Consider the following 121896-nt stretch of genomic DNA (forward strand, 5'->3'; position numbering starts at 1 on the left):
ATTTTAAACATGCAGATGGGAAGAATGGGAGGATGTTCAGCCATCCTGGTGCAATCTCTCGAAAACGGACTCAGCCCTGCCATGACGTGTGCCAGCCTGACACCTCTGAAGGTGCCTTTGGCAAGGTCAGCACCTGCTTTCTGAAGTGAGAGTCCATGTGTACTCAGTGTGTCCATCTGTAAAATGGGAGCAGCAGACTGGAGACCAGGGCTCCTCCTGGGGACGCAGGCATTGGCACCCTTCACCCCATGGCCACAGCTCCTGCCTCTCTGGCCTTCGCCCTCTCTTTCCCTTTCCAGTTCCTCTCCTCCCTGCCTCTCACCCTTGCCAGAGCCTTTGAGCACCGTCTTGGTGCTCACACCTGTCCTGCCTCCTGGAATGGCCAGCCCCAGAACCATCTCCCCTCAGTGCCTTCCCTGATCCTCCAACCGTTTGCATCTATCTCCTCTGATGCAAAACAGCCACTTGACATCCAGTCACCTCTCACCTTGCTTTATACCGTGTGTGTGTGTGTGTGTGTGTGTGTGGCTATTTATTGATGATGCCTGAAAATCAAGGGTTACATTTGTTTTTTCCCCCAAAATTTGTTGGCACAAACACATGCTGGTTGTTCAACTGACAGAGTGAAGTTATAAATTATAACCCCCTCTGTTGCCATCACCACCACCACATCGCCACCATCAATGACACCTGCAGCAGGAACGACTGACATCTTCATCGCCTGTCACAAAAGTCACCACTATCATTTTCGGCAATAGCACCAGACCTGAGGCTGTCACCACAAAGCCATTGGCGTCACGATTTCCTTCCACACATTTTTACTCAGACACCCACGTGGGCCAATCACTGTGCTGAGAGCCCCCATGCACCCTCTTGTTTAATTCGCACAACAACCTCAGTCCCTGCACTGCCCCTAGGCCGCTGGTACTCTCATTGTACCCATTTCACAGATGAGGAAACTGAGACACTGGCAAGTCTCTTGAATCTCTAAAGTGATAGAGACAGGAGAGGAACACAGACTTGTCTGACTCCAAAGTCCATTTTCTTCAACATACTTTCCACGTGTCATCACCGCAAAATGGCCATCATTTTCACCACCCAATAAATACCCACCATCAGCTCCATGAGTTTCATTCCCGCCATCACCAGCACCACAGCGATCACTGCCAAGACCTACTGTCATGAATCTCACCGTCATCACCTCCACGTCACCACCAGACCCATCATCATTTTTACAATCAGCTCAGCCGACATCAGCCAAAGACAGAAGAGAAAGCCTAAGCCCCGGCCTCGCCCACGCCCGTCATCAGGACCACTCTTTGCTCCCTCAATCTTGCCACCTGGTTAAACAAAGGATGCCCTGGAGAGGACCACAGCCCATGATTATGGGGAGGGAAATTTTCCTGTCCAAAAGATCGGGACTTTATCTGAATGGCTGCATTCAATCATTCATTCAATTCCATCAGTATTTACCGGGTACTCCTGTGTGAGCCAAAAGGATGCAGAAGTAAACGAAAAAGAAACAAGGCCTATTCACACGGACAGATGTCAAATAAATCATCAGAGGAGGGACAGAGCCTCAAAGAAACGGGCAGGTTGTGAAAAGGAGTGGAATGGAATAAACTAACTTAGTCTGGGAAGTCTAAGAGGACTTTCTAGAAGAAGCAACAGTTAAGCTGAGACCTGGAGGCCAAGCAGGAGTGAGTTAGGCAACAAGAAGTATATGCTGGGGCTCCTGGAAAAAGAGTTCTGGAGTACAGAGCATGTGCAAAGGTTCTGAGGTAGGAAAGGCCCCTCTTCGTAGAGGAACTGTAGGAATCGTAATGTGACTGGTGTAAGATGACACAGGGGAAGATGGAGGTGAACAGAAATTGATGCAGAATTGATGCAGCCTTACCAGCCTCGTGGGGAGTGGAAGGAGGATGGTGATTGGGGGCGGGGGGGAAGGGGAGGGGTTCTTCCTCGGACTTTGAAGCCAGAGTGCCTAGTCCCAGAAGTGCGGGCCTGGGCAGCCCAGCGTGGGGCCCGGAGGAAGCGGCCCCAGGCCGATGGGGGCTGATGAAATGTTATGGACGGTGCTTACCGATTATGCAGGGAGAATCGATTGCTTGGGCTGGTGCCTGCCTGGCACAGAAACACAAACACTGAAATGTCAGGCCTGTGATCTAAAAGCATCACCCAGCAGCCTACGAGTGAGCACAGCCCCATGGGTGCAGGCAAAGAGGGGGAAATCAAAAGAAACCCTGACACCCCCAGACAGGAACAGGGCACCCCGGAAGGTGCTGGCATGGAGGGGCCCAGTGGTTGTACTTCTCTGGGCTCTTGTGCAGGTTCACAGCTCAGCCCCCAAAGATGTGGGGAGGCTGGGCCAGAGCTGCAAGATGTCAGCAGATATATTTTAAACATGCAAATCCGGAGAAGGGAAAGGGCTCCAGTAGACTGCCCAAGGCTCACTCCTGGGGCACAGCGGTTGGTGAAGGCTGGGGCTGGGGGGAGGGCAGACACTGGGAGAGCCCAGGGGAGGCAGGAGGGGGCCTGCAGGGCCTTGTGCTAACCCTGACACCCTCCTGGCCATGCCCTGCGCCTCGTAGCCACCTCTCTGCAGAGCTGGCCTGGTGCTGCCACCTGGGGCAGCACCCTGAAACCACATTTTCTGAGCACCTACTCTGTGCCATGCACTTTCTCACATCTCATTTGAATTTTCGGCTATACCTTCAAAACGGGTGTGATTCTACAGGAGGAGAAGCTGAGGTTCAGGGAGGTCAGTGGCCCACCCAGGCCCTTCTGGGAACTCAGTAATCAACACCCTGGAGCTCTGACGACACGTGCCGACACTGTGGAGACCTTTGATGCTCCATCACATTTCCTCCTCGCCACAGCTCATCCTCATTTTGCAGACAGGCAAACGGAGGCTCTCAGAGAAGTAACTTGGCCGAAGTATCCTGCCGATAAGAGATGAGCTGAGATTTGAACTCTGTGTCAGGATAGAGGGTCTATATACGCCTGGAGCCCTAACTCCCAAGATGCACGGCACATTCCAAGCACAAAAAAATATCCTACCCAGGCAAGGAGCTGGAAGTCTCAGGACGCCCAGGACCGAGGGGATGAAGAGACCAGGAGGAGGGCTTGCTTCAGGATCCTGTGTTCTAAACCCCGCTTCCCGGGCCTCGTGTTCTAAACCCGCTGGGCCATGGCGGGTTCTTCCAGAGTCCCTGTCACATGCCGGAGTCCCGATCAGCAGAATCATCAGCCCCATGGAACATTCTCCACCCTGCATCCGGGCCATCTTTAAGGCGCAAATCAGATCAGATCTTCGCATGTTGAAACTTCCCTGCAGCTTCCCTGCTGCCCTGAGAATGAAATCCTCCATCCTCGGGTGGCCCCACGAGGCCCTGCTCCATTCAGCCCCTGCCACCAGCTCCTCAGCACCCCACTCAAGCAGGTGCTCCCTCTGTATGGAGGACCTCCTGCCAGCCCCGGCATGTCCCCCCAGAGACACCCTCCCTGCCCCACTGCACAGAACAGCCACAGTCACAGTCCGTCACGTCTCCCTGGTCCAGTCTTCCTTCCTAACTCTTACCTCAGTCTGAATGGGTCTCGTTTGTGCTTCTCTCCGCCGCGTTCTTTCTTGTCCCTCCTCTGGACTGGATTTTAGGTTGCGTGAGTGCAGGGAGTTTGTCTTGTCGCCTGCTATGTCTCCAGCATACACAACTGTGCTCGGCACATAGTAGGTGCTCAGTTAACATTCATTTACAAGGTTTCTTGTACCAGGTCAGGGCTCAGCACCCAGGGAAACTGAGGCTCCCAGAGGCTGATCCCACGCTGAGGGCAGAGGCCGATGCGTCCACTGCCCCGAGCTGCCTCCTTTCGACACCAGGAGTGCTGACTCCTTTTCCCCATCCCACCCTTGCCCTCACACCTGCCTCCCGCTGTTACTCCAGCCCGGGGCCTGACAGACACTCACTGGTACTGGGTGCGGCCCACCGGCCAGGCCCACTTGAGGGGGAGGCGATTTCATGATCAGGCTCCGGAGTGGACTTTTGTTCAAGACTCAGCTCCACCACTTGTCACCGTCCCTTCTCACTGCCATGGCCACCGTCCTGAGAACGGGCACGTTCCCGTGGTCCCTGAGCCTCCGTTTCCTCATCTGTGAGGAGGACGTTAAGTGAGACGGCCCATGTACAGGGCCTGGCACACGCCTGGCACAGAGTGTACCTTCACACATTCACAAGTTCAGTGAGAGCACTGCCCCTCCCAGCTCTGCAGCACCCCACGTCCCTCCCCGTCTGGGCTGAGGGCTCCAGGCACGGGGTCGGCTGGCCTCACTCTCACCTCCTAACAAAGAGCTTAATTCATTTTTTCAGCCGGCCCCTCCACACCCTCCCTACCCCTCAAGCCATTTATTATTCTTCCTGCTTCTTGTCCAGCAGCCCAGCCTGGAGGTTGCCAGGAGTTTGTGATTCCCACACAAGCACACGTACACACACGCACACAGATACATGTATGGGCACCACTGACACATGTTGACACACCCACGCACACAGCAATAGTCGTACCCAGAGGGACATGGCGCTGGAGTGCTTCCACACACAACGCCCACTCACACACGTGTACACACACAGGCACACTTGTGCATCCACACCCCCATGCTGCCCCCTCACATGGGCACACGCACACACAGTTCATGCACCCAGCTTACCCCAGAAACCCATGCAAACATGCCCTCCTTTTAGCCCTCCCTTCCCTCACGCCCCCCCAGCCTGGCAGACCCCCATGCTGTGTGGGTGACATGCAAGCGCACATGTGATCAGTGACAATGAGCTGAACTGAACCACCTGTGCACGCCTCTGTGTCCCGTGTGCACATGTCTGCAACCATGCTCCCCGCTCGGCTCGGTCTCCCATCCGGGGGCCTCTCCCCAGGGCAAGGGATGGGCCATGGAGGAAGTGCCCAAGAGTCCAGCCTCGGCTCCATGGAGAAGGGAGCCCAAGCCCCGCAGTGCTGCCAGGACCTGGAGCTGGGAGCCTGGGAGCCTCCAGTGGCGGCTGCTCCTGGCCCTGCTCCTGCTCCTGCTCCTGCTCCTGCCCAGGAATGGGGTCAACAGCACCATCTGCTGTCGGCTTCTGGAACTGCCCTTCAGAGAGCGTACACCTGGAACCTCTACTGGCTTTCCGGAAGGACCCGGGCCATAGTCATGGGGCCGCAGAGACACCCCAGTACCATAGCCTAGAATGAGGCTCGTGGTCAGACCACCCGGGGAAAGTTCACACCCCAGTTGGGGACCACTCTTCTTATGTGGATGGGGAAACTGAGGCCCAGAGTCAATGAGTGTGTAGATCCGCTGCTTGCCCCAAGAAGAGGCGTATGGCGATTTCACAAATGGAGTGTTTTTCTCAAAGTCTTCATTTTGTTCCACATCTGTGGGAGACTCCTTTGGCCGTGTGTTGGAGCCAGGAGGCTGGCCGCCTGGGGCAAAGCAGTGGGGGACACCCCGGGCCCTGCCCTGGACGGGAAGGCCCACTGCTCGTACAGATCATGTTCTCACCCACGCAGATGCACACATATCTGACACCCCGTGAACAGAGCTGCAGAGGTGGGGGTGGCAGGACAGAAGCCACAAAGGGCTGGGGGATGTGGGGAAGGCAGGCCACAGGCGTGGGAGGGCGCCCTGGCTGCCCCTGGGACGTGCTCCAGTCCCATCGTGCTAGATTCCTGCTGAATGCAGGAGGGGAGCAGCCTTAGGGGAGAGGTAACCGGGCCCACCATTTTACAGATAGTAAGACTGAGGCCCAGAGGGGAAGAGGGACCTCCAAAGTCACAGGAGCCAATGACTAGCTCAGAATGGGTCCTAGGAATTGGTTTGCTGAATCCCAGCCCAGATCTCTTGCTCTCCACATGTTGGCTTCTTCATTCCCTTGGGCTCAGAATTACACTTTCCAGGGGCGGGGTGGGGGTGGGGGTGGGGGTTCTCTTCACTTTCTAGTGAAAGGGTCTGGCAGGCCTCCCTCCGAGACCGGAGGGCTCCAAGGAGATGCAGGAGGCTGGCGGCTCCTGGCAGGCTCCTAGGCCCAGCCCTAGGCCAACCCCTATTCCTGCCTCCGTTTTATTGTCATCGATAACATAGACTCGTAGGGGTTGAGGGATTCGTAATAGTAGTGGTCAGATCAGAGTAGCTGCTGTTTATTAACTGTTTATTAAGGAGCTTGGACATAACTCACTACGAGATGGAGAGCTCTTATCCCATTTACAGAGGAGCAAAGCAAGGCTCAGGGAAGTGTGGTAACTTGTCCAACTTCACACCACCCCAAGCGGCTGCACCAGGACTCACCCTTGGGACACTGGCCCCAAGCCCAGCCCCTCTCCACTTCCCCACTGCCGGATACAGTCTGTGCAAAGGCCCTGAGGTGGGACTATGCATGGTTAATGTGTTTGAAAACCAGCAAGGAGGCCGGTGTGGTTGGAAGAGAGTGAGCAGAGGGCAGAGCAGGAGGAGGGGAGGTCAGGGACGTAACAGGGAGCTCAGAGACTCCCAGTGGGCCACTGTCAGGACACTGGCTTTTACTCTGATGGGACGGGGAAGCATTTTGAGCAGGGAAGTGGCAAGATCTGATTTCAGTTTTAATTCACTGTGGAGGGGGCACGGGCAGAAGCTGGGAGATGGGTGAGGGGCTGCCCAGACGTCCAGGGGTGAGATGGGGGTGGGTCAGGCTAAGGTGGTCAGGCTCATATTGGAGGGTGGGTCAGGAGGTGCTAAGTGCTCTAAGCGGTACTAGGTGCTTGTATTTGTGATCTGTTCTGGGGATAGATACTCACACACACGCATACATGCACACACACGCACACATACGTGAAGCTGTGAGTGAACCCACTGTCAGCATAAAGGGACCAGCTACAGCAAACCATTCGCTCTCACGTGATCCCCACAGGCGAGACCATGGCAAGCCCAGGCCAGGGTGATAAGGGAGTCCAGTGTGGACTTCCTGCATCACTGTTACCCCAGAAACAGTCCTTGCGCCACGATTTAAACCCTTAGGTCTTATCCAACCCTCTCATTATGCAAGTGGGGAAACTGAGGCACAGGGAGGCAAAGGGGCTCATCACAGTCACGCAAGAATTCAGAAGCAGAGCAGTTGCCTGGCTCCCTGTCCAGTGCTCTCTCTTGCTCTTTTGAGTCACAAGCCCAAGGCCTGCCCCTCAGGACTGTGGTGACAGAAGGTCAGGGGCTTGATCAGGCCCACCCACCCTTTTCTAGAGAAGGGGTCAATGGGGTGGGGCTGGGAAGGAACACAGATTTGTCCGCCAGACTTCATCCCGTGGTCTGCTCCACCTCAGCCAGAAAATGGATGGATCCCCTACTGACCAAGATCTGACCAAAAGCGAGGTCTGCATCTTGCTGGTGTAAGAAAGGAGAAAGGTGACCTCGGCCTTTGGCCCCCAAACCAGGGACTGAAGGAAAGCATCCAGCCAGAAAGGAAAGCATCAGTATTAACATCTTCGTCGCCATCATCCCCACAACCGTCGCCAACACCGTCACCATCGTCACCACCATCGCCAACACCCCCATCACCACCAACAACACCACCGTCAACATAAGCCCTGCCACCACGGTCGTTCCCGCGGTCCCCATCTCCACGGCAGCATAAAAACCATCATCCCCACCATCCTCATCCTCATCACCATCGCTACCATCCACACCTCCCCGCCCGCCCACCATCATTGCCGAGCCAGACCGCGGATGGCTTGCACCAGAAAGCAAGGGGGACTCCCTGCAGCTGACAATAAACCCAGAAACCTAGCTGGACAGAGGGAGAGTGGGATGGGACTCAGACCCCAGGAAGGGCCAAACGGCTTGGGTAGTCGGCAGGGACGTAAAGCTGGGAGGACGAGATGGGCCTAGAGTTGGGACTGGAGATGAGAAGCCGTAGATGGGACCCCATCAGGGCAGGCACCAGGCTGGCTAGAAGAAAGGGGGACTGAGGAGTCTGAGGGCCCAGGAAGCAGGCTGACAGTCATCCAGAGGGAACATCAGAAACAGGAAGAGAGCAGCCCTGACAGGGACCCACTCATGGGCCAGGAGTGAGTGTGGCGTCTCCGAATTGGGGTCCAGCGGGCAGGCAAGCCTACCCCAGGGGAGTGAATATCAACATCGTGCCATCATGGCTTCCCTGCGTCTTATGGCCATGACCATCATCACCATGGCAACCAGCCTCCTGACACTTTCACATCCCCACAAGTACCCACCACGATCCCATCGCTCCTGAAGCCGACTGCCACTGTCCTCAGTAGGCCTTCTCTCCTTCTTCCTTTAAGGACAGGGATCCCAAGTGTATTTGACGGATGCCATTGCAGGTTGGGTTCCTGGGAAGCAGAATCTGAAATGGAGATCAGCAGGCAGGTTATTGGGGAGTGCTCTGGGGGCCCACACCTATGGAAGTGGAGGGAAAGAAGCGGAAAAGGGCAGAGGGAAGGGCTGGGCTGCAAAGGCCTAAGCTAAGCTGTCAAGGACCTCTGAAGATTGGATAGCCCTGTGCCTGAAATGGGCCTTGATATTCCCACAGCATCTGGCCATTGCTTGCAAGTTGTCCACTGGAAGGGTCCATAACCTTGGGCAAGGCAGCTCTCTCCAGTCAAGCGCCATTTCTAGGGAGAGCTGAGGACTATGAGCCAACAGTCCTCCCAGCAGCTGGGGGAAGAAGTCCTTCAGTCCTAAAGGAGGATCCACAATAGACACCCACTAAATACTACATTCCCACCTTCCCTTGTAGCTAGGTGTGGCCAGATAGCTAAATTCTAGCTAATGACCTGTGAGAGGACATTGTCTGCCGCTTCCAGGTTGTGCCTGGAAAGGAATGGGCATGTACTTCCCTTCCCACCCTCCTTCTCACTAGCTGGGATGCAGATGTGATGGTGGGAGCTGGAGCAGCCATCTTGGGTCAGAGTTGGATGCGATCTTCAGAGGATGACAGAGTTGCCCCCCAGTTCTCAACTGCACACCTCCAGATGGTTACATAGCAGAGAAATAACTTCTGCCGTGCTCAAGCATTTTGGGGTCTCTTTGCTGTAGCCTACTCTCCTTCACCCTAATTGAATAGCCACCATCTATCCACGGTATGACCACGTGCCCACCATCACCCAACATCGAGTTCAAATCCAGGTTCAATCCTGGCTCTGCCAGCCACTTGCTCTAAGACCTTGGACAGGTCACTTTCTGGACCTCAACTTCCTCTTCAGAAAATATGCAGTTTATAATATATGATTTTGTACACCTTGCAAGGTTGTCCTAAGGATTCAGTAGAATGATGTATGTACGACAGGAACGAAACGTATTCACACAAGCTTTGCCCTCCCTGATACCTTCCCACCCTGTTGTCTGAATCTAGAGCTGTGTCCTCAAAGCTGGCTATTGTTATTGGGACTGCTATTACGTTATGTGTTATCACGGCATTATTACAAAGGTCACTCTGGTGTTATCCCCATCTTCACAACGAGAAGTGTCACTTCCATTTTTATTTTAGAGTCAGGCAGACCTGGATCCCAACTCCATCCTTAACCAAATGAATGGCCTGGGAGTCCCCAGAGCGTCAGTTCTCTCATCTGTAAAATGGGGATAACAGCAACCCCGAGTGGATGGCCATGAGGATTAAATGGGATGGTGTGTGCAAGACGCTAAACGCAGCACCTGGCTCATAGGAAACACTCACAAATGGCACCGTTGTCACTACAGGGGTTGCTATGTATCTTGTAAACTCTCTTCAGTTTACCAACACAAGAAAACCAGGAACAAGATTCTCCCTGGGCCTGGAAATATGCTGGGTGCGGTGGCAGACACACACACTCTTGGGGGCTTATGACTTGTGCTCAAGCCACGTCAGGGAGAAGGGATTGAGACCAGTCCAGTCCAGACTGCACAGGTGGGCAAACCTGCCCCCTGCCCTGGAGGATGTCCTTCTAGGTCACTGGGAAAGGGTCCCAGGATGCACAGGTGCATTTCAGATGTCCCCTGAAATGTCTTGAATGTCTCTGGCTTGAATGTCTCTGGCTGGGACAGGGTGGCTCGTGGTTCAAGGGGGGACCTTCCGTAAGGTCACTGATGCCGATGGTCAGCTCTAAGGCCAGGTGTTGGGTGGCACCGCCTCCCTGGTGCTGGCAAGGCCTCTGGGTAACAGCGTCTTCCCCTCGGCTGGCGCCCGAAATCTCGCCATGAGGAGTGTGCCAAGCCTCATCCTCAGGGTTCCTCTCAAGGGCTACTGACCTTTAATGTTTGTGGATTATTCCGTGAGGTCTTTTTTCTATAGCACGAGGACTCAGACAGACTGGTAAGAGCCCCCCCCAAAGGAGGGAGGGCCATTAATGACAAAGTAGGGACACTCACCATTTTGCCACAATCCAAACCAAAATGATGACAAAACGCCATGACCCCCATACCCCCATGGTCCCCGTATTAATCATAGTCATGACCATGGCCTATCACCTTGTCGTCCCCACATTCACTGTCCCTCCCTGTGAGAGGATTGATTTCCCTGTCCCGGCAATATCAGGCTGCGTCATGTGACTTGCTTTGGCCAATGAAATGGGAGTGCAGGGAACACATGCCACCCCAAGTAGAAGCTTTAAGAGTCACTATGTGCTTTTGCCATCGCTCTTTTCCCTCTGCTGTGAGAGTACCAAGTTTCAGCCTAGATCCCAGAAAGACACGTGGAAAAGAGTTGCAGCCAGCCCACAGCTGCCTTCCAACACAAGAAAGAAAGAAATGTCAGTTTCTGTAACACATCGCGATTCAGGGGAAGTTTGTCACGAAAGCATAACCTAACAAGTGCTGACTAACACAACAGCTAGCATTTATACAGCATTTACTATGGGCCAGGCTCAGTTCTGAGTACTTTGCATGGAGGAGCTCATTTAACCCTCACAGCAACCTGATAAGATGCTTCCTGTCATTAACCGTGTTCTACAGATGAGATTTGTGAAGCTCTGACAGGTCAAGCGTTGTGTCCAAGGTAATAACCAGCAAAGCTGGGATCCATCTAAATCTGTCCACCTTGAGTGAGGCAGGATTGCTTTTCCCCATTCTACAGATGAGAAAGCTGAGGCTCGGAGAGGTAGAGCCACTTGCCCAAAGTCACACAGCTACAGCCAGTCCCTTCATGTCCTGTGACCCACAGCAGATCATACAGGAAGCAAGAACTGAGATCTCCCCATTTGGAGCCGAACAGCTTTCTGCTCCGTCTCTTTGCCAGGGCAGGAACCCCTGGCTCTCAGGTGTCCCCAGCCATAGCCAGCATCGGGGAAACCACCCTCTGAGAGCTCTTTCCTCCTCCTTAATGGTCAAGCTTAAGTTTCAGGCGCCCCGTGCCCCCCTTCAGTGCAGGGGGGCAGAGGCAGAGCTGCATCTGCCCAGGCGCTTCAATGCTTTTTGACACTTGTTAATATCCTCCCGCTTCCGCGTGCTGGGGTCTGGTTCACATTAGCACCCCAGGCCCTGGGGTGGTCAGATGCAGGGCTTGGGCTCTATCCAAAGTGTCAGACTCCACTGGGGCTCTTCTAACTACTTATCTAACGTGGAACATCGAATGGTTTGATCTGCCAATTAGGCTCCCCTGGAGCTGCTAACTAGAAACAGATGGGCCTCTACATTACTGTATGGACCCCCCGCACCACGTCCCTCTTCCCTGCAGAAGGGCAGGCAGTAAGGCAGTACCCCGCCCTGCTCCATGGCCTGCCCTGGGCACTCCCCCACCCCCATGGCAGCAGGTCCGAGGGACAGTTTTGAGGTCCAGGGAGAAGGGGCCTCATCTCCTCTTCCCAGAGAGTCCAGCAAACTGTTGCTTCTGGTTGTGGAGTGAGCCCAGATGGGACTCCACCCAAGGGGCCCAGGCATGTCTGCAAGCTCCTGCCAGCTCCCTCTACCTGGCACTCCTGGGCCAACCTTGGGAGACCTTGACAGAGTGGACCGGCACTGCCTGCCAGGCCCCAGCCTGCACGGACATAAGGGATGGTGTGAATGACCGTGGCGTTCCCTTCTAACCCTTAGATGGCCCAAACCCTCCCAGCTGACAGCTTTCCCAGCAGTCACCATCCAAACCGGGATTCCTCTTCCTCCTTCCAGGGCCAATCTGCCACCAAGGAACCTGGATGCTACTCAACTCCAAGGCCACCGTCCTCACTCACCTGGACCTGGTGGCCAACATGCAAGGGGTCTCCCTGCCTCCTCTCTCAGACCCACACTGCCTGTCCTCTCTTCGAAAACCCTGCAGGTTTCTTTCTTAGGACGAAGTCCAGATTCCTTACCATAAATGTAGCTGACACTTGTTGAGCACTTGCTCTGTGCCAGTCATCCTGCAAAGTGCTTTACATGCGGTGTCTCATGCAATACCCCCCAACAGCCCCGTGGGACAGCACTATGACCGTCACCCCATTTTACAGAAGAGGACATTGCAGCACGAGGAGTAAGGCAACGCACCCAGAGTCACACAGTGGGACAGTCTCCCTCTCTCCCCGTTTTCTCTCACCTCTCTCTTACTTCCTCTCTCCTTAGCTCTTTCTCTCTAATCCCCCATCCCTGTGTCCCCTCTCTCTCCTTTCTTCTCTGCCTCTCTCTCTTCCCTCTCTCCCTTTCCCTCTCCCTGTCTCCCTCTCTGTCTCTCTGTCTCTCTCTTCCCCTCTAAATCCCTCCCCCCTCTCTCCTTCCCTCCCTTCTCCTTCCCCAGCTTATCCACTCTCACTCTCAAATTCCACTAAACCTTTCCATTTTCTGACCTGCCCGGTCTCCCTGTCCCCAGGCCTTCGCTCACACCACCGACCAACCGCCCGACCGTTCCTCTTCAGAGTATGTCCCTCGCCTGGCTAACCGCTACGTATTCTTTAGGTCTTGGTCTGATGTCACCTCCTCAAGAAGCCTTCCTCACCTTCTAAGGCATGGCATCCTTTCTGGGGCCTCCATAGCACCTTGAATTCCTTGCTTCACAGCACTGTCACATGTTGCGCTGGTCTGATCCGTGTCCTGACTACCTCACTAACACATGAGCTACTTGGGAGCAGGGACTGTTTTCTTGGGTGACGTTGTATCCTCGGTGCTGCAGGGGGCCTGACCTGAGTGAATGAATGAATGAATGAGTGAGAGAATGATGCCGGAGTACAGGCTAGCTCCCAACACCCGGTCCTTGCTTGCAAACCTGAACCACTCACCCTGACCATTACTTTCCACACTTCCCAACCTGCTCCTGCTTCTCCTGGCTTCTGACTGCAGGATCTGTTAGAGTTGTTTCATTCATTCACTCATTCATTCAATCTACTCTGTACCAGACACTCCTCCAAGAGCTTGGGATGTGTCAGTGAGCAAAAGAGACAAAAGTCCCTACCCTCGTGGAGCTTGCAGTGTATTTTGGGGGGAGAAAAACAATAAACAAGACAAAGAAGTAAAACATGGCGTGTTAGACGGTGGAGATTGTTAAAGGAAAAGGTTAAGCAGGAAGCCAAACTAAGTGAGGAAACAAGCCATGTGCTTATGTGGGGAAGAGTATTTCAAGAAGAGGAAACAGCCAGTGCAAAGGCCCTGAGGCAGAAACATGGCAGATTCAGGGGATGTCGAGGAGGCCAGTGCGGCTGCAGAGGAGGGTAGCAGGGCAGGAAGACACCACAATGAAGTGGGAGAGGTGGCGGGAGCCCTGTGGGTCTGACACACATGTAAGGACTTTGGCTTTTTCTCTGAGGGGTGGGGACCCCTGGGGTACTGAGCAAAGGAAGGAGATGAACTGACTTCTGTTTTTAAAGGACCACTCTGGACACTGTGGGGACAAGGGCAGAAGGAGGGAGAGCAATTAGGAGGCTGATCCTGGAACCGAGGCTGAAACCAGGTTTGGGATATATTTTTAAGGTAAAACCAACAGATTTGCTGGCAGATAGGATGTAGGAGAGAGAGAAGGAGGAGTCAGTTGTCCGGTCTGAGCAATGGACATGCTGTCAAATGAGAAGACTTGTCCTGGCCTGTGAGGCCCAGCTCCAGCTTCCTGGCTTCCCTCTGCCACCTTCTCCATTCCCCCTGCAGCCCCAGGCATCAGGGAAAACAGCACATTTAGCCCGGCCTGGCCCCAGGGCTCCCGATGGCAACCGGCTCCCCACCAGCGCCCACCAGGTCCACACCCGCCGTGCAAAGGCTCCAGGCATTTCACTGCCCAGCCAACAAGTACTCAATGCCTCAAGCAGCGAATGCATTAGAAGTGACACCGAAGGTGAGAAAAACGCTGCAGAGAAGAATCGTGATGATGAAGGAGAACACACTTGCTGTACCCCCCCACCCCATTCCCCACTGAGTCCAAATCCTAGCTCCCCACTTAAGAGCTGGATGACCCTGGGCAAGACAGTCAGCATCTCTGAGCCTCAGTTTCCTCTTCAGTAGGACAAGAATGTGTTGGGTTGCGAATGGCAGAAAACCCAACTCAGACTACCTGAAACAATAGTGGACATCAATGGATTCACGAAATGAAAGGTTTCAAAGGTATGGCTGCCTTCAGGCAAGATCGATCAGCTCAACAGTTGCCAAGGACCCAGTTTTTCCATCTTTCCATTTTACCTTCTGCAAGGTCCAGCTTCCCTCCAAGGCTGGTTCGCCTTGTGGTCCCACAAGAGCTGCCCCAGCTCCTGGGTCTATAGCCTTGCTAGTTCCTAGAGAAAGAACCTTTGTCCCAGCAGAAGTCCTGGGAGTCCCTCTCATTGGGCAAACCTAGGTCATGTGCCCACCCCTGAGCCAATCACTGCAGCCAGGGGAAGAGCGTGTACAGATTGGCTTGGCCTAGGTCTCCTGCTCCACCCCCTAGAGCCAGGCCACAGAGTCAGCTTCCCTAGAACCACATAGACACCCCTCACTCCCGCTCTCCTTGGGAGGACAGGGGCTGTGGGTAGGGGGAGAGGGCAGGGGATGCTGGGATGTGTCTGCATAAGGCCACTGACCCACTGCGCAGGGTCATTGTGGGGATTAGAGATAACGTGGGAAGCACCTGGCATACAGTCAGTGCTCCTTGAAAGGCAGTTATCCTTTTTGTTATTATATATAAAAGGTCATCATGAGAAAGAGGAATGAAATTTAATGTGCGGTCCCAAAGGATAAAACTAGTGTCCATAATGGAAACCCCAGGTTTTGATTCAATCTAAGGAGAATTTTCTAATAACTGGCATTGTCCTCGATGAGGCTCCCGTCACTGGGGGGGAACAAGAAAGGATTAAGATCTCAGCTCCGGGCCGCTCTAGAAGGAGGTGTGGAGCAGCTGCCTCTGAGGGATTCCAGGATTCTCTCTCTAGTGGCGGTCCGTGAGGCACAACCAGGAAAATGAGGTTATTATTGCTTAAAAAAAAATTTAAACCAAGGCGTCAGAAGCATGCAAGAAAAGAGAATTAAGAGCTTAAAACTCACTGATCCTCTGACAATCTGGTCCCGAGGGCGTGGGGGTGGAGGGGACGGGACACTGGCATATCCAGGAGCAGACCATGCAGAGCTGTTCCCCGGAGGCTCAAGGCCAGGCGGGGTCTCAGCCGAGGCTCTGGGCTCCCCTGGGAAGCAAGAGGAGGGGACAGAGAAGACAGGGTCACACCAACAGTCTGTCCTTGGGGTCTTCTGGCAGAGTCCTGCCCACTGGGCCAGGCCAACACCCAGGACTGTGGGAAGAGGACCCAGCCAAAGGGGAGGCTGGTCACAGAGGAGAAGGATGGCCAGGATCTCAGGTGACCCAGGAGTGGGGCAAGGCTAGCCTGTGCACGGACCGTAGCAGTTGCCACCAGGGAAGACAGGGTCCGGATGCCCGGGTCAGGGTCTCCCATGTCTACTCCAGCTATCCTTCCAAGCTGAGTTCTCACAACCTGGCCACTCTCAGCCACAGGCTCCCTCCAGAGCTACCCTGGCCTCCTTGCACCCCACCTTTGCTCCTGCTGGCCCCCTTCCCCTCCCCCACACTCCAACTTCCTGCCTTCCAAACACTTCTCTGTCCTTCAAGGCTCTTCCCAAATGCCAGTGTTCCCTGCAGTCTTCCCTGGTCACTATCTCTACCAGCCACCTCCCTGAAGTCTGAAGCCCCCAGCACACCACAGTGTCTTGGCTGGCCCATAACTGTGGGTCCCCCACTTGCACCAGCTTTCCAGGTAGGGCCATCTGGTCCTACTCCACCGAGGGTTGTGGTTCCAGGAGTGGGCGGTCTGGGGCTGGAGGGGTTTTATAACCACTTTGAGTCCCATTCCCCCACCCCCACCCCCATCTGTAAAATGAAGATCTTAACAGTATGTGACTAATAGAGCATGGTGAGGAATACACGGATACAGTAGCAAAGTGCTTAGGAAGGGTGAGAAATGTCCCCTATCGTTCCTATCCATTGTGCGCACAAACATTTGTTTTGTGTTTCTGAAGACTTCTCGTCGTCCTGCACACCAAGCTGTGGGGGATGAACTGAATGAATCATGTCGCTGTCTGAGGGAATGGGGGTGAGGAGAAGGTGAAGGAATCGGGGTGACTGAGCTGCCACATCCATCTTCATGGAGCACCTATGTGCCAGCTCCGGAAAGAGACTCGCAGAAGAGAAACAGGGACTGTCCCCAAAATGGGAAGGTCATTCCCCCAAATCCCAGATGATTCAAGCCAAGATTCCATCCCCCACCATCTCGAAGCATGAAAGAGGTAAATTCAGTACAAGGAGGGGACAGTCCTGCCCTCCCAGCTGCAAATAAGCTTACGGCAGTGGCTCCTGCCAGAGTTGGTGCTGGCCAAACTATAAATCATCCCCAGGGGAGTTCTGAGAAGGCCACAAGGTCACCGCAGGGACAGATTCTTCAGGGCGCCTGTGTTTCTCTGCCTGAGTGAGGGGAGGTTCAGACACTTGTTCTCCCACCTGTAAGCTGAGAGTACCTGAACACTTAACCTCTATGGGCAGCAGTTTGGAGGCCTTGGCACTGAAGTTCTGGCTCCCTGGTGAGCTGCGAGAAGCCAGGTCTGACCGCTGGACGGGAAAGTCAGGGCCCCGCCTGCCACAGGAGCCCACCGTTGGCGGGGGGAGGTCAGCATGGGCACTGCCACACCCAGAAGCACAGCCTCTCCAAGGTTTGGCAATGCCAGGGTGACAGTGCCATGGCATGTGCTGGCTCTGGAGCATGCATGAGGCCCAGGTACCTCCAAGACAACACCCAGAATTTGCTGGGGTGGGGCTGATTCCCAGCAAAGACTAGCACCATGGATTAGAGCATATATTGTGGTCATTTGGGTATAATAAAAAGGAAACACACGCTTATTTTGTTCCTGATGGTTCCAGGGTCATGTGGATTTGCATTGGTTGGCACTTCCTGAGTACCTACTATGTGCACTTTACACGCATTATCTCTGACCCTTAAATGTCCTTGTGAAGCAGCTGTTCCCATTTTAGAGATGGGGAAGTGTGGGCTCAGGCACAGTCAATAAGTGGCCCAAGACACACAGCTCGGAAGTGGCAATGCTGCGATCCAAACTGAGGTCTCTGATTCCACACGTTCTTTCTCAGAGGACCTCTGGAGACAAGAAGGAAACTCATTTATTTCACCCAAGTAACGTTTATTCTGAGCATGTAAGAAGTGCCCACTGCGCCACCCCTTACTCAGAGATAACACAAGCGTAGGTCCGAGCTCTGGGGGAATCTTGGAGATGAGATGCAAACACGTGGACAGCTTGTGAATGATGCCAGATGGCAGTAGGTGAGCTCACAGCCCCAGCCCAGCCATGAGCACTAGTGAAGGGAATGAGCCAGAACCTGCAGATACTTCTGTGACCACCAGATGGCGATGTAGCCTGCTAAATCGTACTCCTGCTTTGGAGACCAATAGATCACCTTGGGTGGTGTTTTGTTTTTTTTTCTAGAATGGGGTGGCAGTGCCCGGCAAGCTAAACAGCTCCAGGGAGAGGAACAAAGTGCGAATATTTTTAGGCATCCACCACTAGGTGGATCAAAAGGGCCAGGATGCAGAGAACCCTGGAGGGATGCCAAAGCAGAGATGGAGGCCAGGTGGTAGTAGTCAGGGATGGCTTCCCTCACCCTTCTGGAGCTGAACAAGCAAGCGCCTGGCCTGTGTCCCAACGCCGAGGCCCTCCGTCCCAGTGGGCAGCACTAGTCCCTCCCCATGGTGTAGCCCTGGATCATGCTGTTAAAGTAGGCTGGCGTGTTACGCTCCGGGTGGAAGAGAATCATGTAGCACTTGGGCCCAAAGTAGCCCAGGCTGATGCCCAGGAGATTGAGCACAATAACCAAGAGGTCCACGATGGTGACCAGCACCCCCTCGTAGACGGACATGAAGGTGCAGAGGGAGATGGAGGAGGTGAAGTAGAAGGTCATGCAGAAGGTGATGAACTTGGCCTCGTTGTAGTTGGTAGGCAGCCCCTTGCCCGTGTAGGCGAAGCTGAAGCCCACCACGGACAGGAGCAGGTCCAGGCTGGTGTTGAACAGGATGCCCCTGTGGTAGTTGGGGTTGCAGGAGAGGATCATGGTCTTGGGGTCATTGGGGTCAGCGTGGGCGGTGGGGCTGGCGCTGGTGACCAGCAGGCTGCCTGCCACAATGCCCACCTTGAGTGCCGTCATGAATGCCACAAACACGTAGGGCCCGTGGTAGCGGACCCAGAAGGCGTAGGCGCGGGGGAGGCGGCGGGCCAGCTTGAAGACGCAGACGATCTGGAAAGAGCGCACGGTGATGCAGGCGATGCAGACGGTGAAGCAGAAGGTGAAGAAGGTCTGGCGGCAGAGGCACTTGGAGACCGTGGGTGGCCCTACGTACACGGGGAGCATCATGTACGCCACCAGTATTGGCGTCAGCATCAGGAAGCACATGGGACCCCCAGCCGAACGAACCATGGGCGTCTGGAAGTGTCTCCAGAAGATGATCAGGATGGCCAGGGTGCTGAGGAAGCCCAGGGCGGCCAGGATGGCCACAATGATGGTGGGTACCTTGTGCCATTCGAGGAAGGCCAGTCGCCGCTTAAAGCAGGAGGTATCTTTCCTGTGGGACCACTCGTTATTTGGGCAGGGCTGGCAGTCAAATTCATCTGCAAGAGCGCATAGCACCTCTCATCAGTCAAAACCACCCTCCCAGCAACTACCTCCTCTGGGCCTGCACTGGGCCAGGCCCCAGGGGTGGAGAGAGAGAGCTACGGGCAGCCCTGCAGTCATAGCCCATACTCACTGAGTCCCTTATACCCACGGGTTCATCGAATTCTCACAGCAACCCATTTCCCAGAAAAGGAAACTGAGGCTCAGCCAGGTAAGGTCACAAAGCCAGTAAGTTACAGAGGCAGGATCTGAACCAAGGTCTCCTTGACTCAGAGCCCAATAATTATAATTCCTTCCTTCCAAGACCTCACTCTCTGGTGGGAGAGACATTCAACCACGTATTCAAAGAATTCATTCCACAAATGTTTTTTTTGAGCACCATCCCCTGCGATAGGCACCTGAGTTGGGAGGCCACAGAGAAGGATGAAACCCAGTTCTTTGTCTTCAGGCCACTGACCAGTTGGAAGAGGACGGCCAGCGAAATCATTTGACAAACTTTTATTGAGCATCTACTCTGTGCCCTGTGCTCTGCTGGACACATAGTACGGACTTGGATTGGTAGACGTATGCATCTACTTAATTTACTAATCAGTGAAGTCATGAAAAAATAATTTGAGCCCCGACTCTGAATTGTGTAAACGCTAATGGGGACAGAGAGATGAAATTGTTCCCCGTTTCCTGGAGTTTATGTTCTATAGGGATGGATGTTTATTCTTCTAATCAGGAAAGTCATTCAAGATATATTCACTGAGCAACCATTATATACTCTGAACTACACTAGGCACTTGGGAGACCAGAGAGATACTGTCAGATACTATCCTTGTTTGCCAAGGATAGTGTCTTGTCAGAGCCATTCATTCATTCATTCATTCATTAATCATCCAGTGGACTTTCCCTGGCCTGACACCCCTGGGCTATGGGTTATGTGTGTGTGGATGGGGATTAGTTACAGCCCTGCCTGGTTGAGTGCTGTTTCTTCTCCCACCCTCCCTAAACCAACCCACGTTGAAGATTTTTCTCTACATCAGATACTGGGGAGACACAAGTGGAATCAAACATGGTCCCTGGCCTTTGGACACTCAGGGAAATCGTGCCAAAGGGGAAGGGTCCTGGAGATCCCTGGGGCAGGGCAAGGGCAGGGCAGGGGTGCGTGCCTGCGAGTCGTACCTGCAGTTGCGTTGAGGAAGGTGCCAGGGAGGCAGTCAAGACACTCAAAGCAGCAGGGGTGAATGCCCACGGCCTTCTTCTTTTGCCCAGGCTGACAGTCTTTGGAACATGTGGACACGGGGATCTGGAGGAAGGAGGACATGAGTCCCTGAGTCCTCTTTCCCCACACTTTGGGGACCCCCTTCCTCTCCCCAACTAGCAAGATGCTTGGGGAGGGAAAGCCTGCCCCTGACTGAGAGGGGGAGGCATGCTAGGTTTGCCATTAGAACTGGACCTTTATAGGGACCCTTTTACTTCCGCCTGCTCAAGACCTAACCCACTTTCTTCTGGTAACAGCACCCATCTATTGAGACAGACGCTTTCTGAGGTTGCTATCAATGACCAGCTGCTGGGGACTGAGATCGAACCAGCATTAGAGATAGGCTCCTGGGGGCACCGCCTTGACCTTCAGGAGCCCCACCCCCCAGGTTTTTAGGGGAAAGGCTGGGAAAAAATCCCCTCATGCTTCCAGTAGGGGGAGCATAAAAGGCAACCATTTTTAAATACACCCAGAGTCTTCTATTGCCCTAAACAAAGACCTGCCCTGAAGGGAAGGCTCTAATTGAAAAGATGGGCAATGTGCAAGAACAGATGGGGAATGTAAGCAGGGAAATGTAAACTCTTAGAAAGGATCAAAAGGAAATGCTAGGGATTTAAAAAACAAACAAATTAGGTAACAGAAGTGAAGAATGCCTCTGATGAGCTCATCAGTATACTGGACATAGACAAGTAAAGAATCAGTGAGCTTGAAGATATCTCATTAGAAACACCCAAAACTGAAAATCAAAGAGGAAAAAAAAAAGAGTGCAAAAAAGAACAGAATATCCAAGAACTATAAACAATTACAAAAGGTACAACACACGCATAATGGGAATATCCAGAAGAGAAGAAAAATAGTAAGGAACAGAAGAAATCGCTGAAGGAATATTGGCTGAGAGTTTTCTACAAGTAATGGCAGACGCCAACCCACAGATCCAGGAAGCTGGGAGGACACCAAGCAGGTTAAGTACCCCCAAAAATCTACACCTAGGTACATCATATTCAAAATGAAAAGAAAAAAAAAAAAGCCAAAGATAAAATCTCAAAGGAAGCCAGAGGGGTAAAATACCAACCAAAATATTTACTAGAGAAAAAGAACATTTTATGATAAAAGGGTCAATCCAGCAAGAAGATATAATCATTACAAACATATATACACCTAACAACAGAGCCCCAAAATATAATACTTGATGCAAAACCCATTAGAAACTGAAAGGAGAAATAAACGATTCAAATATAATATTCCACAATTATACTGAGGGACTTTAATACCCCTTCTCAATAATGAATAGAACAATCAGACAGAAAATAAATAAGGAAACAGAGGACTTGAACAACACAACTAGACCTAACAGACATATACAGAACACTATCCAACAACAGAATACACATCCTTCTCAAGTTCACATGGGACACTGAATAACTTCGAGGAAATGGAAAAATTCCTAAAAACACAAAACCGACCAAGACTAAATCACAAAGAAATGCAAAATCTGAACGGACCTCTAACTACTAAGGAGATTGAATCAGTAAATCTCCCATCAAAGAAAAGCCCTGGACCTGATGCCTTCACCAGTGGATTCTACCAGACATTTAAAGAACAGCTTGGGCTTCCTCTTGCAGGGTAGACCTGGCTGCTGTCACTGCTGAACCTTCCAGCTGAGCCCTTAATTTGGTTCCATCCGCCAGAACGTCAGCCAGTCCACAGCCGGCAGATCCATCACATCACATCCTTTCTTCCCTGGAGGGAGCACTGATTTGTCTTCATAAGAATTTGCCTTCCCTGACTGCAGTGCAATGAGTGTCACTATCCAAGGACTCACAGACTGGATGACATAGTGACGTGGGGTCCCTTCTAATATCAACTCAGACAAGGGGCCCAATTTATGTTGAAGAAGGTCTGACACGGGCCCCTCCGCTGATCCCAATGTATACCACACCACCCAGAAGTATCCAGCCTAATAAAATGACGGGATGACATATAAAGGTTCAGCTAAGGTACCGATGTGGGTACAACTCCCCGTGCATGGGGGCACTGCCCTTGATGAGGTATAAGCATTGACTGAAAGGCTGGTATGTAGTACTGTGGCCCCAGCAACTAGAGTGCCTGGGTCCAGCTCCCACGGGGTGGAAGGAGGATTGGACAGAATTTGCTGTCCATTTTTGTCAGGAGCCCGTCCATTGTAGAACTGCTGCTTCTCATCCCACAGCCTTAGACTGTTACAAAGAGACTCTGGTCTCCAAAGGGGGAATACTGCCACCAGCAGATACAACTGGGCTCTGTGTGTCGACCACCTGGTCACTTAGGGGGCCACATGCCAGGGAAAGGAGGGGACTGACTTGGATGAGCATGAGGAGCTGGGATCACTGCCAACAAGGGGGGAGGAAGGAGTAGATCTGGAATCCAGCGGACTCACCAAGGTGGCTGTTGGTGCTTACGGAGCAAACGCACAACCACAGGCCAGCAAGGACAAGGTGACTACAGGCTCAGACGCTTGGGGATGAATGTCTGCACCACCCCACCAGCCGAGTGACCTCAAGCAGCCACATGGCTGAGGATGAAGGACTCCAGAATGGATGGTGGGAGGGAGGGGTGGTGAATATCAGCTCCTGGGCCCAGCTGCAGCAACAGAGCCTGGGGCTGCGTCCACTCAGCTCTCTTTGTGCTGAGACTGTGTTGGCTGCTGCCCCCAAAACCCCAGCTCACCAGGCTCAGTGAGGGCACAGACACAGTGTATGGAGCGAGGAGTGGACATCTCGGCCGCTTCCTTCCTATTTTCTCGGCCCACCTTTCATGTCTGCCATCGCAGCAGCAACCCATTTCACGCAGGTGTCACCTATCGGCACCTGCCCTCGGGGGCTTTGCAGCTCTCTTTGGCTCCCTGCCCTGGGGCTGCCGTGTGAGGTGCCTACGGGAAGCTGCTGGGCACTCACAAACGTGTGACGTGGAAGTTCAAGGGAGTTACCCCACAGAGCGACCCAGGACCACTGGGGGTGGGGGAGGGTACAGAGCCAGTGGATCAATGTCAACCTCTACCCTCCCTTGGAGGACGATTCTAAAGTGGCTCCTTAGGAGGTCCTGGCAGGACTGAGCTCCCGCTGCTCACAGCGGTGTCCAGCTCGAGACCATTCCCTTGGGCTGACTGTCCCTCTGTCCCTGCTGAAGTGTCCCCAGTCTCCCTCTCCTGTTCCCCTGGATCGTATCCTGGGATAAACCAACGGCCCAGGAACCCTTGTCTCAGGCTCTGCTTCCTGAGGGAAACCTACGGCTGCAACTCTGTTACTTGCTGAATTGTGTCCTCTCAAAATTCCTGTGGTGAAGTCCTAACCCAGTACCTAGAAAAGTGACCTTATTTGGAAAGAGGATCCTTGCAGATGTAACAGTTTAGAAGTCGTACTGGAGCAGGGTGGGCCCCACTCCAAGACGACTGCTGTCTTTACAAAAGGGGGAGATACGGAGACAGACACACCGACAGGGAGGGCACCCCGTGGCGAAGGCAGAGACCAGGGACAGTTGGCAGACGCCACACAAAGCCAGCAGTGGCCAGCAAACCACAGGCGCTGGGAGAGGCCTGCAGGAGATTCTCCCTCACAGCCCTCCCAGGGGACCAACCCTGCCGCCATCCTGGTCTTGGACTTGTAGCCTCCAGAACTGTGAGACAATACGTTTCTGTCGTCTAAGCCCCCCAGTTTGTGGTACTTTGTTACAGCAGCGGCAGTGAACGAATAGACATCAACCTAATTGACTCCATAAAAATCCCCAAGAAGCTCAGGAACCAGGAGCGCCAGGTGCCTCTGGAACTGGGGACAAAGTGTCGGGCAGGAGGGGGGTGGTGAGGGGTCTCTGAGAAGCTTTTAGATCCCCTTCCCACCCCACCAGGCGGGGTCTCTACCCCTTCCCACCCCACCAGGCGGGGTCTCTACCCCTTCCCACACCAGCAGAATTCTGACAGTTTAATATCTAAAGAGGGTAACACAAAGGAGCTTTCGATGGACAGGTATCAGAGACAGTGGAAGGCCTACCTACCGTACCAAATACATGAGTATTTGTTGATAGGATGTAGCCTGAGAGAACCTCTACTGGGGGCATGCTGTGTGGCCTTAGGCAAGTCATGCAACCTCTCTGTGCCTTCAGTTTCCTAATCCACAAAACAGGGAGAATAGTAGCATCTACTTCCTAGGGCTGACATGGCAACCGAAGTCCTTAGCGCACACGTGCCCAGTAAATGTTGACTTGGCAGAGGCCAGTGAAAGGCCCCTGGTCCCCAGGGTCCTGAGCAGCCAGGAAGCCTTGAACTTCCAGTTCTCAGCTGGTGGTGGAAGGACACAACCCCAGACAAGACATCGACAAAAGAGACCCCACGAGCTATCGGTAATGAATTTCAGGTGTTCTCCTCGATGAAAACGTCCCTGGCTACCCCAGCCTGAGCCCCTCCCCCCAACCCTTCCGAGAGCTGACCGTGTCGTTGGGGGTGTGCCAGGAAACTCTGCGAATGTTCTTCAGCTGCCGCTGTGTGGGGCAGTAGAAGGCGATGCTCTGGAACGGGTTCTGGTTCAGGATCCACCGCCACTGGACAACCTCCAGGGGCATGGGCAGGTCCCCTTGCTGGTCGAAGTAGATGTGATGGCCCAGGAGGGTGAAGTTGACCTTCTTGATCTCCTGAAGTAGCTAGAGGGGCCAGAGAACAGGGAAGTGGAGCTGGCATTAGAGGTTGGGCCAGACCGGGGAGAAATCTACCATCCCACTTGCCTTGATTTCCACATCTGTGAAATGGGGGCAATAGGTCTTTGTAAATGTGGTGGTTTGGCAGTGGCTGAGAGCTCAGGCTCTGGAGTCAGACCCCTCTGGGTTTAGGCATCAGCTGTGCCACCTACAATGACCTGTCGCTTGACCTCTCTGAACCTCAGTTTCTTCTTCTGCAAAACGCGACCAAAAAAAACCCCCTATCTTCTGGACTCTAAAGCACTAAATGAGTTAATCTGGATCAGGGGCTTAAAACAGTACCTGAAAAACAAACTAAGTGCTCACCTCCTACCGAGGTATTGATATTATTCCTTTTCCCTGGAAGTCCCCAGAGCCATCCCTCTGGGACCCAGTACCTGGGTCCAAAGTCCATTCCGTCTCTCACCTGCAAGGGTCATCTGGCATCTCCCCTGCCTCCCAGGTCCTCCTACTTCCCCACACTTTAGAGTCAACTCTCTTTCCAGTCTCCCCCCACTCCATCCCCGTCACTCTCAGGATGCAGACACTGCAACAAACTAGAACATGCTCGGGACCTCAAATCCTTTGGCTTGAATTCCATCCTAGCTCTATCCTCAATTTGCTGTGTGACTTTGAGCAAGTCACTGAATCTCTCTGGGCTGATCCCCAAAGGGCTTCCAGCTTAGATATTCCATTAGTCTGGCTCCTAGATTTTCCCTCCATAAATGGGAGAGTCTATCTGGATACATCTTGGAGGCTCAGAGCTCCCCTCGCCTCAGGGACGGACATACAGACAGATAGCCTATGGAGTTGGTCCCTGGCTCTCTCCCTGCCCTGCCTGGGAGGGAGGTCCTGGCTCTGGAAGCCGCTGGAACTTGCACAGGTTGCTGGGCCTGAGGACAATGGTCCTGGGAGCTAAGAGGAGGGCAGCTCCAACTTGGTGCCGACCTGAGGATGGAGATCAGGATGACAGAGGCTCCTAGGGAGCCTGGTGCTGGTGTCCATGTCACACCCCTGCAGTGACCTGGCCAAGCTAGGCTGAGTCACCTGGGATTCCAGAGGTCCAAGGTATGGGGTCAGAAAGCATTTTGTCCCACAAATCTCCTCAGTGGGCGGGGCCTGGGCTATTATTGACAGGAGCCTGGGCATATGAGGCTCCTCCCCTAGCCCCATCCCCACCCCCAGCAGTGGCTCTGCCCCCACCCCACCCTCTCTCCTAAGGTGTCAGACATTGGTGTCAGAAATGAATGAGGAGGAGGACACTAGATTCTACTTTGTGCCAGGTAATGTGCACACATTATTGTTAAGCCTCGCAATAACCCAGCAGTGTACCTGTTATTCCTTCTATTCAACAGATGAGGAAACAGAGGCTCCTTGGCAACACACCCTCCCAGCTCCATCTCTACGGCTCCTCATCATCCTCCAGGCCGCTTCCTCCTCTTTGCCTCTTTTAGGGGTGCCCTCCTCTCCATCCCAGTGCCCCTGCCCTATGTCCTCATCACCCCCTGGCCAATCCCTAGCTGGTGACTGTCACTTCTGTGAACCTCCCTTTCATCTGTATATGGGAGCGCCACTATAGAGTAACAGTGACTACTCATGGGGTGTTTGGGGAGAAATTGTAATTCACATCAAGGGGGTTAGCACAGTACTGGGCACCTAGGAAGAGCTCCTTCATTCATTCATTCATTCGATAAATATCCAATGAGAGCAACTCTGAGCTAGACCCTTGGGGTACAATCCTGAATAGGACTGAAAGGTGCTGTCTCGTGCTTGTATTTGGGGGGCTGGGTAGATACTAGCCAATCAACAAGAAAGTAAAGAAACACAATAACAACAACTTGGGATAAATGTTATGACAAAAATAAACAAGGGTGCTGTGGCATGACCCAGCATTGGTGGGGTGGGGACATGCAAGGATACCACATTTGCTTTTGCACGACGTGCCCTGCACAAGTGGGTCGTTAGGACAATGGGGAGGGACGGCTGGAGCCCAGCTCACCCAGCTCATCGGTCATGTGTCTGCTACAGGGCTGTGTCCACCCAAAGCAAAGCACGTGCTAGTGTAACTTGTCTGCACAAAAGGGCATGGTTGCCTCGTTCATACGACACTGTTCATGCCAGTGGACCCTGGGTGAGCCCATACAGGATGCGCTGGGGCCCCTGCCTTCTGTCTCTATCACCCCTCCACCTCAACCCCAAATTGGCTGGTTGGATTGTCTCGAAAATATCAGCTTGGTGCTCAGCTTGGAACTCTCGGTGGGCTCCTACTGCGTCCAGGACAAGCCTCAGTGCCTTCATCTGGCACGGGATGCCCTCCAACATCACCTGCAGCTCCCCTTGCCCCCCACTTTTCAGCTACACTGGCCTGTCCACATGACCAAGCCACCACTCTTCCACTCTCCTCCTGGAATATCCAGCGCTGCCCTCCCCCTCTACTTAAATCCTGCCTTCCCTGCCCCTCCCCGCCCCACACAGCTGCAACTCTGACTTCCTGCTGCACTCTGCAGAGACAAATGCTCACCTCCTTCTAGGGTGTGGGTCTGGTTCCCCCACGGTGCCCAGCCAGGGCCTGGCACATAGTAGGTGCTCAGTAAATGGGATTGGCTAGCCTGGTTGCTACGGTCAGCCTCTTTAGTCTCCACTATTAGGAGAGGAAAGAAAGTCAACTGGTCCTTCATCACAGCTGCTGCAAATCATGGCTGGCAGAACAACTGGAGGGAGAAGTGGGACGACCCCCGTGGAATGGGGCAGACCTGGGTTCAGAGCCTCAGTCTGCTGCTAACCCCTAAGCAGTCATGGGTGAATCACTTTAACTCCCATCCCTCGGTTTTCCTGTCTGTAGATTATCAACCTCGTAGGATGGCCCTGAACGAGGCACTCGGTGCCTACGCAGTAGGTGCTCAAAAAACAATAAAGCACCATAATAATTATGTATGTAAATAATGTAACAGGACATACAGTAAAACAGAGAATTTTACCAACTGGCACCAGAATTCCTTCTAAAGAATAACTGCATTAAACAATAAATACTTAGTGTTGCAAGTGTAGGCTCTGAGATGCTGGGGTAGAGAGGTACAAATAAACAGAATAAGAGACAAGGGGGTATTTTAAAGAGCTAACTAAATTGTTCTGCGAAGGAAGTGACCAGGTATTTGGGGGTGGGGGCCTAGAGAAAAGGAGGACGAGGACAATAAAGAGGAGACAGCCTGAGCGTTGAGGGATTAGCTGAGCCCCAAGTTATGAAAAGCCGAGGAACAGCCTCAGCACAGAGATGCCTGATGCCTGACTTTCTAACATCCTAAAAGACTAAAGTGCACATCTCTGCTGTGAATCCCTTCTACTCTTCGGGTCCTCGGTGAGACATTCTCCACCCCGAGGGCTTCCTGGCAGAGGTGTGTGTATACATCAGAAAACGCAGATTTGAATTCCAGGTCTGAATCGAAGTGACGCAGAACTGGGACAATGATCTCGAAACCTGAAACAGGGCCTGGAGAGCTGATGGGAGTCCACAAGCCCATTTCCCAGGCCCAGGACCCTGGAGAGACTGCAGGGGACACTGGGGCTTCCTTTGAGGGACTTTCTTCTGAACCTCCAAGGATAGACTATCTTGGGTGGTAGAGATTAAATTAATGAAAAAGGGCATTTGTTTTGGCGCCATGAAAGACTTCTGGCTCTATGTGTCTGGAGGCAAGGCATATCCCATGGCCTCTCCCATCTATTGGCCCAGAATCCACCAAGAATGGGGAGACTAGAGCAAAGCGATGGGGTGGGTGGGCCTGTGGACTCCATGGCAACCGCAGACGCTGCACCTGCTCCATGGAGCCCTGGCTTTCCTCACCCGCCAGGGATAGACCACTTCCTTGGGGCAGTTGGTCTGGCTGCAGCCCAGGAGGCTGTGCAGCGCATGCGCAACGGCGTAGACAGCCGAGTACACGTTGTAGACCCCGCGCTCGCCGGAGAGCGTGAGGATGGTGTTGAAGGACATGGTGGTGTCCAAGCAGGTGTCACATTCCTGGTTGCAGGTGGCCCCCAGGCTGGTTCTGTTGGACGCAGGTGGCCTGGCCTGGGCGCGGCGCACACGGAACTCGCTGAAGCCCGGGATGTGCACGCTATGGGGGGTGATACCCAGGAAGGTGCCCGTGTGGCGCAGCTCGGTGAAGTTGTGCAGGACCGGGTTGATGGCCCAGGACTCAGAGGCGAGCCACACGACCCCGCTGAAGTTCCGGCGCAGCACCTCGCGGAAGAAGTTGTGCAGGGTCAGGTCAGGCGAGAACACGACCACGACCCTTGCCGAGCTCTGCTGCAGCTTGTCCACGATGACCGTCAGGCGCCTGCGCTCCTGAGGCGTCACCTCTTGGCTGGGCTGCGGCGTGGGCAGCACCTCCTGGAAAGCGATGCAGATGTCGCTGCTGGCCAGGCGCTTGCTGAGCAGCTGGCTGTTGTCACGGCCATAGTCGTCACTGCTCACCAGCACGACGATCCAGTCCCAGTGGAAGTGCCTCAGTAACTGCACCATGGCCTCTATCTGGTGATCGGCGCCTGGCGCTGTGCGCAGCACGGCTGGGAAGCGCAGCTTGTCGCGCAGCTCGTCGCTGGTGGTTCTGTAGGTGATCTACCGGAAGGGAGGGGCCGCCGGCATGAGACCCACCTGCCCGCCCTGTTTAAAACCATAATCCCCGGCTACCCATTCTGCCTGTTCGCCACATGCCCCCTGCTGGACTTTTTCTTTTATCCATTGCTCTTCCGACTTTCTAACATCCTGAATCACCTATTATTTACGTTTATTGTCTGTCTCACCCCACTAGGAGATAAGCTCTCTGAGGGGAGTGATTTCTGGGTTTTTTTTGTTCCCAGCAGAACCCTCAACGTCTACAACAGTACCTGGTACAGTGGGTGCTCAATAAATATTTGTTAAATGAATGAGAGAATGAGATCGTAACATTTACTGAGCACCTACTGTCAGATCCTGTGCGAGAGGCTTTACCTAATAAAAACAACAGCAAAAATTACAGAATTTGTAAATACCTACTGTGCGCCAAGTCCAGTGCTAGCTATTCTTTAGTGAATAGATATGTTATGCCAGTTCTGGACGGGGCACTTTAAATCATGATGAGGATAAGAGTGATAATGACAGTAGGAGAACTAATAGCACTTTTCTGAGGACCTACTATGTGGCAGGCCCTGTGCTAGGCAACTATACAGGATAATACTGAGCACTTTCTGAGTTATCCTTATTATGCAAGATGCTTTACATAACAACAGTAACATTATTGACTACCTACTTTGTGCTAGAAACTATATAGGTTAAACACTTTAATCTTCAGACAGCCCTGGGATAGAACTCTTATCATCTTACTTTACACTTGGGGAAACTGAGCCTCAGAAGAGTTAAGAGATTTGCTCAAGGCCTCACAATGGCCAAGACTCACAGCCAAGATGCACACCCAAGTCTGTCTGCCCCCAAAGCCTGAGCTCTCAACCAATAGGCCAGGTTGCCTTCCCAGGATTGGGGTGACATCCTGCTCCTGCTTCGGCTCCCACCTCCATCCCCCCCACCATGACTAGACAATCACACCTCTGCCCCCCTCCCCAGCCACTTCTCCAGGGCCCAGGGGCCTCACCTGTGGAAGGAGAAAGAGGGAGAGGAAGTGGGCCACAGTGATGGTGGACTCAGAGTTGTCAGGGCCAATGATGGCCACCACGCGTGGCACATAGTGGCTATAGTCCTCCTGGATGGGCAGGAGATAGTCCTCCTGTGACAGGAAGTAGAGCACAGGCTGGACGTTGTTGGAGACGTAGCAGCTGTCTACCATCTCATAGCCCAGCAGCACGCCAGGCAGCAGGCTGCTGTGGTTGTTGATCTCCTCCACCGCAAAGCGCATGGCCTGCATGAGGTTGTAGCCCAGCACCTTCATTTCATACCTGGAAGGTCCAGAATGAGGAGGGGTGGGGAGGTGAGAGTCAGCCTGTCCCCCCTACCTGGCAGAGGAAAGCCAAGGCATTGCCCAAGAAGGAGCTACTCTAGAAGATTCTGGCATTTTTACCACATCATTGTCACTGTAATACATCTCTAAGATCACCGTTGTCCCTATGGCCACCTCTGACACTATGATCTCTGTGACCACCATTAATCACTACTATTGCCATCACTGCCACCATCCCTGTGGATTCTGTCACCACTCTGCAATGTACGCCAATGTGACTACCATTACCCCCAATAACCTCCATCATTACTATCATCACTGCCACCATCATGATCTACTATTCCCATTACCATTATCATTGCCGCTGCCATCACCATCAGCCTATGTCTGTGACCACCACCACCACCATTATCACCATCACCATCACCACCACCGTCACCATCACCACCATCACCATCACCACCATTACTACCGCCATCAGCACCACCACCACCATCCCCGTACTCCACCATTTTTATTATCACCAGCATTACTGCCATCACCTTTATTACCATCATCACCATCATTTCCATCGTCACCATCACTTCACTGGACTCCCTGCCATTGTCACAGGTGTCAAAACATCTACTACCGTGCTTAGTACCATCACCTGCACCATTCTCAAGCCAGCATATCATCTTCCCCAGCATCACATAAATGGTACATTTCTTAGAGTCAGCCCTTATTCATCCTTTGCACTCTCCTTCTTCTCTCCCTCTCTCCCAGAATGCCTTTACCGTCTCTGCAGGAGGTCACTATTTTATAATCCCAGGCTGATTCCAGTATCTGGCCTTCATCCTTTCACCCAATCTCTGAGTGATGTTGCCACCCACGGGGCTCACAGAGTGAGGGAGGCAGAGAAAATCACCTCCAGTCTTGGAAGCACCCCTGCCCTCCCCACCACAGCACTGGGAAAATGCAAACCTACCCCTCCAGCCTGAGAACCTGCTACAGAAGAACCACCTTCTGCCTTCTAAATGCCTGCCACCTGGTTTCTAGACGGGGCGTGGACATGGACTCACTGGGAGTCTCCCAGTTGCCAGAGGGAGTGGGGGTAGTTCTGATGGTCTCTAAGACATGGTCTTAGGTCGCAAACTCTTCATAGTAAGTGACAGGACACTGGAACAACCCAGTTCTCAGTGTTTCACAACACAACGATCAAAGATGTCAGTAATACAGACTATGTGGGGTTTCCCTGGGGTCCTGTGCGCGGGATCCAGGGGGGCATTTGTAATGAATGAGGAGGAGCGTTCTGAGCTACCGGTCATGGCCTGGCCTCCCAAGAACCACAGGAAGAACCCTGGCTCCCACCCCCCCGGCCCCCTGCCACTTCCAGACCCCACGGGAGACTCACTCCTTGCACTTGGGCACCTGCAGGAAGTTGAGGTGAACAATGCCCTTCATGTTGGCATGGAGGGTGAAGAGGCCACCCAGGAGGTAATCCCCAGCCAGGTGAAAGTCTGGGTTCTCAGCCGGCTCAGCCAGGACCTGCAGCAGGAAGAACAGGGAGCAGACCGCCCTGGCCTGGAGTCCCATGGCTGGGAAGTGGAGGGTCCCAGGAGGTGGCTCTGCCTCCCCAGAGTGCTGGCTGCTTGACATCAGGGGATTTGCACAGACATTTACATAGTGATGGTCCTGCCACTCTCCGTGGGGCGTGGGGCGGGCAAAGGACCTGGGACAGGTGGAGAGATTAGAGGACTCTGGGCGGGGGGGGGGGACGGGGGGGAAGGCGGGAATGAGGATGATCCCTTCTTAGGACACGGTGGGGCCTAGGTGGTCCAGAAGAGCCCATTGGGCTGTAGAGAGAGCACGTCCTGCTAACTTGGCCCTAGCTTTCTGCCTCATGGTTGAGGGCAGGTTGCACCCTCCCCGACTTTGTAAACACCTGGGAGTAAAGGACATAGGTGCTCATATCAGTAGACAGGGTAGGGTGGCACATGGAGTCCAAGCTTTAGAGCCTGGCAGGCGGTAATTATGATGGCATCTGGCCCACAGCGGTAGTAGCCATTGTCAACAAGAAACAGCCACCACGCTGGGTGCTTGTCATTCTCCACCTTGCTTATTGCTCATGATAACTGGGTCTATTACTAACCCCCTAGTAACAGAGGAGGAAACAAGCACAGAGAAGAAACTCACCCTGGGTTGCACGACCCACAGAGCTGGGATTCAAATCACACAGCCAGACTTAGGGCACGGCTCTTCATCTCCATGCCATATTAACCGCAAGCCTATTGCGTTCGATAAAAGCAGTGAAGCAGCAGCAAAGAGAACGGGAGGTGGGAGTGGGGGAGGGGGCCTCACGGCCTCTGACAGCAGCCATCGTCAGCCCAAAAAACCCATTGGGCAATTCTGCAGTGAGCCCCCTTTGCGAGGGCCTCCTTGGACCAGCACTGCGGGGTAGGGGTCCTGGCAAAAAGGAAAGTTCAAGAAGTCAACTGTAATTGGAAAATAAAAGTTTAAGAAAAGGAAAGTTGAAGATCTCTAAAATCAAAGCTGACTACCCCTAAGGAGTTGGATGGAGGGTGGCCATGTATTGCTGTATTGCTGTTTAGGTCCCTTCCAGCCCTAACAATGTATGGCCTAGCAGGAGCCTAAGGGCACCCGCTATATTAACGCACATCTCAGCCAGGTCTGTCACAGGCCTGTCAGCTGCTCTTGCGTCGTGGGTGGAGGAGGCTCCCAGGTACAGAAAGGTCACTGGAAACCCAATGCTCTCTTTCAAGGGCCAGTTGGAGCCTGGCCTCCTCCAAGAAACCATCCCTGCCCCCGGTTCACAAGGACAGCAGCCGCTCTGAGCTGCAATGATCCTCCCATCTGTATCGTCCCTGGGCACCTGTTAACAGCCTTAGATTGTCGACAGGTTCCTGCTGAGGTGTGTGGCTACACTCGAGGAATCTTGAGGGAGCACGACTCCAGCTGACCTGGACTAGACATCACCTCTGTTTGCTGTGTGAGCACGAGCAGGTTACTTAACCTCTCTGAGCCCACTTCCTTCCCTACTGATATAGGAATCATTCCAGCCTCATGGGATCCATGGGGGGATTAAATAAAGTGAGAGAACTTCAGGGAACAGAGCAGACCCTGGAGAAAGGTGAATTTGCCAGTTTGAAATTGTCCTTTCTTGTAATGTGAACTGCCACAGGGGTGGCGGGGGAGGGGGATGGCGGGAGGGACACCACAGGCTCTGTCCCCGGCTGAAAGAGCCAAAGCACACTGGGTGTCATAAGCAGCTCCAGAGGGAACATCCCTTCCCTCACCCATGACCTATCCTGGGGCAGTCATTCCACATTTAGAATGACAGGGAGAGGCTGCCTGGAAAAACACAGAATTTGCTGTGTGATCTTGAGCCTCTCTCGGCCCCTCTCTGGGCCAAGGTAAACCAGCGGGGTAAGGGGAAGAACCAATCCATAAAACAAAAGGAAGAGCCCTGCATGAGGTGTTTGGAGGTGTGGGTTCTGGGCCTGGCTCTCCCCTCTCCTGTCCTCAGTTTCCTCATCTATACAATGGGAGGCCCTCTTTGGACTGCCCTTATCCACCCTCTGTGTCAGCCAGTCAAAAGCCCCAACTAATCCACCCTCTACCCTACGAGTTCTCTCCAGATCCTGCCTTTTGCCACACCCCAAGCTCAGACCCTCCTCACCTCTTATCTGGACCTCTCTGTCCACCTCACGCTGACAGTTTAAATTCCTGAAGCTCAGCTCTGAGCCTCTCACTCCTCCGCTCTGACACCTCCTGGGACTCCCCATTGCCTGCAGGATCATGGCTGAGCTCCTGGCCTTGGAATGTGAGTCCTCCCCAGCCTGGCCCCAGCTCACCCATCATCCCTGCCCCTGACTGTCGAGCAGGGAAGGCTCTCTCCTCTGTCATGTGCCCCAAACTACAACCACACAGGCTTCCTTGGAACGGAGTCTCTGGATGGCATTCTAGGAGCCTCTGAGACCATAGTCACCTTCCCTGCTAGAAACTTAGGGAGTCGAGAGGATAATTACAAAATAGTACGTTTTCCAGGGCGTGTTATATGCCAGGCACCGGGCCCAGCACTTTATATGCATCATATCACTTAATTCTCACAACGACTCTGCAAAGCAGCCATTTTGACTCCCATTTTCAAGAAGAGGAAACTGAAGTTGAGAGGTTAAGCAATTTGCCAAAAGTCACACATCTAATAGGTGGTGATGGTGGAATTTAGACCCAGGCTGCCCAAGCTCTTTCCCGCCACGCTACCTGACTTTGCTGTGTTCCGCCTACAGGAATTGTCATTGCTATGCCATCCTGGTGGGGGAGGGTGCCGCCCTCCCCAGTGCCGGTTCCATCTCAAGGCCAAGGTGCCAGGGAAAGATCAGTTTCGCAAAACGACTGCACATATCAGTTCTGAAGAGGGAGAATAAAGATGCTGGTTGTCGAGAGGAACCGGGGTGTTTAGGGGACTCCCAGCTGTCAGGGTTTAAGCAAAGCTTAGGGGTAAGGGGGTGGTAGAGACAGAGAGCGTCTAATTAACCTGAGCCCCCTGGGTGTGGCAACAACCCCAGGGGGAAAGGGAGCTGGAGAACAGAGTGGCTGAGAAGGCCACTAATCCAGTGGGCACTGGCTGAGCCAATTATGGGGCAAGACTGGGTGTGGTACGAGGGACATAGCCAGGGCCGCAGTCTATGGGATATGGCTTACAGTCAAGACAGAAATCAGGGCCCTTGTGTGGGCAGCATGTGCTAGAAGATACCATGGGCCCCAGAGCCTCCCACAATGTGGATATCATGGCAGAGCGGAGGGGGCCTGTAGAGACTCACAAAACTACCCATTATACAGACAGGCAAACTGAGGCCTGGAGAAGGGCACTCGCTCAACGGCATGAAAAGCAGGTTGATTTACCCTTGATTCCACTCAAGTCTAAAGTATGTCAGGACATGTCCCACGCCACGCTGGCCCCGAGACAGAGTAAGGAGGCGGGAGGGCAGTAGCCAGCCAAGAACTCCGTGGGGGAGGCAGGGTCTGTGCCACAAGACACAGGAGGAGGAGGGTGACAACGAGCAAAGATTATTTGTACTATTGATGTGTGTTGAGGGTTCACTGCATGAAAATCACTACGCTGAACACTTGCCCTGCTCCGTCTCCCCATTTGATTCTCACCACATTTGAGGTACTACTATTTCCCTGTTTTGCAGATGAGGAGACTGAGACTCAGAGAGGGACAGTAACTTATTCAAAGCCACACAGCAGGTATATGGATTGAAGGGATCAAGATTCTAATGGGGGCTGATGGCAGTGGTGGTGGTCGAAGGGCTCTGATGAGGAATAACGGGGTCCCCTTTGACAGAGAAAACTTGTTAGGGTGGGCTGTCAGCACGGGCAGACAATCTCTCTGAAGAAGGAGCACTGGACGGAGAGTCGTAAGTCTTGGCTTCTGGTCCAGCTTTGCCCCAACCTGAAGACTGCCCTTGCACAGATTGCTTCCATTCTCTGGGCCTCAATCTCCCCACCTGTAAAACGGACCAGTGCTTCTGAACATTTCAGGGGCAAGGATCCTTTTGAGATTCTGATGAAAGCCCTGGACACTAATGCAACACCCACAAATGCAGCTGAGCATCCAAGTCCGGGGTGCCACCAGGCTTGTTCTACAAGGCTCATCCGCAGACCCTGGGCTGAGATGCCCCAGGCTAGGTGATCTCCATGGTCCCCTCTGGCCTTGACATCATCTAAGAGGGACAACTGGATGCCCCTGGGTTGCCGACCGCCCTCAGGACAAATTTCCAAGAATACTGTGTCACTGTGATTCACCTTCAGGCCTGCACAGATAGCACGTGGTCCAGGCCAGACACAGCTCATGGTCCAGTCCAAGGCCTGAAGTCCTCATGCTCATACCTGGATGACTGCTGGTTGCCAAGGTGACGGAGAGCTATGACAAGCTTATGCAAAGTACAAGGGGTGGGGGCAGCCGTGAAACTGGGGGCCCAAGAAAAGCTGCCCATTTGCCTTTCATCTGCTCCTGTGGATGCTCACGGAAAGGGACTGGCTGGAGGGGGCTGCCCTGAACTTCCTTCCTCCCCGTCCCCTGGAACCCAGGGGGAGCCCCCAAAGGGGCGTGACCCCAAGGACTGGCGGCTGCATCAGCTCCCCACTCCCATCTCCTCTTTTTCCTACCAGTACTCCCTCCTCCAGGACAAAATTGGGCAGCTGGAAACCTAGCTCCAATCTGGCTTAGGATGGGGCTAGAGTGGGCAAACAGGGCCTCCCAAAGGGAGGCCTGGGAGATGGGCCCGAGACAGCCGGCTTGGTTCAGAGACACTGTAGAGGAGGGTCACTGGGGAGGTCTGAGAGCCAGCTCTCAGAGGGTGCGGCCTCAACAGTCACAACTGTGAGAGGTTAGAAGTCAAAAGTGGAGGGGCCCCTGGACGCTGGGGATCTAGGGGTCAGCTTAGGCCTAGGGGATAAACTCTCCTGTGGCTCAGACATCCACCTGAGCCGAGATCCACTTACACGTCCTCACCAAATTGGCTCGGTGGCCTCAAACAGGCTGTGTCTCAACCAGAAAAAGATCTGGAGGTTCCAAATGACCACAAGCTCAATAAGAGCCCAAAGGATGGTAGTCACTAAAGACTGAGGGAAGGGAAGCAACCTTTATGGAGCCTCTGCAATGCTTTCAAACATCATTGCATCGGCTCAGCACAGTTCCGTGAAGGATTCATAGCCTCATTGTACAGATGAGGAAACCTAAGGCTCAGGAGCCGAAGTGATTTCTATGGGAGGACTAATGGAGGTCAGAGGTGGAATGACTAGCCAAAGGTCACCCAGCTGGTTACTAAGAGGGACGGGTTTGAACTCAGGTCTACGGGTTTCACAGCTCATGCTCCTCACTACCTGCTCCACCAGGTCCCTGATTTCCAACTGCTCCTCTACCCGAGTCATTTTCCCGTCCTCCCCTAACTTGGCACTTTTGCCTCCATTTAACTAGGGCAGGTGGCTCAAAACCATTGCTCACTCTCTTGCGGGCCCAGTGCCTGTCCAGGTGCCCAATGCCTCTTTGCATGGTCACCGTAGTAGGTCACCGTGTCCGTGGTGGGCCAAGGAGCCTCTTCATTTCCCTGCTGTGGCCAGGGGCCCAGCCACAGGTCTGGGCTTGGAGCATGAACCATTTGACTGAGGCCGGATGTCCCTGCCACCACCAACCCACAGGCTGCCAGTGGGGTGTGCACTCTAAGGAAATGAGGGGCCACCTGTGCTAGCTCCTGGCCACAAGATTAACTCAGAGCTCCTGGGGGTCCAGAGGAAACATCAGGATGTAGACTCACCCTCTTCATGAAGTCACGTCATTTTCATGAAGGCACCCACCACGCATTCATCCACACAATCCTGTCTGCTCTCCATCTGGAGGCCAGTGTAGTAAATAGTAAGAGCCGCCAGGACAAGAATGCAGGCTGTGTGCCAGGCATTGTGCTCAATGCGTTAGACGTCACACCCTTGGAGACTCACTGTAGTCCAAAGGTACATTCTGTCACTCCCATTTTACAGATGAGGAGACGAAGGCACAGATGCTTGAAATAACTAGTCTACCTGGTTAAGGTCAATGACAAGGCAATGACAAGGTAGGTGAAGCACTTAGCCAGTAATCGGCCAACTCTATTACTGTCTCAGTGTGACCCTGAGCAAGTTGCTCCATTTGCTCAAAAACATGAACAGGGCTTATGTATCCCCAGACTATAAAATGCAGTTGCCACCCTCCCCTTCCGTAAGCTCCAGCCTCAGCATTGCGCGCTACACTTTATCCCTAAGTCAAGCCCCCTCTTACACAAATCAGTGGTAGCCCCTGGGTGAGCAGGGTGAGGCGCTTTGCCAAGGGTAGTCTCCATTTCCCTCCCACAGCTCTGAGATCCTCTACACCAGAAGCCCCGATCGATGGACCCTGGGGGGTGTCCTTGGGGCTCAGGAGCAGTTCCTTTATGTTACCTGTGGGTGGGGACAGGCGAGGACACATGTCTTTCCCCTCCAAGTCAGCTGGCCCAGGTGAGTTGGACCCACAGACTCTGGGCTCAAGCTAACTGGCCACAGTTGCTCTCCTCCACGTCACTGGCAGGCTGAGTGGGTCTTTCCACAACAGTCAGTGCCACGTGTGAACATCTGGGTGGAGGAAAGAGACCTGGGTTTTGGACTTAGACAAACCTGGGTTTATGTCCCAGAGATAACATCCCTGTGGCAAGTCCCTTCACCTGTCTGTATCCCAGCTTCATCTGCAAAATGGGGGCATGGCAGCACTTACTTAGTAAGGCTCTTGTGGGTGGGGAAACATGCAAAGTCCTTGGCACATGTATTCTCAGGGTTCTCCAATAGGATGCACACAGAGACAGACAGACAGATTTATTGTAAGGAACTAGCTCACATGACCAGGGGACTTGGTAAGTCCAATTCTGCCAGTAGGCTGGTAGGCCAGAGATCCAGGAAGAGCTGTGGTTGAGTCCAAAGGCAGTCTGCTAGCAGAATTCCTTCTTGTTCGGGGAAGGTCAGTCTTTGACGGCCTTCAACTGATTGGACGAGGCCCACCCACATTATGAAGAGCAATCTGCTTTACTCAAAGTCCACCAACTTAAGTGTTAATCGCATCCCAAAACAGATTCATGGAAACATCCAGAATAATGTTTATCTAAATACCTGGGCACTATGGCTCAGCTAAGTTGACAAAGAAACTTAACTATCACAGCCCATAATAGTGGTTGTTACAATAGCTAAATGGGTAACAGTTTTTGAATCATTAATTCTGTGTCTGGCACTGTTCTAAGCACTTACATGAATTAACTCACTTAATTCTCATGACAAGCTGCGCGTGTGTGTGTGTGTGTGTATTATTATTCCCACCTGACAGATGAAGAGACAGAAGGTCAGAGAGGTTGCACACCTTTTTGGAGCTGGGATTGGAACCTAGCCCATCTGGCTCCAGAGCTCCCACCACCTGCCGCAGGTATTCCCATACATCAGTGCAGGCCCTTCCTTCCATCGCACTGAGGGTACTGTGCTCCTGACACCTAATGACACATTGGCAATGCCATCAGACTCAGAAGCTGACCAGACCCCTCCCCCACCACCAGAAAGACCACCAATTTGATTAAGTAACAGGCATTTTATTGGGTGACACCAGGGCAAATCCCCTTACCACCTCACAGTGTAGAACAGTAGAACCAGGAACATGCCCCCACCCCTGGGCACCTGACCCGGCCCCCTGTGGGAAACAATGCAGAACCTCGAAGGAAGCAGAATCTATGCCCTGCCCAGGTGACATCGGCACCCATCCCTGTCCACGGTGTGAGAACATGGCACTTGGGAAACGGCCACAACCACGTGGGGACCCCATGCCAGCAATTCTTAGGGCCCCCTAAAAACTGCCCTCCAAAGTCACCCCTTACAGATCCCTGGCCACCCAGAATCCAACCTATTTGCTGGTGTCCACTGATAGGCTGTGTCAGACAAAGAACAGGCCACTAAGGGCCAGTCCTCACAGAGCCACTAACATGCAAAGGAGGGAAGATTCTACGGGTAAGCCTTGGCCTTGTCTGGATGGGGACGCAAGGGGAGGTCTGGGGGAGGACAAGGTGGGAATGTCTACCTGGGTCTGTTTTACCATGGCCAGTGGGAAACTGATCTCCTTTTGGAAAACCCCAGGCCAACCCAGGCTCCGAGAGTATCCATCTCTGAGGGCAGGACAGGCTTGCTAAGGGAAAGCTGAAACAGTATGAATGTCCATCCAGGGATTTCCAAAATCCCAGCCTAAACAGGAAGGACCAGCACCTTGGCAGGTGGCCTCCAGTGGCCAGGATCACATGGGCACACAGGAGCCCTGGATAAAGGCACATGGGCAGCTAAGGCTTAAGGTCAGGCATAGGTACTCACTGGCTCAGGTGGGTCTGAGCAAAGGGCTAGTGTGGAAGGTGAGCAGCCTAGATCAAAGAGGCCAAGAGCAGCTGGTGCTCTTGCACCCTGCAGCCATGACTCGCCAGTCCTGCAGGTCACCCTGCTCACACCTCATCTTGGAGACCTGCAGAAGCCAGAGCCAAGGCCGGGAGCCTCTGTGGGTGCTGAGGTTTGCCAAGAGGCCCAGAGCTGCCTCCTTTTTCCCAAGGGATGGGGAACTGCCCCACTGCCGTTCCCTGGGTCCCTGAACCATTGGGCCATAGTGCAGAAGAAAGAGGAGAAAAGGACAGAAAATCAGCCGGCACCAGGTCACACCTATAAGATGGAAACTCTAGGACAGCCGACGGGAAGGGGCAGAGGCCCTGTTCCTCCCCAGCCTGAGCTCAACCACAGCTGGGACAGACCAGGATACGGGCCACTGGGGGACGGGGGACCAGGCCTTCGCTGCAGAAAGGGGACCGTCCCACGAGGGGTGGGGTGGAGGGCCTGGGGTGGGCCCAGTACAGTGAGGTCAGTCGCCTGGATGAACGGACAGGTGGACAGCGGAGCTGCCGAGCAGGGCTCACTGCATGTATGAGTAGCGCCAATCCCCTAGAGGTTTGTGGGTCTCCTTGATGACCTGGGGCGACGTCCACCGCAGGATGTAGTGGGGGCCCCCTGGCTTGTCATTGGTTCCTATGGAAAAAAACAGCTCTGTTTTTCTCTGAAAAGATTCAACCGCTCCGGGCAGAAGGGAAAAGGGGTGGGAGGAGTTGACGAAATAAATGGAGCACCAGCCTGGGCAGCAAACAGCTAAACTACAACCGAACGTGTTCACAGCAGCCAGGGTTTCATAAGCTCATCTGTGCAGAGCGCACTCAGCTAAGGGTTGGCCGAGGCAGGAACTGTAAGCAGGCTGGACGCCAACACTCGCGGGGTCTGTGTGCCCCACCTGTAAGGGGTGTCTCGGAGGCAGGGGAGCCCTGTGGAGACAGCACTGGGCTGGGAGTTGGGAGCCCTGGGTTCCAGCCCTGGCTCTGCCACTAGGCAGATCTGAGCCTCAGTTTCTCATTTGTAAACAGGAGGGAGTTGGATGAAGTGACCTGGAGCATGGTGGTCTAAGGTGTGGGTGCTGGAACCACAAGCCAGCTCCACCACTTGTTAGCCCTGTGCCCTTGAGCGAGTCACTTCACCTCCCTGTGCCTCAGGTTCCTCTTCTGTAAAATGGGGGCAGGATGTAGCACCTGGGTTCACAAGGTCGTTGAAAAGACTCGTGGTAAGCCCAGCACCTGGCTCACAGTGATCAGGAGATGGAGCAATTCCTATTCCTCTTAACACTCTTGATATAAAGGACTCGGGTCTCCTGCCAGGAACTCGGCTCCCCTCTGGAAAAGGGGCTCCACTCACCAGAGGCTCGGGCCCCCCCGAAGGGCTGCTGGCCCACCACTGAGCCGGTGGACTTGTCGTTGATGTAGAAGTTGCCGGCAGAGTTCCTCAGCATCTCTGTGGCCTCCCGGACAATGTCCCTACAAGGCAGGGCGATGGTGAGAGGACAGCCGGCCCGCAACCCCCAGCGCCAGGCCCTGCCTCCAATACACACCCCAGCCCTGGCTGGCTGGCTGCCCAGGTGAGCAGCGGGCCCAGCCGGGGAGAGTGACGTGGGCCAGCTGCTGGCTGTGGGCCCTTGAGCAGGGGACTTAGGGACTCTGAGCCTTGGCTGCCTCCTCTGGAAAGGGGGTGAGTACGGCTCCATCACCGGGCTGCTGTAAGGACGGAGGACGTGGGTCAGGCTGCACACACTCGAGGGAGGTGCCCATCCTGGTCCAATTTTCCCGCTCCTCGGGAGCTAGGGAACCCCCAGACCTCCATCCTGACCCTCAGGTTCCAATCCCACATCCACTCCCTCTTTGAGGCGGACACGGGATGACAACTGGTGCCATGGAGGAAGGAAAAAGCAAAGCTTCAGGTTTAGCATCACGGCTAAAACCTGGGTTCAAATCCTGCCTCTGCAAGATGAGCAGCGAGCCCCTGCCCCTGAACCTGTTTCCCACTCTGCAGCATGAGGCAATGACCTTGCTCAGTGGGGCCCCATCAGATCTGGGGGAACTGGTCAGAAGCACTCATTCCCAGGCCTAGGCCCCATCCCTAGAGATCCAGATTCAATAAAGGGGTCCCAGAATCTGCATTTTAACAAAGAGCCTGGCTGCCTCCGTGTACCTGTACTTAGGAGGACTGCCTGCCCGTCGGGGCTGAGGTGAGGGGAATGAAGAGAAGGCAAAAAGAGGCATTATTTCTAGGACCTATGTCCAGTAGGCCAATCTCTGGGGTGGGGACAGGATACCAGGGCTAGAGAGGAGCAGCTTCGGCCACTCACTTATCCTGGGCGAACACTGCCCCCGTGAGGCCATAGCTGGTGGTGCTGTCGACCAGCTGCAGGGTCTCCTTGTACTTCTCATCCGGGTAGACATACACAGTCAGCACAGGCCCGAAGATCTCCTGGGAGAGAAGCCCCAGGTCAGCGTCCTGCCTGGACCAGCGCCCTGAGGCCTCCCAGGCTGCCTGCCCTGGCCTCTGCCTCTATTCTCAGTCCCCAGCCCCAGGCCTCAGTCCACACCTCAGCACCTGTAAGAAGGGCCAGGCTCGGCCTCCGGCTGGGTTCCCCGCTCCAGGGAGGGATAGCACTGCACCCAGCTCCTGTCCTGCCCACCCCACCCCAACCTGGCGAAAGATCCAAGGGAGCTTTCTAGCCCCCAGCCAGCTAAACCCACACCTGAAAAGCCAAGGGCCCAGGCCCCGGAAAATGGGAAAGTTCTGGCAAGAGCTGGCCTAGGAATTGGCCGACAGTTATCACTGTCCCCTCTGCCACCAAGGGGCTGGGGGAAGACCTCCACTCCTGCCGCCCCCACCTCTGCACTGTCATCCTGGGCAAGTGCCTTAACCTCTCGGAGCCTCAGTTGCTCATCTGTAAAATGGGACTGATAATACCCACCTCACCTCAGTCAAGTGTCAGCTGTGGCCACCCCCTGCCCCCCATTGAGAGTCTGTAAAGGTCAGTGGAAGTGCTAGGACACCAGTCAGGGTCAGCAGTACCAGGGAAGGGCACTGGAGTTGGGGTCAGGAGGCCTGAGCTCAAGAGTGAGGGACATCCCCTTTCTAGGGCCTCACTTTCCTCATCTGAGAAATGGGATAATGCCTCAAAAAGAAAACCATGTGCCAGGGCCCGTATGTGTGCCGAGCTGGGTGACAGGCGATCCCCCCACCGTGCCGCCCGCCCAGTCACCTCTTTCATGATGGGCTCCCGAGGGTCCTTGCTCTCGACGATGCAGGGCTCCACGAAGTAGCCCACAGAGTCATCACACTTGCCCCCCGCCAGGACGCTGAGGCTGGGTGAGGAGTGCGCATGCTCCAGCCACTTCTTGATGCGGGCAAAGGACTGGGTTGGGTGAGGAGGGGGGTGTCAAGGACTAGCTGGGGGGCCGTTCCCAGCAGCAGCTCTCCAATACACTCACCCCAAAACACCTGTCCCCGAAGGGCCCAAATTCTGAAATGGGGGGCCCTGAGGGCAAAAGCCAGGGTCTAGATGAGCCATGGCAGGGATAAGGGCAAACATACATGCTTGTGTGTGTTAGAATTATAGGCATACTCACATATAACATAACACACCTGGGCATATGCACGGCCATGTGTCTTTATGTTTAAACATGTAAACACATTTATACCTGTGTTACATGCATGTGATTATGCACGTAGACCTACACATGTGCCTATTTACACATACAAACATGTACACGAATATGCATGCATGCACACATGTGGGTGGATTTGTTCATGTATGAAGACGTGTGTATGGATGTGTATGCATTTGTGTGGAAAGACTGACATGCATACCCACATACAGAGGTCTATATGAACATGTTCATGATACGCATATACGTGTGCATATACGTGTGTTTAGGTTTATGTATGCAGATGTGTGTGCATACGGACATACACACTTAAACAGGGCTTGTTGAGCCCGGTTGCAGGGTCAGGTGAGTTTTTCTGGCTGGATGATTCTGCCCTGTTCAAAGCTAGAGGCAAGGAGGGTTATCTGGCTGCCTTCCTAGAAGCTGTGGGGCTGTGTGGACCTGAGATCAGGGCTCCCCGTATCTCTTTCTCCCTCTTCCATCCAGTCCAGGTCTCAGCCCCCCCAGGAATAACCAGCTTCCAGCCTGTACCTTGGCATCAATCACTGCAGAGAAGAAGGTCCCAAAATCCTCTGCAGGCTGGAGGCAAGGAAGACACCAGAAGAGACAGAGTTGCCACAGGCTCCAAAAGGAGCCACCTCCTCACCCACCCCAGCGCCACCCGCACAGGCACCTCCAATCCCATCAGCCACCCAGGAGCCTCCAATCCCATCAGCCACCCGCTGGGCCTTGGCAGGGATGAAGGCAGCACTCACGTCTCCCACTTTGATCCTGCTGTGCTCCTCCAGCAGCTGCGCTTTGATCTGCGGCCACAGCGAATGAGGCACATAGAGGCGGGAACAGGCTGAGCACTTCTGGCCACCGTACTCGAAGGCTGAGCGCAGGGTCCCACTCACCACGCTGTCCACGTCAGCCGAGCGGTGCACAAAGTGGAAGTTCTTCCCACCACATTCTATAGGGGTGGGGGTGGGGGAATGAATTGGGGAGTGGGCTCCCCCAGCCAGCCCAGGGGCTCAGTGCACTGCCTGCACCTGTCCACAGGGCCCTGTGATCCGCCCCCAGTACCGGGTGGACAAGAACGGGAGAGGCAGTTATAGCTGGACAACATCCCAGAAACCGATGAACCAGGTCTATTCTCCCATTCTACGGATGAAAAAACTGAGGCTCAAGCAAGGGCGAAGGGCATGAGAGGTCATCAGGACCAATTCCCCATTATACAGATGAGAAAACTGAGACTGGGGGTAGGGATGCTGCCCAACATAATGGCAGAGAAAGGACCAAAATCCTAGGCTCCCATTCCATTCCCAGAAGTGGACACAGCTTTCTCTGAGCCTTCTCCTGACACCCAACAAAACAAGAGGACAGGGTGTCCACTCATGTCAATTGCCAGGGCTGGTCCCTGTTCTCTACCCTCCAGTTTTCTGAGCGTGAGGGAGCCTCAGCAGATCACCTCCCCCCACAGTGGGGCCTGGTTTCCCCATTCAGTTAAACATCAGCTAATAGCAGCTCCTGGGTACAAAGCACTAACTACCCACCAGACTCTGTTCAAAATACTTTGTATTTTGTCTCATTGATGCCTCATAACAACCTCCCATTATTATTCCCATTTTAAAGACAAGAAAACTGAGGCACACAGCAATGAAGCCATGGGCTCAAAGTCGGGAAGGGATAGAGTAAACAGTGGTCTGACTGCCTCAGGGAGGTGGTGGGATGGAGACTGAGTAGAAAACCCTGGACAGCTCAGCAAAGGGGCTCACTGCCCCCCATCTGGTAAAGGTTGGACTGGGGTGTGCTGGGGGGCTGGAAGCTGGTGATGCTACAGCTGGCCCTAAGGGCTCCCCCTCCCTGACACCCCCATCAAAGTTCTCACCAGCTCAGAAGTGGGATCTAGTCTCCCTTTGGGGCCACACTTTACACCCAGGAACAAGAATACTGAACCACCAGCTCCAGCTCTGCCATTACTGTGCTGTGTGGTCCTGGACAGCCTCTCTGTTGGGAGGTCTTGGCACTTTCTCAAAGTGTGTTTCACAAAATACTTGGTCGGTAGGGGTCTCTGCAAAAATGGGGTTCTGTGGTCCAAAGAGTTTGGCCAACACATATCAGCCATTACACTTGAAGATATACAATGCATAGTAAAGACATTAAAGGCTCTGAGACGTCCCGCAGGCAAGGAATCCGCTTTGCTTTAACGGGCATGTGCCAAATTTCCTTGACCAAGAAACTGTTTCTTTGTGGCAAAATTATCATTTCAACAAGATCGAGCCCAGCTGACCTCTCGGCCCCATCTCCTGCCACCCCCTCCCTGCCCCAGCTACACTGCCCTTGTTTCTTCAAATACAAGTTCATTCCCATCTCCTGGCTTTCCTGTATTTGCAGTTTCTCTGTCTAGGTCTGCACGACACAGCAGAGTGGCCACCAGCCACATATGGCTATTTAAAGTAAAATTAATTCAAAGTAAACAAAACACAAAAATTCACTCCCTCAGTCCCCACCAGTCACATTTTAAGTGCTTGATAGCCGCTGGTGGCTAGTGGCCAGCGTATTGGCCAGCGTGGACATGGAACGCTTCCATCACCACAGAAAGATCTACTGCACGGTGCTGGCGCTATAGATCTCTGTGCCAGATCTCTGCGACGCTGGTTTCTTTTCATTGTTTAAGTCTCAGCTGAAATGCTTCCTCCTTGAAGAGGGTCCCCACCTCCCAACCACCCTAGGTCATCGCCCCCACTAGTCCTTGGGGGTCTTTGCTTGCTTCCTCTTTCCCTCCTTTAATTCTTTGCAGTCCTTGTCACCACCTGACATCATCTATCTATTGTGTTTCCCCCAAAATAAGACCAGGTCTTATATTAAGGTTTGCTCCAAAAGACGTATGAGGGTATATGTTCAGGGAATGTCCTCCTGAAAAGTCATGCTAAGGCTTATTTTCTGGTTAGGTCTTATTTTCGGGGAAACACGGCCTCTGTTTACCATTTGCCTCCTGCTACTGGGACAGAAGTTTGTGAGGGTTGGGTCTGTATGTCTCGTCATCACTGCAATCTCAGTGTCCAGAAAGCGCCTATGTAGATGCTTAATAATTTATTTGCTGAATGATGCATGAATGAATGAATGAATGAATGAATGAAGGACAAAATACACATTCTGAGGCATAGGTGCTCTGCACAACCCTTGGGACCTGCCAGAACAAAGGCTCTGCCTCTAAGGTCCCCCAGGTCTCAGCTCCTGCAGGGCTGCCCCACCTATGGCTGCATCACCTCCTCCTCTTTCCTGATGGCAGGGGAGGGAGAGGTCCCTGGGGCCCCAAGGAGAGGGACCCTTACCTCCGGCCAGGCGTGGGAAGGTACGGAAGCGATCCAAGTTCTGGGCCACCTGTTTCCACAGGTGTTTGAAGGTACTGAAACCAGAGAACAGGGTGGGGATTAGGGAGCCGGGCTCAGGTACCTGAGAGGGTGAGGGCCCTGGGGGGGCAGGGCACAGGCCCTATCAAAGGAAGGAGTTGAAAAGCCAAGGGAGGAGTTCCAAGGTCAGCAGCCCAGCAGGAGGCAGGCAGAGGTCACAGCGGGGATGGGGAACCCAGTAGGTAGTGTCCGCTGGAAATGGGCTGCATCAGGCCTATGGGGAAGGTGAAAGGGGAGTCTTGGCGGCAAAATGGTGCAGGCAAGGCCAGGGGTTGCTGCGTTAGAGTCCTAACTCAGATACCCAGGGCTATGTGAACTTTTGCTTATCACTTAACCACTCTGAGCCGCAAATTCTGTGCCTCACCTGGGAACTGGAAAAAATAATCCTACCAGGCAGGGCTGTTCCGTGATTCACTCTAATGAGAGCCAGTGCTTAGGACAGTGCCAGGCATGCTGTGGGTGCCTGATGGGGGACAGGCGCTGCCGTAGTCTGCAAGGGGCACCCTGAAGCCCAGTGCCCAGGCTCCAGAGGGCACACGGAGGAGGGGTCCTGGGAGAGGCAGCTCAGGCCTCTGCCTCCTCCCTGAGTTCTGAGTGTGACCAACCTCAGCACCACAAAACAATAAAAATGCTAATCACCAGGGAGCTGGCGACACAGTAGCTAATACTAATTTATGACTTTCCCACCTTTAAGCCTGCTGCTCATCAGAGCATGGCAAATGGGGGCCAGGCCCGCTCCGTCTGCTGATAGGCAGGGACCTGTGGGACCCACGGCTGGCAGAGCGGGCCTTTTGGAAAACAGCTCGACTCAGCAATTCTAACGCTGCCATGCCACCCCATAAACCTTGGTGGGTAGGGGGGTGGAGGAGCCTGAGGCTGGCAGAGAGGTGAGAAGCCACCGCAGGGACACCTGGAAGGCCCTCCAATTTGATCCCAATATCTGCACCCAGATAACCGTGGGGTACCCCGAAATTCAAAGTGACCAGCTTGTGATTCATCTTTGCCCAAACCTTCCGGCTGCTCAGCTTTCTGGGTGCCCACTTTGGTGAACGATGCCCCCCTCCTGCCCTCGAGTCTGGATGTTTCCAATGACCCCCCTAACCCCGACTCCATAGACAGGTGATTGATTCTCCCTGCTACTCTCTCACTTGAATTGGCCCACCACTTCTGTCCCTTTCCACCGTCTCTTTCCTGGTTCAGGGCCCGTCATCCCTCCCTGGATGTGGACAGACTCCTAAGGGTCTCCTGCTTCTGGCCACTAGCGACTTGTGCGTTGAACAGCCAGAGCCATCAGCTAGAACAGAGGCTGCAAACACAGGGGCTGGAGGGGCAGACATAGAGTGAATGCATAGAGTGAATGCGGAGATCTGCCCGGTGGGGCCGGTGGGGAACCCACCCGCCTCCAGCCAGTGGTGCCACGTAGAAATGCAGGCCCAAGGGGGACCACAGCATCCAGGTTTTCAAGAGAAGCCAACATTTGGATTTTTACATGAAACTGCCCCAATTTTGCAAGGTTGGTTCGTTTCTATTAGGAGTCAAAGAAAACAGATTCAGTTGCCGGGTCCTACTAGAGCTACCAGGTGTACTCTCTGCTTGAACTCTGATTAAGCCACTCCCCTGCATTAAACCTCCCGTGGCTCCCATCATCTTCAGGATAAAGTCCAGACAGCTGTCAGCTCGTAGGGCTTTACAGTTACTGGACTAAATCCCCCGAGAGGTAGGACCTTGTCTACTCCCGGCTTTCACTGCTGAGCCTTAGCACGAACAGAGTCCAGCATGCACTCAGCTAAATACCAGCTGAATGAGTGAATGAAGGAGTGGTCATGATTGAACCATGTCTCGCCGGCCCCCACCCTCTTCCTCTTGGCCGCAGAACTCCACACTCCAGCCGCACGGGACCACTGCTACCTCCCAGAGCACAGGAGCGTGGGCATTAGGCCTCCACATGTGCTGTTCCCTCTCCTACAAAACTCTCTCCCAGCACCCTCTGCCTGGCCAATTCCTCAGCTTAGCTGCCAAGGAGGCTTCCTGACTCTCCTCCTCCGATTTATTCACAAGCTCCCTTGTGCCCTTTCCAGTGACAGAGGCAGAATCAAAATCACTGCCTGTCAAGCTCTTTGTCGTTCGTTCAATTAGTTCGACTCTCGCGATTACTCTCCAAGGTAGAGACCATCACTTGTGTTGTACAGGTGACGAGATGGAGGCTCAGAGAGGTGCAGTATGGTACGGATGGCTTGCCCACAGCCATACAGTAAGTAAGTGGGTACGGTCAGTGCCAGACCTCTGCGTTCACAGCCCCAGCTCCTGGACAGAGGTGATAAGGCAGTGGCCTGTGAATGTCCCTGGTATACCACCCTGGCCGACCCCACCCCAGGGACTTACGGCACGCTGCCTGTGAAGTTGATGCCGCAGAGGTGCTCTGAGCTGGTGACAGTGTCCCCAAATGTGGGCCCGTCAGCTGGCACAAACTGGATGATGTTGGGAGGCAGGCCGGCCTTCCGGAGGGTACGGTACACAGCATAGCTGGCCAGCATGGCAGTGTCACTGGGTTTCCACAGGACCACGTTGCCCTACCCGGGGTGAGGCGGGGGGGGGGCACAATAATAATCACAAGACTGGGGGCCACCAGCCCCAACTCCACCTCACCCCACGGCATGGTCATCCCGCCCCTGAAACCACCAGGCCCCTGTGCAGGCCACATGGCCCCGACCAATCCTGCTCCTCCAGGTGCTGGCACTGTGCTCTAAAAGCCCTTGCCAACGAGACCATGCCTGCCCTGTCTGCTCCCACATTCTGGCCAAAGCTCCCTTCCTCCGGGAGCCTGCTCAGACTGGTCCTGCCAGCATCCCTCGGGCAGATCCATTCTGGGTGTGGGTGACTTGCTGGGTGCTCACTGGGAGCGGCTGAGCAAGTGCTCACAGGGCTGTCTCTGCACGTGTCCTGGGCGAGGGCACGTGGGCGCCTGGGCATGTGCATGTCTGCCTGTGCTCAGAAGCGCGAGGGGAGGACGGCCCTGTGCACGAGCGCCCGGACCACCAGCCGCCCCGTGTGGGGCCCAGGCCCCCAACGACTCTTAGCCCTCCTCCTGCTACTCTGCGAGCCACCCAGGACGTCAGATGGCAGGCTGCATGGGAGCGCATGAGGGCAATGGCCACCGTCACCCTGATAATGGCAGTGGAGCCGTGACTTTAAAACTAGGCCTGAGTCCTTATCTGTCTCATCATTTCCTAGCCGTGCACCCCTCACGATTTAGTCATCAGGCACATAGCAAGCACTCAGAGATGAGCTGTAATTATCAGGATCAGTAACAGTCACCATACGCTAAGCCCGCACAGGGCCAGACCTGCCTCGCGTGAGACGTGCCCCACGCCCGGCCTCATTTGCTCCTCACAACCCTGTGTTGCAGGCTTTCCTGTTATTTCCACTTTGCAGGTGAGGAAACTGCCTCAGGGCCGCGCGGGGGCTTGCCTGGGGTCACCCAGAGCAGGGCAAAGCCGAGATCCAAACCAGCCTCTGACCGCAAAGCCTTTCCACAGCCCCACACTGCCTCCACACTGTGCTTCTCCCCAGGCCTAGTGCTGGGACCTGAGGGGCTCAAGAGCGGCCTTTTGTCTGCTGAGACGGGAATGCTGCTGCGCTCCCACCATCTCTGCCCGCTGCCCACATCTCACCATCAAGGCCGGCGCCCCCGCCAGGTTGCCACCAATCGCAGTGAAGTTAAAGGGGGAGATGGCCGCCACGAAGCCCTGGGGACAGAGGAGGCAGTGAGGCCAAGCTCCAGGCCCCCAGCAGTCCCCTCCCGCCCTGCACCTCGGGGTACCTCCAGCCCCCGGTACACCACATGGTTGGTGCTGGGTGGCACGCTGATGGGCTGCTCCCCCTCCAGATCCACGGCAAACTTGGCGTTGAACCGGAAGAAGTCGATGAGCTCGGCCGCAGCGTCGATCTCCGCTTGGATCACCGTCTTTCCCTGAGAGGTGGGAGGGCCAGAGGGTCAGCGGTGGCAGACTGCCTCCCGTCAGCCCTCCCACTGGACCTTGTGCCCACGCTGACATCATCATACACAGGGCACTGGTGGCTCCTGCCCTGGGATGAGTACGTACCCTCACTGGGCGCATTGAGCCAAGAACCAGCAGGCCTCATGACTGTAAACGTTCCCTTAGAATGTCTGTTTCTCCTGACAGCGAATGTGAGTGCAGGGAAAGACTCTGAGCAGCAAGAATGGACCTTTATGGGACCCATCTTGGCACCCAGGGTCCCTGACAGCTGCTCGCTCGGCTTAGAACAAGGAGCCAAGGGAGCGAAGACGCACTGCCCCCTGCTCTGCACGGCCAGCGAGCTTCCTACAAGCTCCTGAGTCTTCAAAGAAAGAGGCTCCTTAACCTGGTCTTGGAGTGAGTGTGTCTCTTCCTGCCCAGGTGAGGTTCCCCTGGGACACTGGAGCCCGACACCCACCCCAGGGACTGCTGAGAAAATCGGGAGGCACTTGGCAGAGTGGAGCTGTCGTACAGCTGTCTGTGCAGCAGAGGGAGCACTCACTGCAGGGACAGGCTGGGCTCCTCCAAATCCCCTAAGGCTCCTTCCAGCAGATGGTGAAATTAACCCTTTCTCTCTCTGCTCCTTCCCCGGCACTCTGGGCTGCTAGTGCTGCTCTCTGGCCCACCACGCACTCCCCCAAAAATGTTTATCTGGAGCTTCTAGACTCCAGGAAGACCTGATGCGAGGCCCAGAAAGATGGGAGACATTAACACATGACTACTATCCCTCAAAAGCTTGTAAAGGGGTGACAAATACAAACGAAGTCATTACACCCCAATGTGAACTGAGCTGTAACTGACAAAATGAACGCATGCTCTGACCCTTTTGGACAGAGAAGGTTCTGGAAGCCTCACAGAGGAGATGAGATCTGGGCTAGACCTTGACGGGTAAGAGTTGACAGGGCAGAGAAGAGAGTGAGCATCTCAGGCAGGGGACGTGGGGCAGAGCCAGGGAGATGGGACGCCTGTGGTGTCCTAGACCTTGGACACCACCTAGACCTGGACCTTGCTAGGTCCAGACTGGCAACGTCATGGGCAGGATGGCCTGATGGAAAGAGCAGACCAGATGTGAGCTGGACAGAGAGGTGGGAACTAAAGGGCTCTGGGGGTAGGCTCAGGACTTGGAAGGAAGGACTCTCAGTGATAAGAGATCTGGAGGTTTGTAAGCCTGGAGTGACCAGCGAGAGGTGTCAGAAAAACCTCTCAGGGTGACAAGGGTCTGAGAGAGCCGAGAGGACTGCATAGGGCAACTCACAGTCCAGGCAAAGCCCGACAAAGGCCTGGCCTAGACAAGGGGACAGAGAAGGCAGGGAAGGGACATTTCCATAGTAGGACACAAGGCTTAGCACAGTGCACTTTATCTCACAATTTATATGTGTCTGTCCCCTCTCCTCGGCCCTGTCCCTCAAGGACCTCTCTCGGTCTCCAGCCAGCAGAGCAGGTCTTGGCACCCAGAGGCTGCCCAGTTGATAGCTGCTGAATTGCACGGGGTACAACTGCTTGCTACCCACCCCCAACTGTGCCCACAGGCACCTCACCTGTCCCACCATGGTCTTGGCAAGGATCTCTGCCCTGTGTGGCCCGCTCAGCATATCTGCAGCCTTCAGAAAGATCTGGGCTCGGTCTGCGACAGGCTTCAGGTCCCACTCTTTCCTGGCGGCCAAGGCAGCCTCGATGGCTTTGTTGAGCAGGGCCTAATGAAGAGGAAAAGGTTGGGGGCTTCCTCCTGTAGCAGTAAGGGTCGCAGGGGAATGAGCGAGGCAAGAGCGAGCTGGAGGCCACTCTCCACCCGGGAAGACTCCTGGCTCCCTCGGCCCTCAGCCCCCACACCCCACAGCTGCAGACATTGTGTCCCATCGCCAGCTGGGCCACCCCAGACTCAGAACCTGTCCTGCTGCCAGTCTGGAGAAGTCTGAGGGCCCTGCCAGCGAGGTCAGCATGCCAAGCATTTGGCACTGAATCCTTCAGCTGTTAAAGCTACTCCACTCTCTCTCACAGTCTCATCAGGGGCTCACCTTATTCCTGGGGCCCCTGAACCCACCATCCAGAGACCCCAGCCTTCGAGGTCAGGGACCTGGCCTTCCCCTTGACAGGCCAGAACCACAGCCTGAGATATACACATACTGCTGGCATCCCAGATGCCAACGGCCCTCATAGCCACGTGATGCCACCTCCCAGACCCCCTGCCACAGGTCACCCCGTTCCCTCTTGATGGTCCTCCATGATGTAATTCCCTGTCTGGCTTTCCATCCATGATGTCTCCAATTTCCCTGCCTCAGCCTCCAGAATCTGCTCCCTCTGCCTGGATCAGGGACTGCCTCACAGTAACGGGCATGTCCAGAGATGTCCCAGCCTTGACCACAGCAGCGCCCCGTTGGCTAAAGTTACCCCTTTCATGTCTGGCCCTGTTCTAGACACCAGCCCCGGGACTCCCTCAGTCCCAGCTGCCCCCACTGCGGCCCCACGACCAGAAGGAAGTAGAGTCTGACGTCCACCTCCACGTCAGCAGCCAGCAGGACGACACAGGAGCGGCAGCCCTACCACAAAGCCACCAGGGACTCACCTTGTCTGCATAGCAGAACTTGGCCACCTTGTGTCCATGGTTAAAGGGCTGAAAGAAGACAAGAGTGAGGTCACGGCTCAGGAGAGCTGCCAGGGTGGGCGTGCGGCTCCGAGCTGGCTTTCCAGGGACAGCCCTCGGCGCACTCGCTCTCTCCCCTCCACTCCCCACGAAGCCTTCTCCAGGCGCCCCAGCCACATGGACCTCTGCCCTTCGAGGGCTATAGAGCCTCTGCTATTAGGTGAGTTAAGACATAGTTCCTGCTCTGGAAGGTCCCCAGTCTCTAAGAAAGGCACGGTCCGCAGTCTTTCAGGGACAGCATAGACTTTGTAGTCAGACAGACCGGGTTCGAATCCCCGTCTGCCACCTACTAGCTGTGTGGGGCCTCTGTAAACTGACTTCCCCTCGCCACGTCTCTCCATCTGGGAGATGGGGAATTCTGTGCCTCATAGCATGGAGAGGCCATAGGTGGAGATTCTTCAAACCAGGTCTGGCACAAGGCGCCTGCTCAGTGACGGGAGCTGCTACCGTGGGAGGCACCAAACGATGACTGGTGTGGTGAAACACTCAGGAGTCCGGCCATGCCCCCAAAGTCCCTAGGGAACCGAGCCATTGCTTCCTGAGCCGCTTGCGTGGAACCTAGATTTACTCATCGAAAAGGGACGATGCCAACAAACCCTGACAGACCTCTGTCGTGCTGAGTGCCAGCAGAAGCAATAAAGCAGGGAGAGATTTCACTTCTTTCCCTACTCAGGGCTGGTGATATAACTATTTTACACCGTAATTATCAACACTTTTGCCGCCTGTTAGTCTGCCAATGGCCTGTGTGGGACTTTTCTAACAGGGCAGCCACTAGCCACACGTGCCTATGGGCGTTTAAACTCCGACCACGGCACGAGCCACATTTCATGCACTTGATAACCGCGTGTGACTGGTGGCAGCTGTGATGGACATGCAGATACAGAAGGTTTCCACCATCATCGCGGAAAGTTCTGTTGGGGAGTGCTGGTCTAGGTTTCGGTAGAAGCAGCCCCTTTTCCTTCATTTTAACGCCTGGCATGACCACCTGTATCCTGTCCATACCCGAGATGGACCTGTGATGATTAGGGGCCTGAGAAGGCAGCTAGAACCCAGGCACTTCAATTCAGTACATCCGAATGGAGCCCGATACCCCCAGTGAGCAGTACGTCCCAGCAACACAGCTCCTGCCCTCACGCCTCCAACTGCCCCACGTGCCTGGGCTCCGACGATTACCACATGGCCAGCTCGGACAGGCAACATGGGGAATGAAAAGCAGAAGCGCCCACCCAGGAGGTTATTGAAATCCCAGCTGCCTGGAAGAAAACCGGGTGCTACGGCAGCCATGGAGGCCTGGGGAGCCGCAGGTAAGGGCGGGCTCTAGGCAGTTACAGAGGTTGACTTGGTGAGTGAGGCCGCAGGAGCCACTCTGGGCTGGCGCCTGGCACCACCGGGTGCAGGCCGGAGGCGCTGGCAGATCCCAGGCTGCGCTCCGACGACTCCAGATGTCAGGACCTCTGGTCGCTGCTCGGCAGCAGGGGCTCCAGGTCACTCCTGTCCCAGGCTGTCCTCAGAATGCTTAGAGTGGGGCCCCTGGGTCCTCACCCTTACCCCTGCCTACACCTGCCCAGGGATCCATCTGGACAGACATAGAACATGCTTACCCTAACTACAAAAGGGCCAACCCTTTACTTCCCCAAATTATAGACCTATGAGTTTCCTGATCCATACAAAGTGTACACTAGTTCCTGGCTCCATAAACTCCATGCCGGTGGGTTTCTTAGGCCAATGTCATCACGGGGCTTGGAGCCCAGCTTTCTCACCCTAGCCCACCGTTACCCCCTAAGCCCCCTAGTGGAGAAATCCATCAAGAAAAACAGAAAATGCTGGGTGGACTCATCAGGTTCTTTCTTGCCTGTGGACAGGACTCAGTTATGAGCTGGGCACAGTGTGGCTGTCTAGCTAGCTAGTGACATCACACAACCCACACTATACCCCTGTGCAAACCAGGGCAGGCTAGAAAAGTCTCTTGGCATCACAGTGAATAACTTCCAGTGGTTTAAAACACATATTAATGCTAATTAATAAGCTGCTTCTAAATCCTCTTTAGGAACAGTCAGAGTGCAAATGAATTCATCTGAATCAAAATCAAGGGGTAGACTATAAACCCCTTCAGAGGGATATGATTCTAGAGAGCTGGATCTGTCCTCCCCATTCTGTATCTAACTGGGTCACCCCAGGCCAGTCACTTGACATCTCTGAGCTTCTCCCAATCTGTAAAATGGGCAGCTAACTTCCAAATCTTCCTACCTCTAAGGGGAATGGCAGAGACTGAAGGAGGAGCTTGTGCAGATGGGACAGGGCCCCCCAGATGTGTCTGTGGAAGGAGCTTTGGCTCCAGCAGGGTACAGCCTGGGTGCTTACCTCAAATGAGCTCATTATCTGCCAGAACAGTGGTTCCCAAATATAGATCAGGGCTTTAGTGATTGTCCTTTCTCTGGAAGGATTATTTTAAATCCCGACGTTCTACCTTACCTCCTACTCTCTAGGTGGTCAACTTTTCTAGTGATGGTGAAGCTGGTGACAGTCGTTTTTAACTTCCTCTTGGCAGGTGTGAAGTTGGCACCTTTTATGACAGCCCTCCAAATTGCTTTTGGAAGTTTCATACCGGTGCATGGAATCCAAAATCTGGGAGTAGACTACAAACCCCTCCACAGGCAGAGATCCCACGTCACATGCTTATGTGCTACCCGAGAGATAGAGCCCAGATTCAGGGAGAGACCGAACCCGGCCCACTCACTGCACTTACCGACACCTGGTACTGCACGTTCGAGGTCCACACCTCTTCGTCCCCCACCACGCACGGGATGGCTTCCGTCTGGCCCTTCAGGTCCTTCAAGGCCTTGGGAAAGGACAAGGTGTCAGATGGGCACTTCCTTCCCCGCTTCACCCCACCTAAAACCCGAAGCAGTCTGCAAACACAGATGCCCAGGCAGGAACAGGAAAGAGAAGGGTGCCAGGCGGGGCTGTGGTCAGAGAACATGGCTCCCCTCAGGGGACTAGCCCCCCTCCATTGTCACTTCATATCATGCAGAAAGGTGAGGCCAGCATTGCCAGGTTTTCCTGTTACAAAAAGAGATTTTTAAAACTGCAACTGAAATGTACTCATACACGAAATCTCACAAGGTTTTAAATACTGGCAATTAATGGAAGAATGTTTGGAAGAATAAAACATCTAGGGCTTATGAGCCCTGACCTGGACTGAGTGTCCAAAGAGGCCCCGGCTGCCACCTTGCTGCTCCTAGCCTCTGCCATCCTCCAGACACATGGCTCTCCCCAGACTCCAGGTTTCCTTCCAGGGCTGGGAGCAGGGGCAGGAGGGGGTAACGGCTGCAGGCTCTGCTCCAAGCCCTACACCCGCTGGGTGCCCCTACCCTTCCTTACCTTTTGTAGTGCTTCTCGCTCAGGGCTGCCCTGCGTGAATGCCAAGATGGGCTCGTTGGCCACCGTCAGGGAGGAGGTGTGCTTCCACAGAAGCCTGGATGCAAAGGTGGGGAAAAGAGGCAGACAGGTCAGCTGTGACCACCACCAGCCCCAGCCCCTCTCTCTCCAACAGGGAGGCCTGTGTTGGCCCCGAATCCTGAAATCCAGAGCAACTATAGAACCCCCAGGGCATGAGAACAGGCGTTGGGGTCCAAAAACCAAAGTTCAAGCTCAAATCCCAGTCCTGCTACTGTGTGTCCTTGGGCAGGTGACCTGCTTCCTCTGAGCCTGTCCTACACTTAGGAAGTGAGAATAATCATACAAACTCACATGGTTGTTGGAAGTTTAAATCCACAGATGCATAACCATTTGTAAGTGTTTTGGACATGGAGAGGGTTTATTCTCCCTTCATTTCTCCGTAATGCAAACTTGATCCCAAAACAGACCCAAGTCACTTCTTGCTCTAAGCTGAAAACGCAAGACATCCCAGAGCTGGGTCTCATCAGAATGTGAACCAGCTGAGAGTCTTGGGCCCAAAAAGCTGAGCAAGAATGGGTGGACCGTGAACTTGGAGGAGTGACCTAAGCTGTTCGCAGGGACAGAAAGGGCTGGTTTGGGGGTTTAGGGCCTGATTCCTGGGTATTGAGTTCCAAGCACTCCTTATTCTGGAGCCACTAGTCAACCTGGAACCTACGACATCACTGATTAGTGTTCTCTATGACCACGACCCCTAATGTGTCTGGGGGTCAGTCAGTCCAGAGCTGGAGCCCCCGCTGTGGGACTTCTCCTCTAGCCCTCAGTTTCCTCATCTGTACATGAGGACATTAGTGACAAAGGCCAGCTAACACACACAGGGCTTGTTAGACTGGCTACCACCTCCCATCCATCATAGATGGGGCTATCAGAGGGGTGTCACCAAAGACTGTGTTACAGAAATAAGTAACTGAGGTCCCGAAAGAAAAACAACTAGTTCGCGACCAGGATCAGGAGAAAACTGCATTTGAAAAACCCAGGCAGCACCTCCCTCTGGTGTCAACGCCCCCAGCCCGAGACCAGCAGAGATACACCTGGGGCTGTACACACGGGGCTACCGGCCACGGCAAGAGGGAGAATGCACACCTGGGGAACGCAGTCCCTCATTTAGCAAGAGACGGGGACGTGTGGTGCTTTGGCGGTGGCACGGTGACCTTGGTTTTGTCTGTGCTTAGATAAAACTTGGAAGTGGGCTTGTTGCGTCTCATCTCACGGTCTCAGAGCGACGTCATCTGAGGCTGGGGTTCTGTGAGGTGGCTCCTGCCCAACAGAACCAAATGGCCCGGCTATGAGGATCGGGGCCACTTGCTTTTCCTTCTCACTAGGAAGAGGTCTGGGGGCTTAAAGACACAGCCTAGGAGGCCTAGAGGAAGGACACAAAACCAAGGGCAGGTCCTACAAAGTGGCTGAGTACCTGCTACGTGTCTGACGCTATTCTAGACACTGGAGATGCAGCGGTGATTAAGATGACGAGACCTCTGGCTGCATGTAGCTGACCTCTACGGGGACGTGGGCAAGAAATAAACACGACGACGACAGAGGGCACCCGAAACTGAGTAAGTAAGGGGATGGGTGGGGCTACTTCAGCCAGGATGGTCAGAGAGGGCCTTTCTGAGGAGGTGACCTCGGGAGGAGGTATATGTACGAGGTCTGACAATGAAGTTCGCGAACTTGTTGCAATGATGTTGCTAACCTTTTCTGATATCAGAGGGATTGTTCATTATGAATTTGTACCAACTGGACAAACAGTTAACCAAGTTTACGATTTGCAAGTGCTGAAAAGCCTGCGTGAGAAAGTTAGACAACCTGAACTTTTCGCCAACAATTCATGGCTCTTGCATCACGACAATGCACCAGCTCACACGGCACTGTCTGTGAGGGAGTTTTTAGCCAGAAAACAAATAACTGTATTGGAACACCCTCCCTACTCACCTGATCTGGCCCCCAATGACTTCTTTCTTTACCCGAAGATAAAGGAAGACATTTTGATGACATTCAGGACATCAAGGGTAATAAAATCACAGCTCTGATGGCCATTCCATAAAAAGAGTTCCAAAACTGCTTTGAAAGGTGGACTAGGTGCTGGCGTCGGTGCATAGCTTCCCAAGGGGAGTACTTCAAAGATGACCTTAGTGATATTCAGCAGTGAGGTATGTAGCACTTTTTCTAGGATGAGTTCGCGAACTTAATTGTCCGACCTTGTAAGAGCGGTCCAGGCAGAGGGAAGAGCAAGTGCGAAGGGCCTGAATGAGGAGCCTATGATAGGAAGAGCAGAAAGGGGCCTGTGCGGTTGAGGAAGGGGAGAGATGGGGCAGGGCCGGGTCACCCAGGATCCTCAAGGGCAAGGTGAGCACAGGGACCTTCTACCTCCTCTTCCCTCACCCCTAGGCCACACCCACCCCTAGGCCACACCCACCCCTAGGCCACACCCACCATACCCAAGGAAGCCAGGCACATCCCTCAGGCCCCACCCGCCCCTGACCACAGGAAGAAATGTGGGGCTGGCTCAGCCTCCCACTAGCTGTTTGACCTTGGGACAGTCACTGTCCAGGGGTGACACCCATCTCGTGGGGCTACTATGGAGATTTGAAGAGGTAACAATGCTAAATTACAGATGTGCTCAATAAATTAAAATCCACACCACCCTTCCCACCTATTATAGTCGGAAAGAATGGAGAGGCCAGAAGAGACCAGCAGCCACAAGCCCCAACAGCCTCTCAGGAAAGGGAAGAGCAGTGTCTATTCCCAGGGCTGTCTAGAAGGTTCCAGCAGCCCCTCCCTGGGCCTGAGTAGCAGCACACAACCACCAGTCAGTAAAATCGGACATGGCCATGTGCTCTTTAAGCCAAGAGAATGCCGATGAGAGTCAGCAGAGAACAGGTGCTGGGCTGGAGCCAGGAGGCAGGCCACGCCAACCCCTCTCTGAACCCCAGTTCCTGGTGGGTGCGAAAAAGCAGACATATCCCAGACCAAAACCTACACCTGCTCTGAGACTTCAGCCTATTATCGTCAACTCTGCAGGCCTCTGTTTCCTCACCTGAAACAATGGGGGTAAGCCTGCGTTCCTTGCAGGTCACTGTGAAAACCAAAAGCACTTGCTTGCCTTTCCTCATCTTGCTTGCCGCTCTTAGGTTTTTTTTTTTGTAAAGAAAATTGTAAAGATCTCCCAGAATGTTCATCTCACCAGGCCAGGCTTTCCAAGGCAAATTGGTCCCCAGACACCCCCAAGGAGCAGGGGTTTGGTCCAGGTACTCACCAGATGCTGCTGGAATAAACGGCACCATATTCCACCCAGGCAGGAGCTGAAAATGGCATAGCCAACAGCTCTCCTTTCCCTGTTCCCTCCCAGTGTCAGAAACAAATCCTGCAGGCTTCCCTCCACTTTCCCCGGGGCAGAGGCCCACTGTGACCTCAGGATCACACACCCACTTGGCTTTCTCTGTGCCTGGAAATTCTCCAGGCCCTGCCTGGCCCAGCTGTCCATCTGTCTGAGTGTGGCCTGGGGGACAGAAACTAGTTCAAAGATCAGCCTGAGCCGAAAAAACCCAGGCCACACCGTCAGTTTGGGGGTGGGGAGTGGAGGGGGCTCACGGGCCATTTGGGATTCACAGAAGCACTTTCATTGGCTCAGGGGACGGCAGAGATGAATCACCTTCGGACTTGCAGCCTCTGTGAGGATGCACAAGGCCCTGCTGGGCAGGACATTCACTCCACACCTCAAGGAGACAGAGCTAAGTCAGAGGAGGTCAAAGGGCTCACACACTTTTCCATCACATTTCCTGAGCAACTACCAGGTGCCCGGCTCTGGGATGCAGACATAAACCAAACCCGACCTTGCTGAGGGCAGCTCTCAGCTCGTCCACTTAAGGAGGAGGCATACGGCAGAGTCTGAATTTGACTCGGATTTTCCTAACAACCTGGGGTGCCCCTTCTGCTCACCCGGGGGATCTCCCTGCCTCGGTGTGAGACCTTAGCTCCCCTTTCCACCCTCTGCGGATACCAGGATCTGAGCTTAACAAACCAGAGCATCAAAACCTCTCCTGCCACGGGCAACATCAGGGCTGGAGGGCACTCTCGGCCAGCCACCGCAACCTCAGACGTTCACAGAGAGGAAAAGTGAGGGGAAGCGGGGTGGGCCGAGCTCCCAGGTCACCGGTGGCCTCCACGCGGGTCCACTGCACCATCAGCTTTTGCCTGGACAACGGCAAATGGCCACTCCTGTTCCACTGTCTCCAAGCTACTCTCCAAACCGCAGCCAAAGTTATAGTTTTAACATGAAAATGAGACCATCAGACAGAGAAACAAACACAGAGAGGAAGTGGTCGACGCAGAACGACTCAGTGGCCTCGCATTTCTTCTACAATAGAAAGATGAGCATCCTTACCGAGGCCTCCAGACCCAATGCCCACCGCCCCCACCGCCTCCCACCTCGTTTGCAGCGATCCAGTCGCCCTGGTCATTTCTGCGGTCCCCTCTGCGTGGGATGCTCTTTGCGTGGCTGGCCTCACGCCGTCTGGATGCACCCTTAACGGCTCCTCCTTAGCCTTTCACTTTTCTCAAAGCACCAGTGACAACCCTCACTACAGAACTCTGACTGGCTGTCTGTGCTCCCGCCAGGCCGTAAGCTCCACTTGGCTGGCCTGTGTCCATTCCCTTCACCACTGGACACAATACGTGGCCGCCCACAGTAAGCACTTGAGAAACACCCTTTAAAGCAATTAATGCACAAATGGTGTCAGAGCCAACGCCAGGCCCCCAGGGGTGGACTCCCAGGCCAGTGCTTTCCCTCCAACACCGAGGGGGTTGGATGCAGGCCCCCTGGGCCCCCCAGTGGCTGAGCCTGGAGGTGTTCAAGTCCAAGAAGAGGTGTAGAAAGGAAATGAATGACTCTTGCTTCATTCAGTGCCCAGGCTTTCCCAGCTGATATCTGGGACTTGCTAAGACGAATCCTCCTTATCACTGGGACAAGGGGCCAGCAGCGGAAGTGAGCAGAGAGAAAGGCCCAGGGCAGGTCCAGAAGGGAGAGGCGTCAAACCTAGGATGAGCTGTTTATACTTTAAAGCCCCAGAAAACCTCACGGAACCTTTACTGAACACTTACAACATGGCTGGCACAAGGCTAAGCGATTATCTCTGTGAATCCACCCTACAAATGTATTATTACCTCCATTTGATGGAGGAGGAAACTGAGGTGCAGAGATGATGTTACTCCTCACGGTTCGAGGTCAAATGAGAGAGCAGCATTTGAACCCAGGTCTTCCTCACGCAGGAGATATACACCTGGATCATCTCAGAGGCCCATGGTCAGCTGGGGCTGATAGGAAAGGTGCATCCTCCTCACCATCCAGCTAGCACCTCCTCTCTCCTACCAGTTCCCACCTGAGAAAGGGGCCGCCCCGAGACGGGCAGTGGCTTGCACAAGGTCACACAGTTGTCCACTGGCACTGCCCGCTCAGCCCAGGGCTATCCGCTCCATGATGCTGTCTCTGCCAGGAAAGGAAAGGTCTGGGCGTGGGGGGTAAGGAGCCCCCCAGAAGGCAGATGTCTTGCCCATCCCCTGAGAAGGTGTTTTGCATGGGGGGAATCAATCAGAATAAAAGGGAAGGACTGAGGACATCTGAGTTCCGCAGCCGCCACCATCCTGGTGCTGCTGGGACCTTCTCATCTTGACAGTCCTGACAAAGGACGGTCATTCAGGGCAGCCCATGAGCGGCACAAGGGATCCACACAATGATGGAAGCAGCACGTATTCAGTTCGCTAGGTGCCAGACACTCCTCAAAGTGGTTTTCGTGTATGCATTCATTTAATCTCCAAGACAATTCTATCAGGTGGCTCTTAATAGCTTTATTCTCCATATGAGAACACGAGGCAGCCCAGAGAGGTGAAGTAACCTGCTCAGGGCCACAGACCTCACAGGTGGAGCCAGGATTCACTGCATGCTGTCCTCTGCCCAGTCCTGCAAATGGCCACCCCTGCTCCCCTGTCTCCAACAGCAACTGCTCAGCACCTACAGTGCGTGGAGCAAGGAGCCCGGCAACCGAAGCAAGGGCTCCAAGATGTGCCATGCCGACTGCTGCTCCAGCGGGGACTTTCTAACAACTTCAGAAGCAAGTCTCAGGATCCCCGTAGGTTCTGCTTATTCCTTCACTTGATATTTACAGAGCAACACACTGGGTACCAGGCCCAAGCAAGCCATTTGTCACATCGTCTCTCTAACCCTTGTGCTACATGGCTGTTACAGGATTATCCCCATTTTACAGACCGGACACAGAAGGGCCAAAGGAGAGCTGCCTTGCCAAGGCCACAATGCACTGGGTGAGTGCAGACTCCCCAGGGGAAGACATTCCAGGCAAGAGGCACTGCCCAGCTACTGCTTGGAGGAGTGACAGAGCAGAGTATGTCCAGGGAACGGTGGGAAGTGCCAGGCCCCTGCCCAGCACAACCTATGCCCAGCCAAGGGGCAGGCAGGCTGGGATAAGCATTGGGTGGGCTTGAAATTTTGAAAATTAAACAGGCAGGTGGGCTGAAAGGAGGCCAAAGTTACCCAAGATTCCGGCAGGGGAAGGGACAGTGGCCAATTCCAGCCCACAAGCCCCCTGACATTGGGGGACTCAGGTGGGGTCATCTCTGGACTCCTGGCACCCAGCAGGGTGGTACCAGAGCAAGTAAGGGACAAAAATTAACATCCACTGTAAGCTTACTATGTGCCTGGCCCTAGGCTGGTATTTTTGTGTTTGTTTATTATGAAACTTATATATAAACATAAATATGTATCTTGGCCCTTTCCAAAAAGAATTGGCATCCATGATAAAGTTAATGAAATAGAGAAAAGGGCAGGAGGTCAGTCAGTGCGAAAGGAGATAGGGGGCAGTCAACTGGCAGGCCTGGTATTTACTAGCTTAAGTCCTTGGACAAGTTTTCCTTAATTTCCATGGACCTCACTTGTGTAATCTGTGAAATGGGGATAATGAAACCTACATCACAGGTTGCTGACGAGCTAAGTAAAATTACCCATATAAAAGGCAAATGGTAGCCACTGCCATTACTGAGTATCCGTGGGCCATCCATAAGATGTCTGTGGTGATTGTCTCAAGACTGATTGTGATAAATATATGTGGACAAGGAAGGACTGTATTCATTCATTCATTCACCAAATGTTTGCTGAGGACTTGCCAGATACTAGACACAGTTCTAGGCTCTGGGAACATATAGTGAGGTAGACAGGTCTATGAAGTGAAAAAGCAAGCAACAAAAAAGTATTTACAGCTAAAGCCATTGAAGAAAGAAGACCAAAGTGGGAGGTATCATTCTCCTGGATTTCAAACTATACTACAAAGCTACAGTAGTCAAAACAGTATGGCACTGGCACAAAAACAGACATACAGGGCCGTCCGGGCCGTCCCGGTGGCTCAGGCGGTTAGAGCTCCATGCTCCTAACTCCGTAAGGCTGCCGGTTCAATTCCCACATGGGCCAGTGGGCTCTCAACCACAAGGTTGCCGGTTCGACTCCCGCAAGGGATGGTGGGCTGTGCCCCCTGCAACTAACAACCGGCAACTGGACCTGGAGCTGAGCTGCGCCCTCCACAACTAAGACTGAAAGGACAACAACTTGAAGCTGAACGGCACCTCCACAACTAAGATTGAAAGGACAACAACTTGACTTGGAAAAAAGGCCTGGAAGTACACACTGTTCCCCAATAAAGTCCTGTTCCCCCTCCCCAATAAAATCTTAAAAAAACAAAAAACAAACAGATATACACATCAATGGAACAGAATAGAGAACCCAGAAATAAACCCATACTTATGTGGTCAATTAATCTATGACAAAGGAGGCAAGATACAGTGGGCGAAGAGTCTCTTCAATAAATAGTGCTGGGAAAACTGGACAGATACATGCAAAAAAATGAAATTAGAACACTTTCTTACACCATATATAAAAATAAACTCAAAATGGATTAAAGGCGAAATGTAAAAACTGAAATCATAAAACTCGTAGAAGAAAACATAGGCAGTAAACTCTGACATTGCTCTTAGCAATATTTTTGGAGGTATGTTTCCTAGGTCAAAAGCGACAAAAGCAAAAATAAGTAAATGGAACTACATCAAACAAAAAGCTTTTGCAGCGTGAATGAAACCATCAAAAAAACGAAAAGGCAATCTACTGAATAAAAGAATATATTTGCAAGTGATATATTCAAAAAAGGGTTAATATCCAAAATATGTAAAGAACTCATACAACTCAACCTCAAAAAAAAAAATCCAATTTAAAAAATGGGCAGAGGACCTTAATAGACATTACTCTAAAGAGGACACACATGGCTAATAGACATATGAGAAGATACTCAGCACGACCCAATTATCAGGGAAATGCAAATCAAAACAACAAACTAATTAGAAAAGATATATGCACCCTTAATGCTCCTGGCAGCATTACTTCACAATAACGAAGATAGGGAAGCAACCTAAGTGTCCATCAATAGATGATTGGATAAAGAAGATGTGATACATATATATTATGGAATATTACTCAGCCATAAAAAAGAATGAAACTTGCCATTTGTGACAACATGGATGGACCTAGAGGGTATATGCTAAGTGACATAAGTCTGACAGAGAAAAACAAATACTATATGTTCTCATTTATGTGTGGAATCTAAAACACAAAGCAAATGAACAAATAAAACAGAAATAAACTCATAGATACAGAGAACAAATTGATGGCTGCCAGATGGGAGGGGGATGGGGGAATGGGGGAAAAAAGTGAAGGGAACTGAGAAGTACAAAACGCCAGTTACAGAATAAGTAACAGGGATGTAAAGTGCAGCACAGGGAATATAGTCAATAATGTCGTTTCATAACTATGTAAGGTGCCAGATGGTTACTAGACATCATGGTGATCACTTTGTAAGGTATATAAATATCTAATCACTGTGTTGTACACCTGAAACTAATATAACACTGTATGTCAACTACAATTTTTTAAGAAGTATTTGCAGATGAGCTCATTTTATGTTTTTTTTTTTTTTTCGGTTTCCTTTTTAAAGCAGTTACATTCTTGGAAAGTTAAAAAGATATCAAAATGATGAGTGGTTATCTCTGTGTGGTGAGATTACAGATGTTTTTGTATTCTTTTTTGTATTATCTGCCCTTTTTACAATGCACACATACGAATTAAATAAAAAGAAAAGACAATCAAGAGTATTTTTTTTTAATTGGTTGAGATTCCTGGCACTCCAGGCAAAAAGGGAAACACTACAGACCATCATCCATATCAGTTCCTCAAGAGATGGTTTTTCTCAGCACTAGAGTTTTTTGTATAGGACGCTGAGATCACTAAAACTGTCCTAAAAGTGTTTCTTCCTAAATGCAAACCTGGCACACCACAGATGTGTCCTACATATTTGTTGAAGTAAAGAACAAGTGACCAACACCAAAACTGTTCTTCTGCCCCCCAGGTGACATTTGGCAATGTCTGATATTTTTATATTGTCATGACTGGGGGGTGCTAATGGCATCTGGTGGGTAGAGGGCAGAGATGCTGTTAAACATCCTACATTGCACAGGTCAGCCCCCACAACAAGAATTATCCAGCGCAAAATGTTAACAGTGCCATGAGGTTGAGAAAGCCTGTCTAGCTGCTGTATCAGAAGAGGTGACCTGAGCCTGCAGGTCTGGATGCAAAACGCTTTCTCTCTGTTTACAGAATGCTTTTTCTCCATGCAAGAGGCTTTGTAATTAAGAACATGAATCTGGCGACAGACTGACCGCAATTTTAGTCCTGCATTTGCCTTAACTGGCAGATAAGTTTCCCACCCGTAAAATGGGGATAATACTTATCAGCATAGTGCCACTCCTATGGTACTTGATTGCTTGATAAATATTATTGTTATAATGTTGTTGTTTTTTTAAATGTCTTTCTCCCCCATTAAACTGAAAATTTTTGAAGGCCCATCCACATGTAAATCCCTTGGGTACCCCTCCCTCCAGTATTTAGCACAGCACCTGCACTTGGTAGGTACTCAGAAAACAAGTAAATCTATGGGACTTCCATCTGAGGTCTGAGAGGCGTGGTCTCCAAAGTGCAGAGAGGCCAGCAAATGGGACCAGGCTGAGGGTGTGGCAAGTGTGGCCCCAACCTTGGCTTGGAGGAGGAGGAACCCTTCTCTCCCGTGTCCTCTTCCTGTGCTCTTCCCCATCCCATCCTCACCCACAGAGGACACACAATAGTACTGACACTCGCCTCTGCCCAGGGCACCCCTGTGCCATCCCTTGGGTCACTGATTAACTCAGAAAGGACCTAACTCAGCAGGAGACATAGCTGGTCACAGTCCCAGGGGTCAGGCAAACAAAATGTGAATTGGGGGTGGAGGCTGCCCAGCTCTGAAAGCTAGACAGACAGAAACACTGGTTCATAAGGGGGCAGCCTCACCAGACTGAGCCCCTCTGAAGCAGGGTCTGTGCCCTACCTCTCCCACCTAGTTCAGAGCAGGAAGGGGCTCTGAGAACCTTTGCCATTGAGTGGGCAAGAGTCTAGGAAACCAACTCTACACTCTGGGCGTTTGCAAAACTGGGTTTGCAGGGCCCCTCCACTGTGAAACCACACCTTGGCTTCTTCATCTGTAATTTGAAATAACAGTATCTACCATACAGAAGTTTAAATACAAGTGATAACGATGGTCATGATAGTAACCGGGCATTGCCTACGCGCCTGCCACTGTTCAAGGCACTTGAATGTATTAACTCATTAGTCACCACAAGGAGGCCTATACCAAAATGCCTAATACAACATTTAGCACATTGTAAGCACTCCATAATTATTAGTCCACCTACCAGAAGAAAGGACACTTAACTTGAAAAAGGGGAAGAGGAAGGGAGAGGTAGAAATCCCGGTGGAGAGAAGAGGGAAGACTCAGGGGATCCCACTGGTGGGTCCTGAATGTGAAACGGGGTGGGGAGGTGAGAAGCATGGTGTGCTAAAAAGAGGTGCCCCTGGGAGGAAGCCAGCATACTGCAGGGGTGAGCACATTTAGAAGATCAAGTGTTAGGAGCAAGACGAGTGCGCGAGAGGCTACTTTCCGAGCCTAGGAGCGGGGAGAGCACCGAGGCACCCAACTCGGCCGCAGGACTCGGGCAGGGGTTCCCCCTTGCTGAAGGAAGGAGACAGGGGGGTCGCAATGCGTGGAAGGTCTGAGTCGGGGGAGGCGCTAGAAGAAGTGACTCGGGGCGAAGGGAGACCCTGGGAACCCAGCGGGAGTCCGGCAGGAAGGGAGTCCGGTGCGGGGAGCGCCCAGCGACTCCGGGACCCCGGGCCCGCAGAGTCGCTCGGGGCCTCCCCAAGCCCGGTGCTCACTCACCCGGCTCCCCTGCAGGGGTGGGCCAGCATGACACGACGAAGAGCAGGCGGCAGCAGCATCCCCAGCTCAGAGCGCGGCGTCCGCTGCGCGGTGCATGCGAGGCGGCGCAACCAGGACGTAGTCATTAGACGTTGCCCCTCCTGGAGCGCACCATCTCGGAAAGTAGGGGGTGCCGAATCACCCGACCGCCCTCCGAGTCAGGACTAACTGAAATACCTCTAGATTTACCTTATATTAATGAAATAATTCTTTCTTTGAGGGTATGATAGGGCTATTACGTGATATAGGACGAGGTAATCCAAAGTGAAGTCTTGAAACAGACACTTTTCCCCCTTTTCTCTTTATAGTATGACCCAGCCTTCTTCTTGGGAGCCAGGGAGAGAGGGCGTGAGCCCCATCGGCCAATCAGAGTGACACATGGGAGCTCCTGGCCCAATCAGAGGGGAGGTCATGTAGCAGCCTTAGGAGAGGGCCTGAAAGAACCAATAAGAGAGCGGGAATGGGACCTGTGTGCAGAGGGGCATAGCGACCGCTGGTCTGTGCGTCTAGGTGGGGAAGTTGTGTTGCCAGCACCTGTAGGGCAGTTATCACACTTGTCTATTCCTGAAAAATCAAGGCGACATTAATCCCTCCGCAGGGCCCTTACGTCCCTGCGTGGTACTCCACACGCGAGTGGGGAACAAAGTCCTGGAGCACAGGTTCAGATAGAGCGAGTGATGCAGCTTTATTTGGGCACCAATGTCCCTCCAGAGGCCCATGCTCTGGTAAGCAGAGAAGGTTATACAGAATAGAATAGAATTTAATAACGAACCAAGTCCCAGAGTCTATTGAGGTGGTGAAGGTCCCTGGTCTGGGAGAGATGAGGCGAGCTGGTTTTGCAAGGAAGAACTTCACAGCTTGCACCTCTTAGGCCAGGGGTGTCCAAACTTTTTTCAACCAAAGGCCATATGCGGTAAAATACACAAACAGCCGGGCCACTCACTGGAGGTGAAGTACGTATTGCCTCACCTGGTTTATTTAAGTAAACTAAATATATTTTGGGATTTGCTGCGGGCCAATTAAAAAAGGATTGCGGGCCGCAGTTGGCCCGCGGGCCGCAGTTTGGACACCCCTGGCTTAGAGGATCTTAGCCGGAGCGCCCAGTCGGACCACTCATGGCATTACTCTGGAGTACTGCTTTTATCCGCTTTTCCTTAGACTTGTTTACTTTTTAGGTGATAACCAGAAGTTGTTTACCTCTTAGGTTTATCACTCAATTTTGTTATGCTCAGTTTCACACAAAAACATAAACATGTTTACTTTCATGTATATGCTCTAAACATAAACATGTTTACTTTCACTTTACTCTTACCAGTCTCACACGTGTGCAGTCATAGTCCTGTCCCTACTGTAAACAACTTGTTTTGCACACCTCAATCCAACATATACATTTTGTATGCTCTATATAAGCTGTCACAGCCAGACCACTTGGACATCCCTTGGCCTTTGGCTACCAGACTCTGGTTCACCTCAGGGCCACACGGCGTCCAGTCCCCTGCCTCATCCCCAAGGGCTGCAGCCCCGGGAATGAGCCTGTAGTCCCTGCCTCCAGCGCACGCCAGGACCCAGCCACCTTCCACCTCCTAGCCTGGCACTGAGATAAATCAGCCTGATTCCTTGCAGATTACCAAACATGCTCAGGTTTTCCTTAAAAGCCTTTGGCCGCGGAACCAGTGGGCTTCAGCGCTTTTTTTTCCCCCTGGATCAAAATTTCAGTTTTCTCTTGGAGAAGTTTGGTGAAGGCTTGAATGTTATTTAAAACTTGGGTTGTGAAGAATTCCTGATGAGTAGGTCTTTGGGATCCAATCTATTCCTAAAGTTATAGCTTTTCTTACACTCTCTTCTAATTTATCTGTTTATATTTCCTCCGGCAGCGTGAATCAAGGACCTGGTCAGGCGAGTTCCAGTGCTGATTGTGGTTCCTCTCTATGACACTGGCAAAATACGTAACTTCCCTGGGTCTCAGTTTCCCTGTCTATAAAGTGGGGGTAATAATAACTACCTTAGAATGTCCTCATTACCTCCTTTTCCTCCGGAAGGTCACACCCTTTAAGACATTTCTGGGAATATAAACAAAAAGTGGGGAGTGGGGAGTGGGAAGAAGAAACTACATTACACATAAGTCTTGGGGATGGCAAAAAGTAAATTGGAATTGGTGGTGGCTGTTTGTTTCTCTTCATCCTTGAAGAAAACCCTAGGTGGGGGGGCAGGGGAAGTAGTTCAGATGGGGCAATGTCTCCCTGAATTTGTCCATTAAAAAGAAACAAGAACATTGGACAACGTCAAATCCAGAGCCTAGGACTTGGCCTCTCGTGGGCCCTGAGAAGCCCTTTAAGAAATGGGGGTTTTGTGATTAATAGGACCTCACTTCCAAACCAGGTAATGCCAGTTACTCAGCTTGTGATGCCTCTGGTTCTCTCTTCCCCTTTTGTAAAATGTGTATTATAAATTCTGCTTTATCTACTTCTAAAGATTTTGTTGTGGGACGCAAATGTAACAGGTGATGTGACATGTCCCTATTTTATCACTGGCTAATTTGTTTTCCTCTTTATATGGTGCTCAGTCCTCTTGCCCTCCCACCCCCATCAACACTTTATCTGAGATTAAAACAAAAACAAAAACGCCATCAATTCTAAGACATTTCACTTTATTTAAAAGAAGCCAATATACAGGATATAAAGGGCATGATATTTACAACAGTACAGTAAACAGGTTGGTTTCTGGTAGGATCAGTAGTCTTTCAATGAGTATAAACCCCCCCCTTTCCTTTGATGCTAGACCCAGCTGGCAGACAAACAGCAACAGTGGGGTGGGATGTGGGACTATGGGATAGAAAGTCTCCCTGGACGGGACTGAAAATCAGGTAGATGTTAAAATGTCCACAAAGGGGTCTTGGGGTCTTGGGGGTGTTGGGGGGAGGTGACTTTGTCTTATTTCCTTGAGGGCTTAACAGCAGGAATAGTGAGAGTTTTGCCCAAGACTAACACACAGCCCACCCTGAGCCTGAAAAACTTCCACCCGTGGAAAATTCCCTTCCAGAGAGAATTTGCCTTTATCTATACCCAACTAGCTGCCTCCAGACTCCCCATTCTAGGGGACTGCCCTTCTAGAACCAGAGCTTGGAGTCTCAAGGTAGATGCCACAGGTCTGAGGAAGCCTCCAGCACCCTAGTCCCTCATCCAGCACCCTGGAGGAGCATATCAAGGTTGGCAGCCCAAGCAGTAAGCACAGCCAGGACCGGGCTATGGGTATTTCATGACATTTCCACTCCTGCTCCAGCTGCCTAACAACCCAAGTAAGCTCTGTGGTCCCTGAACCGACAGTCCCATTGCCAAACACAGCTACCTTGGAAATGGAGCTTGGCAGACCAGAATTCGAGTAACTAATCAGAGCCCACCCTCTGAAGCAGAGCTTGTCCCCCTTTCCCTCCCCCCACCCACCTCCATTCTGAATTCACCACTGCCCACCCACTCCCACAAGTGCCCTCCCCCTAAGACTTCCAGGGACCCAGGAGCTGGGGGATCAGGGAACAGGGACATGGGGTGAAGTGGAGCCTACACTCTTATGAAGCCACTCCCGGGTGTGCATGAGTAGGCGGTGAGAACAGGGAGACAGGGTGAGGGGTACCGGTTACATAACTCCAGCAGCAACATGCATCGCGTCCACAGAAAAATGCTGGGCTACTACAACTGTCTACCCTAGATTAAAAAACTTTTCCTTTCATAAAAATAGATGAGAGTCTCTTGCTTTATAAATAGATTACATTTAGCTTAAGTTACACCTTATATTATCCCCTACCCCACACCCTCTCCGCCATCCCAAGCTCACGGGGTCTGATTCTCCCTAAGTCATCGGAGCTGCAACCACAGAATTAAGTCTGAGATGGACTGGCCCTTCAGAGACCTCAAGACGTATTGCCACAAGAAAACAAAATGTGTTTACTTGCCAATAATTTATTTTTCCTGTTCAGAGACTCAGAGGAGTGAGTGTGTGTGTGAGTGTGTGTGTGTGTGTGTGTGTGTGTGTGTGTGTGTGTATTCCACAACCAGGGAACCAAAGAGAAGCACCTCTCCCTGTCCCTCCCCAATCCTCTCTTTTTATAAAACCCCCAAAAATAGGAGAGTGAGAGAAGGCAGCACAGGAAGCCCATGTGAGAGTAATGTAAAATACCAATGTCAATATGACACTGGGCTTAGAAATAGAAAACCCAAATTAAGTATTTACAGTTTTACAAAGGATGGGCCAGTGTCCCATCTGGACCTGGGGCTGCTGCAGCGAACACTGGGGTCTTTCTGGGCAAGCTGTGGGCTCGTGGCAAGGGGACAGGCAAGGCCCACCAGCAACTAACTCAGTAAAGAACTCGGTGGGGAGGGAGGCGGCCAGGCCAAGATCCAGGACCCTGCCCAGGAGGCAGGTTGACCACACCCTTGCTGCTCCCCCACCCCTCACCATCCATCTGCCCCAAATCCTTGCTCCCCAGGGGAGAGCAGCTATTGAAAACCAGCAGGAAGGAAACTTCCAGCCAGTGTCTGTCTCTGGCTCCTGCCATTTCCATACCCCTTGGACAAATTCAGAGTATTCTAGTCTGCAGAGACAAAAGTCCTATGTATACAAGGGGGAAAGCAAAAATAATACCACTGGATCCAATCGCCAGTTACCTTAATTACCCTCTCTGTCTCAGCTCTGAAGGTAGGTCTGTCACCCTCCTACCACCTTGAGGGACAACTGAGGGCTGGCTTCCACTCTACCTTCCTGACCCCACCATTCGATGCCTTCCTCAGTCCTGGACAGTCGAGGCCTTTGAGGGCGGCCATCTTCCCACCCTCCTGGAAACGGAAAATCCTTTTAGCAGCTGAGGTCCAAGCCCAACTGGCTCTGATAACCTTTGGTTAAAATAAAACTAAACTAAGACAATAATAACAATAACGACAATAACAATCAGGTATGTTTGAACCCTGTAACCTTTAGGACAATGGTCAGTAAGGAGGAAGGGAAGCCATCGTTCCTCCTGGTACCTGCCAAGGGATTGTGTAGCTAAAAAGAGATGTTGGGAATGGAAGCCTCTCTGCCAGAATGCCACAGCGAACAGTAGGAGGTCCGCCCCCTCCCCAACAACAACAACAAAAAGAAAAAAAAGATGAAGACCACCACGTTCTGATAAATAAAAATAACATACTAACATACACTCTTTTTCTCTCTCTCTACATATATGTGACTATTATATACAATGGTTTTAAGACTGCAGAACAGGTGGGGGAAACAGAAGAGAACGAAGGCTCTTAAAGGTGGTTGGTACCCTGAGGGCCACATCCTCTGCCTCCAGACAAAAGCAGTGAGTGGAGTTCTGATCCTTGGGTACAGTTTGCTCCTTTGACCACCAGGGGGAGCCGCGGGACCAACAAAAGCAAAAATCAGCGCTCATACCCAGAGGAGTGGATACAAATGAAAAAACAAACAAACGAAAAAAAACCCCGCATGGTCAGCGGACTCCAAGCTGAGATTCGGCAGGTGGCCTAAACAGAGTGCCCTTCAACCCAGGCCCACTCAAGTCTTGGAGAGGTACTGGCTTGATTAATTACGCAACTAGTCCGTTGAGTAAAGTATGGAAAGAAGCTTACTTATGTCCACGAGCAAAACAAGGATGGTTCTCACTTGAGTGCCTACTCCCACCACCTCCAATCTGCCAGCAGCCCTCATCGCCTCCCACTTCTTCCCTTTCCAAAGCCTGCCAGTGGCCAAACAGTGGGCGACTGGGGCACAGTGGAGAACGAAGACGGCGGCAGGTGGGTCTAACCCAGCTCTATTGTGGAAGGGGTGATACCAGGCCTGGTTCCCTTCAGACTTTCTCACAGAGAAATTACAGATCTATAACCCCTTAGAGTTGGCTGGAAATAGAGGGAAAATCATCAAGTCATCAGGGCAATAAAAGATTCCCCCAAAACCCACAGACGTCCCAAGCAAGCAGTCAGGTGGTCAACGGCCTTGCAGGTCCCCCGCCCCCTTACTGACCTTGACCGAACCCCCTCCCGAGTCAGTGCTCACCCTGAGAGGCTGCAAGAGACACCGCCCTAGCTTTGGCCTCCCAGCTCCAAGGGAAAACCATGAGTCTGGGAGAGGGCCTACCTTCCACAGCATATAAGGCAAGCTGCTTTTTGTTTGTTTTGTTTTTTGCATAGTAGTTTAAACACAGTGAGGCTCCGCCTTCCCTCACAGTGCCTTGTCCCTCTGCTTTGCCACTGGATCCAAAAAAATACAAATTTGTCTTCCCTCCCCGCTTCCACCTTTTCTTTTTAGGTAAGCAAAAAAACGCCTGGGAGGTCCTCACCCAGGTCTGGGAAGGTTGCAGAAGCAAACAGGCCATCCCGGGCGAAGGGGGACCACCCTAAGCCAGACTCGGTCATCATTGGCTGGCAGAGGAGGGGAGGGCATAACTTATGGCCAATCAGAGGAGCAGGTGGGAGGGTAGAAAAAAACCACATTAAACCATGCCCAGGGCCCCACCCTCACCTTAAGAGTTTTGTATAAAAACACCTGCTAGGAATAATTCTTTGGAGCTCAAAGTGGCTCAGCTTAAGGGAAAAGGCACAGTTAACACTGCATCATCCGGACAGAAGTCTGCATTTGTAATGTGGAGAACAATAGAAATTGAGAGCACCATTCCTTGGGTGGGTGGATGGAGAAGGGGCACTGGTCGGTGGTGGGTGGAAGGAAGCAGCGGTCCCTTGGAGCCTCCAGAGAAGGGAGGGCAGAGGAAGTTGGTGTAGTGAGGCTGGAGCTCCACTCCGAGGAGCCTTCCTGGCCCCAGGGGGAGAGGGGTGCAGAGGCCCCACCACCAAGACCACCAGGCATGGGGGCCTCAGTCATCAGCTGACCATGGGTTCCACATCTGCCTCCCGTTCAAACTCATCCTGGGTCTCATCTGTACTTCCTGAGTCACTGCTGGCCACAGAGCTGGGGGACGGTGAATTCCTGGAAGGCGCAAGAGAAGGGGGGATGGTCAGAGGGTAACCTGAGGACCCCAGAAGGGATTCAAGGAGCGGAAAGGGCTCAGCAGCCCCTCCACTCCTGTAAGATCTAACTTCAGAGGGAGATGCTGCCCTGAGACCCTGCCCTTACTCTGCTTTCCTTAGAAACCCCTTAGCTCACAAGTCGAATGTGGCTCTTGAGACTTCTTGGGAACCCCTGTACCAGCCTCTAATTGCTCTGGGTGCTGAAAGCCCCTTGGGAGCAGAGACCATGGATCAAGCTTGGTTCTTACCCTCCAATTACCTAATACAGATCTGGTGCTCAGTGAACCCCAATTAACTCAGAGCTCAAAGGGAGGCCATACTGGAGAGCAGTTAATAGCACGAGGTTCAAATGCTGGTTCTATCACTGATGAGGTGGGGGGCCGTGGACAAACTATTCAACCTGCCTACGTACTGGCTCCTCCATCGGAACAACGGAGATAATGACAGTGGGCTGTGGGGGACTCCGTGACCTAAAGGTAGGACATGCTGAGCCTAGGGTCCTATACGCAGCTTCCCACAGAACTGCCTCTCTCTCCCTTACAGCCTGAATCACAGCCTGCAGGTACATACTCATAACGAGAGAAATAATTATAATTAACATTTGTTTGTGCTTTGTGCCAAGTATTTTACATGTATTATCCCATTTTATTAGTAGTATGTTTGTCTCGCTAACGAGGCTGCATGTTCCTTAAAGGCAGGGGCTCTGTCTTTGTTTTGGTGTCCCCCAGCAAATAAAAGGGGGACGTCAGTCTCCTGAAGCACGTCAGTCGCCTGGGGACAGACCCTGGGTTGGAAGATGGGAAAGGAAGTGAAATTGCTTTCTATGCACAAATGTGAGCCCATCAGGCATGGTGGAGAGGAGTGCCCTGCCCACCTCCTCTACTCCCCAGTTCAGCAGCAAGTGGGGCATAAGTTCATGAGGGCAGGAGCTGTCACTGTATCCCCATGACCTTGCACACAGTAGGCCTCTGATAAGCAGCTGTTAAATCAGTGGGGGCAGGGAGTTATGTGAGATTAGATAGGTAAGTTATCTAGCACATTCCGTGTTTCCCGGAAAATAAGACCTAGTCGGACCATCAGCTCTAATGTGTCTTTTGGAGCAAACATTAATGTATATTATATAAGACCGGGTATTATATTATATTATATTAGACCCGATCTTATATTAAAATAAGACCGGGTCTTATATTAATTTTTGCTCCAAAACACGCATTAGAGCTGATGGTCTGGCTATATCTTATTTTGGGGGAAACACGGTAGTAGGTAGGTGACTAATATTCAATGGATGGATGGACAGACGGACACATGGGCTGGGCAGATGAAACAGGCCAGACGTGTAAGTTGCAGCCCCACAAATTCCCCACAAGAACCCAACTGTTGAATCCCCAGGGAGGGCAGGGCCGAGTACCTGTCTGCAGAGCCTTTGATGAGCCGGCGGCAGGTCTCCATCTGTACGTCCAGGCCACGCTTCATGCTGCACATCTCCATGTACTCATGCAAATGTCGGTTCATGTCACTCTTGGCTGTGGCCAGCTCCAGCTGCGGGGAACCAACATGGGTTAAGGGGGAGGCCAAGTCATCCCCACAGTAAAACCCTCAGCAGGTCCCTCCTCATGTCCTCAGTGGTGGCAGCATTGAGGCCATCCCTGGACACCACGTCCTTAGGACCCTGCCTCGGCCTCTGCTCTCTGCATACTGGTCTATGGCCCCTAGAAATGCTTTGGTGAAAGGAGAACCGTTGCTTAGCAACCACCAGGGCAGTCTTCCCTGGTGAACCCTACCAGTTCTGCCAACTCCACCCTGCCCAGCCTCTCTGCCCTCCTTTCTATGAACGTGATTAGAAAAGTCCTCATGTCTCTCATGTTTCTGACCCTTCTCCACCAAATGATACGTCCCCCTAGGGACGGTGTACTTGTAAAGGGCTTCCTCAGTGCTAGCATCCCTTGATGGCACTTAAATGTCAGCTCTTATCATTTTTGGGATCACCATCTCAGTTGAATAACAAAAAGACAAAACAAAACAAAAATGGGATGGGTGAGAAAGGTGAAGGGATTAGGAAATACAAATTGGTAGTCACCAAACAATGATGGGGAATATAGTCAATAATGTTGTAAAACTGTGTATGGTGTCGGATGGGTACTAGACTTATGGGCAATCACTTCTTAAATTATATAAATGCCTAGCCACTGTGCTCTACACCTGAAACTAATATAAAATAATATTGAATGTCAAGTATAATTAAAAAAAAAATACACACACACACTGTCACGGGATGTAAAGTACAGCGTAGGGAATATAGTCGATGGTACTGTAAAAGTTCTGTACGGTGTCAGAGGGGTAGTAGACTTGCTGGAGTAATCACTTTGTGAGGGGTGTAAATGTTTAATCATTATGTTTTGTACACCTGAAACTAATAATAAAAAGGAAAAAATAACAAAACAAAACAAAAAACCCTCTGGGGCAGACAGGGATCACCACCCCCATTTTACAGATTAGGAAACTGAGGCCCTATGAGGGGTTATGACTTGGCCAGCACCAGGCAGGGAATCGGTAGGCCGCCTGACTCCCAAGTCTGTGCCTGCCCCAGTCTAGCAGCCCCTTCCCACGCGGCCACTTAGCCACCGGTGGTCTCAACCAGGTGACCTCAGTGAGTTTCACTAGAGGGCGGCACAGCCCGAGCCCTCACCTCGATCTGGCCTATCGTTTCCTGGTACTCTTTGTCTCTTGTCTTGAAGAAGGATTCTGTCTCATGGATCAGGTTGCCCAAGTTTTCCTCTTGCTGGGGAAAAAGAACAAAGGGGACAATGTAACTGGGTGGTGGGGGCGGCAGGAAAAGAACAGGGACGAGAGACAGTTGAAAGGAGGTGTCCCCAAACCCCCAGCTCCCGCCGCCCTGGGAAGCCAGCCCTGGGGCTCACCTCGCCCTGAAGGTCAATGGATGGATTGCAGTTGGTGAAGTCCTCCCAGAGCAGCAGCGTGTCTTCATTCTCCTCCCACGTCAGGCTGTCACAATCATCATCAAAGTCAAAAGTCTCCCGTCTGTGGGGGTGACACAGGAGGGCATGACTGAACAGGAGCCAGGCTCCAGGGGGCGGGATGCGGAGACAAAGTGGCATTGAACCAATAGGTATGCTCCTACGGGGCAGCCCTCCAAAAAGACAGGGGTGGTGACAAAGGGGACATGCGCCTTATACTTGGAGTTTAATTCTTTTAAAATGTAGAATGTGTTTACATACTCTTTATACAATCGGAAAATGTATGATTTTTACGATGCCAGGCTTTATCTTTAATGGAGACTAAAGGGATTTTCCTCCCAAGTCCAATCATGTAACGTTTTCATTCGTTGAACAGCTATCTCTTGAGCCCTACTTTGCACGAGGTGATTTATATAATCTTCACAACTCAGAAAGGTTCGTTTTATTATTCCCATTTTATAGATGAGGAAATTGCAGCTCAGAAAGAAGAACTCCCTTGTCCAAAATCACACTGCTAACCTGTAACAGCCCCTGGAGCTGAAAGCCAGCTCTTTCCGTTTCCTACAGCTTTTCCCTCCCCATTAAAACATCACCAAGTACCCGTCACGGGCTGGGCACAGACTGGCCACTAAGCACATATTAAAATGCAATTCATTCCATCCTCACAACAATCCTATGAGGCAAGCATGATTATCATTCCCATTTTACAGGTGAGGAAACTGAGGCTCAGAGGGATTAGATGGACTAGAACAATACGTTCTGGGAATTGGGTTTGAATTCAAAGCCTGGGTGACTTTAGGGCTTCCCTATTTACTAGAACTTTAAATCGGGTGACGGACCATATGGGTTTGCCTGGGACTGAGGGGTTTCTGGAGATGCACGGTTATCCCAACTGGAAGGGACCTTAAAAATCATTCAGCGCAACATGCTCTGAATGTTATTCAGATGGGAAGGCTGGTTGGTGTCTACAGTAGTTAAATCACTTGACCCGGTGAGTCAGCCAAAAAGGAAGATGTGTGTCCCAAGCTCCAGATTCCCACCCCAGGGCTCTCCCCACTGCCTACAATCCCTCCCTCAACTCCTTCCGGGATCTTCCCAACTTTCCCACAGTGGTCCAGGCTAGGGGGGGGTCACTGGGCAGGGCCCAAGAAGAATTTCTGGTAAAAAGCTGACTAGCACGCCCCCTGGAGCCAGGTTGCTGCCAAAATGTAGTCCCTGCCGGAGCCTGTAGGTGGCTCTGTGAGTCCAGGGAGCAGAGCCGGGGGCCAGGGCTGCAGGCGGAGGCGCCACCAGCCTGAGCTAGCTCCAGATGAGTCCCTGGGGTCGACCGGCACGGGATCCCAAACTCGACTGCTGACTTCACTTCCTTCCAGAGTCTGGGATCTGAAGAAAACCCCAGCTGAGGAATGGGAAGCCAGAAAAGACAGGAAGATGAACCAGAGAAAGGGCTCGGAAAAGGCACCTCCCCCCTCCTTCCCCACAGATCTGGAGGGCGGGGCTGAGGAGGAGGGCGGGGCTGAGGAGGAGGCCTGGCCGCAGTACAGAGAAAGCAACAAATTCTTCCCCCTCTCCTTGGTCTGAAGCCCAAGCAACCGATTTTGATCAAAACAAAACAGCCTGACACGGGTGCATTATTCAAAGACTTCAGCAGAACTGGCTTGGGTCTCAGCCCATAGCTAGCGGAGATGTCTACGGCAGGGGCCTAGGCCCCACCTAGGGTGGGGTCAGCATGGCCTAGGCGAGAACTAACTGCAAGTGTGGAGGGGTGATCAGATTACTTTTTTAATTTAGGCAACTTTACCACCCACCTGATCGATCTAATTGGATACTGAATCCAGTTCAGACCTGTCAACACTTCAGATGCCCGTTTCTGCAGCATCAGAAACCCTTTCGTAAACACAGGAATACTGCTGATGGAGCCCCAGGACTCTGTTTTGGGGTCTGTCCCTTTCAGCTCACCCATTCCTGGGCAGCGTAATGATGCCCTGGTGTCTTTATGAAAACGGGGACCATGATTTCTTTAATTCAATGAAATGAGCCTGGGTCTGTGGGGCATACAATCCAGCCTTAGGCTCAGGAATGCCCAGAGCAACATTTGGAAAATATAGACCCAACCAAGGGTTCTCTTCCAAAGCCCCTCTTGTCAGCAAAAGATGAGAGTGTGAGATCTGGGGGGAGGATGTTGAAAGAGGAATCAAGAGTCTAGGAGTCTCTGGGTCACCCTCAAATAGCACACCCCCAAAACATAGCCCCATCTCAGTTCTGTTTCAGGGGAGTGGCAAGTACAGGGAAGTGTGGAGCAAATCCAGTTCCAACGTTCCTTGCTGGGCTCAGCTGCAGTGGGACCAGGGAAGGGATGGTGCAGAGAGGGCAGAGGGACATGTCTTCTAAACATGACGACAGCTGGCCGGGGACAAAGCACTGGACTGAGTCGGGAGCCAGGCTGTGTCCCAGCTCCTTGCACACCCCTCTCTGAGCCTCAGTTTCCCCATCTGTACAGGAAGGGGTTGGGAGAGTGATCTTTGGACTCTGTAATGGTAAGCTAGCCCCAGAGCCTTGCAGGAAGTGTAAGGAGAGTCCCGTGTCCCTTACTTTTGAAACGAGTACAATGGCAGAGGAATCTGCTAAGAGGAGCGTGCCCTCTCAGGAGGGGTTCTGGGAGGTTTTATGACGGCCATCAGAGCCAATAGTTCAAACCTAGCCCTGTTGTTGGAAACCCAGGACCCCGGGGGAGAGATGACAGGTCAGAAAGCTTTGCTCAGCCCTGAGACTCTGATGCAGGGGAAGAGTAAGTTGGGGGTGAGGGTGCAGTCCTGGGGAAAAACTGAGTTCTCAGAGCTCAGGTGCCCAACTTCAAGGGACTCCAGAAACAGCAGACAGGGACAGGCCACTGGGGAAGGAGGAAAGGTGACGCCAGAGACCCAGTCCCAGCCCTGTCCTTTGACTGCAGGCCCTTAGGTAAGTCCGCACGATACACAGCGAGCTTCAGGTAAACCAGCTCTCGGGAGGTGAGGGTGGGGGTGGGGGCAGGTGCTGATTAGTAGCACTTGCCAATTTCCCACTGGCAAATTTTAAGCTACTAATGTGCCATCACTGAACCTGGAGTGGACAGAGGTGCGCACTCGGCTTTCACAAGCTGGTTCCAGCCTACCACTGACCACATCCAGCCCAGACTCTGCCACTAACCCAGGCAGCATCTCAAAGGGAGAGAACACAGGCAGACAGGCTACCTCTAAATTCCAGCTCTGCCACATGTTAGCGGAGGGGTCTTCGCCAAGTTGCTCCCCTTCTCTGAGTCTCAGTTTCCTCGTCTACAAAAGGGGAGTGATAACCCCACCTCCTGGGCTGATTGTCTGGAGTCGATGAAATCGTGTTTGTAAAGCATCCTACAGAGGGTGCTTGGCTAGTGGTGGCCCTGGGGTGTGGCTCAGCTCAACATCCCACCACAAGGAAAACTAGGGGGAGTGGGTCTAAGGCTCGGTCAAGACTCCCACATAAATACGACCACCACTACCATTTGGCCTTTTCTGAAAATGTGAAACTCCCCAAATTACAAATGTTAAAAATACATCCAGATTTGTTCAGAATACCATGCTGGCCAGACAAAACACATGTGGGGGCTACATTCAGCGCAGGCCATCAGTTTGTCACCCCTGCCCTAGTGATCTGAAGAAACGGGGTGGAATCCCCAGCTAGGGCAGCGGAAATACTCACAGCTGGTTAAACATGCGTTTCATCTCGTCGGTGATGTTCATGGAACCGACCTCGTCATCTGAGAACCGGTTCACCTCCCCGTCCTGCTCAGAGATGTCATCGTCCGAAGCCACCTTACGCTCTTTCTTTTTGGGAACCACCTGACCCGGAAAGGAAGAAATCAAGGTAACTAGGAAGCTCTGCTGGGATGGAGGGTAGTGGTGGGCTGGGAAGGGAGCCGGCATCCCACGGGATAGATGGAGCGTGGCTGGGGCCAGCCACGGCTGGGAAAGATGCACAGGTCCTCTAAGAAGCAGGCAATGTTAGCAGGAAGCGTGAGGTGGGAAGACATGCAGGGTGGAGGACACAGACACCCTGGACCCTTCCCTGCCCAGTGGTTGGGCTGGCTCAGCTCACCCCTTCACCAGAGAAGCAGCCCCAACATTTGGGGAGAGGAGCAGGCCAGACTAGGACGCAGTCACCTGGGATGTCTCAGAGCCAGCCAGAGAGACGGAGAAGCCCTCAGGGAGGCCCACGTGGCTCCATGCCTCCCGGAGCCCTCCTGCTTACATGCAAAGGCAACAGGCAGGCGGCCCCAGGTTCACCAAGTTTCCTCCACTCCAAGCAGATAAGACACGAGCAAACCAAACAAAAGTGGAAATAGTCTCCCCTGCTTTCCAGCAGAGGGGCAGTGAGAAGGCCTGGATGTGAGATCAGGGAAGCCCAGATCTCACCCCACTACACATCCAAAGTCACACACTTACAGCAACAACACACCGTACTGCCCTGGGCTCAAGCAAAAGCCAAACCACAAACCAGAATCAAGAAGCAGGCTTCGGAGAACGAGTGCCCTTCAGGCAGCTGGACTAGCCCCCAAACCCTCCCTGGAGGACAGCTGCCAGTGAAACCATTGCCTTCTCTCAGAACACACAGTTGTTTGTTGAGGGGGGACGGGGGGAGACTGAGAGCCTCTCCAGTGGGAATGAAAAATAGAGGCCAACTGCTCCTCCTCGGAACGCTGAGGCTCATCTGCTAGGGCTCAGGCCAGTCCACCCAGTGCTCCCACAGCCTGGCCAGGGCTCCTCAACCGTGGCAAGAGTGCCCAGTCTGACAGCCAGAGGAAGAGGCAGGAAGCAGGGCTGGCGTGGGCTGGTAGACAACGCCCTGGAGGGTCAGGAGACCGGAGTTCTAGTCCCAGCTCTGCCATGTCCTTCCTTGAGCCTGTTACATCACTTCCCCCACCCGCCCCCGGAGGGAGTTGTCTCCTCGGCCATAGGATGAAGCAATCAGCCTTGATGATGGAGTGGGAGGAGCCTATGAGTCCACGAGTCCCTGATTCTATGTTCTCCTGATGGGGCTGGAGGCTTGGGTACATGCTAGCTCTGGAGGGAGGGGAAGCGAGTGGGTGGGATGTGAGGGAAATAGGGGCTAGCCAGGCGGGGTTGAGGCCAGGCTCTCTGGGAGGGTGGCAGTGGCAGGTGGGAGTGGCGGCTGGTGAGCAGGGTGGCCCTAGTCACCTGGAAGATCTTGGACACGTCTTCCGAGTTCCGCTGCTGTGCGACATCGCACAGCTTGGCCGTGATATCGATTCGGCGGCAGATGTCCATGTCCACCTTCATGGCCTTTTCTTGGATCTTTGTGTCCAGGTCTGTCATGGGCTGCAGGGAGGACAGCAGGGGTTACGTGAGCGAGGGATGGAGCAAGCATGGGAATGGGGAGCGCTCAAGGCTCCTGCTGGGCAGAGGTGGGAGACCCGTCGGTGGTGGGTGGGAGGCTCCAGCGTCCAAGGGGGGCCTTGAGCTTTTCCTGGGCATGAAGGGTTGGACCAGCGCTGCTCAGGTTGGGGCAGGGGTAGAGGGTCTGTGGGAACTACAGGCTCTGGCGCCAAGTGGACAATGTGAGACCGTGTTTGCCAGTCTCCCTAAGGGCTGGAAGACATCTTCTCAGCACACACAGTGTCAGTGTCTGTTTTGTTAGAGCAAGGAAAAAGAAAGACAGCTCCCACTGTTGAAAGACTTCCATTCTTTCCCACCCGGCGTTCCCCACCTGTCCCCCACACACAGATGCATGCCAAGGTCTCTCTCTCTCTCTCTCTCTCTCTCTCTCTCTCTCTTTCTCGGATTCTTCCCACAGCTGACAGTGGGGGCTGCCCAGGACAAGGGGTGTCCCCCTGGACCTCAGTGAGGGGAAGCCAGGAAGCCTCCACCTGGTGCCCCTGGAGGCTTCTTCCTGCTACACCCAGCTTCACACCCCTCAGGAGAGAAGCCACACCAGGCTGAGTCACCCATGATCAGTCTTTTTCCTTCTGGCGGCTTGAAGATGGCAGGAAACCTGGGTCCCCAGCAGGAAGGAGTCCTTGGCTGCTAACAGCTCTCCCCTCCCACGGTTACTTGGAAGGGCTCTGATCGTCAAAAGGATGCACACACCGGCCTTCCCCAACTTTACAAAGCACCCTTGCCGAAGGCCGCTGGCCTGGGGAGCCTCTTAGGCTGGCACAGGGCCTCCCTGAACCTGTACCCAGACACCAAGGCCCATGGCCACCACCCCACCTCATCATGGCGAGCTGGGGAGGAGTCGGAGCCAACACACGCAAACCATCAGACGAGCCCAGGGGAGGGCAGGACGGGTTAAGCAGCAGATTAATGCATCTCTACTCAGACCAAGGGAAGCGGAAGTGGGGAGGGGGCAGGAGGAGGGCGCCTGGTCTCCGATGCATCTGTCATCCTCACGGGTCAAACGCAGCCAGCCAGGACTCTAACTAGAAGCCGAGCTCTGGAGCCTCGGAGTGAAGGAAGCGTGTTGCATGATGGGTGTGGGGGGAGGTCATGGCTCCTGGGGGTGGAGGCCGGTGGCACTTACATCACTCATGAGCCCCTTAAACACCACCAGCTCGGCCTTGAGCCGCTCGATCTTCTCATTCATCTCCTCCTGGATGGCTTCAGCCTCCTGTGCCGCCTATGGGGACGGAGACGGGGCAGGGTTTAGGGCGGTGCCAAGTACCTTGAGGGGTAGGAGGGACTCGACACCTGGGTCCAATCAGGCTGGGTGACGGAGTGCTAGGGAAGGGGTGCCAACGACCTCGGCCCAGCCTGGCTACCCACCGCCCAGCTTAAAACACTTCTCAAAGGAATATTGACTGCATGGAAAACTCCACGGCAGACATTAGAAGGACATGAACAGGTTGAGGTAACAGGTGATCCCAATAGGATAAAATATTAGGTCGTTCATGCGAAATTGCCAGTATTTGACTATCTCTGATCTCCAAAATGGCATCACGTGTGTCAACCTAATTGCACGTACACGTAGAGAGTATGTGTGTGCTTGCACAGAAAAGACCGGAAGACCACACGCCGATTTGTCAATGGTGGAGGGGCAGAACTGAAAGAAAGTATTGTTTTCTTCTCTGAGCTTCTTTAAACTTTCCAAATATTTGACCATAAACATGTTGGTCATGTTGGTAGAGTAAAAAGCACTTTTGTTATAAAAATGGGGGATGTTCATCCTTGTCCTTCTACATATTGACATTATTTTAATCTGTCTCTGTCTTAGAAAAGCAATGCTGTAAATATCAGAAAGTGATTTAAAAAGAAAAAATGTTTGAAAGAGCTTTCCATGCCTTCTCATGGGGTTGCAATTCTTGTGCCCATTTGACTGAGAGGAAAAAGAGAGGCCAAGAAGGTGAAGTTTATTGCCCAGGGGACCCAGCAGGCGGGTGAGGAGCAGAGCCCAGAACACAGAGCTACCGAGGCAGAAGAGCAAAGAAAGGTCCTCACGCCCACCGTGGAGAGCCCACGGGGGCTGAGAGCCTGCCCACTGCCTTCTCCAAGGCATTCAGCCCAAAGTCAGTTCCTGCAAGCTGGGGGCAGGATGCTTACAGACTATACAGTCTGAGACTCAAGTGGGGAGGCCAGAGAAGGGATTCAGTAGCCCACGGTCACCCCGAAAGCCAGGGCAATGGCAGGACTTGAACCCAGGCTTCCCGACTCTTAGACCCGAGATTTTCTGCAACACTGTGCTGGTCCCTGCAGGGGACGAAGCAAAGGCCTCTTGGCTCCCTTGAGGAGAGACTGAGGCAGCAGGAGGTAACACAAAGCTCCCAGATTGGCCCCCTGAAGATGTACCCCTTGGCCACATGGTCCTCCCATGAGCCTCTGGTCAGGAGGTCGGAGGGCTCTTACCTCCTGTAGCGTGTCCACCACGGTCTGCAGGTTCATGCGCTTGGCAAGCTCCTCCTCCCATCTGCAAGAGGCGAGAAGGACAGGTGGTCAGAGGGGGCTTTGGACAGAACAGGCGTCTGTCCCCAGGCTGGGCAAGGACAGCACAGCAGTGAATCCCTCCCTGTCTGCCATCCAGGAGCTCCCTGTCTAGGGGTGGTGGCGGTAGTGGGTGAGACAGCCAGGTTGACGCATGGCCATCATACCAAGTGGTGGTGACAGGTGTCATGCTCAATGCAAGAGCATGGCCCCAGGGGGAGACGAAGGTGGGAGAGACTGCCACCCACCTTCGTGCAAACTGTAAAGTGCTGCTGCTTCTGCTGTTGCTGTAAGAGGTGGTATGGAGGCTGGCACTGAGGAGCCAGGCTGCAGCCAGCACTACACTCACGTTCTTCTTTGCACCCACAAGAAACAAACTTTTTATTGTGTTAACTATTACAATCTTCGAGTCTATGTGTCCTGTAGCCTACCCTAACCAACAAATACATCTCCTGCATAGCTCTTACCATCCCTATCGTACAGATGAGGAAACTGAAGCTCAGAGAGGTTAAATGTCCTGCCCAAAGACACACAGCTAATTAGTGGGTGGGGCTGGACTTCAAACAGAGGTCTGTTTTATTACATCAAAACAAACAAACAAAAAATAAATACATCGCTCACTTCTTTCGCAGTTCTTTTGTGCCAGGCCCCGTGTTCCAGGGGCTTTACATGTATTACCTCGTTCGTATACACACTGGTTGAAGCTGGGCAGGAAAGGATAGAAGAGAGGAGGCTCACAGTGTACCCCCAGCAATCACTGGGAGTAGAATGGGATGACAACCAATATAATCACCACAACAGTACAAGCTCACCTTTACTGAATGCTTACTTTGTACCAGGCACCGCTCTACACAGTATAATTCAATCCTCGTAACAACCCTCTAGCATAGGTGCCTCCATTACCCCCATGTTACAGGTGAACAAAGCGAGGCACCGAGTCAGATGCCCAAGGTCAGGGTGAGGACAAGTGGAGCCAGGACTCAAACCTGGGCTGGAGGCTCCAGAATGAGTGCTTGTAACCCTGTCGGGCTCCCCATGGACCCAGGGCCCATCGAAGCCCTAATTGGCTCCCCACCGTCAGTCTTCTCCCTCCCCAGAGGAAGCCAGGGGCAGGTTCCTTCCCCTCTCCATCCTGGGACAGACAGATGAACTTCTCTCTTTCCTCACCCTCTGCTGCCTCCCTACATGGCCGCAGAGCAGGCAAGTCTGGAAGCCTTTTCGGATGCTGTCGGGGCCAGCTAAAAATAGGCCAGAGGGGAGGAATGGATAAAGAGCGGGTTACGTCACCAGCTTTTGGAAACAAGAGAAAACGGATATTGTTTGCACACACAGAGGAAAATTCCTCCTCTCTCCCCCATGAGACAAGACAGCCTGGGGCCAGGGCTCCCAGGGGACACACACACACACACACACACACACACACACACACAGACACACAAACACGCATACACACACACACACACACGTGGCGCTCCCCCTCTGCCCCATTCCCTTTGGTCTTTACCAGCCCCTGACATTGGCAGCCAGGCCTAGATCTGCCGTGGGCCACTGACCTAGAGAGCAGTGGGGCTGGGCGGGGGCTCCTGCCAGACAGCAGGGTCACAAAGGAAGCTAACGAGGGGCAGAGAGGGAATCTAAGTTTCTAACCCAGGTGGGACCATCTCACTGAACACACTCGTTGTACAAATAGGGAAACCGAGGCCCAGAATGTGCCAGGAATTTGCAAGGTCACCCCAAAAATATGTTGAGGGCCAGGCCAGGAGTCCAGCCCTGGGCCTAACATGGGGGACAGGAATCCCGGGTGGGGGAGAAGTTCACAGGCCACCTTTGTCCCCACCCAGCAGCATGGGGCATCTGGGGCTGCCCTCAGGAGACAGATGCCAAGGACCAGGTCCTGAGCGAGCCACTCTGCTCTGAGCAGGGACAGACGACTTGATTGCAAAGCCACTGAGAGGAGCAGGTGCAAGGGAGGGCCCGGCTTCGCCACTGCCTCTTACAGCAACAGCAGAACCAGCAGAGAAGGGGCACCCAAGGGCATCTCCCCTCCCCACACACCCACTTCCTACTTGGGCTCCTGGGGATGAGGCCCAGCCCCTCTCACTTTTCCTTTCAGCAACCTTCAGGAGACGAAGGTGGGGTACGGGTCAACAGACCCATTGTACGGATGGGGAAAATGAGGCCCAGAGAAGAAAAGGGACTTGCCCCAAGTCAACCCAGAGTGAGAACACGAGCCATGTCTTTGGATCTCCAGACACATTAGCAGCAGCCATTGATTGGTGCCACGTACTGGGTTCAGTGCCTTGTACACATATCTCATGGGCTTTCATGTGAACTATTAACCCTCTTGGGTAAAGAATCTTTTCCCAAACCCATTTTGTAGATGACAGAGCCAGGGTTCAGAGAGGTGAGCTAACTTTCTAAGGTCACACAGCTAGTAAGCAGGGCTGGGACTGAAACTTAGCCAATCCACGCTGGAAAGCAGCAAGTCTCAAACTGTGACATGCACAGGAAACCCCTGGGGAGCTTCCTGACATGCAGACCCGGATTCAGCAGGTCTGAATTCACATGCAGGTCTGGGGACGGGGAGACACTGCATTTCTAATGAGCTCCCTGCAGATGGCACTTTGAGTGACCCTGTGCCTCACTAGTGTTTCTAATTTGCACCCCAGCAGATGAGTTTGCACAAATGATTTTATGGGCCTCTTATTTTCACGGCCAGGCTGGGTGGGTAGCCGGCATTCCTGGTCCCAGAAGACCGAGCACAGACCCCTGCGTGCAGATAGCAGCTGGCTTGGCAGACTGAATCCACTGCCCACACCGACGTGCCTCCCAGCCACGGCGGGAAAACCTGGCTCTGCCGGCTCCAGTGTTGACAGTGCAAAAAAGCTTTGCCCTTCAGCTACTCTGGCTGACTGGGTGAGAGGATGATGACAGGTGATGTGCTTCTTAAGACGCCCCAGACACCCTACATTCACTGTAACTCAGCCCAGGGAGAGAAAGCGAGAACTGGTCCATCAAGTTGTGGGCTTCGACATTTCTACACCTGCTTCTCAGGCACAGTCCCCTAACCGGCCCTGGATCTGCCCACGGGAGTGAGGTTTCAGCAGGATGGTGTTTCAGGCAGAGGGATTGCATAAGCAAACAAACAGGGGCAGCAGGAAGTCCAGGGAATAGCCTGCAGGGAGTCCCCTACAGAGAAGGGGACATGCATACCGTGGGTCAGAGGCTGGTGGATGTCCCATCCTTTAACCTTCGCTGTCCCGATTCTCTCGCCTAACCCATCGCTCAGCAAAGGAGCTCATGCTTTAAAGCTACCGAGAAACCCCCTCCCCATTTTACAGGTAGGAAAATAAAGGCCCAGAGCATAGAGACAACTTGAGCCCGGGCCAAGACAGCCTGAATCTCTTAGAGCCACCCTTGCCCACCCTGACCGAACAGCTCATAAAACTTCCAATTCTTCCCCCTTAAAGTGTTGGGTAAGAGAAAGGAGAGGAGGGACATTTATTGGTCACCTTCTGGGTGGTGTTCACCATGTCAGGCATTCATATACACATAAAATACAACAGATCATTTAACCGTCCCCTAAGGATCATCCCCATTTTGCAGATGAGGAAACGGAGGCTCAGAGGCAACTCAATTCCCCTGTCCCTCCCTCCCTCCTCCTCAGCCTCCAGAAATCCTATTCATTCTCCCAGGTAGGCTCAAATGTCACCTCTGAAGCCACTTCAATTGTTTTCCCTCCTCAAGGATCCCATCTTCCTGGGCGGCTTGGCCACAGTATCTCACCAAAGAGCCAGCTCTGATGCCAGGGACAAGGAGGGACCGCCCTCAGCTTCTCCACCTCCGGAAAGTACCCAGGCCCAAGCCCCAGACCCGCTCGTGCCTCCGGCATCCTCTTACGCTCACTCCCGCCGGGCGAGACCCACAACCTGGGAGCAGGGATGGGGTCCTGGACAAGGGCAGGGGCAGTCCTGGAGGGTCTCCGTGCCAGTGCAAGGACAAGCAGGGGCTCAGAGCGTGGAGTCCACGAGTCGGGAACTTGGATGTGTGTGCGGGCAGGCGCAGCCAAGCCCTCATCACCCATCTCAGGAGGTCTCAGGCACCCTGTGCCCTGGCCTGTCGGGGCGCAGGGAAAACATGGGTGAGACACCTCTTCTGGGGGGGTGGAGGCACAGAGGCGAGGCACCATCAAAGAAGCCATTTGAGGAGTTGGGTCTAAAGCCGGGCTCCAGGCCTTCCAGCAGTCCGGAGAACGGGTTATAAGTACTATTGCTACGCTCACTGCTGTACTCCCTACTTCAACCCACCTCCACTTGGTAAGGAGTCAGATAGTTGCTGTATGGATCTGTTGAATGAATGAATGAATGAATGAATGAATGAATGAATGAATGAATGAATTCAAACTCCAACCACTCCTCAGCCCTCCTGCTTGCCCCTTCCCCAGTCAGGGCCCCTTCTGCCTAAAACAGCCTCTGCCTGCACAGCCCCAGCCTGGGGGCTCCGAGGAGCGAGCTGAGTTCCCAGCACTGGCTTTCTGCTCAGTGTGGTCCACTCCTCCAGAGCCTCTCCAGGGAGAGGCCGGGCGGGGGATGGGGGGGCCATAGCTAGGGCAGGAAGTGGCAGGGAGAAGGCAAAAGCTTTCCTCTCCTACTTCGCACAGCCCTCCAACCAGGGAGGGAAGGCAGGGATGTTGGACAATGAGCACAGGGAGAGGAAATGACTCCACGACTGACACTGCCGCTGAGATCTGGGGCCTGGGCCACCTTCTTAGCAGAAGGAGCACATGTGTGAGGCCAGTGGCCAGGAGGGGGAGGTGGCAGCACCCACCCCAACCAGATGTGGTCTCCCCGCCTTCCTGAGGAGCAAGCCACGGCTATGACCATGTGATGGATGAAAAGTCTCCACAGGCCACTGGGGCCAGGAGAAGGGCAGCTTCAAAGCCAGCCCCCACTCCCAGCCAACACTCAGGGCCATGTCCCCCTCCCCCAGCAACTCATGATGACACACAGACCCATAGGAAGGGGCTGACAAAGCCTGGCTTACTGAGGGAGGACGGAAAGCCAAGCTGAAGTCATTGACAGAGGGACTGACTCACAGATTTTTCACTTCCTGTGCAATCACAGAAAGAGGCTCCGAGCTCCAGCTTCAAAGGAAAGTGGGTGCAGCTGAGCAAAACGATCAAGGTTCCAGGGGCAGCCCTAGGGCTTCTGGGGAGAAAGTCCTGGGCACTTCTGGGCGGCAAGACACTGGGTTCACACTCTGCTCCCCCAACCACTTCTCAGCTGTGTGACCGTGGGCAAGTCAATGACCTACTCTCTCTAGGCCTCGGTTTCCTCATCTGTGAGATGGCAAGCACACCACCTCTTTGGAAGGTGGTTGTGAGAACTCCATGAGGTGGGCAGTTTGTTCTGTGCCCCACCCCTGGCCCAGAATAATTAGTGCTCAGCAGCTCAGTTGGAACTGTGGAGTGCTGCGGCTGGCTCCAGCAAGCAGACCTCAGAGAGCTTGGGAGGGCACCACAGGAATGGTCCACACCTTTCCAGGAAAGACAAGCGGAGACACACCCGGGCCGACTCAGGCAATGGGAACCTGGCTCAGGTGAGGCTGGGCCGGAGCCGTCACTGGAAACCTTCATTCTGGGCCAAGCGTGGGCCTGGCCTCTGGCAGAGGGCAGGTGGGCGGAGAGCAATCCCCGCCAGGTGCGGGCTGCCAGGGGATGGCCGGTGGGTGTGCCGGAGCCATTCTGCTGTCCCCCGGGCTCTGTGCTGACCTGGGTTTTCTGTGAGCCCCCCAACAGATGCACAGCAGCACCTCTCCCCTGCCTCCCGGCCTCGCTGCCAAACGGGGGCCAAGCCGGTGCTCTGACTGGCAGGGTCTTCTCTAGACGAATCTGAGCGGGAGGAGGGAGCTGCAGGCACAGAGGCAGGCCAGGGGGGCCTTTCTCCGATGCAGTTTTGCAGAAGCTGACAGGTCACAGATGACCGTGGGATCTCAGGTGGGCCCAAGCTGCTGATGAAGATCGGGGCCCCACCCCCGTAGCTTCTGCTGAGCCCCCCTGGAGAGCTTAAAAGTCACAACCTTGTCAACTTCCTCATTCCACTCCCCCACCACCCCACCACCCCCACTTGTCCTATACCACAAACAATTCACATTTGTGGCAAAAAAAATAATACAGATAAGCAAAAAGGGCCGTGGGAGGGGGTGTGGTTGGGAATAAACGAGAACCCACCCCTCCAAGGGCATCCTCCTCCCAGGTACCTAAAGGCGGAAACACAAGGAATCTCATCTCCTAACTTTCTCCCCTCATTTGGTGTACTGTATCTTTGTATCTTTTCTCTCCAGTAAAAGGAGGGCTGGGTCCCCCAACCTGCGAGTGGGGAGGCCCCCATGCCCGTGACGCCACTCCAATGGGTACCTGCCAGCACAGCCTCACCCAGACTCACCGTCCTCTCCTCCCTGTGGACTCAGCGCCATCGGCACCGAGTCCCTGACCCCAGGGAAGGGACGGCTCAAAGGCGTGCCCATCAGAGGCCTGCCTGCTCCGCTGCACTCTGCTGTTCAGAAGGAAACACAAATTAAATGCCAACTGATTGTCTCCACGGAGGAGGTATTAATTTAATGTGAACACTTAACCAGGGCAGCCGACTCCATTACAGGCGGCAGTAATGGCCCGGGCGGGCCGGAGCACAGGCTGCGAGCGTTGTTGGGACGGGTTTGAGAGGCCACCACATCAAGTATGCCCCTCTGCCCAGCATGCTGCCAACACACACACACACACACACCTGCTCTCAATGTGAAACAGCAGCCCCCTCCAGAGGACAAAGCCTGTGCAAAGCTACTCAGGGGCTGGGTGGGGACCTAATGTCCATAAGGAAGCACCCTGTGGAGGAGAGGGTTCTGAGCCAGGAGGCAGAAGATCCTGGTTCGAATCCTAGCTCTGTCGCTAATTGCCTGCATGACCTCAGCAAGTCCTTTCTCTGCCTGGGCCTTAGTCTTCTCATCTATAATATGATCTCTAAGAGTCCCTCTGGATATGACATTTGCAGCACAGTCTGCAGACCCTGGATGTGGCCGTTCCTTGGAGCCTGGAAGGGGAGACAGCCTCAGGGACGTCAACTCCATTCCAGAGCTGTCCTGGGTAATGGAGTCAGGCCTCCGACTCCTGACTTCAGCACCATTACCAAGAGCAGGAGGTGGGGTGGCAGCATGTATTGGCTTATTCGTCTATCCTCTCACTCATTCCATAGTCGTCCCTGAGGGCTTGCCATGTGCACTCGGGCCTCACAGATCAACAGTTATAGGAGTCTCTACCGACCCCACTAAGGGCAAGCAAACTGAGAAAGCTGTTTGCCACTGTGCAATCCCGGAGAGCCCATTTACCATGAGCTAGTACCTCAGTTTCCTCCTCTGTAAAATGGGGCAGCAATCCTACTAGCAGGGTTCATGGACAGATTAAATGAGCTCACGTGAAGGTATACAGGCAGCCCTGATGGACAACAGCCATCTTTATCACTGGTATTATTACCCTACCTGCGTTTGCCTGGAGGAGAGAGGGGCGGGTGGGTGGGTAAGGCCTGGACTACCTAAGCAGGGACACTTCTTAGTGTGCCATCTGGCTCTGACCCTCTGGGGATTTGGAAGCAACTAAGAGGTGGCACTAAAATTCAGTTTAAGTGAATTTTCCCAGCAAGGAGGTGAGAGCAAGCCCTCCCCATGGTCTGTGGAAATGAGCCGCAGAGTCATCCACTCTTTGTTTCTCGATGACCAAGAGTACCCTTTGCAGGGCAGCCGGCTAGCCTCTGGGGCTCTCTGTGAGGAGCTGCAAGAGGGAGGGAGAAACTGGCGAGCCCCTCCCTGGACCCCACCCCCCAGGGCCACACACCCTCAGGCAGCAGCAAGGCAGCCTGCCTTATACAGGAAGGCCTGATCTGGTCCTGTCTCTGCCCTAACTTGCTATGTGACCTTGGGCAAGTCCCTTCTCCTCCTCTAGTACCACTTTCCAGTTCTTAATGCAATGGTGTCAGACTGGATAAACTCTAAGGACCCACCCAGCCATGCCAGAAAACAATGTTCATGATCCCTGGGCAAATACCCCACGCTGACCACAAAACTATCCAATAAACCACAAAGTCGCAAAGCCAGCTGGGACATCAGCCTCTGAGTTCTTTGAGTGTGGTGGAGAGAAGGGCAGGGGCTCTGGCGCCAGAGAGTCTTGGGATCAAACCCAGCTACACATCTTACAGCTCTGTGGCCTGGAGCAAGCTACTGACCCTCTCTGGGCCTTGGTAAGACCACCACCTCGTAGGTTTCTTTGCAAATATTCTAGGCACATGTATGGCAGGGGCCTAGAACAGTGCCTGGGACACCGTGAGCACGCGCTCATGACCTCCAAATGACAGATGGTCAGAGAGGTCTGGACAGACCGAGTGAGTGGTCCCAGACCACACTGCAAGTGACAGGGCCAGACTTGAACCAAGGGCTGGTTGATGCCAGAGCCACATAAGCTGCCATGTTGATGAAGATGACAATGGTTGTGAGCCAGATGCCACCATCACTCGGATGGGTGACAGGGGCACAGAGGGGTGGGGGTGCCAGAGGGAAAGAAACCAGATGCCGACACCATCAGTTCCCCTGCCAGCAAAACCCCGCACATGTCCTGCGTCTGCCCTCTACGCCCCCAGATGTGCCCCAAGAATGAACGGGCATGTGTCCAGCAGCCCTTTGAGGTCTGTCCTGACAAGGGCCACCATGACAGCTGGTAAGACCAAGGCAGGAGAGGTCCCACCAGCCAGAGCCCATCCCGTCTCATGGTGCCACCCTGAGAGGCAAAAGCCATTTAAGGTACTCTCCCAGGCCCAAAGAAGCCGCTGGTCGCCTGCCCCAGTGACAGTCTGAGGTTTCGGCTGTTCATAGGAGTCATTGTCCCAATTACCCAGTGCCCGTATTTGCCCAGGTCCCCAGTGTCACTCCGACTTTGGTGTCATTTATTGAAAAAACACCTTTGGAGACCTGGCAGCTCTGTGGACACCTGTAATCCAGAGCTGTATGCTGGGCAGCGCCCTCCTTCAGTCCTCTGTCTAGAAACCACATCCCAAGTGAGCACTCCCCCCACAAACCGGGCCACTACAACAAGGAAAGTGACTCAGTGAGCATCTCATGGCAAGGAGGAATCTGCGTCCCAAATTGCAGGCCACCGCGAGGTTTCTGGGGCACCATTTCCAACCTTTTCCAGGCTTGCTATACCTTCATCACCTCCTCCAGTGAGCCCTTCCTGACTTCCCCAGGATGGGTCACTACGCCCATCCTGGTGTTTCCAGTCCCGACACATGCCTTCCTCACGGCATCCAAGGTGCTCTAATTTGTTATTTCTCTGCCTCTCTCATCAGACTCTGCTCTCCCAGGAGAAGGACAGGACTTGCATTTACTGTGAAATGTTGATTACAGCATTTTACTCCCACCATAGCTCTGGGAGACAGGTGTTATCATTCCCACTTTACAGATGAGAAAACTGAGGCTCAGGTGAAATGATTTGCTCCATGTCAAGCCCAGGTCCATCTGACCCTCAAGCATGAGCAGCCTCTCATAAGAGCATCTCATCAGCTCCATAAGCCCCACTCCCTACCATGCCCCCAGCACACTGTCCAGGAAACACCCCCAAATGACCAGGCCAGGGTCAGATGCACAGGTGTGTGCCCACGGGGCCACAGCCACTGACTTGGAAAAGAGTCACTTAGCCAGAGTATTGCTTTGGCCATTTACTCACTTCTCAGGGCCCTAGAACCCAGGTCGAGAGAGCTTCGCATTCTACTCCCACTGGCCAGGACAGAGCTGCTCCTGGCCCTGACACTGTCCCACCCCACAACTGACTGGGGTTAGCACACAATGAGCTAAAAAGGCACTGGGTTTGGAATCGGACAGAACTGGGCTCCGATCCCAATCACATGCTTCCGAGCAAATGATTTCCTCCCCATGAGCCTCTCCATTTGGTCATCATGAAATCGGGATGACCATAAAGGCCCCCTCCTTGCGGCTGCTCCAGTCTGTGACAGAGATGACACACACAGGTTCTGAATAAATGGCGGCTCTCCCGCCCGGCCCTGCCCTCCCTGTCACTAACTAGCTCGAAGGGCTGAGATAGCACCCCTATCTCTCTGGGTCTCAGTTTATCCAGCTGTAAAATGGTCTCAGTTTCTTTCTGTTCTGCTGCTCTATGGAATTCATGGTGGGGGAAGGCTGCAGTTTGTCAGCAGGCTCCCAGGCACTGGCTGCAGAGGTCCCACGTGGTCTACCACCAGAGTGGGATGCTGGGAGGGACAGATGTGTGCCTCTGGCAAAGCACTTAACCTCCTGGGTTCCCATCTTTCCAGTGGGGGCCAATAGAAGGACCTATGGTGTGGGGCTGGTGTGTTCAATGAGTCAGTATGCGTTAGCACTTAGCACAGAGGCCAGCTCCCAGGTAGTGAATGTCCAATAGATGGATGCTGTATTAGCCACGAACATGGTCTCGGTGTTGTCCTTTCTGCCACGGAGAACGGGCGGCTCCACTTGGGGTGACAGCCCTGCTGAGTGGACTGGCCAGGGCGCCAAGCACCTGGGCCCCACCCCCTGCTACCAATGCCTGCTGACACATGGGGCCGTCCAACAAAGACACACGGGAAGACTTCTCATCTCTCTCATGTCCAATCCTGTGCCACGTCCCAGTGCTGGCACAAAACCTGGCACCGAGGGCGCCCCAGGGAGTGTCTGCTATAGCCCAGCTCCGTCTTTCCCCTACAGCACATTCAACAATTCAACTCATATAAACAAGTGCCCACTGGGGAGTCAAGTGCTGGGGGCACAGGAGTGGACAAAGTATTCTGCTCTCACTGAGGGGAGGGGAGTTCCAGAGCCCTCTCCAGACAAGACCTCTGGCCCTCTAGCCTCAGGTCCTCATTCCCTGCAACCCAGCAGGGCAGAAAGATCTGGGCACCGGGAGCCTGGTGCCCTGGAAGTGGGGACGGAAGGGGATGCTCATCCCAAGCTCTCAGGGCCGGGAGGCACCTTTGCTCCGCCCATGAGTGACGGGGCCCCATCCAAACTGCCCCTGCCCGTCGGTACCCGGGGAAGGAGGGAGGAGAACTGGACTCCACCCCCACACTGAAAATAGTGCTTGCATCCAGAGAGAACCACGTGACTGGGGGGCAGGGAGGACTTGTCACTCTGTCCCCTTCTGTCTCTTTCTTTTAATTGTAGTACAATATTCATACTATAACACTTATCATCCTAACCATTTTTTTAAGTGCACAATTCAGTAGCATTAAGTACTTTCACAGTATTGTGCAACCACCACCACCGTCTAGCTCTAGAACTCGTCATCTTGCAAAACTGAAACTGGCACCCATTAACCATTAGCTCCACATTTCCTCTCCCTCAGCCCCTGGCAACCACCACTCTCATTTCCTCTCTATGAAGCTGACTATTCTTAGGTGCCTCCTGTAAGTGGAATCACACAGTATTTGGCCTTTTGTGTCCGGCTTATTGCACGTAGCATAATGTCCTCAAGGTTCATCCATGTTGTCGCAGGTGTCAGAATATCCTCTCTTTCTATATCTTTTTAATTTTGAATGAGACACTGTATCACCTAATCAAAAAACCGAAACCATTTACAACTTAAAAAGACAAAAAGTACCTGGTCATTTTCAAAAAGTACCTGATCATTTCCTCCGTTTTAAATTACATGAGCATTTTACAATGATTACACAAGAAATGGAAAAAAAATCAGGTAAGCGAAAACAAATAAAAGACTGAAAAACCCACCCAATCCCCCGCCCCTGAGAGAATCACTTCACACTGGCTGCACATCCTCCCCAGTGCTTGCTTATGAGGTTTGTTTTCCTTATGAGATCTTCTAAAGGTGAAAATAGGATCAGACCATATGTGGTTTCGAGTATTCTTTTTCCCCTGAACAATGGATGGCAAGCATCCTTTTGAGTAGGTGACACAGCAGGTAGCTATGGCATCACTGATCTAATGAAGCTTGCGTTGTCATTCCCAAATCCTAGCAATCTAAACCCTGCGAAGAACTCCTTGGTACACACACGTGCGTATTTGTCCAGTTATCTCTGCGGAATGGGTGGCTGGGTCAAGGATGGGTGCAGACTTGGAAAAGGCTCTGGGCCCCTCCAAGCATTGTGTGTGACGAGGCTACACTCCCGTGGCGCTCAGCTGCCCAGGGAGCCAAGGAAAAGCAGGGTCCCTGGGTCCTCACCCCAGCTCCTGCAAATAACACTGATTTGTGCCTTGGTTTCCCTATTAGTCAAAAGGCTCGGATGGAGAAAGACCCCACCATAAACACTGCCCTTCTGCACCCTCAATGGGGTGGCTCTCTGCCTTCTGCAAGGAGCAAGGGCTGGAAGATCAGGCTCATCTTGAGAAAGGGGCCTGAAACCCCTTTTCTGAGAGGATAGAGGTTTCCAGCTAGTGTATGATAAGCTCTGGAGCAAGTGGCCACATGCTAGGGCAGAGTAAGACAAAACAGAATACCTCATGGCACCTCCAGCCCCGGGTGTGCCAAGCTGCATCGCGCCTCCAGGGTCTTCGCATGTGCTGTGTACTCTACCTGCCCCTTTGTCACTTCTCTCTCCTCATCTTATGCTAACTTCAAAGTCCAGCTTATATACCCCTCCTCCAGGAAGCCTTCCCTGACTCCTTGGTCAAGGTCAGGTGCTGCTCTTCTGTACTTTGAAGATTCTGTACTACTGAGATTACCTAGTCACCTGTTGGTCTCCTCTACTGAACTCAGCTCTTGGAAAATCAGGCCCATCTCTGGCTCCCAGCTGCAACTCCGGAGCCCAACATGGAGCCTAGTACACAGGCATTAAATAAATGTTTGCTGGATAAAAGGGCCATTGGATGTCACCTCCACGACCTTCCTTAGGAGATCCACTCTGGAGTCAGTATAGCAACGGCTCACTGAGTGGCCTTGGACATACCTCCCTGCCTGCCCCTCCCCAAGGACCTCAGTTTCCCCAGACAACCTCCACAGTCCCTGCCACCTCTGCTCCTCTCCTCCAGTGATCCTCTTCTCTCACCTGCATGCCTGGGCCTACCTCGCGTGGGGCAGACAACAGGAGGTTGGTGCTCATAGCTCTCCATCCCCAGACGTGGCCATTCTGTGCGGATCTGTCCATGACCCTGAGATGCTCCACCGAACCCCGTCCCCAGTGTCAGTCTGTCAGTCGGCTCTCAGCCTCTGGGGCTCCAGCTCTTGCTCCAGAAGCCAGCAGGGGGTCTGGACAACCAGGCCAAGAACCAGGAGGCCCAGAGGATCTGTGCCCAGGAGTCTGGGGGACCCCACCCAGGTATATGTTTACAGCTTTGAGAGAAAATAGCAACTCCCAGGGCTATTTTGGAAACCTAATGTGCACTTTTAATCTCGCTGGTGTTTATCCCAAGTGACGGCCCTGCAGGTAAATAAATGCAAGGCACTGTGGATCTGCAACTCAGTGTGATCCCCCATCAAAGCCACATTACTCACTCATTCAGAGCCTTCTTATTCACCTGGAGACCCTGGGCCAACTGCCTGGGATTCCAAGTTTCCCTTATCACCTGCAGCCTGGAAGTAGAGCTGCAGGAGTTGGCACACCCCCATCCTGAGTTTAAACCAAGGGTCTGCAGCCTTGAGAAACTCACCTCTCCGGGCCTCAGTCTTCTCATCTGTGAAATGGGGAAGAAAGACCCCCACCTGGATTAAATGAGTGTTGGCAAGCACAAACAGGCTCCATGTGAGGTGAGGAAAAAAAAAAAATCATAGAACATGGGATCCCAGGATATCAGCAAGGGACGCTTAGAAGTCCAGACCATTTGTAAATGAGACGTCTGAAGCTCAGAGAGGTGAAGTGACGTGCCCAAGGTCACACAGCCAGGCAAGCGGCAGACCGGGGACTGGAACCAGAGCCCATGCTTCCTGCCAGTCCACCCCACCCCCACCTGTAAGGAGGATGTTCCTGAATAATCACCAGAGAGGGAGGCAGGAAGAGAGGCAAGGACCCAGGAAATCAATTAATTACACCTGGGGCTTGTGCAACTGAGGGTGGGTCGTGGCGAGCACTGTGTGTGTGTGTACAGCTCCCTAATTGTCATAACTGGCTGGGAAGGTTGCAGGAACTGCCGGGACAGGTAACTAACTGCAATCACCTGCACTAAGAGAGGGATTAGTGACTAAACACAGCTCAAGGGGACAGACTCATTACTTAATACCAGCCTCCTGTCATCACGCGGGCCCTGGCAACTTAATGTGAACGAGTGGGGAGGGCCCCGGGGCACCCCCCCCCCAACACACACACACACACACACACACACACACACACACACACACACACACACAGAATGTTCCTTCCACTCATCCATGGAGCTGGGGTACCCATCTCAGAGGAGAGAGAAGTCAGTTCCCTCCCGAGAGGAGGGGAAATGAAATGGAGCAGACACCAAGAGAACCTTCTGTGACAGTAAAGCCCCTGACAGAGGACTTTTTTTGGAGCCTCTCTTTTCCTCACTCCCATTCTGCTGATAGGGAAACTGAGGCTCACAGAGGAGAGGCGACTTGTCCAGGGTCACATAATCATAATGGTTGACCTCAGGAAGTGTTAGTATGTGACAGGCATCATTAGCTCATTTAACGCTCACAACAACCTTATGAGGTGGGTACTATTATTGTACCCATTTTACAGACGAGGAAACTGAAGCCCAAGGAAGTGAAGCAACTTGTGCAAGGTCCTAGAGCTTGCCAGGGCTTGAATCCAGGCAGTCTGGCTACAGAGCCCAAGCTTGCCTGCCTCCTTGTGATGGTGGATGCTGGATTAGAACATCGGTCTCTCTAATTGCAAAGCCTGGGCTCTTTTCTCTGTGCCAGGTGGACTCATAAGGGGATGGAGAAGGTCAGGGTGCATGTACCTCAGTTTCCTGAGGGTCAGAATGGACCCCAAGTTGCATGACCTCCAAACTGCAAGAGTGAAGTGCAGAGGCCCCCACCCTGGGCTGCCAGGCTGGGCCGCTCTTGGCCCTGACTATGGCCCTGAAGTGAAGCTCCCTCTGGTCCTTGTCCAGCCCCCAAAACTCTCAGAGAGGCAGGGTCCTTCAGACACTGGAGCTCCTCCAGAGGGAGTCCCCCAAGCTGTCTGGATCCTGCCAGGTGCCCAGCTCAGCAGGAGGCAGAGGGTCACTGACCCCGACCTTGCCAAGGGACCAGCACAGCTTCTCTTCTCAGCTCAAACCTAACTAGGGCCTTTTTTTCCCCCTGAGATTTGGTCCTCCAGCCACATGATCCCTGGCCTGGACTTAGCAAGAAGCCAAAAAGGAGACGGTCCAAGACAGAGGGAGAGAAGGAGCAGCCTGGGGAAACGGGTAGGGCCATTTGTACCCACGCCCTGCCCCTTTTCCACTTTGCCATCACATAAAATGTGGGGAACACATACAATACCTACCTTGCTGGGTTGTAAGGATTGTATAAGATCGTGAACACCAAGCATTTAACGTTATTTTCTCATCTTAGCAAGTAGGCCCCACACTTCCAGCTGGGTGGGGGTGGAGATAGTGCTGTTCCAGGGTCCAGGGTCCTGGGCTTGGCTCAGATGTACCATTGCTCCCCTCAGAGGCTTTGTCCTGTAGGTTCCCTCTTCCCCACCTGGGATTGGGGTGCTGTCTGTTACCCAGAGTCTCCAGTGCCCAGTATATAAATCGTAGGCTCTCAACTGGTAGTTACTGGATGAAGGAGCTTGTGAGCTGGAGCCACGGGGTCGAGCAGCCAGCAGGGGCTGGGTGCAGGTCCCACTGTGCCAGCAGGGGCTCAGCGTGTGACCCTGGGTCCTTGCCTGTACCTCCTAGACCCATCTGCCCAGGAGGCTCTCACCACCCGTGGGAACTCGGGCTGTCCCTCCCGCTGCCTCTGGGAGATGGTGGGCCAGCTCTGCCCAGGGCAGCCTGCACAGAGGAGGGCCCTTTCCCCACTTGCCTGGCCTGCTCGGGACAGACAGCCGGGTCCACGCCCACCCCAGTAGGCCCACAAAGCCCTCCTTCCGGTGACTTTGCCTTGGGACAGATGGAACACCATGTGGCATCTGCCAAGCCAGATGGCCTGGTTGGCCTGAGGGGCCAGGACACCAGCTGGGAGTCCAGCCCCAGCAGGCAGAGCTGCTTAACCCCTTCTTGTCCTAGCCGTAGGAGTTCGCATCCCCTTGGCAACTTAACCACTGTCATACACTCAGGCCTTCTGTCCTCCACCCGTGGATGCAAGGGGCCTCCCCAGGGCCCAGAAGAAGTCCGGGAGGCTATGGGGTAAGAGGGAACTATGGGACACGTGGGAGTAAAGGAGGCTGCTGCCCAGCTTTGAGGTCAGGCCTGGACCGCCAGGAATCTGCCAGCCAGCTGGGGAGGGCACTGATTCTGGGCCGGGGAGCCCTGTGGGGCCAGGTGGAGCCAGCTGCTTGGTTTCCAGGATACCCGTCTGGGGCAGGGACCGCCAGGCCAGGAGGCCACCGGCCACCTTTATTGGGCTGCAACACCCATTCCCCAACCAAACCCTGGAAATAGCACTGCCCTGTGAAGGGGAGACCCAACCCCACCAGGCTGGCTGAATGGCCGTAGACATGTTGCTCTACCTCAGTGGGCCTCAGTTCTGCCCTCAGGAAAGGTGGGGCAGGGGTGATGCCCGGGCTCCAGAGCCACTTCTGCCTCAGACGGTTCTGTGACTCCAGGAGACAGGATGTGCCTCCCTCCCAGGAACTTGTGCGATCCTAAAGAGACCAACTAGATCCTGTCTACACAGTGCATGCCCCAACCAGTGTGCACGAGTCAAGAGGGGTTCAGGCAGGAAGAAAGCAAGCCTCAGGTGGGTAGGGCGGTTGACATCCACCCACGCTTCTACTGTGCGGAAGGCTAAACGGGGGAAATGCAGCGTCTGGGATTAGGGCTGGAGGCCAGGAAGCATTCCCCAAAAGAAAAGGCTACAAGGTCACTGGAAGGCACCTCTGGGGAAGGCTCTGGAATGCCCTTCCGAAGCAGTAAGACCTTTAGAAGGATCTGCAGTGGTCCTAGCCTCGAGGTGAGGAAGGGACAGATGACCTCAGGAGACCCCCTAGGGACAGCAAGCTGGAATCCACAAGGAACAGTAAAGCAGGGCCTCAGAGTCTCTGCACTCGGCTGTCCAGCCAACGTGACATTCGAAACGGACAAGTGTGTCATCTCAGGGCAGAGCATGGCCAAGCTCGGCTCCAGCCTGGGGCCTGCACGCTGGTTGCAGAGGACTCCAGAAAAGCCAAGGAGGGAAGGGTTGGGCAAGAGGGCTGCCAGCCAAGAGAGGACGCATCTGTCTACTCAGCAGAGAGGTGAGAACGTGGGGCTGGGGCCCACAGACCTGGCTGTGAGTCCTAGCTCTGTTGTGTGACCTTGGACAAGTCACTGCCCCTCTGAAAAAAACTGTGTTGGGGGAGAAACTAAACCATCTCTAAGGACTCTTCCAGCTCTGACTTTACAGTCATTTGGCAAGCTCCCTAGGGACAGGAGTCTGCCTTTCTGGTCCACGCAGCATTATCCCCAGGGCCTGAGCACATGATGGCTGGAGCAAAATGATGGCTGGTGGGCTGGCTGGCTGGCAGGCTGGATGGATGAGTGAAAAAGCAGAGCAGAAGATCCTAGGCATTCCCTAGAATGATTCCTTACACATACCCAGCAGGCCTCCCTGGAACCCCTTTCTCATAACTGCAGACCCTTCCGTGTCCAATCCCCTTCTGGAAATTTGTACACCTGTGCACATACCGACAGATGCCTGGTCACACATGCAACACACATTCCAAGCATAGTGACCCAATTTTGAATCCTGAGACGAGAAATTAAAGCTATGGATCCCTGAAGCCATGAGATATATCTGCTCTGGCCTTTCCCCAGGGTACCTTGGATTTCTGAAATACCCTCCCAAAACTGGGTTTGAAAGGAAATATAACACTGATGGAAGCCGCTGGGGATCTTTTAAGCCAGAGAGACCCAAGTTCACATGCCAGCTCTGCCACTTTCTAACTATGACAAGTAACAAGTCATTTCAGCTGCCGAGACTATGTTCTCATCTGTACAGTGGGCGTGACCACAGTCACCCTTCAGGAGTGTCGTGATGTCCGGAGACGACATCTGTCAAGTTGGACCTGCATTGGTCACATGGGATGCCCTCGGGAAATGGTGAGGTGAGTAGTGTGGGATTATGAGATCCTGGCTTTCCTCTTGGCGGAGCTGAGGGAGAGCCAAGTCTCCCAGGGCTCCTGCACTTGGGCCCCGCAATCACTTCCACCTCGTTCCCACCTTGGGGGGTGAGGTGCCTGGACTTAAACTAGGCAGAAGCTACAAAGCAGCCTTTGTCTCACAGGCGAAACCCTAAACCAGCTGCCCTGACGTCAACCCTGGAAAAACGGTGCCAAGACAGCCTTCACCATCACCTCTCCACCAAGGTCTGGGAGCAAGCACTTCACCCACAATGCCTCACAGAGAAGAACCCAGAAGCCAACTTCCCGTTGCCCTTACGGAGGCCTAGAAGGAAAAACAGCTGCCCCACTGCCTGCTGAAGGACAAAGCAAGAAGACGTGAACTTCCAACTCCTGAATTTCAGCCCAAGGGCCAGGGCCAGGGTCAGGACAGTGCAGCCCATTTCTCAGCCTGGGAGACTGAGCCCATCCATGTGACAGGAAGTACTCTAGAAGAGTCTGCCAGACCCAGGTTCGAATCCCAGCTCTGCCCCTGCCTCACGGTGAGACCTTAGGCCAAGGATGTGACCTCCTAAGGCTGCTGCTACCTCCACACAAGGAAGCTAGGAGGCAGGGACAGGGACAGACTCCCCCATTCAAGACCATTCTCCAAAAAGGCCACTGGAAACCACAGGTTCCAGGTGACATGCTGTGCTGTCCATGGCCTTGAAGGTTAGATCCTGTCCTCCCAGTGACCCTGTACATAGTCTGCTGGGGAGGAAAGGGGATGTGACCTCCTCCTCGCTGGCCAGGCAGGCATCTCTGCTGGGGAAAGGAAGTGCCCTGAATACAAAAGGCCAGGAAGGGGGAGGGAGTAAGCAGTTCCCACTCCATGGGCCTGGGAGCTGGGGAGGGCCAGGCTTGGGCAGGAGGGACAGAGTGATGACATTTAAGGGACCAGCACCCCACTTAGCACTGGGCATGCACCATTTCTCTAAATCCTCATTACACCTTGTGAGCTAAGGTTGTCAGCCCCATTTTACAGATGAGAGAGCTGAGGCTCAGGACGGTGATGTGAACCAGGCAGTCTCCAGAGTCAGAGCTCTTACCTGTGTGAAGGCCAAGATCACGAGCTAACAGTGTACACCAGTGAAGAGAACACAAAGCAATGTCTTTTTAAGTGCCTGTGGATGTATCATACCATAAGGCACAGAGAGGAACACCTATGAGTTGGGGGGGGGTGTCCCTGAACTTGGCATCAGGTGAATCCTGGCCCTGCCAGTGGCTGGCTGAGCTCAGGCCTCAGTTTCCCCAACTTGGATAAGTCCAGATGTTTTAAATGTTAGTATTTTCTTTGAAGGCCAAGTATAAAAAGCAATTGCAGTATAATATTAAGATTTTCCATATGAAACTTTATACACATCCAGAAGTACTAATTCTCAGACCGCAGCCCCAGGATAAGGACTCAGGAAATAGGGTGTTTGTGGGGGTTGGAGGACCCGCCTTCATGGTTCACCCAATTCCAGCACTCGAGAGAGTTCTCAGACCTTCCAACTCCAGGGCTCACCCCAGAGAAAAGGGAGTTGGAATGGCCCTCACTGAACCAAGCTTTTCAAGAAACCTGTGGGGCTGGTCATCCCATTTTATACAGGAAGACACCGAGGCACAGAGCAATGATGCAGCCACGTATGTGGCTGGCAGACGGGGACAGCAGGTCAGTCAGTCAATCCCCAAGACCCCAAAGCCGGGCCAAAGCCCAGGAAGTACCTTTGGTTATAAGGAGATAAACGCACGGTGACCTCAGATGTCCCTTTCGTAGGCCAAGAGAGCCCATCTGTAGCCCTGAGGACCCAGATGTCGGGCCAAGAGGTATGGCTTGGTCCCTGGGGACTCCACTCAACAGGGGCTGAGTTACTCTGCAGAGGCTTCTTCACTCTAAGTGCTCTGGCCTCGGGGAGTTTTCAAAACCCCTCCAGAAAGGACTAGCAGCCCCAGGAAGGGTCCCTTAGCTCAAGGGTTTCAAAGAAACCCTGTTCAGGGAACATGGATTGCAGCCGCTACTCCGCTGTGTGACCTCAAGGGAGCTGCTCCCCTTCTCTGGGCCTCAGTTTTCTCATCTGTAATGGAGGTGGAGAGAAAACTATGAAACACTAAAGGATGAACACTCAGATGGTCTTTTCAGAAAGATAGAAGGCACATCTACTGATCTGGGGTGAGGGGAATCACATTGCCTGGAGGCAGGGGGATAGGTTACGTGACCTCGGAGAATGTCTCAAACCCTCTGGGCCTGCTAGGGGGTAAGAGGAGGTCAGGATGTGCGAGGGAAGGGACAGGTAGGGCAGTCAGGCCAGAGGGGAAAGGGGGAGAGGTAAGCTGAGCAGCCCAGCCTCCCTGGCCCCCACGCCATCTGTGTCTAACTCTGGGCCCAGACCTTAATGCGGGCTGGGAGGCTGAGTCGCCCGGTGACCAGCATAGACTTCCAAAACCCAGCAGCTATCCTTCTCTCCAGGCAGCCTTCCCTGCCCTCCACCATGATGTACAAGGGGTAGTACAAAGGGTCTGGGGTGGCCAGAGGCCGGTCCTGACCCTAGGACCACAGGGCGTAGACAGAGGCGCTCAGACACGTGCGCACACGCACGCGCGCGCACACGCACGGCCTCACAAAGCCCCAGCAGCAAAGAGCCCCAAACCGAGACCTGGCATTTGGCGGAGGGGTGAGAGAGAGGACCCCCTCACAGCCCTCCCCTGCCTCAGATAGTGGACAGGTCGGGGGTGAGAGAGCCAGCCATTGAGAATACAGACAAAACAAAAAAGAAGGAAAGGAGAGAGGATGCAGGATAGTAAATAGAACAAAGAGAGCCAAGAAGGCCACGAAGAGGGAAGGGGACCAAGAGGGAGAAGAAGAAAGAGCAGGCAGGCCAGCTTCTGGCTGTGTCCAGGCTCAGGCCCGGGCATGAGCAGCAGGCTCTAGACCAGGCACTGGCATGGCTATCTCACCTCCAGGCCTTGGCACGAGCTGTTCTCTCTACTTGGAGCACCCTTTCCCCGTCTCAAACTCTTACTGAACCTTCAAAACACAACTCAGGTGATGTCTTCTCCAGGAAGCCTTCCTTAACTGGCCCTAAGCTGGCTTAGGTGCCTTCCAGAATCCCCGCTGAGGCTCCCACTCAGAGCTCCAAGGCTCTTGGGTCCTGTGGTCTGACTTTGCAACAAGCTTTCCCCAAAGCTGTTCCAGTCCCAGTCTCCCCACTGCACCCACAGATGGCCTTCTGCCCATTACCACAGCAGGCCAGGGGCCCTGGGAAGATATACCAACTGTGTCCAGAGAGGAGCCTGTCTGACTGGGAATTTCACAAGGTCCATTTAGACCAGCAGATCTTCCCCTCCCCCAAGAGAGCAAACAGATAACAGCAAGCCAAGAACTGTCTTAAATAACCCAAGTAATAAAAATGGCCAATTAAGAGGACGGAAGGCAGTGTCTACACTGTGGAGGCGTCTCTCTCTCTCCAACAGTAGATGAGCGGAGGGAGGCTGTGTGAACCTGCACATCCGAAGTCAGAGCACGCAGGCCGGAAAGCGCTGAGCAAGCATCTCAGAGACGGCAGAGAGCCCTCACCCAGCACAGCCACTGAAGGGGCTCCTGCCCAGGCCAGGGTTCAAATACCATTCAGTTCCTGCCCCAGCTTCTCTTCCCTGAACCCCCAGCCTCATTTAATTATTGCCACGGCAGCTGCCAGTGTCTGAGCTCCATTATCCCATTCGTTTTCTCATGCCATCCATGCCGTATGACTATCCCCATTTGGCAGATGAAGAAACATGGCTCAGAAAAGCAAATGACTTTCTCAAGGTCACAGAGCTGATAAGCAGCGGAAACACTCTCCAGCTTCCTCTCTTCCCAGCTTCCAAGTTCCAAGTTCCACACAAGCACACAAGCACTCTCCTCTAAGCTATCTAGTTTTGCAGGATTCTGTCCAACACCCCATCACAGCTTGTCTCAGGATCCAGGAGAGGTGTGAATATAAAGGCGAGGGGAGGATGGGATATCACATGGAGTTTCGAGTAGCCCTAGGCTGCATGGGAAGTTAGAGAAGAAACAGCCAGCGTGGGTAGGGCCCAGGGCTTCCAACCATTTAGTCCCCACTGCATGCACTCAAACAGTTTATAAAGTGCTTCCACAGGCATCACTTCATTTAATCTTCCCAACAGCTCCTTGAGGTCAGATATATTACACCCATTTCTCAGAAGTGAAAACTGAGGCTCAGAGCATGACCATTAGTTGCAATAGCGTGTCCCTTCCTGGGTGGGATCTGATTTCCTGGGTTCAAATCTTGACTTGCTGCTTACAAGTTGTATCTTGGTCCAGTTCCCTCAGTGTCCCTGTGGCTCACTTTCAGCATCTCTAAAATGGGCTAATGACAGTACCTAACTCATAGGGTTATTATGAGGTTACACGAATTGAATGAAAACTGCTTTGAATGGAAACTGGCAAAGAGTAAATGCTATATCAATAAATGTTTAACAAATTAACTGATAAATATTTATTGTGCCCCTAGTATGCACGGGTAATTATACATGTTCACTATTTGAGCAGATACAGTGACATCGCATTGTCACATTTGCCTGTGTCCCCAGAGTCTGAGCTCCTGAGGGAAGTGTCTGTCACAATGGGTGCCTAGTCACTGTCAAGAGACCAGAACCTTGGCTTCTCAGACATCCACGCCCAGCGGTCTCATCTTCCCCAACAAGAGGCACAGAACAACTATAACAAGTTCCCTGTACCCTGGCAAAGTGAAAGCAAAAGTTAGGGAGACCTGAGCCCAGGGCAGAGGCCAGCTTCTCTCCTGCCACCAGAATGCCCAAAGTTCTTCCTGCTTATCAGTTGGTGAGAAACCCTGGCCACTCCCCGGGAGCACTTAGGGACCAGGCGTGATAAAAGGAGCTCAAACTTAGAGTATGCGACACACATCCAGCCCTGGCTTTGCTATGTGACTTGAGGCAAGTTACTTTTCCCCCTGAGCCTTGGTTTCCGTCTTGCAAAGTTGCCACGAGGTTTAAACCAGGCCGTGTGCAAAGTGCCAGACAGGCAGTAACACAGGTTCCCTGCTCCCCCTCCCTTCGCCGGCCAGGCCGCCAGCCGAGGCATGCCACCCTCTGTAGCTGACCAGGAACTACCCCTTACCCAGAGTCTGGCCCCTACTAGGATGCTGGAGGGCTGGATTGCCCAGTATGGTGGCCTGAGAGCCTCACCTGCCTGCTGCTGTCAGTGACTCCCTGGCTTCTCAAGAAACAATTACCATCAAGTGACAGCAGAAAGTCTTCCTAGCGCAGCGGCCACCTCCTGTTCTGCCACTCACCAGGGCAATGTTGTGACAGGCACTGGGGAGACCCCATGCCTCGGCCTGCCTCTGGCCTGCCTCTGCACCCTGGGCCAGCCATCACCATCTTTAGGTGGCTTGGGACAAGGCCAGCCCAAGTCTCCCTCTGGGAAGAGCACTGAACCTGCAGTCTGGAGATCCAGACTGGATTTGCAACAAGATCTGGGCCAGATGTCTTCACCTCTCTGAACCTGCCATCTGTAAAGTGGGCATAATCAATTCCCACCTCGGGGGGTTGCTCTAATAATTAAATCTCACTTATTTAAAGAAATCAGCACAGAGCCTAGCACATAGTAGGAGCTCAATCAATGGCCCTGTTAAGTCATCGTGATTTATTTTTAAACCTTTTCCAAGATGCTTTCACACTCCATTATTTCAATTGATTTTTTCATCAACCTGGGAAGCAGAACCCAAAAGAAACCTTATCCCCATTTTACAGAGCAACAAACTGATGTGCAAGAGATTAAATGGCATGTGTAGACTCCAGACCACTCCAATAAAGTTACAGAGAGAACAGTTTTCACAGGGCACTGGGTTAGCCCATCTTCTCATGGCCCCATTCGCAGGTAGACCACTGGAAGCTCGGGGCACCCCATAGCAAGCCAGGACCATGACCTGGACTCCACAGGGCTCTAGCTGCCTCATGCCGCCACCCAGGGGGCTCAGCCAGGCCACAGGCTGTCAAGGCAACCAGAGACATTTACCAGGTTACCATTGGGTGACAACTACTCTCTCTTGTACCAGGAAGTAGAGTAAGAAACCACATCCTGCTCAGGAAACAAAGCACCCAGTGCCCACTGAGGGTGGGAGGGCACTGCTCTAGCAGGGAAGCAGCACCCTCAGAAATCTTCACCAGGCTCCCGTCTGGTCTGCAATCTTCTAAGTACTTCACAGCCCGCAATGCCCAGACGCTGCACATCCCCCAGATGCTGCCAGCAAGGGCATGGACTCCCCTCCCCCCAGCTTCCATCCTGGTTCTGGACTTCTTCCCACATCACACAGCCAGCACTGCTCAGCCCCTAGGGCACCCATCCTGTTGCCCTGTGAAATTGTGCTGTGTTAACTCTTTTGGAACTTTACCATTTTACAAAGAGCTGTAGCTGCATGGGCCCATTTATTCCTCCCACAGCCTTGGGGCACAGAGCTCTCAGCATCCCCCTTTCCCAGATGAGGAAGCTGAGGCTCAGAGAGGCAAACTGACCAGCCCACGCTAGCTCAGCTTTTAACTCCCATGCTTAGGGCCTAGCATCTGGCACCAAGCAACGGGTGTTCATTCAAACTTCTTGAACTGATGTGTCAGGACTAGAGTACGGGTCTCCTGACTCCAGCTCCAAACCTTTCCCTCCACAAGCTGTAAGTCTCTGATATGGAGTCCATGCCTGTCATCCATGGCATCTGTGCCTTACGTCTCCCAGCCCCACTGGGGCCTAGGCAGCAGCCAGGCACAGAGCTTTCCCTCGCTGCACAAATACTCGCTGGCTCAGGGGGCACTCTGGCCAGGCCCTGGCTGGGCTCTTCAAGTCCGAGACAAAGAAGACAGACCGGGAGCTGGCCCCCACAGAGCTTACGGTTGGCGGGGGAGCAGACACATCCCAAGCAATTATGATTCAGGTGCAGGGTGCTGTGATGGGGGAAGTAGTGGGCGCTCAGACATGCCCAGTGGAAGCAAGTCAGGGAAGAGCAACACATCCTAATCCCAACACACGGGACACTGGGGCTGCTTCCTTCAGCATCCCAGGCCTTCAGCCATCCATGACAGGGGGAATAAACAGAACAGCAGCCCGGCTGCATCTCAGCAATGGGATCAAAAGCCAGGATTCCAAAGGCAAAGCCCACGGCCTCCCGGTATCACTGATACCGGTGGGATGGTTTAAATCAATTCTCCTCGAAGTCAAGGCATTGCCTTGAAGCAAAGGGCGTGTTCCAATTCTGTGTCTAGCCTTCTGTGTCCTTCAAATACCCATACGTGTGAGGATGCAGGCCATGGGCCTGGAGAGAGAGAGAGAGAGAGAGAGAGAGAGAGAGAGAGAGAGAGAGAGAGAGAGAGAGGCTGCACTGGGGGTGGGGGGACTTTGCATCCGGTGGCCAAGGCAAAAGCCCCGCCTCGAATTCCTGGGAGGAAGAATCTTCAGCGTCAGCTGTCTCCCAGCTTCGGCTTCCTTTTCTTTTCTAGGACCTCATCCCCCTCCCTCTAGCTTGAGGCTCTGAAAATCCCCCCCGCAAATTTGTCCCCAGAGAGAATGCCAGCCTAGCTAGGAGACTTTGGAATACTGAGGAGCTACATGGAGGGGGGTTGTGCATTTCTTTTAAGAGAGGTCAGAAGGGTGGGGGCTGGCCAGAGATTTCCGGAGGCACAAATCAACTGCTAAGAGTAGGCAGAACACCCTCCTTCCACGCTGGACAAAGAAGTAGCCCTTTTTCCCTCCTCCCCCAACACCATCTCGGCGCCTTCCACGGGACAGAGAGTGGCGACGTGTCCTGCAATGAATGTGTTGAGCAGTCCAGGCTTTACTGAGAGATCCCCATAAATGAAAGAAACAGACGCTGGTGGGGGGGGCAAAGGGGGAGGCTGGGGGAGGGTACGTATGGGGCCTACCAAGGACCAGGTGCCTTAACACGTGAGCTCATTTATTCTTTCCTGATCCCTGGGAGAGCAACATTATTGTCCTTTTACAGAAAGCAGTGGTTCAGGCAGCTCAGAGAGGCCAGGTAGTTGCCCAGAGTCACACAGAGAGTGTAAGAGCCAGGACGCGAACACTTTTTCCACCATCCCAGGCTGCCTCCCAGGAAAATCAGAAATAAAGAATCCATTATCAGTGGCAGCTTCAGAAATAATAAGTGTCCGTGGAAAGGGCAGCAAACAAAGCCCTGTGACTCGCTTTCAGGGACAGTCTTCTGGTTTTGGGACATTCATGTGCCAGCACCCACCAGGGTGTGATGGGAAAGGCAGGGGACACTCCAGCTGGCACACCCACCATCCCTTTTTTGGAGCCCTCCCTTCAGGCCAACAGCCCAGCCCCTTCCGGCTCATGAGCAGAAATAGCTGTGACAAAATTCTCTCCCATCCCTGAAAAAGGCTTTTTAAAAAATACTTAAGGCAGACACACAAAAAGGTGGCAAGAACTGTGCCAAGCCTGGACCTCAGGTAGATGATATAGGCATCACTTCGAGACGGTGAGGAAAGCTCTCAACAGAAGATATGCCCACTTGGTTTTGTGGCTCAGGCCCCTCTGGGCCTCAGTTTCCCCATCTCAGCTGAATCAGTGATTTCTTTCATTCTTTTTCTTACCTGCAGAACACTGTTTTCCAACTGAATCTTCCTCAGAATATCAATCGGAGAGTCATGGAAATGGAGCTGCTGTGGTTGACGTGGGCCAAATCCCAGATGTGCCTGCCACTGTCCCCAGAATTACACCAAGGCATCCTGCTCTGGACCCCAGACCTCCAAAGGGCCTATCTGAAAACCACCAGACTAAAGGATCACACTGGTCCCTCCTAGCTCTCAAAGGAAGCTCCAACCCCCCAGGTACCAGGGAAAAACAAACTAAGTCCTTTGTGCTAATTTGAGTCTGGGGCACAGCCACTTGGCAACCTACAGAAGGAGGGAATAAAGCCATCTGCTTCCAAACCACTCGGGGCCTTGGGCAGGAGACGGGGAGGCCCAGACAGTCATCCCAGGAGGCAGAAAGAGCAGCCCTGACCCGGGCCCCTTCAAGTCACAGACCCGATGTATAGAGCAAACTGGGAGGGATCACCTAAAGGACCCCCCTTATGGAAAGGTGGAAAACCTAAGGCTCAGAGAGAGCAGCAACTAACCTGAAGTCACACAGCGCCTAGTGGCAGAGCCAGACCTGGAGTCTGGGTCTCTTGGACACCAATTCAGAGAACTCTCCAGTAGTTTAAAGTTCAGAGGGACTCAGCAGGAATCTCCCAGAGAAAAGCCCCTGGCCTGCAAACTCAGAACAGGATATTTTGGTGGTACTGGGTGGTGACAGGGCAGAGATGTTTGTTTTGGTTTCCAAATCAATGCTTGACAACCTTGCCGGTGTTACAGTTTCGGCGACCACATTTCCCACCCCCAGTGAAGAGCTCAGATACTTGGACCAGACAAAACCAAATTAGTAGTGAATGGGGACAGAGTCGAGGGCCCCAGGCCAGGGGTTCTGGTTTGGGTTGGGGTTTCCAAAGCATGCTTCCTGTACCACTGATGGCACATGAGATGCTGTGAGGAGGTACACAGGTGGCTTTTTAAATTTAAATTTTATTGACTACCGTGTTTCCCCGAAAATAAGACCTAGCCGGACCATCAGCTCTAATGCGTCTTTTGGAGCAAAAATTAATAGAAGACCCGGTCTTATTTTACTTTAATATAAGACTGGGTCTTATATAATCTAATCTAATCTAATCTAATCTAATCTAATATAATATAATATAATATAATATAATACCGGGTCTTCTATTAATTTTTGCTCCAAGAGACGCATTAGAGCTGATGGTCCGGCTAGGTCTTATTTTCGGGGAAACGCAGTATGTAGGTGAATGGATAAACCACATGTGGTCTATCCATAGAGTGGAATATTATTCAGCAACATAAAGGAATTTACTTTCGATACATGTTATACCCTAGATGAACCTTAAAAACATTATCTAAGTGAAAGAAACCAGACACGAAAGACTACATATTGCATGATTGCATTCATATGAAATATCCAGGAAAGGCAAATCTAGAGAAACAAAAAGCAGACCAGTGGTTGCCTGGTCTGGGGTGGGAACGGGGATTAACTGCAAATGGGGAGGAAGGATCTTTTGGGGGTGATGCAAGCGTTCTAAAACTGGATTGTAGTAATGGTTGCACAACTCTGTGGATTTACTACAAATCATTGAATTGGATGCTTACAATGAGAGGATTTATGATATGCAAAATTATACCTCAATAAAGCTGTTAAAAATCTTACATAAGAAATAATACAGGGTGGTACATGGATATGGCCACAAGTTATGGAGGTAGAACCCAAAAAGCCTCCAAATTGGAGAACACTGAGCTACACATTCAAGGGGAAGCAAATGGGGGTCTCCAAGCTGTGAGTTCCTCCAGGTGGACCAGAACAAACCATGGAACCTTTCCTTCCTGGCACAGACGCCATTGCTCACTGCTTGGGGCTACATCATAGACATCCTGGAAGAACCTGAAGGCTACGGTGGCCACCAGCCCAGGCAAACGCTTTGGTCTTATGTCTCTGACTATGACCTCTCTATGGGCAGGGCAGCTGGATGGCTTAGTTGGTTAGAGTGCGAGCTCTGAACACCAGGGTTGCCGGTTCGATTTCCACATGGGCCAGCGAGCTGTGCCTCCACAACTAGATTGAAGGACAACGACTTGGAGCTGATGGGCCCTGGAGAAACACACTTTTCCCCAACATTCCCCAATAAAATTTATTAAAAAAAAAAAAAAAAAAAAGAGGGCTGGGAGCTCAAACTCAGTTTTATATTTTGGCGAGGCTGGGAAGACCCTTTAAGATGACCTAGCCCAGTGGTTTTCAAACTTTTGAAAAAGTTGATTGCTTGCCTGCCCTCCTCCCAAAAGAAAATTCTTATGAGAAACCCAAATATAGAAACAAATAAAACCAGAATGTTACTTGTGTAAATTTGTATTCCCGTTCAAATATATAACCGTTACCTATTCTAAATTCAACCACTGCAATTGATGAAGTGATTTGGATCCATTAATATTTAGACTTGGGATCATGGATGACAGTTGCACATTCCGTTTAATTCTATCTTCAGTTTTAGCTGCAGAGTATCAAGAAAATCTTGACTCACATAGAGTGGTAGCTACAAGTAGGGACAGTTTTTAGCAGTTTGCTTTGTGATCTCAGAATATTCTTCAGACAACTAGAGAAGGTAGGAGGGAGTCTTGAACTGGAGCCCAACTACTACCAACACGTTAATGTGTAAGAGAACTTCAGTGAGTTGACATTAAGAACTTAGAAGTGGGTAAGCACATTTTTACGACTATGATAACATTTCAATATATTTTTAAATATTAATTTTTATTTAATATTCAAGGAATCCCCTAAGGCATCTCTAGGGAAGCCTGGGGCTTCAAAGAGCACAGTGCTAGCTCACTCACCTCTCCCTTTACAGATAGGGAACCTGAAGCCCAAAGAAGGGAGAATACTTGCTTTGGAAATATCTAACTTGAGCCCTGAATCAATTTCAGAAAAGATGCATCTTCCCAACTGACAAAAAGAAAAAAAAAAAAAAATATGGAGGAAGGGACGGTACACACATACCCCAGAGGGCAGGAAAAGAGACACCTGCACTCTACCTTTCTCAACAGCACCCATCTCATTCCAGGCCAGCGCCAGAAGCTGACATCACCCCCCACACCCTGGGCGCAACTTAAACAGAGCATTGCTCAATGCCAACCTACCTCTCTTTAAGACTGGGCATGGTTTTTCCATCTCCTTAGTAGCCAGGTCCAAAAAGCATGCATACAGTAAAACAAACACAACGCAAGCCTGAGGCATGACGACACAATCAACAGTGGCAGACAGAAGGGCCCATCCCTCTGAGTTTCACCATCAAGAGCAAGTGCCTATTTTCCTACCGCACCCGAACGAAGCTGCCCACAAGGAGCAGAGAGGTGGCTCTCCACAGTGAGGCATCAGGCCATTCTGAAGTCCTCAAGACAGACAACCAGCCCAGGAGAGTAGCTGGTATACAGTAGGGGGTGTAAGACCTACCCCAGAAAGCCAGGCCCCGCATGAAAGAGACCTGAGACTCCAGGTATCTGCTCCCTGCTAGTTTGACAAAGAGCCCACCATTTTTAATAACATTAACTTGATTACTTTATACCTTCCAAAAAGCATCATGGTCCTATTCTCCCCTCATACAACTGTGGGTGGATTTCATTATTCCATTTTTCTGATGAGCAAACAGGCTTCCAAGTGGTTCAACAATCTCACTGGCAGGTGATGGAGCTGGCATTTGAGTCCTTCCCAATGAAGGAAAAGGAGGGAGACCCATGCCCAGCTCCCTGGGCAGACTTCTGTGCTCATGTGAGCACCAGGACTCAAGGAATGGAAGGAAAGATCCTTCTCAGCACATCGTCCAAGCCCGGGAGTTCAGAGCCAAGGCTCCCCATGCAGAGTTGCCCATGCGGGGACAGCAGAGGGCCCCACCCCCACCCAGGTCTGAGATGCTACAGACAGACCCCTCACCTCTTATCAGAAAGCGGAGCATACAGTACTATCAGCCAGGCCCTAGGCAGGAAACAATGTTAGGTTCCCACCTGGGGAATCTGGACTGGGCAGAAATGTGCTGCCCAGTAGGCAGTCTGCCCTGCACTCTAGCCAGAGGTGGTGGTCTGGGTCCATTCAATGTCCAGTCTTCCAGTCCAAGGTTTTCTCCTCCTGTGGACCTTTAGGGCTGGGCTTGTTGGGGCCCAATAAACCATGACAAAAGGGTAGGGGGACAAGAGAAGCAAAGGGAGGAATTTTTAAAAGCATGTGGCCAATCTGATGTAAGTCTGGTTACCCAGCCCAGCCAGTTGGATCTTACAGATCTGGAACAAGAAGTCAGACCCTAGCCCCAGTGGGTAGGGACAGATTCATCCATTTTCAAATACACGATTTCATTTAATTCAAGGAACAAAAGGCCAGTGCGGTAACTAAGAGTTTTTTCTTTTTACCAAAGGAGGGAGAGGAGCTCACCTCCACATCCTTGGGAAAACACTTGGGCTGGGAGACAAACTAGCCAGTAGTTAAAATCACTAGTTCAAATTCTGGCTTCACCACTTATTAGCCAAACCACCTCAGGCAAGTCACTTGCATCTCTGTGCCTCAGTTTCCTCACCTACAAAACGTGGATAAGAATGTCCCACACTCTGTGTTGCCGTGAGAATTAAATGAGATCACATAAAACACCGATGGTTATTTTGTCACCAAGAAAACAATGTGCCTGCTCCAAGGACTGCTCGGAGGTGTGCCCTACGGTAGCCAGCGCCCGCTCCCATTCTTGGAACTAGATAACTGAGTTTTCCAGACGTGTGTAGGGCGCTCGGCAAACACGGCTTCCAGCCCACCTGCCAGGACCAGCTGGCTGCCACCCATCCCTCCCGAATACACACATTCCGCGGCCGCCGGGACCTGGATGCCCCCAACCCGGGAGCTGCGGGAGGAGGGGAGAGGCCCCACTCACCTCCGCTTGTACTCGTCGCGCTCGCGCTTCACCTTGGCTAGCACGTTGTAGAGCGCGCGAATCTCTGGCGTGATGGTGTCGATCTGCACGCCCACGCCATCGGGGTGCACCCATGACACGCCGGGGCCCTGCACGGTCTCCACGCCGCCGCCGCCGGTGCGCCGCACCTGCGTGTAGCTCCAGATGGTCCCGGGCAAGCGGCCGTAGTGCTGCGGGTGCGAGCCGCCGCCGGGGGGCAGGCCGCCCAGGGCCACGGCGTTGGCGTTGGCGCCGGCCGCCGCGCCGCTGCCGATGCCGTGTCCGCTGCCCGGCGCGAGTGGCCGCAACAGCTCAGGCCCGGTCTGCACGGCCTGCTCACGGGAGAAGGTCTTGTAGCGCAGCCGCCGCTCGCGCTCGCTCTGCTGCTGCTCCAACTGCTTTTCCAGGAGTCGGTTGCGCCGCTCCAGCTCGTGCACCTTGGCCAGGAAGCAGCGGAAGCGCACGTTGAGCCCCTTCAGGAGGTGGATGTTGGAGCCCAGGTCGTCCCGCAGCGCCGCGGTCACCGGCGATGGCCCTGGCCCGACCCCACCGCCGCCCCCGCCTGGGCAGCCCCCACCGCCGCCACCCGGAGGGCAGCCGAAGGCCAAGGCCATCTCTCCGAACAGCAGCGAGTTCACCATGCGCCGGCTGCGCAGCTCAGGGCCCCGGGCCCGCGGCTCTAGGGAAGGCTCCAGCTCCGGGCAGGGCTCCCGGCGCGGCCGGGCCAGGTTGGGCGCGGGTTCCAGCGTGGCCGGCCAGGCGGTTCCAGATGCGCGCCAGATGCGGCCTCCGCAGCGACTGAGAGGCGGACCGGCCCCGGATGTGGGCGCCGAGGCAAAAAATGGGACTCGGGCTGCGATGGAGGCCTCGGCGGCTGCGCGAGGTAGCGAGGGTTGCGGGTACCGGCGCCGGGGCTGTCAGAGACGCTGTGGAGGCGCCGCGGCAGCCGCTCGTAGAGGACTCTTGGCTGGCACTGCCCCTCTGCGGCGGGCCCCGCCCACTGCAGACACAGGCCCCGCCCCCGCTGTTGCCCCGCCCACCACCCTCTGCGACGCATCCTGAACCTGAGGCCCCGCCCCCAAGACCTGCAGCTGCAGGCCCTTCCCACGGCCTCGTGGCTCCGCCCACTACCGGGCGCCTCTGCTTTCTCTGTTAGGACGATCCGGGGCGTGCAGTTCTGGCTCCGCCCAGGTCCCGCTGGACCACGCCCTCTCCTGTGCCGGGTCCTGCCGCCCCGCCCAGCTTGGATTCTTTGCCGGGGGACACGGACCGCAGAGCTGCACCAGGCACGCGGTTAGCTGAAGCCGCCGCAGAGCCAGCCCGGCCTCTTAAAGGGACCGGCAGCCCCGGCATCTCTTTTAAGGGATCCCTTTCCCCTACGTCCTCTGCCAAGGAGGCTCCGCTTCTCTCCCAACCCAATTCCCCAGACCCCAAATTCCCACGAGGTGCGAGAGACCTCGGCCTGGAAGGGCTGGCGGATCGTAGCATCCGAAGGTGCATCCGCACCCCACCCCACTTCAGACTGGGCGGCCTAGATCGACCTTTCCAGGATAAGACTGCTTTTCTGCTGTCACGTCTCCCACGCGTTGAACTCAGGCAGGCTTCTCGCCCCCTCGCCCCCAAGATCGGCCTGGACACGGTGGAGCCCGCTGGTCCCCGGACCCATGGAGGCCCCGTGACTTTGCAGGAATTGCGGGGTACACTGAGCGAAGACACTCCGGGGATGCCACCCGTCTGCTCAGCCTGGGCTTCTGCAGCTACCCCGCCCCATATGACCACCTCCCCTCCACCGCACATTGTCACGTTGCGATGCAGCAGACCTCAGAGCTGGGGTCCATTTCATTGAACCACTTAGGGGGAAGCATGGGTAGAGGGGTGGAGCCAACCCGAGGACGCATTCACTCCTTCCATTCATTCATTCACTTATTCATTCAAATCAGTTTTCAGACCTACCACCCTGAAGACCAAGTTCTCCAGTCTCCTGATGTCACCAGGACCAATTTGCAAACCTCTATCATTATTTCTCAAGGGGTAATAATAGCTCCCATTGTTGAGTGCTTGGTGTATGTTAGGTGCCATGCTTAGTTATTATCCCTATTTTACAGAGGTCACTGAGACCAGAGGGAGAGCAAGCCATCCCAAAGCAGATGCTCTTACCATCCTTGAAACTCTGCTGTCCTCTTGTCCATTTGATCCTCACCACAAAGCTCAGAGGGAGGTGACCCCATCTTTGAATGCCTGTGGCTTGCGCTGTGTACACCAAATCAGACATATGGCATGTTCCGGATTCTTCTGGCCTCATTTTTTGAACTGCAACTTAGTATTTGTCTTGTGAACTTTTATGTTTGTTTTGTCGTGTTGTGTGTAAGCTTGAGAGTAGGTACCCTGTTCAACAGGGACAATGACTCGCTGCTCTCAGTGACAAAAGAGACACAAAGGAGATACTGGTTTGCTCTGGGGTGAGGTCGTGGCTGTGATGTTAGTTTGCTGTTTTTGATTTGGTCACAAGAGCACACCCTCTGCATGTTTCCTTCCATCACCCCCAGCTTCTTGCTCCCTGCCAAAATTGGCTCACCTTTATAAGACCCAGAGCTGAAACTCACCTGTCCTGAAACCTTTCTCTGCTTAGCCCAACCCCATGTGGTCACTGCTCTTTACTCTTTGTTCTCTCATCTTTCTTGGTGATTTTCTTGTTTAGCTAACCTAAAGAGTCAAAATCCCTTTGCCTTTAAGCAGGAA

General features: G+C 53.2%; 3 protein-coding genes across 4 annotated transcripts; all 3 read right to left on the minus strand.

Annotated features, from left to right (window-relative positions):
- Positions 1–17552: 17552 nt before the first annotated feature.
- TAS1R2 (taste 1 receptor member 2) lies at positions 17553–32551 on the minus strand. The gene is made up of 6 exons (XM_033115989.1): positions 32308–32551; positions 30612–30912; positions 28829–29602; positions 24748–24957; positions 20211–20334; positions 17553–19039 (listed from the first exon to the last, which is right to left on the minus strand). Exons 1-6 carry the CDS (start codon positions 32487–32489, stop codon positions 18111–18113), a joined length of 2520 nt encoding a protein of 839 aa, XP_032971880.1. The 5' UTR covers positions 32490–32551; the 3' UTR covers positions 17553–18110.
- A 7742-nt stretch (positions 32552–40293) lies between these two features.
- ALDH4A1 (aldehyde dehydrogenase 4 family member A1) lies at positions 40294–69539 on the minus strand. The gene is made up of 15 exons (XM_033113438.1): positions 69390–69539; positions 57964–58057; positions 57329–57421; positions 54505–54552; positions 53480–53635; positions 51725–51874; positions 51576–51650; positions 50287–50474; positions 47827–47900; positions 45265–45461; positions 45041–45088; positions 44104–44256; positions 43198–43319; positions 42231–42349; positions 40294–41519 (listed from the first exon to the last, which is right to left on the minus strand). Exons 1-15 carry the CDS (start codon positions 69512–69514, stop codon positions 41407–41409), a joined length of 1755 nt encoding a protein of 584 aa, XP_032969329.1. The 5' UTR covers positions 69515–69539; the 3' UTR covers positions 40294–41406.
- A 6040-nt stretch (positions 69540–75579) lies between these two features.
- On the minus strand, positions 75580–120772 carry IFFO2 (intermediate filament family orphan 2). 2 transcript variants are annotated; one of them, XM_033113439.1, is made up of 9 exons: positions 119140–120769; positions 87285–87345; positions 85966–86061; positions 84624–84764; positions 83128–83267; positions 79357–79477; positions 79125–79217; positions 77847–77977; positions 75580–76397 (listed from the first exon to the last, which is right to left on the minus strand). In XM_033113439.1, exons 1-9 carry the CDS (start codon positions 119796–119798, stop codon positions 76292–76294), a joined length of 1548 nt encoding a protein of 515 aa, XP_032969330.1. In that variant the 5' UTR covers positions 119799–120769; the 3' UTR covers positions 75580–76291. The 2 variants fall into 2 exon arrangements, with proteins under 2 accessions (XP_032969330.1, XP_032969331.1); XM_033113440.1 differs by lacking the exon at positions 84624–84764 and having other exon boundaries at positions 119140–120772.
- Between the last annotated feature and the right edge of the window lie 1124 nt (positions 120773–121896).

The sequence above is a fragment of the Rhinolophus ferrumequinum genome, chromosome 9 (assembly GCF_004115265.2).
Source record: "Rhinolophus ferrumequinum isolate MPI-CBG mRhiFer1 chromosome 9, mRhiFer1_v1.p, whole genome shotgun sequence".
NCBI classification, from domain to species: Eukaryota; Metazoa; Chordata; class Mammalia; order Chiroptera; family Rhinolophidae; genus Rhinolophus; species Rhinolophus ferrumequinum.

What these genes read in the sequence shown, in the direction of transcription:
- TAS1R2 (XM_033115989.1), bottom strand. Translation starts at nt 32,489, where the DNA reads ATGGGACTCCAGGCCAGGGCGGTCTGCTCCCTGTTCTTCCTGCTGCAG. An exon ending in GGCACACCCCCAACGACACG is followed by an intron (nt 20,335 to 24,747) that starts GTCAGCTCTCGG and finishes TCCTTCCTCCAG; the next exon opens with ATCCCCGTGTCCACATGTTC. An exon ending in CTTCCTCAACGCAACTGCAG is followed by an intron (nt 19,040 to 20,210) that starts GTACGACTCGCA and finishes GCGCTCTTGCAG; the next exon opens with ATGAATTTGACTGCCAGCCC.
- ALDH4A1 (XM_033113438.1), bottom strand. Translation starts at nt 69,514, where the DNA reads ATGACTACGTCCTGGTTGCGCCGCCTCGCATGCACCGCGCAGCGGACG. An exon ending in AACTTCACAGGCAGCGTGCC is followed by an intron (nt 47,901 to 50,286) that starts GTAAGTCCCTGG and finishes CTCTGGTTTCAG; the next exon opens with TACCTTCAAACACCTGTGGA. An exon ending in GCAGTGTTCGCCCAGGATAA is followed by an intron (nt 42,350 to 43,197) that starts GTGAGTGGCCGA and finishes CCTGCCTTGTAG; the next exon opens with GGACATTGTCCGGGAGGCCA.
- IFFO2 (XM_033113439.1), bottom strand. Translation starts at nt 119,798, where the DNA reads ATGGTGAACTCGCTGCTGTTCGGAGAGATGGCCTTGGCCTTCGGCTGC. An exon ending in ACGTGTCCAAGATCTTCCAG is followed by an intron (nt 83,268 to 84,623) that starts GTGACTAGGGCC and finishes TTTCCGGGTCAG; the next exon opens with GTGGTTCCCAAAAAGAAAGA. An exon ending in CCATTGACCTTCAGGGCGAG is followed by an intron (nt 79,218 to 79,356) that starts GTGAGCCCCAGG and finishes CTTTTTCCCCAG; the next exon opens with CAAGAGGAAAACTTGGGCAA.